The sequence below is a fragment of the Notamacropus eugenii genome, chromosome 7 (assembly GCF_028372415.1).
Source record: "Notamacropus eugenii isolate mMacEug1 chromosome 7, mMacEug1.pri_v2, whole genome shotgun sequence".
Taxonomy (NCBI): Eukaryota; Metazoa; Chordata; class Mammalia; order Diprotodontia; family Macropodidae; genus Notamacropus; species Notamacropus eugenii.
Window position 1 is genome coordinate 85,380,264 of NC_092878.1, and position 144,179 is coordinate 85,524,442.

General features: G+C 36.3%; 1 pseudogene; it reads right to left on the reverse strand.

Moving 5' to 3' along the window:
- Nucleotides 1-94,018: 94,018 nt before the first annotated feature.
- Nucleotides 94,019-95,252, reverse strand: LOC140514262 (adenosylhomocysteinase pseudogene; annotated as a pseudogene).
- Nucleotides 95,253-144,179: the final 48,927 nt, after the last annotated feature.

Here is a 144,179-nt window from a genome sequence, read left to right on the forward strand (position 1 = left end):
ACTGGTAATACAATAAGTCAAGAAACGTTGGCAGAAGCATAATGATTAGGATTCATGATAGATCAGAGATGTTGTCAGAGTATGTAGTCTAACCACTGGAGCATGTTGTACCTCAATGCTTTATTATTCCATCCCATTCTTGCCCAAATACTTATACAAATCCCCTAAGGATTATCTATACCAGATTTTAGAGATCTTTCTTCTCATCTCCGCATACTCTGAATACTCAAGCTGTTCATTTGTTGTTATACCTTATTGTTGCATTATGGGTATCCTTACTTTTTGGTCATTTATCCCTTTGACTATCTGTTCTTTGCCTCTGTTATCAGCTTATCGGTGTTAATATGCGCAGTTTATCGATTCATTGTAAATCATGTTCCTTCATGACTTGCAACAATATCACATTGCTGGAATAATACTAGTGTTAAAAATTTTTATCCTTCAGCGGAACATGTTGTTATCATTGAAAATAGATCTCCTCCTATTTGCTTTGAGACCCAGTTCATTATTAATGCTTTCTGGTGACACCAAAAAATACGTACTGGTGGACTATCTCAATAGGAAGCCCATTCAAATGCATATAATAGTCTGTGTATTAAATAAACTGTTTTCATCCACTTGATATTCGTTATATGGTCAATCTCTTTTGAATGTCCATACATCTCACCAACAAAGCCCTGAAGTATTTTAGGAATTTATGCAGTCAACTTAATATTTTTTTTTTCAAAGAGGATCACCTGGGAAGATTCAATAGATGTAGGGAACTTCTATTTCTTTTTCACTGTCCTAATTACATTGCCTTGTTGTCAGGGAAACAAACAAACTAACATTACTAAATATGAGTCTCTTTGTTTGATGATCTAAACTTCTCTAGTCCCACAGTAATTTTCTGTAGTTGGATTCATTCCTTTGCTTGCTCAGGTTTGTTTGTTGTTTCTTTGTTTTGTTTTGTTTTGTTTTGTTTTGTTTTTTGTTCAAAAATTAAGCTGTTTAGTTTTTGTAATCACTTCTAATCCTGGGGGATGGGGAATGATGTCTCTAGCCTCAGATCCTTCTTCAGTTCTCCCATTGCCCTGGAACTGAAAGCAAGAACTCATCCCTCCTTTAAGTGCCCAGAGTCAGTGGCATCCCCCACCCACTACTTAACAGGTGCAGCTGGGTCTGGTGTTCCTTATCTGCAGAGGTTCCCTTAATTTTCCCTGGCTCAGATGTCAGACTCCCAACACTGTCCAGGAAGTGAAATTTCCTGTGGTCTGGACTGAAGCTAACCCTAGGATTTGCAGCTTGCTGTTTCAGTGGAACTAGCCTGGAGGAGATTACTCTTTCTTCTGACCTCAGATTTTCCCAAGAGGACCACTGTTCTGCTGCAATTCTTGTTTATTTTTACTATTTTATGTTTGCCCTGTGGTAATATTTTATTTTGTTTGTGGAGGAAATATGAAGAGGTGGGAATTTTCCGACCTACTCCCTACTCTGAGAAGTCTATATCTTCCCAGAACCTGATCATAATACATTTTCATTAGGATGTTTTAAGAGATGGAAAAGTAGACATAATGAGAGGAAGTTATAGTTTTCCCTGACACGTCCTAAAATATTAATAGATTATATAATTTTTCTTATTCCTCAGAGTATTCCTCTGTTTGATTTTGGAGTGTCTTTGAAATAGATTCTTCTCCAGCCTTTATTTCCTTAGTGTGCATTTGATGAGATCCAAACACTTTTACTTGATTCCATTTTCTTGGATGTAATATTCTCTTCCTTTTCTTTGTAACATATCTGGAACTGAAGTCATAATGCTCTAAATGTAGTAGTCATATTGTTGTTGATGATGAGACTAGATGACTGCTGAAATTCTGATCTTTTTCCTTTTACTTCTATGTATTGTCTTCTAGTTTCACCTATAAATGATCTTGGTACGATCTCTCTTGGTCAGATCTTGCACCAAGTTTTCTGTATACTTACTTTCCTCTTCATGGTTTTTGAACCTTTTTTAAAAGAGATGATGATAATTTCCCACCTTTCATCCCTATAAGGTGTTTTAGTTTTTATTCTTTTCAAAATCAACTTATTCTCCTTATTAGTATTACCCTGGGTTACCTTGTACTCCTGATAGGCAAACTCATCATTTATTTAATTGCTTAGAAAATATCTGAACTCTTTCAGCTTCCTGATTTTGGTTGTTATTTTATGATATTTGAATGAATCTAAGAAAGATTGACCATCAGAATAGATACCTTGACTTTTACCCATTCCTATTTTTTAGAATCAATGTATGTTTAAAGTAGATGGGGTCGAAACTATTGTAATTGTTCAGTGTCTTCATCTAATCCCTCTTGTTTTCTTTCTTCATTCCTTTCTTCCTTTCTTTCTTCCTTCTTTCCTTCCTTCCTTCCTTTCTTCCTTCCATTCTTCCACTGTTGATATTAATTTGACCATTCATTTAATGTAGATTTACATTTATGTTGTCAGTAATTTCAATACACACAAACAGTTGACTCTGGAATAAGTACCATATTAGTGACTGATTTTCTCGTATTTAAGATACTATTGATTTTATTTTGTGGGAAATTTGGACTATCTACCCTTCTATGACTTTCTTTCTAACATATTTATTAGGCAAAAGTATGAGGTTTATGAATAAGCTATAGTTTTTAGAGTGATTTCATTTCTTAATATCAAGTTGCATTTTCCAAATTTTTTTTCAATTATTTTTTCCTGTGTCTGCCTTCATACTGTGGAAAGAATACTGCATTTGGAAATGAAATGGTCTGACTTAGAATTTTATCTCTGTTAATCATTATCTGTGTGACCTTGGGTGATGCTTTGCTTCTTGTCATGTATAAATTTAGGAGGTTGTCATAAATGGACTTGGAATTCCCTTTCAATCATAAGTCTATGATCCTATCATCTTTTGAAATAATCAATCCTGTCAAAACATAAATTGTAATAGCCTTCCATAGTCTCTTCATCCATAACCACTCTTGTATTGATGTGAGAGGACAAAGGGAATTGCTCTCTGGTATGTGCCTTGAAAGGCAAAGAAGCCCATATTGCATTATCCTTCTGAGTTTTAGTCTTTCTCAACAGCTAATATTCCTTCTGAAAAGTGTGTGAGGCTGAGCTGACTAGGAAGGAATGTCGAAACTAATGAAGCTTTGGAAGAGAACACCATTAAAATGGCATAATGAGATTTGCTTTTTCCTACAGAGAGTGACTTGGGCATGGGATTTACCTCTGCGTTGAGCTGCCTCAAGATTTAAGAACTCATCTAGAAAAGAAGTGTTGTGCATATATCTGCTTTGATAGAGTATTGACTTTGCTCATTATTAATTTATTTCATTTACTTTTATCATGAAATGAACATTACATAGCTTTATCCCAAGGAAGCGGGAGGAATGGACTGAATTGACCTTCCCCATATACTCTGGCATTTAGACCTTGCTATGATGATAAAAATAGGCTGTTACCTGATGGTTTTATGAGATCCTTACTTCTTTAATATCAGTAATAGAATACCTAAAGTAGACTAAGTTTGTCAAGTGTTGTCCGAGACCAGCTGTCAATCAATAATCAGTTTGAGAGGGCAGCTTGTTTTAAGGATTTTATTGATTTAATCTCAAACTCTGAATATTGGGTCATTTGAGTTGGCTCATTAGTATTCCAAACTCCTTACATTGCTCTCCTGGGAGGGAAAACAAGTATGATTACTGGAAGTATTTTACCCCAAACACATATTCCCACAGATACATTTGAGATTCCTACAGATACATTGGGATAAATACTGGTAAACACATATTAAGTTTGTCTAATTATGATATCAATGAGACATCAATCCCATTATATTCAAAAAAAAGACTTTGCAGTTTTTATTATAAAATACATAAAGGCGGGACTGGTTTGCACTTGTCTTTGTATGCACAGTGCCTAGCAGAGTGCCTGGCATAGTAGATATCTAATAAATGCTTGTGAAATTAAATTTATAAATCACTTTCTCTTATCATCTAATCATCATAAAAAATTTATGAACTAGGTAGGATAATTATAATAACTCTTCTGCTGATGAGCAAATTGAGACTCAAACAAGCTAAGTGAATGGTCCAAATCACATAACTAGCAAGTAGCAGTGTTGGACTATACAAAGCACCGTAGTGGGCAGGCATTGGCAGACAATGATTTTTCCTGATGATTATAGTTATAACTTTCTGGTTTTTCTCTCTTATCTCAGATTCTTCCCAGCTAGTAGACTTGTTTATTATGTTCAAAAATATGTTGCTCTAAGTTTCCTATACTCATATTACCCAAGATTTCCAACTTACTCTTCTTTCCCTATTCCCAAAGACTAGAAAAGTTAATTCTTCACAATGGAACCCACTCAACCATGGCTCTGTCCAGGCACCTGCCAAAGTTTAACCACTTAGACTGATGCACCTACCTTTAAGGAGATCACTATTTATAGATGTTGGCATTATTTTCTTATCTATTACTTTAAAAAAAAAAATAACAGGCCAGTTCTGATCCTGGCTCCATAGTGCTATGTAACTGCTATCTTTATGGGGAATTGATTAATTAATTAAATCATAAAATGTATGCATTTAGCCTGTTGCCTTTTCTCTAACCAAGTTTTCAGGTCAACAGTTATGACGCCCAAATGTGGATTGGAACTGAGGAACCAAATGGACATTTCTTCATCTTGCCCAGGCCAGGACTCCAGTGCCAATAGGAACCGTTTTTCCTAGAGTCCTGGGCCTTGATGGGGTCGGGGTAAGTCCTTCCATTCCCAGCTTCCAAAGAACTCAAAAATTCCCTTTAAAGATAACCTCAAGACAGAGACCACTCTGAATTAACTCGACTCTGTATTAATTAGGTCTCCTCTGAAGATCGATCTAGGGAAATCAGCTAGCTATGGGTCAGTCAAAAACTAGAAGTAGAAATCCAGCTGCCAAGACCCCTGTTTCTCGTATGTCAAGCCATTACCAACCTGATGATCACAGGTATTGCTAGCACTAGTGTCAATCAGCTAAAGATAGCCCTAAATTATGCTGGCCACCACAGGACTCTTTTGGACTGGTCAATGTTACTTTATCTTACAGCTAAATTAAGTTTAAAGGCCAACAAAATAACTAGCCAGCAGTGAGAATGTTTCATCTTCAGCTTGCTGACATGACTGAGCAAGAACAAAAGACAGGTAGCCTCTTCCCTGTAAGGCTGGGAGCTGCTCAGCACTAGCCTTGCCCTGCCAAAAATCCTTTCTTCTTCAAGGGCTCCAGTCTGTCCTTCCCTTCCCTCCCTCTGTGCTATTCCTTACCCCTTTTCTCCCTCCCCCTCCCCTTGAAGACCTCTGATCTGGGGAAACCGATGGCACCTAGATGCAATCTTTCACCCTCGCCTTCCTGTTATCTGCCTTAGCCCTGAGGAAGGCAGCCTCTGTTCAAGCCTCCGTTGCCTTTCTCCTCCCCCTTTCCCATCCTGGCTTTCCTTTAAGGACTCTGGTCTTGAAGAGGACAGTTACAATCCACCTAAGAACTAGAGGCCTGAACCTATTCCCATGGGGCCTGTTCCTTTAAGACAGTCAGAAACATTGGGGCACCAAGGCTCCCCACCCCTCCAACGACTGCAGGGATGCTCAGCACAAAGGCTGCAGGATTTCCCTTTATTATTGGACCTTGGATTCTTGCAACCCCCTTTCTTCAGAATGATAATAGCCAATTTCATAATGGGGATTTCTAACAAGGTTCTAATTGCCTACTCTCTCTGGGTTGTTTTTTTGTGATCTCTGTTTGTATTTGTCATGTTGTCAATCTGTCTGTCAGTATATGTCCCTGCCCATATCGTGTCTGCTTTGAATGTCTGTTATCTTGTAAGATTTAAATGCAAGCAGCCAGACTTTAGGGGCTGCAGCTAGGGAAATAGACAAAATTTTAACACTTTTCTTTGTTGTTCAGGTCTGGCCAACCTGGAAATTACAATGGAAAGTTAGATCACCTGAGGTAAAATCATTTTAGCAGATTTGTATGTTGTGAGATTAATCATAAAAAAAAAAAAATTTCGGGAACTCATCATTTGAAATTACTCCTAAGATTGTGGGTAGTCCACTTTTCTAGGTAAAGCTTGGAAATGCCAGCTAGGTCCTACACATTCCACCCACCCTGTCCCAGCAGCTGCATGTAGCTTTAGGGGCTCAGTAAATTCTGCTGCTATGGGAGGTTGGGGGAAACGTGAAAGAACCAGGCCTGTTTCGAGCATTCTCTAAACCCTGCCTACAAAAATCACCACCGCTGGGACAGTTTCTTTGCTCTTGGTAAGCTTCACTTCTCTGTTCCACTTGCAAAAAGTATTTTATCTCTGTTTGACTCGTTTTCTATTTGTAAAAGTAAAGAATAATTATGGTTGTTGTTATGGGATCAAACTGATAAAATAACTATAAAATGCACAATGACTGGTATACGTTGCACACAGTGCTGTTATCTCTCTCTAATGCAATTGTTAACTTTGAAGTGGTTTTAATTGCCAAAAGTAATAAGATCAATAATTTCTGGAAATGCAAATTATAACTGCATATAATTGCAATAACTGCAATATAACCTGCAGTTATTGTTGTGTTAAAACTGTATTTCTAGGATTGTATTTCTGAATTTCTCTTAGATTGTAAAGACAAAGCAATTTTTAATCTGAATTTTGTTGAATCTAAAAGATGTTGGGAAAATTGTGTAAAATCAGTTGTGTTACTTTATCAGTCCTGCTAACCTTGTCTTTCAATGTTTTGTAATTGTCATGTAGAAAACCAGGTATTTTCACCGTTGTCTGTTAAAAAAGTTAAAGCTAAACAATTTGACTATCTTCTATGAAGTTGTAGGATTATTAACTAAGTTATTTGGGATTACTGTTTGAATGTTGAAACCTAACACTGTTAAGTGATTCCTATGTATGGAAAGGAGGGAATGGAGTGAAAATTTTATTTAGATTCCCTCTGCCCATTCAGAACAGTCCCACAATGAAGTGAAAACTTTATTTAAATTCTTTCTGCCCATTCAGAGCAGTCCTCCCATTCCTGTGGGTAAGATCATGAGCCCTAGGAAAGGAACTTGTTTTAGGTAGTTCCTAACAATGAATACGACTTGCTCAGAAGTTGTAATAGATAGAGAAAATTATAACAATTGACTTTTACATCAGGACAAGTTTTAAATTTGAGAAGGAAAGATGTTAAATGGAATTTCTTATGTGTGTGTGTCCTGGTAAATCTTTATTGTTTATTGTAACTCCAAGAGAGTCGAGATAACTGTTATCTGACTGTAAGCTGTGATTAGTGAGACTTGCTGTTTAAGGTAAAAGGCATTTGGGATCATAACTATTTTTGTTTGAGTTTGAATTTGGGTATAGTTGTCTGCATTAAATCAGTATCTGAGACAAATGCCAAAAGCTACTCGGAGGGAATGTAATCCTGTACTGTTAACAGGTGAAGTTTGTATCTGGAAAGGAAACACTGAGGGGACAATTCTAGACTCAATCTAGGATGGGATCCCCCTGGCTCAGTTTCCCTATTGTGTTCATTTAAAAAGGAATGTTTCTCACCTGTCTATTCCTGAGTCTGGCTATGAAACAGATACTGCATCATTGGAGAATTTCACTCCCATCTGAATTCAAACAGAGTAAAGGATGCTTTATCCTGTCATATTTGGTATGTCACAGGTCCCTGCTTTTTCCTTCTATAGCAAATTTCTGTGGTCAATAACAAGTGACCAGCAAAACATGTGAGTCTTTTGTGTAATCTAACTGGGAAAGCTAACATTATTTTTATCTAAATTAGAACATGTGCAGAAATTTTTGTAAACTACTTAAGACTCACTTTAAGATGTTCCCATTGTTTAAAAAAAAGGATGTAAAAAACAACAGTGTTTTTCTGTGAGCCAGTCTCTTACATCTAGGAATACTGCAATAATTAAGAATTCAGTTTGTTATAATACTTTAGAAATTCATATTACTTAAGAACATTTTTGTAGCAACTCAGCTTTAATGAATTCCAGTTTTAAAGGTTTATTTTTGCTTAAGGAAAAAAAAAGAGATATCAAGCATTTTAAAAGTTTCTAACTAGTTTTCTTCATAAATGTTTAGTGAACATCAAAATAAAGTTTCAACTGTTTTTAAGAAAGGGAAATACTTTTAGAAAAAATGTTTTGAAAAATCATGTGTGATTCTTTGAAGGCCTACTAAAATTTCAAAAATAATATACTCTTAAATTAAACTGTTTTGATCTGAATTTGTAGTCATTCTATGGTCTAAGTCGGAGTTAAAATTTGTGTGTGAATTTATTATATGTAAAAGATTTAATTCCTGAAGTATCTCATTCTTCCAGAGTGAGTATAATTAGGGAAAAATAACAACTTGTGAAACAAAGACATAATTGCATCAGATTATAAGTTTAGTCATTAATCTCTTTGCTTTGTTTAAGCGGGAATAGGATTCTGGTACAGTTATGCTAGTAAAAAGTAATAACTTAGGAGCTATCTTGTCTTATGGTTAAAATGCAAAGGCAAATGGAATAATCTGGGTAATAGGGTTGAGAGATTTGGAAAGATAAATTAAGTTCTGATTGAAACTATGAAAGGTAGATAAGATTTGGGAACAAATGTGGTTTATCTAAACCCCTCTAGCTCCTAGATAGTTGTTCTGGATATTTTTGTGTCAGTTTCAGATGGTTTAAAGAGTGAGGAAATATTTTATCTGAGGGATACCAGCTAATATTTATTTGCTGTATAAGACTGGGACTGCAATTTGCTATTGTTTGAAGTTCTGATTACAGGAATAGTTGTCTAAGTTATCATAAAGCCAATTGACATGTGCTGCAGGCTAATGGTGGATGCATGGAAAGGTTTTGAAGATGACCTTGGACATGGCCTAGGTAGGATCTTCCTAACTCTATTTCCCAAATGTGCTATTTCCTTTCGGAAAAAGGAAATTCCCCACCTGATTACTCTGAAGCCCTGCTTTTAGCACCTGGTGACCTCACATGTCAGATAATAGCTTATTCTTGGAATCAACCAGAACTAAGGAAATCCTTTCCTTCTGTTAACATTGTCCCTTTCTTTTTCTTTTATACCAAATCTTTGTAATTAAGAAGTTCTGTAAGTACAACTAGGTCTATCAAATAATAAATGGAAATTGGAGCATCTCTGAGTTACTAAAATGGGATGCAGGAATGAATAGCTTACAATTTTAACCTACATTCCTGGCCAAATAAAAATAAATATAATATAGAGATAACATCAAGGAAATGATTAGATCAAGTAATAAGAGCAAATTTTGAGGAAAAGCAACAGGATCAGATGGATTCCTCTAAGAATTATATACAGGAGTATATGATTGACTTCTAAAATTTATCATGCTTTTGATAATAAGATCTCAAATCTGGATTTTTGCACAAGATTGTATAAGGTAGTGGTAAATCATTTCTTCTCTGTTAAAGTACCTGTCCAATAATTTAAAGGGCAGATGAGTTCATTTTATGGTTGAACTCTCACATTTTAAAAGATTCTTATTCCAGGTAGAAGATTTAGGTAAAAACAGAAACAGCAAATAAGATAAACTGAAATTTTCTGAAATTTGAAATGTGGAGAACAAATTTTAAGTGATTGTACTGATTTATATTGTCAAAATTATCTGGGAACTTTAGATCTGAACCAGAAAAGCAGCATTCTCTTTTTGAACTATCCTAAGAATAAAACCTATTGTGAAAGAAAAGATATCTAGGTATCAGATAACTACATGAGAAATCTGGGATTCAAAAAGTGATGTTTGAATGAAAATCAAGCATGGATTACTGAGATATCAGGAACTTAATGTTAATTAACAATTGCATTTATTTGTTCTTGTTTTATATTGGTGACATGTAAATCTCCCTTTTTCAGAACTAGTCCATTGTGAGCCATCTGTACCTGACAATGTAAAAATGCAATTTTGTGAACTGAAAAAAAAAAAAACTTCATTGTGTTGTTTGAACCTAGCCCTGTGTGGCTGGGAAACTGAACTATTGCTAAGTGCCTTTGTCCATGTTAACTATGTTGTATTGTTTCATGTCAACTATCAAATTATATATTTTCTGGGAGACCGTGTCAGGTTTTCTGTGTAGACTCTTGGATCCATCTGTCACCACCATTATCCCTGCTCCTGAGTGGACCATGCCCTCCAATTTTGAAGAGGCCTGAAGAAGATGCCATCAGACAGAGACAGTTTTCCCAAGACCTACATGAAGATTTAGTTTTTCATATCTTTGTTGGCCTACAGGCGAAGCCTTTGCCTTGCCTTTGACCAAAAGGAGGGAATGATAATATTTAATATAAATTCTAGACTTTAATAAGGGCCAAAGTTTCAATTAAGAAGACTCTGGACCTAATAGTCCCCTTTGTTTAACTTGGAGAACACCTTTTGATGTCAGGCAAACAAATGCGACTTCCTTACCAGACCCTTCTTCTAGAATCCTAGTGATAAGAGAAAAACACAGATACCTTGGGTTGTAACTTCAGCTTTGTCAACTCTGTTAAGATAAACAGCTTCAAAGGCCTGTTTAGGACAGGATGTCTGTAATCTGGGTGATGGGACTCTTCCTTATCTTGAATCACAAAGGCATGCTATGTAAAGAAGATGCCCATAGCCTGGGATCATAAAACCCAATTGACACCACTTTGGTTACAATGTGTTTATCTAAGAGAACTCCTTTCTCATGGCAAAATGCACTTAAGACAGTCAATTTCTGTAATAAGTCAGCCAGTTCTGATCCTGGCTCCATAGAGCTATGTAACTGTTATCTTTATGGGGAATTGATTAATTAATTAAATCATAAAATGTAAAAAAAAAAATAACAATTTTATTTTTATTATACATACAACACAAATATTCTAACATGAAGAATCAGAATTATAAAAAAAATTTAACTTTTGATATTTATAGTTTTAAAAGACATAGTAAAGTTAGGTTAGTAAAAATAATATGTGATCTACTTCTTTATAAAAAATCAGCTTAGTAGATATGTGTTGACTGCTGTGTGCATAGAAATTTTAATTGTTGGGCTAAGTAGAAAAAAATCCCACAAATTTCAACTGGATATTATCTCTGTACAGTACTTAAGTGCGTAAGAGGTACAAACATAGTATTATGTGAAATTCTTGGGAAATAAATTTTTACCTAGAAGTGGCCTTAGAGATTACCTAGTTCTAAACTCTGATTCAATTGATGAAGAAACAGATAACCAGATAAAATCAAGACTACACAGATACATGGCAGAGCATGATCTGAACATAACCTTTACAACTTCAAATATATGCTAGTACTCTTTTCATTTGACCAGGGGATGTCATAGAGATTCCATTCTATTCTGCAATCATTTACTAATGGTCTAATATGTGCTAGGTGCTAGGAATGGAGAGACAGAAATAATATAGCGTCAGCCCTCAAAGAATATTCTTTTTGCTTATTGGAAGCAATATGTACAAAGAAAGCTAAATATATAAAAAAGAAATTAAAAGTCTTTCATAGGAGAGAATACCAGAACCTGGTAGAGGAGGGGATCAAGATTTATTTTTTGTAGGAGCTAGAAACTGAGTAAGCTTTGAGGGGAGCTAGAGGGTCTATGAGGTTGAGGTGAGGGGATGGAAGGAAAGCAAATGCCAGATGCGGGGACAAAATATGCAAAAGTTTGGAGATGAAAGATAAAACATAATATGTATAGGGAAGAGCAAGCATGAGAGTTTGACTGCAACATAAATGGTGCAAAAGAGAGTTATGTATAATAAGCATGGAAAAGTAAGCTGTGGTCAAACCTTGAAGAGTATTAGATACCTAGCAAAAAAAATCATATTTAACCCTGGAGGCAAAAGAGAGTCACTGGAGTTTCTCAAGGAAGAAGTAGCCTTATTAGACCTGTATTTTAGGAATATTACTTCTGCTGTTTTATGGAGGACATATTGGAGACTAGATAAAGAGAAATTACACACAAGTCTGTTAGAATATTTCAGATGAGAAGTGTTGATAACCCAAACTATGGTGGTGGACATGTGAATGAATGACATTTGAGCTCAACTTTAAAAGATGGATAGAAATTCAATAAGTATGTGTGTAAATGTATTTAAGTGCAATGCCTTGGGGTTGATGGTTTGGAGGAAGAATTTGTATTACACACTGCTATCAGGTAATGGAATGGACAAAGTCTGATAAAGATGAGAGTGCATTGGTATGTGCAAAACGGTTAACTGTTATGTTTTGGTTTGAGTACAACACACATCCATAAAAAAAAAAAAAAAACCATAGTATGAGATTAGGTTGGAAGGTAGGGTGGTACCCTCATTGCAGAAGGGTTTAATTTAGGAGTTAGTACTTAATCTAAGAAATTGGGAATTTGCTCTGTAGGCATTAGGAAGCTAGTTAAGGGCTTTAAGTAGAACAATGATATGACTAGGTCTCTGCATAACGAAGATTAACAGTGTTGTAAAGGAAGAAAAAAATGGAGGCCAGAAGAATTGCCCATGGGCTATCGCAAAGGTGAAGATAGAAGTTAATGAGGTGTTACACATGAATGTGAGAAATGAAAAGTCTTTTTTTTTTTTGGTACTAGTACCATTTGATATATTAAACCTTGTAATACCTGAAAGTTATTTCTACAGTCTTTCTATGTATAGAATTGATAATAAAATGCTTAATCTAAAATTAAGGACAATTAATTGAATACAATTATTAATTGATTACTTACAAAATATTAAATATTCTGTTGCATCATGATTTCTATAACCATTTTGTTATATGTTAATTGTAAAAAAATAACTGCTAGAAGTATTGACATGATAAGTAAATGATATTTTGAAAGTGATAGTATAGAGGAACTTCAGAAAGTCTATTATTCTTTGCCCTATAATTTATCCCACAATAAACACATAACAACAATATCTATAGTATATTATATCTATCTCATTCTCTCTATATATATACATGCACACAAGTAAATGTGTATGCATATATGTATGGATATATGTGTGGAAATATGTGTATATATGTGTGTGTACATATATAAATATATATGTATGTTTATCTATCTATCTATCTATATATATATATTTATGTGTGTGTGTGTGTGTGTGTGTGTGTGTGTGTGTGTGTGTGTGTACACACACATATTAGTTGGTTGGTTGTTTACCTTCATTCTCAGAGAGGACCAAAATGACATCACAATGATAAAGTGAAGTTTCAGTCCAAATATGCTTGATAAGACTAATATGAGCTTTCAATGCTCTACCACAGACTGAGCACAGATAGTCAGTGTGAACATTTGGGATGGATACTTCAAATCTGCTCATTCTACATTTCCTCTGTGTTGTCTCAATTCTTCTTTGCTCATAGAACACAATATTTTTTCTGATGTGGGAACACTATGCTGAGCAGTCCTGTGCCAGTGTCTCCCACGTTACACAGTCAAATCCAAGATTCTTGAGACAGACCTTGAGAGTGTCCTTGTATTGCTTATTCTGAGCACCATGTGATTGCCTGCTCCATGTGAGTTTTGGGAAGCATACATTTTGCTTTCGAACAACATGGCCAGTCCATTGGGGGTTTCACTCTCTGAAGCATAGTTTGAATATTTGGAAGTTCAGCTCCAGCAAGGGCTTCAGTGTCTGGTACCTTATCCTGTCAAGTGATTCTCAGAATCTTCTTAAGACAGTTCAAATGGAAGCAATTCAGTTTTTTGGCATGCCACTCGTGGACTGTCCGGGTTTCACAGGCATACACAATAATGAGGTCAGCACAATGACTTACTAATTCATGCTCATATTATTATTCTGATTCAATGTAATCAATTTATGCAAAACTAACAAAATATGAAAGGAGAGATTGTTCTTTTATTCTTTCTTGAATGGACAGGATTCTATTACCTGAAGCATTGAATCCTCTTTTCCATTTTTCCCTTTTTCTTTCAGACTTAAGTAGTAAAAATTAAATGCACAATAAAGAAAAAAAAATGAACCATAAAATAAACTTGAATATTGACCTTAAGTACATAATAAGAAAAGAATAAAACAGATAATGTTATATGCACAGCAGAACATAAGAGAGGATACAAAATGTAGAGTAATAAATTTCTATTTCAAGAAAGTCTGTGTAATAAATATTGAGTTGGGTTGAGCTGTCCATCTTTTCTTTACTTCTTAGTGAGTTTTCTTTTGTTCACCACTCTGCAGTTTTTACTTTGTTCATCTTCCATCTTCCTCCTTCCCTCCTCCAGAAGGCTACAAATAAGTGCAGATACATTTACATATAGGTATGGATAAGATATACTTTTATATACATACACATATAAATACACATACACATACACAAACACCATATACACATAATTAGTCTTTGGTAAGTGTCTTATAATTCTCTTAGCTCTTATATGTCAAATCTTCTTTAATTTTAGTTTTGTTGTGTTTTTTTTTAACATAGTCCTGAAAGTATGACAGTTCATTAAAAATGTACTTTTTTTCATTCAGGATTATTGCTTAGGTGGGAATGATATTTTTGGCTAAAATCCCATTTCTTTTGCTCTTCAATATAGAGTATTGAAAGACCTGTGATCTTTTAGTGTTGCACTGCTAAGTCTTGTGTGGTGCTTACTGCAGGACCACCATATTTAATTGTTTGTTTCTTGTTGCTTATAATATTTTATCCTTTTCCTGGAGGTTTCAGAATTTGCCTATAATATCACCATGGGTTTTCCTTATAAGCCCTCCTTCAGGCAGTGATCAAAGGATTTTTTCTACTTTCCCCTTTTATTCCAATATTTAATCTTGGTTTTAATTCTAGCTCCTTTGGCCTTCAGAATATCTTTTTCTATTTTTATGTTTATTTTTAGGTTTATTTACTTATTTTTAGTTTTCAAAATTCATTTTCCACAAAATTTTGAGTTCCAAATGTTCTCCCCATCTCTCCCCTACCTCACCCCAAAACTCCACACATTCTGATTTCCCCTTCCCCCATCTGCCCTTCCTTCTATCACACCCCTCCCTTCCCTTATTCTCATCTTCTCTCTTTTCTTGTACGGCAAGACACATTTCTATACCCCAATAGCTGTACTTTTCATTTCCCAGTTGTATGCAAAAATAATTCTCAACATTTTTTCCTAAGGCTTTGAGTTCCAACGTCTCTCCCTTCCTCCCTCCCCATTTATCCCCACTGAGAAGGCATGCAATTCAGTACAGGTTATGTATGTGTAGTTTTGCAAAAGACTTCCATAATAGTCATGTTGTGTAAGACTAGCTATATTTCCCTCAATTCTATCCTGTCCCCCATTTATTCTATTCTCTCTTTTGACCTTGTCCCTCCCCAAAAGGGTTTACTTCTAATTACTCCCTGCTCCCATTTTTTCTCCCTTCTATCATCACCCACCCAATTATTCCCTTCTCCCCTACTTTCCTGTAGTGAAAGATAGAGTTTTCATACCAAATTGAGTGAGCATGTTGTTCTCTCCTTAAGCCAAATGTGATGAGAGTAAGATTCACTTTTTCCCTCTCACCTCCTCCCTTTCCTCCACCATTGTAAAAGTTTTATCTTGCCTCTTTTATGAGAGACAATTTGCTCATTCCATTTCTTTGTTCTCCTCACAATATATTCCTCTCTCACCCCTTAATTTATTTTTTTAAATATCATCCCTTCCTATTCAACTCTCCCTCTGCTCTCTGTCTATATGAACATATATGTGTATATACATATATGTATATATACACACATATATACACATATTTAAATATATATATTTGTGTGTATATATATGTGTATGTGTGTGTGTATGTTTGTGTGTGTGTATAATCCCTCCAACTGCTCAAATACTGAGAAAAACTTTCAAGAGTTACAGATATTATCTTTCCATGTAAGAATGTAAACAGCTCAAATTTAGTAAATTCCCTATGATTTCTCTTTCCTGTTTGTTTTCATGCTTCTCTTGATTCTAATGTTTGAAAGTCCCACTTTCTGTTCAGCTGTGGTCTTTTTATCAACAATGCTTGAAAGTCCTCTATTTCATTGAATGATCATTTTTCCCCTGAGGTATTATACTCAGTTTTGCTGTGTAGGTGCTTCTTGGTTTTAATCCTAGTTCCTTCAACTTCTGGAATATCATATTCTACACCCTTCAATCTCTTAATGTAGAAGCTGCTAGGTCTTTTGTTATCCTGATTGTATTTCCACAATATTAGAATTGTTTCCTTCTAGTTGCTTGCAATATTTTCTCCTTGACCTGAAATCTCTGGAATTTAACTACAGCATTCCTAGGAGTTTTTCTTTTTGGATCTCTTTCAGAAGGTGATCTGTGAATTCTTTCAATAGTTCTTTTTGCCCTCAGGTTCTAGAATATCTGGGTAATTTTCCTTGATATTTTCATGAAGGTGATAGCTAGGCTCTTTTTTTGATCATATCTTTCAGGTAGTCCTATAATTTTTAAATTGTCTCTCCTGGATCTATTTTCCAGGTCAGTTGTTTTTCCAATGAGATATTTCACTTTATCTTCTAATTTTTCCTTTTTTTGGTTTTGTTTTGTAATTTCTTGGTTTCTCATAAAGTCATTAGCTTCCATTTGCTCCATTCTAATTTTTAAAGAACTGTTTTCAGCAGTGAGCTTTTTAACCTCCTTTTCCTTTTGACTAATTCTGACTTTTAAATCATTCTTCTCCTTATTGGATTTTTAGACCTCTTTTGCCAATTGAGTTAGCCTAATTTTAAAGGTGTTATTTTCTTCAGCATTTTTGGGTCTTCTTTAGCAAGCTGTTGACTCAGTTTTCATGATTTTCTTGCATCAATCTCATTTCTCTTCCCAATTTTTCCTCCACCTCTCTTATTTGATTTTCAAAATCCTTTAGGAGCCCTTCCATGACTTGAGACCATTGGATATTTGTTTTGGAGATCTTGGATGCAGAAGCCTTTACTTCCTCTGATGATGTGCATTGTTCTTCCTCATCCAAAAAGACAGAAGAAAATACCTGTTCACCAAGAAAGTAGTCTTCTATAGTCTTATTTTTCCCCTTTTTGCGACATTTTCTCAGCCACTTACTTGACTTTCGGGTTCTGTGTCAAGAGGAGGGTATGCTGTTGGAACCTGTAACTTCTCAGTTACTCCAAAGTGGCACAATGAAGAGAGAGGAGTTAATCTTCTCCAGGTATGCTCACTGATCTGGAAGCAACAAAAAAACTTTTCTGTCCAGAATCTGTGTGTAGAATTCCCTCTCCACAACCGCCTCTAGCTCCACCATGCCAGTGCTTCTCCTCACCCCAGGGCCATTACCCATGGCTGAGATACAGATCAGCTGCTCAATTCCCCAAGTGTCTTTAGGGGGAGGGCTCCAGAAATCAAATGGTGCTGCTTCAGTGGCTGCCACAGGCAGTCCAGACTATGTTCACTTCTCCTGGGTTAAAGAGCTTTCTCACTGATCTTTGAAGTTGTCTTTGGCATTTGTGGGTTGAGCAATCTGGGAAATGCTGCTACCAGTGGCTCCCTGAAGCCTGTTCAGGGTTCTTTCCCTGCCGTGCCACATGGTCTACATTGGGCTATGCTGCTCCATGCTCATTGCTCTAGACCATTCCTGTCAGCCTTCCAGATTTCCTTGGGCTGGAAATCTCTTTCACTCTGTGGCTTCTGCTGCTCTAGAATTTATTTAGACTCCACTTGTACAGGTATTTTATGGGCTATGCAGGAGAAATTTTATGGGTCCATATTTCTACTCTGCCATCTTGGCTCCACCAGAATATCTTCTTTCAAATATTCCAACCCCTTAATGGAGAAGCTGCTAAATCTTGTGTTATCCTGATTCTTTTTCCATAGTATTTGAATTGTTCCTTTCTGGCTGCTTGCAATATTTCATCCTTGATATGGGAACTCTGGATTTTGGTGACAATGTTCCAAGGAATTTTCTTTGAAGATCTCTTTGGGGAGGTTATTGGTGTTTTTTGTTGTTTTTTTTTTTTAAATTTTTATTCTACCCTCTGGCTCTAGATAATGTTGGGAGTTTTGCATGACAATTTCTTGAGAAGTAATGTTTAGACTACTCTTTTTTTATCTTGACTTTCAGGTAATCCAATAATGTTTAAATTATCTCTACTAGATTTATTTTCCAGGTGAATGGTTTTTCCAATGAGATATTTCACATTGTCTTCTGGTTTTTTTTTTTTCATTCTTTCAGTTTCATTTTATAATTTCTTGATTTCTTGTAAAGTCATTCACTTTCATTTGTTCCATCCTAATTTTTAAGAAATTATTTTCTTCAATGACCTTTTGGACCTCCTTTTGCAGTTGACTTATGCTGGCTTTTTAAAGACATTTTTCTCCTCGTTGGCTTTTTGGACCTTCTTTGCCATTTGGATTAGTCTATTTTTTAATGTTTTATTTTCTTCCATATTTTAGGGGAATCTGCTTTAGCAAGTAGTTGACTTGTTTTTTATGATTTTCTCGTATCCCTCTCATTTCTCTTCCCCATTTTTCCTCTACTTCTCTTACTTGGATTTCAAAATCATTGTCATACTCTTTCATGGCATGAGGTCCATTCATCTTTTTCTTGGAGACTTTGGATATAGGAGCTTTGATTTTGTCTTCTTTCTTTTTTTTTTATCTTCCTTGCCACCAAAGTAAGATTCTACAGTCTGATTTTTTCTCCACTGTTTGCTCATTACCCCAGTCAATTACTTGAGTCTTTAACATTTTGCTAAAGTAGGACTCTGCTTCCAGTATGGAACTGTCCCAAGCTTCAGGGATTTTGTGAAGAGGTTTTCTGAGATATTTCTAGTGACCTGTACATATTCAGTTCTTCCTAGGTGGTATGATCAAAGGAGAGGTGTTTTCTCCTCTCCTGAACTGTGTTCTGGTCTGTGAGTGACCACAAGCACTCCCGTCTGCCATGAAATTGTGAGAAGTATTGCATTTCTACCTCTGAAACAAACTCTGCCATGCCAGTACTCCTCCCCCCAGGACTTCCATCCAAGACTGTGATCTGATCCAATCATGAGCAAAGCAATAGGATCCTGCCTTACTCTCAGCAAAAAGATCCCTGCAATTCTCCTGTGATCAGCCACTTGATCCTCCCTCTGTCTCTGAGGGCTGGGAGGTCAGGGATCAGTCACTGCCACTGCCACTGCAGTGCTGGTGTGGCACATGCTGGATTAGTCTCCTCTCTCAGATTGGTGCAACAGACCTTTCCTGTTGACCTTCTAAGACATTCCTGTCTTGGGTCATAGATTTGTTTCCTTCTGACATTTTGTGGACTCTGCTGCTCTAGAATTTGTTTAGAGTCATTTTACAGTTATTTGGAGGGGTATGGGGAGAACTCAAGCAAGTTCCTACTTTTAATCAACCCTCTTGGTTCCATGACCCTCCTGCCCATTCTGATTTTCAAGGATTCATTTTCTTCCCTAAGATTCTGGATCTAATTTTCTAGTTGATTGACTTTATTTTTCAGAATCGTCTGTTTGTTTCTTAAATTGTTCTTATTTATTTTATTTCTTTTTAGTTTTCCTCATCTTTTTCATTTGATTTTTAGACTCTTTTTTTAAAGTTTTTCTATGAATTCATTACTCTTTTGGGTAGCAGAAGGTTTCTTTGCTTCAGTATCCCCCTCCAAAGATGAACCCTGGTTTTCTCTATTCCCAGAGTAACTCTCTATAGTTGGATAATTTCTTCTTTGCATTTTTTGTAGTAATAGTAGTAACTTAATTTTTGTAATCACCTTTAGTTTTGGGATACAGGGGATGGCTCCTATGGCCTCATATCTTCTGTTAACTTCTCTGACTTGGAACTGGAACCAAGACCTCCAACCTCCTGTAAGTACCCACATCCAGAATCTTCTGCATCATATTGCTTCTCCACTTACCTGGAATGTACTTATTCCTTCTTGCCCCTGCTCTGTCTTGGCAGCACTCTGTCTGGCATTCCTTGTCAGCAGAGGTACCCTGGATTTTTCCCTGGCTCAGATGCCCAGCTCCCCTCACTATGCCAAGGATAAAAGTTCAGCTAGGTGGGGCCAAGGCAGCATCTCAACCCAGCTTGCCCCATGCATTGCTGCATGTTGTTTAATCAGACCTAGGTCCTATCCTGGAGGTTTTATTCTTCACAGGGACAAAACCTCTTTTGAGGATTTTCTTCAGGTCTTCTACTGTCCCAAGTGAACCTCTGTTGTGTCCTTACTCTTATTTATTTTTTATCTCTCTAGGTTAGGCCCGAGGCACTATTTTATGTCTTTTGTGGGGAAAATCTTAAAAGCTTGGAATTTTCAGACCTCCTCTTTCCATCTTCCCAGAATCCTCTCTGCTTTTCCATTTTTCTAAGTAATTTTCAGGTATCTATAGCACTTACCTAATCTATAGGATCATGGGGATGTAGGATCAGTGGTGTAGGACTGCAACAAACTTCAGAGGGCATTTAGACTAAACCATTCATTTTACTGTTAAGGAAACTGAGGAACTGGGAGGCTAAGGGATTTGTGCAAAGCCATATGCATAGTGAGCATCACAGGCGAGTTGTGAACACAGGTAATCTGACCCCAGAATCAGTGTGTTTTTCACTGAAACATAATTGCAACCATAAATTCTTTGATCTCTCCTATGGTATAATTTATGTGTTGATTTTTTTCCGTGACTTTTACCCCTTTGTCTTTAGAAAATAACTGGGTTTTTTATCTAAATCTTCTAAGAGGGAGAATTTTAATTGTCAAAATTTTAGAGCACTTTATACGTAAGACTTGTCCCTTCCAGAAAGCAAACTAGGCCTGTATTACACATAATTTCTTTTCTTCATTTTCTTTTTATATTTTTAAAACTTATTTCATTAAATATTTCCCATTTCATGTAAAAAAGTTTTAACAATCTTTTTTTTTAAATTTCAAAGTCTAAATTACATTTCATGAAATTATCTTCCCTTTTTCTAGTCTCTCTTCTTTATTTGAGGAGTCAAACAATTTGATACTGATTTTACATGTGAAGTCATGCAAAATATATTTCCATTTTAACCATGTTGCAAAGGAAAACAGACAAGTCCCTCCCAAGAAAATGAAGAAAGTAAAAAAAAAAATATGCTTCCATCTGTATTTGCAGTTCAGTTTTCTCTCTTGAAGTGGATAGCATCTTTCATCATGGTTCTTTAGATTTTTCTTAGACCATGTCTTGATCAGAGTAGCTAAGTATTCCAGTTGGTCAACCTTACAGTATTGCTGCTAAAATCTGTAATGTTTCTCCTTCCTTCCTTCTTTTTCAACCTGCTAAAGATTAATTTTTTTCTGGAGTCCAAGTATGTTAACCCATGTTTATTACAATTAATTTTTATCCTTTTTAATCAGTGAAAATTTGCCTTCTTTTCTCTTCCACTCCTCAGTTGTGAAAGAAAAAAAACATTAAAACATGTAGTCTAGCAAACCACATTCCTACTCTGACTGTGTCAAAAAAAATTCTGATCTTCATTCTGAGTCCATCTTCTCTGTGTCAGAATATTCTTCTTTTATTTCAAACTCTCTATTTTTCCAGTATCCAATTCTGTTACCTTGAGATGCATATTTACTTAACACACCCAAAACTGACCCTCTGTCTATGAACCCTTAAAAATAGCAGTCTTGGATCATGACATCACTTTGTTTCATCAGTCAGACAGTCAACAAGCATGTATTAAGCACTTTGTGCCAAGTATTCTGCTAAGAGTTAGTGATAGGAAGAAAAACAACAGCAACGTTCCTACTCACAATGAGTTCACTTACTAATGGGAAACAACATATAAGTAACTTAGCCCATATAAGATTTATACAAAGTAGATGGGAAGCAATCTCAGATGAAAAGATGGAGCAGATGAAGAAACCAGGAAAGTCCTCTTTCAAAGAGTGAGATTTGAATAGGTTTTAAGGAATCCAGGCAAACTAAGAGGTGGAGGCATGGAGGGTATTCCAGGAGTGGGGGACAGCCAGGGCAAAGACATAGAGTCTGGAGATGTGGTGTAGATTACTTTATTTGAGCTTAAGTATCTGGAGACATAGTTATTGATGTAGTGGGGGAAAAACCTAGGAATTGGAATCAGAATTCATATTCAAGTTCTGGATTGTGCAGTTTTTCTTTGAACCCTATGATCTCATGAGCTAGTCCAATATATCATAGAATTGTACCAGCCAATTGCTAATAAAAATGCCAATCAAGTATTTCAGTCAGCATCTATTCAGCAAAAGAATTAATAATAATAATAATAATAATAATATCTTATTATGTGATTTGATACTTGGATTAAATTTAATTATGCTGATTATGAATTGTGATTAATCAGTTTGCTTCTCTGTTCATTGACATCCTTAGCTGTAGTTCACAGGGTCCAGTACCTACTAAACACTTAGGATAAAATTTAATGTTGGTATAAGGAGATAATATGACAGATTATCATTCTGAAGAATAGGAGATAGAACATGATAGATGAAGGAAAATAACCCCTTGTTATGCTGGATGGAGAATTGACCTGAGTCATGATTATATAGGTTCATCACCTGTCTCTGTTACATACTAGCGATATGACCCTGGGCAAATCACCTCACCTCTCTGTGCTCTATGCTATACTCTCAGACTATAAATTGAAGAGAATGTATTGACTGCCATCATAAAAGGAGTTGACACATCTGGAAGCTCTCACAATCAGTGCCACTACAAACCAAGTCCCTATCCTCTAGGACAGATAAAAAAGGACAAAATACAAAAACAAAAAACAGAGCAGAGTTGACAATAAATAATGCTTGGCAGAATGCTATTTTCTTTGTATTTTTCTTCAGTGTTAAAGTATTTTCAATGTCCAAACCTTCTAGGATCATAAAGGAAAAAAATAGATTAAAAATATCTTGGTGATATAATTGTGAAACATCAGAAGATGCTAATGAAATGAATTGAATTCAAATGCATTGAACAGGAAACAGAGCTGTGTCCTATTGTAGGAACCTTCCTGGAAAATTCAAGTCCTCAAAATCACAAGTGGTCTATGGCTGAAGAGTTGTTTTGATACCTCATCATGCTATACCGGGTAAATAACTACTCTACCTCAGAGAAAATTTCAAATTTATTTCCCTTCTCCTACTTAAAAATCACAAACCAAGTTTTGTTCTTGTTTAGAGGCTAATTCTGTATGCAGCTGAATGAACACTGCAAGTTTGAATTGATGCAATTGATGTGCCAGGAGCATTGACAAACACAATTGGATTGTGCCTGAATAACACAAACAAAATTCGGGTGGCCTGGAAGTTATTCACCCTTTTTCTCAAAGGATGAGGCAAGTGGCCAAAGTGGGCACTACAATATCATCATTAAAATGTATCTGGAACACTTTTATTCACATCACTCAACCATCCAGAAGATTAAGTAGTTTCCATTTTAAAAAGGTTTTGGCATAGAAACAAGAAATTTTTTCCTCAGTTTTATTTTACATTTCTTACTGTTGGTATGTTTTTTCATGTATGTTTGTTCATAATACTGCTCTTCATAATACACCCACATAATATTACTGTTCACACAACATCCATTCTGAATAAATGAATACATATGGAAACCACAGGAAATTTTTAAAAAGGGGCCTATGCCAAACTCCTTTTGTAATGGAACCTTCCTAATCCTAATAACTGAATGATGTGAAGAAAGTGCTCCAAATATATGCTAATCAAGTTTGAGAAAGTTCCTTCTTTGCACACTTGCCTCATTACTTCAGAGAGAGAGAGAGAGCAGATTGCAACAAAAAACAGTAGGAGGCATCTGGAAACCACGTTATAGGTTTAATCTCACCTATTCCTAAGTGGAAGGGAATTTCACTCCTCTCATTTTACTGATGAGGAAATGAGGACACTACCTCAGGACTGCTTCTATCTGCAATAGGAAAAAAAAAGAGACAATATAATTTTTCTCCTTCCTGCTGCCTTGAAAAAGCACACACCATTTCTTTAACTCCTTGTTGTATGAAAAAATTATTTACAACTATGTATAACATAGTTGTAATATAAATTTAAAAATATATATAATAATTACCTGAAGTAGGATTGGGGTAATTACAATGACAGTATCAATGAATATCAATGGAAATTTAGAAGTGACAAAGGTCACCAAACAACAAGCATTTTTTATGTCTCAAAAAGCTCAAAAAAGAGTAACGGGACCAAAGTAGGGACGTGTGTGTATATAGATAAAGATAGATAGATAGATAGATAGATAGATAGATAGATAGATAGATAGATAGATATACGTATGTATGTATGTATGTATGTATGTATGTGTGTGTGTGCATGTGTGTGTGTGCATGTGTGTGTGTATAATCACCCTTTTGAGGTGAAAATGAAGGAAAAATTCAGAAGGTGCTCATCAACTGAGAAATGGTTGATAAAATTATGATATGTGAATAAAATAAAATACTATCATCCTCTAAGAAATCATAAAATGTATTTTTTCAAGGAAATTGAAATGTTAGAGAAGTGCTGTCATCATTAGTTCTCTGAAATCATAGTAGGTCATACACGCATATATACACATGCATACATATATGTGTATGTATTTATATATGTGTCTCAATATTCTAATCTGTCTCTCTACCTATGTATCAACATAGCCAGATAAGTTGGATATACACACGTATATGTGTGTACATATGCACACACATATATGTGTATATGTATACATACATATGCATATATTCCATTGGGAATTTTCTTTGCTTCAAAATGAACTTGTTAGAAAGGTTTTGTTCATATTTCAATTTTCCTTTCTCTCTCTCTCCCACCAACTCCCAGATACCATGCTAAGGACAGGGAAGGTAGGAGTAAAGGAAAAGGTTTTTTTGGTACTGCTAAATGAAAAAATGATGTTTACTAAATGAAAATTTAAAAAATGCTATTGTCATATTATTGCAATGAGGGCTTGAATTAGGGTGGTACCTATGTGAATGTAGAGAAGGGAAAGTGATGCATACATGAAATGTTGTAAAGGAAACCACAAAAAGATTTAGCAACACGAGGGTGGAGGCAAGATGGTGGAATGAGAGCCACTATTCACTTAAAGCTCTAAGACAGACTCCTTCAGATACTTCTACAAAGAGAATCTGAACAAATTTTAGAGTGGCAGAATCCAATAGGAGATAGAGTGTGTCAGATTTCCACTCCAGGACAGATTGGAAGGTCGATAGGAAGGATTTGTTACATAGGGCTGGAGGAGCATAGAGTGCACAGGCTGTACCAACACAGACTCCCCCACAGCAAAGCCAAGTAGGTAGCCCCTGGTGGTCTGAAGGAGCAGCAGCACTGCGGAATCTCAAACATATTACCTCAAGACTAGAGTCCAGAGGAACTGAGAGAGAGCCCACAGATTAAATATCTTTAAGTCACTTACTTGAACTTCTGGGAGCCAAGATGGTGGAGTGGTCGCTAAATGCCCTCCCCCTCCCCTTGTTGCTCTTGAAAAACCAAGAGAACATTTCCCCCGGAAAAATTCTGGAACAGTCAGATCAACTGGAGGGGTAAACAGTCTCTTAACCTGTGAGGCTTAGAAAATGAGAAAGGGGGATCCTTCTTGCTGTGGCTGAAGGGAACCTGTGCAGGACCTGAGCTGTCCCAGACAGCCCCACCTCACCAAACCAGGAGGAGATCTGTAACCAAAGGGTGGTGGAGCCCATAATTGTCAGCAGCAGTACACCAGGCATTCCTTAGCACAGCCAGGGGAATCATGAAGACATTAGTCCTAATGGGGTTCACCAACCACTGAGCTTACCTGTGCTCAGCAGAGGACACCTCCTGTGGGCAGACCACCCTGCCTTCACAATTAACACAGCTAGCTCCCAGGAAACTTGGGAAAGCTCAGAAAAACTTCACCTGGCGTTTGCTTTGGCACACTACCCAGCTCAGCATGAAGTAAACCACAGCATTCTAGATTCTAGCTGGAAGAACCAAAGGCCACAGTATTCAAAGCCTCAAATTCTAAGCACAAGAACCATGGGACAGAGGCCCCTGTGTCAGAGAAGCAGAGATCCACTTTAAAAGCCATGAAAAGAGTGATCATTATAAGCAAGAAGCAAATCAGAAAAGATAAGATCATAGAATCTTTATACTGGGACAAGGCCCAAAACATGATATCAAAGAGGCCAACATTGAGACTATACTTCCATCTGAAACTTCAAATGGGAATATGAACTGGTCGCAAGCACAAAGACATTCTTAGAAGAGTTCAGAAGGATTTAAAAATCAAAATTAGGGAAGTGGAAGGAAAGCGGGCCAATGATTATGAAAATATTAAAAAAGAAATGCCAAAATAATTTAAAAGGAAAACTGAACAAATGGAAAAGGAAGTAAAAAAATGAATTGGAGAAAATAACTCCTTAAAAAGCACAATTGGACAAATGGAAAAAGATGAAAAAGTTAGATGAAGAAAACCATTTGATAAAAATTGGAATTGGTCAAATAGAAGGTAATATCTCTATGAGACATCAAGAATCAGTCAAATAGAGTCTCAAAACAAAAAGAGAGAAGAAAATGTCAAATAACTCATTGGAAAAAGAAATTACCTGGATAAGCAACTGATTCAGAAAAGAAAATCTAATATTTACTGGTCTACCAGAAAGCCATGATGAAAATAAGAGCCTGGAAAATATTGTCCAAAAAAATCATCAAGGAACACTGCTTAGAGGTTCTAGATCCAGAAAGCAAAATGCCTTCGAAAAACTCCACCATTCACTTCCTGAAAAGAATTCCAAACTAAAAATACCAAGGAATATTTTTGCCAAATTCCAGAACTATCAAGTGAAGGAGAAAATAATTCAGGCAGAAAGAAAGAAACAATTCAAATATCAAGGAGCTACAGTAAGGATCACCCAAGAATTTGCAGCTTCTATATTAAAAGATCCAAGAGACTGGAATATGATATTCTGTAAGGCAAATGAGCTGGAGATAAAAGCAAGGATCAATTACCCAGCAAAATTAAACATAATATTTCAGGCAAGGAGATGGACATTCAATGAAATAAGGGATTTGCAGACTTTCCTGATGAAAAGACCAAAGCTCAATACAAAATTCGATCTTCAAACACAAGTGTCAAGAGAAGCACAAACAGGTAAACAGGGAAAATAAAACTTGTTATTCAATATGAGAAAATCATCTATATCCCTATAAGGGAAATTGACACCTGTTAATCTTGAGAATTGTATATTTATTATGATAAATAAAAGAGGGAGTGGGTACAAATTAAATAAAATGAAGACAAAAATGTGATGTAAAGATGTGAAGGGATTGTAAAGGGAGATGTGAAAAGGAGAAGGCAGAAAAAGGTAAATTACATCACAGGAAGAGTCAAAAAACATATTACAGTAGAGGAAAAGAGGTGAAGGAGGTGAATATTGTTTGAGATTTACTCTGATCTGATTTGGTTCAAGGGGGAAATACAAACTGAGTTAATTGTAGAAATATAACTAGCTCTATAGTCAGTAGGAGGGGAAAGGGTAAAGAAAAGGGAGCGGAGGCTATAAAGAAGGGAAGGAGCGGAGCTGAAAGAATGGAGGGAAGACTGAGAGAGGCAGTGGTCAAAAATTAAAACTATTGTGAAGGGAAAGGGAGAAGGGAGAACTAAAGGCATAAAAAGAACAAAGAAGATAGAAGGGAAGACACAGACAGTAATCATTACTGTGAATGTGATGAACTCTCCCATAGAAAGAAAGAGAATAGCAGAATGGATTAAAAACCATAATCCCACAATATGTTGTTTACAAGAAACACATATGAAATGGATGCATACACACAGCATAAAAGTATATGGTTGGAGCAGAATATATTGTACTTCAGCTGATGTAAAAAAAAAAATCAGGGCTAATAATCCTAATCTCAGACACAGAACAAGCAGAAATAGATCTAATCAAAAGACATAAGAAAGGAAAATATATCGTGCTAAAAGACACCATGGACAACGAAGCACTAGCCTTAGTAAACATATATGATCCAAGTGGCATGGCATTCAAATTCTTAGAGGAGAAATTAAGGGGATTACAGGAAGAAATAGAAAACAAAACTATACTAGTGGGGGAATTCAGGCTCCCCGACCCTGATCTTGATAAATGTCTCCACAAAATAAACAAGAAAAAAGTTAAGGAGGGAATATAATTCTGGATAATGTAGATATGATATATATATCTAGAGATAACTGAATGGAGATAGAAAGGAATACACCTTTTTCTCAGTGTTACATGGCATATATACAAAAATTGACCATGTACTGGGTCATAAAAACCTCACTATCCAGTGCAGAAAGGCAAAGATAGTCAATGCATCCCCGTCGGATCATAATGCAATGAAATTATATGCAAAAAAGTAATATAGAGAGATAAACAAAAAAATTATTGTAAACTAAATAATCTAATCCTAAAGAAAGACTGGGTTAAACAGCAAATCATAGTAACAATCAACAACTTCGTTCAGGAGAATGACAATAATGAAAAAACTTACCAAATATTATGGGATACTGCAAAAGCAATTCTTAGGCGAAATTTTATATCGTTGAAAGTGTAAGTGAATAAAATAGAAAAAGAGCAGATCAATGAATTGGGCATTCAGTTGCAAAATCTAGATAAAGAAGAAATTGAAAATCTACAAGTAAATACTAAATTAGAAATACTGAAATCCAAAGGAGGGATTAATAAAACTGAAATTAAGAAAACTGTTGAACTAATTAATAAAACTAAGAGTTTGTTTTATGAAAAAAAACAATATAATTGATAAACCTTTGGTCAATTTGATTAGAAAAAAGAAAGAAGAAAACCAAATTTTCAACATCAAAAATGAAAAGGGTGAACTCACCTCCAATGAGGAAAAAAATTAAAACAATAATTAGAAATTACCTTGCCCAACTATATGTCCATAAATTTGATAATCTAAATGAGATGGACAAAAATTTTAAAAATATATAAATGCCCCAGCTAGATAGAAGAGGAAGGTGAATACTTAAATAAGCCCATCTCAGAGAAAGAAATAGAACAAATCATCAATGAAATCCCTAGAAAAAAATTTCCGTAGACAGATGAATTTAGGAGTGAATTCTATCAAACATTCAAAGAAGATTTAGTTCCAATACTGCACAGAATATTTAGGAAAATAGGTGAAGGGGCTCTAACAAATTCTTTTTATGATACAAATATGGTTATGATACCTAAATGACGAAGAGTTAAAGCAGAGAAAGAAAACTATAGAGCAAATTCTCTAATGAATATAGATGCAAAAATTTTAAATAAGATATAAGCAAAAAAAATACAGAAACTTATCATGAGAATAATACATTATGATCAGGTAGGATTTATACCAGGAATGAAGGGCTGGCTCAATACTAGGAAAACATTGAGGATTATTGATCATATCAACAGCAAAACTAACCAAAATCATAGGATTATCTCAGTACATGCAGAAAAATCTTTTACTAAATAAAACACCCATTTTATTTTTTAAAATCAAATTACTTTATTCGTTTTCCATGTTCGATAATCACTTCCTTATGTCTTAGACTTTTTTCCCCTCCCTCCCCCTCATTCCCCCCTCTCACCCTACTCTCTCCCTGAGATGGCATAATATCTGATATAGGTTCTATATGTATATTCCTATTAAATACATGTTGCATAGAAGAGTTAAAATTAATGCGAGAAGGCATAAAATGAAACAAAATATAATACAAAAGAAAATGGTCTGTTTTTATCTGTGATTCAGTTCCATATTTCTTTCTTGGGAATGCATTTTGCCTCAAGAGTCCACTGGAAATTTTTTAATTCCATGCATTGCAATGAAGTGTACAAAGTTATCCTGGTTCTGCTCCTTTTGCTCATCATCAGTTTCTACAAGTTTTTCCAGGCTTCTCTGAAGTCTTCTTGTTCATCATTTCTCTTAGCACAATATTATTCCATCACATTCATTCATCACAACTTGTTCAGCCATTCCCCAGTTCATGGGCATCCCCTTGATTTCCAGTTTTTGGCCACAACAAAGAGAGCTGCTATAAATATTTTTGTATTTGTGGTACCCTTTCCCATTTCTATGATCTCTTGGGATAGAGTCTCAGGAGCGATATTGTCAGGTCAATTGGTATGCATATTTTTGCAGTTTGGGGACATAGTTCCAAATTACTCTCGAGAAGGGTTGGATCAGCTCACAGATCCACCAACAATGAATTAGTATTCCAACTCTCCCATATCTTCTCAAACACTTATCGTTTTCCTGTTTTGTCATGTTAACCAATCTGATAGGTGTGATGTGGTATCTCAGAGTTGTTTTGACTTGCATTTCTCTAATCAATAGTGATTTAGAGTATTTTTTCATATGATTATAGATAGCTTTAATTTCTTCCTCTGACAACTCCCTGTTCATATCCTTTGACCATTCATCAACTGGGGAATGACTTGTATTCTTGTACGTTTGACTCAGTTCACTATGTATTTTAGAGATGAGGCCTTTATCATAGACACTAGTTGCAAAAAAATCTTTCCCAGTTTTCTCCATTCTCCATAAATCTGACAAATACACTATTCCTTCCTCCATTAATTTGTTTACTGTATCAATTTTTATACCTAGATCATGTAACCATTTGGACTTTATTCTAGTGTAAAGTGTCAGACATTGGTATATGCCCAGATTCTGCCACACCATTATCCAGTTTTCCCAGAAATTTTTGTCAAACATTGAGTTCTTATTTTTTTTATTTTCTTATCAACAAACTTTTTTTTTATTTTATTTGTTTTCAGTGTTCTACAATCACATCAATATATCTTAGATTTTTCACCTCCTTCCCTCTTTTTCTCCCCACCTCCCCACTCCCTCCATAAGATGGCATACAATTTTATATAGGTTCTACACATACATTTCTATTAAATACATTTTCACTTTAGTCATGTTGCATAGAAGAATTGAAACAAATGGGAGAAATTGTAAAACAAAGCAAAACATAATACAAAAGAAAATGATCTGCTATCGAATTCCATAGCTCTTTCCCTGGATTTGGAAGATATTTTGCCCTAAGAGATCATTGGGAACTATTTAAGTCCTCACTTTGCAATGAAGTACTAAGTCTACCAGAAAAATTGCTCACACACTGTGGTGTTGCTGTATACAAAATTCTCCTGATTATGATCCTTTCACTCAGCATCACTTCATATAAGTCTTTCCAGGCCTCCCTGAAGTCTTCCTGTTCATTTTCTTTCCCAGTTCTAGGCTTACCTCCCAATCTTGCTTGCACTGAGTTTGTTTGAGCAAAAACTTTTCAATTTAATGTAATCAAAATTATCCATTTTGAACTTTATAATTCATGTTTAGTGAAAAATCTCTCCATTCTTCATAAATCTGACAAATAAACTATTGCATGCTCCACTTATTTGTTTATAGTGTCAATCTTTATACTTACATCATGTATCCATTTAGACTTTATTCTTGTATATAGTGTCAAGCATTGGACTATGCCCAGTTTCTGCCACACTGTTATCCAGTTTTCCCAGCATTTTCTTTCAAACAGTGAGTTCTTATCCCAAAAGCTGGGGTCCTTGGGTTTATCAAATAGTAGATTGCTATATTCACTGACTACTGTGTCATGAGTACCTAACATATTTCACTGGTCTACCCCTCTGTTTCTTAGCCTGTACCAAGTGGTTTTGATAATTGCTGCTTTATTATACAATTTGAGATCTGTTAGGGCTAGGCCACCTTCCCTAGCTTTCCTTTTCATTAGTTCCCTTGATATTCTGGATATTTTGTTCTTCCCGATGAATTTTGACATTATTTTTTCTAGCTCTAGAAAAAAATTATCTGGTAGTTTGATTGGTATGGTACTGAATAAGTAAATTAATTTAGGGAGAGTTGTCATTTTTATTATATTAGCTTGGCTTACCCATGAGCAAGTAATGTTTTTCCACTTACTTAGATCTGACTTTTTTTCATGTGAAAAGTATTTTATAATTGTGTTTATATAGTTCCTGAATATGTTTTGGCAGGTAGACCCCAGATATGTTATAGCGTCTAGGTTTAAATGGGATTTCTCTTTCTATCTCCTGCTGTTGGACTTTGTTTGTAATATATAGAAATGCAAATGATTTATGTGGTTTTATTTTACTACCTGCAACTTTGAAAAAGTTGTTTATTATTTCAAGCCATTTTATATGATTCTCTGGGATCCTCTAAGTATACCATCATATCATCTGCAAAGAGTGATAGCTTAGTTTCTTCTTTGTCTATTCTAACTCCTTCAATTTCTTTTTCTTCTCTTATTGCTACAGCTAGCATTTCTAATACCTTATTGAACAACCGTAGTGATAATGGAAAATCTTGTTTCACCCCTGATTTTATTGGAAATGCATCTAGCTTGTCTCCATTGCAAACGATGCTTGCTGATGGTTTTATGTAGACATTGCTTATTATTTTATGGAAAGTTTTCTCTGTTCCTAAGCTTTCCGGTGTTTTGAGTAGAAATGGCTGTTGTAATTTGTCAAAAGCTTTTTTCTTCATCTATTGAGATATTCATGTGGTATCTGTTAATTTTTTTATTGTTGTGATCAACAATCTTAATTTTTTCCTCATATTGAACAAGCCCTGCATTCGTGGTATAAATCCTACCTGATCACAATGTATTATTCTCATGATAAGTTGCTGTATTCTTTTTTGCTAATACATTGTTTAAAATTTTTGCACCTATATTCATTAGAGAAATTGCCCTATAATTTCTTTCTCTGTTTTGGCTCTTCTTGGTTTAGGTATTTGCACCATATTTGAATCATAAAAAGAACTTAATAAAACTCCTTTAGGCAAATTTTCCAAATATTCCATATAGTTTTGGAATTAACTGTTCTTTAAATATTTGATAGAATTTGCTTGTAAATACATCTGAACCTGGAGATTTTTTCCTAGGGAGTTCATTGCTGGCTTGCTCAATTTCTTTTTTGAGACTGGGCTATTTAAGTATTCAGCTTCTTCTTCTGTTAATCGGGGCAAATCATATATTTTTTTTAAATAATCATCCTCATTTAGATTGTCAGATTTATGGACATACAGTTGGGCAACATACTTTCTAATTATTGCTTTAATTTTTTCCTTGTTGCAGGTGAGTTCTTCCTTTTCATTTTTTCATACTGGTAATTTGGTTTTCTTCTTTCTTTTTTTTAATAAAATGGAACAGAGATTTAACAATTTTATTGTTTTTTTTTTCATAAATCCCACTCTTAAGTTTATTTGTTCATTTTATAGTTTTCTTAATTTCAATGTTCTTAGTCCCTTTTTTGGTTTTCAGAATTTTAATTTGGTGTTTACTTGGGGATTTTCAATGTGTTCTTTTCCTAGCTGTTTCAGTTGCATGCTCAATGCATTGATCTACTCTTTCTCTATTTAATTCATTTAGGCATTCAAAGATATAAAACTTCCCCTAAGAACTGCTTTTTCAGAGTCCCATAAGATCTCGTAGGGTATCTCATTATTGTCGTTTTCTTGAATGAAGTGGTTGACTTGTCCTATAATTTGTTGTTTAACCCACTCATTTTTTTTAGGAATCGATTGTTTAGTTTCCAATTAGTTTGTGGTTTATGTTTCTGTGGCCTTCGATTACATATAAATTTTATTGCATTATGATGTGAGAAGGATGCATTGACTATCTCTGCTTTTCTGCACTGAATTGTGAGGTTTGTAATGGCTTAGTACATGGTCAATTTTTGTATATGTGCCATGTACCACTGAGAAAAAAGTGTATTCCTTTCTATTCCCATTCAATTTTTTCTTGAGATCTATCATATCTACCTTATCCAGAGTTCTATTCAACTATTTAACTTCTTCCTTATTTATTTTGAGGTTAGACTTATGAAGTTCACAGAGAGGAAGCTTGAGGTCCCCCACTAGTATAGTTTTGCTGTCTATTTCTTGCTATAACTCCCTTAACTTCTCTAAGAATTTGGGTGCTATACCACTTAGAGCATATATGTTTAGTAATGAAATTGCTTTGTTGGCTATGGTGCCTTTTAACAGGACATAATTTCCTTCTGTATCTGTTTTGATTTGATCTATTTCTGCTTTTGCTTTATCTGAGATTAAGATTGCTACCCCTGTTTTTTTTTTTATCTTTACATCAGCTTAAGCACAATATATTCTGCGTTAACCTTTTAACTTTACCCTATGTGTATGCCCTGTTTCAAATATGCTTCTTGTAAGCAACATATTGTTGGATTTTGGTTTTTAATCCATTCTGCCAACATTTCCGTTTTTGGGGAGAGCTCATCCCATTCACATTCAGAATTATGATTACTAGATGTGTCAATGCCCATTCATATTGATAAGATTAGAGAGCACTGGAATAAATGGGACTTGCCTAAAATAATAAGCAGTATCTACCTAAAATCATCAGCAAGTATTATATGCAACGGGGATAAGGTGGAGTAAGATCAGGGGTAAAACATGCATATCTATTACCACCGCTGTTATTCAAGATGGTACTAAAAATGTTAACTTTAGCTATAAGAGAAGAGAAAGGAATTGACTGAATAAGAATAGGCAAAAAAAGAAACTAAGTTTTCACTCTTTACAGATGATATGATGATATACTTAGATAATCCCAGATAACCAAGTAAAATTACTATTTAAAGTAATAAAAAACTGCCAAATTTGCAAGTTACAAAATAAATTCACATAAATCATCTGCATTTCTGTATATGACTAGCAAAGTCCAGCAGCAAGAGATAGGAAAGAGAAATCCCATTTAAAGCTATGGTAGACATGTAAAATATCTAAGAATCTACCTGTCAAAAGAAACCCAGGATCTAAATGAACACAATTACAAAACATTTTTCACACAAATAAAGTCAGACCTAAGTAGGAAAATATCAGTTGCTCATGTGTAATTTGAGTTAATATAATAAACATAATAATCCTACCTAAATTAATTTGCCTATTCAGTGCCATACCAATCAAACTACCAGATAATTACTTTCTACACTTAGAAAAAGTAATAATAATATTCATCTGGAAGAGCAAAACATCCAGAATAGCAAGGGAACGTATGAAAAGAAATGTTAGCCCTACCAGATGACAAATTGTATTATAAAACAGCAATTATCAAAACCACTTGGTACTGGTTAAGAAATAGAAGGGAAGAGCAATGGAATATGTTATCTGCTCAAGACACAGTATTTAATGAATATGGCAATCTATCATTTGATAAATCCAAGGACTCCAGCTTCTGGGATAAGAACTCATTGTTTGACAAAAATTTCCGGGAAAACTGCATAACAGTGTGGTGAAAACTGGGCATAGACCAATGCCTGACACAATACCCAAGAATAAAGTCCAAATGGATACATCATCTAAGTATAAAGATTGGTACTATAAACAAATAAGTTCAGCGTGCAATAGTTTATTTGTCAGATTTATGGAGAATGGAAAGATTTTTGACTAAACAAGAGATAAAGAACATTATTAAGTTCAAAATACATAATTTTTACTATATTAAATTGAACAATTTTTGCTCAAACTCAATACAACTAAGAATGGGGAGAAACAGAAAACTGGGAAAGAATTTTTACAACCAGCATGTGTGACAAAGGCCTCCTTTCTAAAATATGTAGAGAACTGAGTCAAATCTGCAAGAATAGAAGTCATTCCATAATTGATAAATAGCCAAAGTATTTGAACAGGGAGTTTTCAGAGAAAGAAATTAAAGCTATCTATAATTATATAAAAAATGTTCTAAATCACTATTAATTAAAGAGATACAAATCAAAACGGTTCCAAGGTACCACATCACACCTATCAGATTGGCTCACTTTTTTAAAATAGGAAGATGATAAATGTTGGAGAAGGTGTGAAAGAGTTGCAACACTAATTCCTTTTTGATGAAGCTGTGAGCTGATCCACTCACTTTGGAGAGCAGTTTGTATCTATGCTCAAAGGGTTACAAAAATGTGCTTACCCTCTGACACAGCAATATCACCTCTAAGACTGTATTCCAAAGAGGTCATACAAATGGGAAAGGGTCCCATATGTACAAATATATTTATGGCCAAGAACTGAAAACTAAAGGTATGCCCACCAACTGGGGAATGACTGAACAAGCTGTGGAATATGAATATAATGAAACACTATTTTGCTATAAGAAATGATGAACAGGAATAATTCACAGGGGCCTGGAAGGACTTATATGAAATGATGCTGAGTGAAAGGAGGAGAACCAGGAGAACTTTGTACACAGCAAAAGCCACAGTGTCTTAGGAATTTTTCTGGTAGACTTAGCTCTTCGTAGCAATGCAAGGACCAAAAAAAAATTTCCCAATGGACTCTTGAGGCATAATACCTTCCACAGCCAGAGAAAGAACTATGGAAATGAATCATAGAAGGAAGCATATCATTGTCTCTTGTGTTATGTTTTGCTTTGTTTTGTTTTGAAGCTTTCTCCCTCTCATTTTTATTCTTCTATGCCACAGGACTAAGGTGAAAGTATATTTAATAAAAATGTATGTGCAGAACCCATATAAGATTGCACACTGTCTCAGGGAGGGAGGGGAAAGGGAGAGAAGAAGGTGGGGGAGGGAGGTAGAAAAATATGATCTATGGAAGTGATTGTAGATAACTGAAAACAAATAAATTAATTTAAAAATGATTTAGTGAAGAGGATTTGTAGGGGTGCAGAGCCAAGATGGCAGAGTAGAAAGATGTACATGCTCTAGTTCTTCCCATAATATACCTGTGAAGAAAGACTTTCAACGGATTCTGGAGCAGCAGAGGCTGCGATGGAGTGGAGGAGATTTCCAGCCCAGGATGACCTGGAGGCCTGGCAGGAGGGGTCTGTCATGTGGGACACGGAGTAAACCACAGTCCAACCTGGGCGGGGCAACTCTCAGATTAGGAAGCCTTGAAGGCAGAATTCCCAGCAGTAGCAGCAAGGGTTTCCAGGTCCCTCAGCCAACAGGCACCAATAGCAGTTTCAAAGGTCAGTGAGAGGGGTTTTTCACCTCCGTGAAAAGGGAGCAAGATCTTCCCCTAGAGAAATCATAAAAGACTTTCTAAAATTGAACTGTTTACATTCCTACGTGAAAAGATCATATTTGTAACTCTTGAAACTTTTCTCGGTATCTGGGTAGTTGGAGGGATTATACAAACACACACACGTACGTGTGTGTGTGTGTGTGTGTGTGTGTGCATGTAGAGAGAGAGAGAGAGAGAGAGAGAGAGAGAGAGACAGAGACAGAGAGACAGAGAGACAGAGAGACAGAGACAGAGACAGAGAGCACAGGGTGAGTTGAATAGGAAGGGATAATATATAAAAAATAAAATTAAGGGGTGAGATAGGAATATATTGGGAGGAGAAAGGGAGCAATGGAATAGGGCAAATCATCTCTCCTAGAAGAGGCAAGAAAAAGCTTTTCCAGTGGAGGGTAAAAGGGGAGAGGTGAGAGGGGAAAAAGTGAAGCTTACTCTCATCGCATTTGGTTCAAGGAAGGAATAACATGCACATTCAATTTCGTATGAAAATCTATTTTACACTACAGGAAAGTAGGGGAGAAAGAGATAAGCAGGTTGGAGGGATGGTGGAAGGGAGGGCAAATGGGAGGAGGGAGTTGGGGAGGGACAAGTTCAAAAGAGAGAATAGAATAAATAGAGGGCAGGATAGGATGGAGGGAAATGTAGTTAGTCCCACATAACATGATTATTATGGAAGTCATTTGCAAAACTACACATATATAGCCTATATTTAAAACTACACATATATAGTCTATATTTAATTGTTTGTCTTCTCAGTGGGGATGGATGGGAAAGGAGGAAGGAAGAGAAGTTGGAATTCAAAGTTTTAGGACCAAATGTTGAGAACTGTTTTTGCATACAGCTGGGACATAAACAATACGGGTAATGGGGTATAGAAATTTATCTTTCCCTACAGGACAAGAGAGAAGATGAGGATAAGGGAATTAATGAAATCTATAAATAATATATTGTAATGTAAATAGAGTTGTGAAATACCACATATAGTCAATAGTAAATAAACTGATTTAAAAGTAACATAGAGCTAACAAAAGGAACTTCATGAGCTGAAGACCTAGAAAAATAGGCATTATGTGAGATTGTTAGGAAAAAGAGTTTTTATTTTATCCTAGAAGCGACAAGAAGTCAATGCATCTTTGTAATTAGAATGATATGGTCAGCCCAATGTTTTGGTAAAAATCATTTTGGCAGTTGGGAGAAAATCTGAGGCCAGGACATCAATTAGAAATCAATTAGAATATTAAAATATTCTAGACAACAGGCATTGAGCACCTCAACTAGGATGGCAACCAGGGAAGTGGAAAAGAAAAAGAGGTTGAAAGTGTTCAGGGAACATCTTGGTAACTCATACTTCAGTGAAACCTGCTGTTCTACTTTTCAGACCTTCCATGAATTAATATTTCCTTAATTATCCCCAGCTCTCTGACCATAAACAAGCATTTTTTTTCCCTAGAGGAAGTCTGATTATCTTCTCAAGGGCACGTTCTGATTGGATGAAATATATAAAGAAGCTGGTTTATTTGTAATATGTATTGGAGGTTAGAGAGCAGAGGAAAGCTTTCTCATAATGAGAACTGGCCAAAGGTGCATGAAGAAACGATTGAGAAACGGGAACTTACACCTGTTCTGAAATTTTCAAGCAGAGCCTTGACCACTTATCATATACATATTTATAATGGAAACTCCTTTTTTTTGTATGTGTTCTACAAATAGTTACTGAGGTATTCAATACTGAGAATTCTCAAATTCTGTGATTCTTATTCCATTCTTTTGAGTATGCTGAGCACTCTACCATAATGTCCAGTATTATGAACAGAAGTTTATCAAATTTATACATGAAAAGGATCTTAAAGATTATCAGTACAATTTTCCTATTTTATAGATGTGGAATCTAAGTCTCACAAAAATTAAATGACAACCCAAGGTTATATAGTTAGCAAGTATTAAAGACGGGATTCAAACACAAGAAACAGCCACAGGACACTGGCTCTAATAGTACTTTTCCTACTATACTACCCTGACATCGAGAAATTAAATATAGAGAAGCCTTCTGCTCTGGGATGGAGACTCCCTAATAGGGGACTCTAAGTCCAGGTAGGACTTGTTTTGAACTAAATTATCCATGAGCTCTCAGGGACAGAATCCTTATACTCCTGTGATAATTAAGATGGAATTGAACCATAATTGACAGATACAACACAAGATTACTGGGTTGATCTTTAGTACTGGTGTCTGAATTATTTGTTTTTATGTATAGAATGATTATTTCATTAACTATGAAGAGAAACTATGTTTCTCGATTTTCTTATGCATTGCATTGTTGTCCATGTTCTCCCATGAGTTGCAGGAGACTGCCTCTGCTATCATCTCTCCTCTCTCTCTCTCATTTATGTCTCTCCCTTTCTACCAGCTCCTTTCTTGCTGCTTACAAACCCTATGCCTCAAAAGCCTTCAAATGATCCTACCATCTCACCTACTTAGCTCTCCTCCCCTTCACAGATAAAACTGGAGAAAGTCACTATATAAGGTTTCTCCACTTCCTTTCTTCTCACTTTACAATCTGACTTTCAATGCCTTCATTCAATTAAACTGCCTTCTCCAAAGTGATCAGTGAATCTATTGTTTTATGTTTATTTACTTATTTCAAGTTTTCAACATTCATTTCCACAAAATTGTGAGTACCAAATTTTCTCCCCATCTCTCTCCTTCCCCACCTCTAAATGCCATGCATTCTGATTACCCCTTCCCCCAATTTGCCTTCCCTTCTTTCACACCCCTCCCTTCCCTCATCCCTCTCTTCTGTCTTTTCTTGCATGGCAAGAGAGATCTGAATTATTCTTTAAAAAAAATACTAAGAGAGAAAGGAGAGATAAAGCATATAGCCAAAATATACGGGATCAAATCATCAAGTACCATCACTGCAAATAAAGTACATATGAACTATTGGTTCATATCTGAAATAGTCCAACCACTGCACAGTGCAGGAAAATGGAAGTTTGCACCTAGAGTCAGAAAGATTTATGACCTTCTCTTTGACTCTTAAGAGCTGTGTCACTTTAGCCAATTCACTTCACTTCTCTGAGATTATTTCTGTCCATCTGAAAAATAAGGCTAACAGTAGTAAGCTATGGAAGTTTATTGAGTAGGGTCATGACATAGACAGACCTGTGTTTTAGAAAAAATCATTTTGGTAGCTCGGTTGAAAATGAATTGGAAAGGGAAACTTTGAGGCAAGAAAAACACCAGTATCTAAGTCAATTCTGTGAGGAGTTTGATTAGTTTCTCTTTAATTTTTGACCTGTAGATGCTTTTATTTTCCTCTTGAACTTGAGAAAAAAAATTAATTTATAAGGGGAATACATGACAAAATATTTTGGTACATCATAAGGTAAAAATTCCATATTTTATTGATGAAGAAAATAAACTAGCAAGGTAAGAAATCCCTCCAAAATACCTTTACACTATTCCAGTCACTAAAAATTCTTTTTTTATGGTTTTTAAGAATTTTGTGGTCTGCCAAATAGAATAAAACTCAGACTTGTTCTGATTGACTTGAGAGGGAAGAATATATCAGTAGGCTGAAACTGCACAGAGAAAAAATAAACTTAATGTAAGACAAATGTTCTGACAATTAAAGGTTATCTAAACTGTTGTAGGAGGGGTTCCTTCTCATTTGAGGCCTGCAAATATAGAATAGATATGTTGAGATAGAGCTAGATTGATTCTTGACATGCTAAATTATATTTGGAACTGGTTAAACAGAAATTCATGTCTGTGTGCATATATGTGTATGTATGCACATACACACACATATTGGTTCATGTCCATTTGTTAGAATATCTTCGGTGAAGGGCCAGGGATCTGAGCTTAGCCTTATGCTATTTAATATTTTTATCAGTTACTTGGATAAAAGTATAGGTTACATACTTGTGTAATTTGCAGAAGATACAAAATTAGGCAGAATAAGTAATACACTGAGAGGTAAGAAACAAAATAATATTGACTAAAACATAGGGGCAAATCTAATGAGAAGAAATTTAGTAGCAACAAATGTAAAGTCTAATGCTTGAGAGTCAAGAATAACATCACAAATGCAAATTGAGGAAAACATGATTAGACAGCTCTTTGAGAAAAATCTGGACAGTCTAGTATCCTGCTAATTCAATGTAAGTCAACAGTATAATTAAATATCTAATGTGATTTTGGTCTTTATTAAAAAGTGTCACTTCCAAGAATAAGAAGGTAATAATCAAACCTTTGACTCTGTTCCAAAAAGAAACAAAAACATACGAATTGTTGTATTTACTTTGCGGTACCACCTCACAAGAGCTATGATCAACTAGAGAGTGTCCAGAGGAGGGAAACTAGAATGATAAAAGGCTTCAAGTCTATACTCTGTGGAGACTTTAAGAGTAAACTGAAGATGTTTAGCATAGAGAAGAATTAGGACAGTAAGAAAGATGTCATCAAACAATTATATTAATTTTCTCAAGTGGAAAAAAGTAAAGAATAAACTTTAGCTATAACCAAGGTATTTCTTCAAGAAAATCAAATATGTCACATTCTGAAATTAACAGTAATTCAGATAAACAGTGATATAAAAGAATTGTATCAACCATAGTTTTTCTATTGATTGATATGTTAAAGCTATCTTGTTTGTCTCTTCCAACAAGAATCTTGAACTTCTTTCCTCTAAAGAAAAAAAAAATCAATTGTCACTTTTAGCTAGGTGATTGTATTATTTTCCACAGCAAATACTCATTCTACTTGACAAAGTAGAAATAAAAATGAGATCTATATCTGGACATTACTGCTTGGCTTATTGCTCTTTTATGTTTCTGTCCCCCCCATGCCCTCCCCCCAGAACAGAGTTTAATTGCTCAGTAAACTTTAGGGGATTTTTAAAAATCGTCGTAAAATTAAATGAGATTAAATGTATGCTGAGTAAAGTGTCAGCGTGTTACATTACTTTTGTTTTCTGAGAGGTGAAAATAAAAGGGTCAGAACAATTAAAGTCTTGTAGCAATTCTAAGTCAACTTGATTCACTGTTTCCAAATAAGTTTTCAAGTTCTTTAGAGTCAGTAAAATGTCTTCCAGAAGTCAGTATTTAAAAATTTGGAAAAATTTAAGGCAGGACCAGGTCAGAAGTTCAACCGTGATATTATAAGCTATTTCCATAGTGGTCTAGGGGATGTAGAAATCATTAGCACCACCATTTGAAGGTGAGGAGGTCAAAGAAATGTATCCCCGCTGTTTTGTTCCACATTCCTTCTGAATCTGTTCATTAAGGATACTTTTGTATACCACAAATCCTATTACTGCTAATCAGAATGAGATAGGAAGAGCATAAATTTCCATTTTGTATACCCTGATAATCACTGGAGATGCAATTGTGTAAGAGAAGTCACAATCTGGACTCTATCTCCTCTAGGGTTAGTAAATGTAATTTATATGGCTTTTGAGCTAAATACTGGGGGCATCATGGTAATTGAAATCAATTTAAATAATCAAAAACAAATCTTGAGGGAATCTGGTGAAAATTCTACTGAAAGAGACTGATCATAATTTAAAATAAAATAAATGTGTGAAATTCTGACCTTAGGGGATATTTTTGTAATCCCAAATATAACATCAAAGACACTGACATACACAGGAGGACCCGCTGCACAGGTTCTTTGATCTGTATTTCTAAAACGAAAGCAACTTTAGAGGTGTCTACAATGTATTTTAATCAAGCACATATATCATTCATTTAGTTCAGGCGAAAAAGTCAGCACCCTGAACTTCATAGACAGAGAAATACAGATCAACAGACAGAGCTTCCAACTGTCTGACCATTATATACATACATAGTTACCCAGAGAGAGAAGCACCAACATTTGAGTTTTCAAAGCCAGGGATTACCTTAGCAACTTCCCAGAGTCTCATCTGGAATATAAACCTTCTTTCAAAAACTAAAGAAAAACCTCAAATGAAAGTATATATGCAATTTTCAGAGGCAGAGGGTATCACAATCCTGGAGAACCAGTTCTTCATTAGAAATTAAAAAAAGGTATTGGCCTTTCAACAACAACAACCAAAACAACAATGATAAAAATCTCCTTAATCAATTTTCTCTTAATGGACAGCCCCACTAATGGGTGGGGAAGATGTTTAACTCTCATCAGCATTACACCAATTCACACACACACAAATAATACAGAAAATGTGTTGATTTTTTCATTGGAGCAGTCTCACAAACGAACAATATTAAAACTTTTTGAAGAAGAAGAAGACCCTACAGATGAAGGCAGCACTTCTTGGGTAATAATTCAAATTAAATTAAATTAAATTATGAAAGCATTTTTCTAGTTCAGACTATCACCACTTCTTGTCTGGAACATTCCAAGTCTCCTGCTTAGTCTTCCTTTTTCTGATCTCTCTGTTCTTCATTTTACCTTCCAAAATTAAATTCCTAAAATGCAGAACAAAAATCTGTCAAAAAGTCCTCAGTAGCATATTATTGCTTCCAGGATAAAATGCAAACTCCTAAATCTGGCTATTACATACCTTTCTTTCTTCCTTTTTATACACAATATTTTCCAGCTAGACTGCTTACCTAATTGTTACCTGAACTCAACTTTAAGTTTCTTCTTAAAATAAAGAAAGTGTGTTCTCCATACTTGGAATGCAATACTTTCTTACCTACATCGTTAGAATCCTTAGCTTCCCTCAGAGTTCACTGAGTTACCACACATTTCTGGAAATCTTTGCTAATCTATGACCCACCCTTCCCAGATGTTACTATTAATTCTCAAATTACCCCATATTCATTTCTGAATATGCCATATTTCACCAACCCTTCCCAAGGTAATGCAAGTATCCTGAGAAAAATATTTTCTTATTTTTATGTTTGTATTTCCAGAGCCAAACACTGTGCTTTATTAATGAGATGTGCTTAACAAATGTTTCTGTAATTAAATTGCATCAGATTGGGTTGATTAAATTATATTCTGAGATTCTTTACACACTTCTCCTTGCAAATGATAGTAACTTTTGCATTCCATCTCAGAACACAACTTGTAATAATCCTTAATTAAACAGGTTTTGTAATATACTCAGAGAAGTCAAGGAGAACACATATAGCTTAGATAATACAGTGGCATGATAAAGTTATGTCATTCTATTAGCACACATTTGATCTACTCTATTGGTAAGTATGTGTATGGTTGGGGTAGGGGTGGGGAGATAGAGACAAAGTGACACACAGAGAAATATACTCAGAGACTGACACAGGGAGAAATTAAAAGTGAATGTACATTAGCAATGAACTGGACCCAGAGTTGACTAAGAGGAAAAGTGACTGAATTGTACTTGAGAAATTATGTACCACTTTTAATAATCTTAAGCTTTTCCTTGATATAAAAGTTCATATTTGTCATATTCATAGGTTAGGAAACAGGTTTTGCTCTGCAGAAATGGAGGGCCAAAGCTAGGAGGATTTCATACTGACAGATATACATAATAAAGGAAATAATATAAACCATGTGGTTGAAAAACAATGACTTTTTTTTGTTCTGGCTCAAATTCAATAGCATATCATGCTACAGAGAATATTGTACAATTCTAACTTCAAATCAGATAATTGTATGGAATTAAAAACAAAACAAAACAAAAAACTGTCATTTTAGCTTCCTGCAGCTTAAATCTTATTCAGGCTACATTTTATTTGTATCTATTAGTGAGTTGTCCTAGTCCATATCTTCTGGCTATATCTAAAGACATGTTAATCTGCCTTTATCAATGTGCCATTTACTAGGCACTTAACCTAACTTAAGTAGAGGTGAGATGACCTATAGCAAATAGCTCTAAAATGATGAATCCTAGAAGCTGGTATTGGGGAATAATGACCAGCAATAACCTTAAAAGTAATAGATGATGCACCCAGTAGAAAATGAAATGACTGGGGAAAAAAGAGATAGACAAAGAGTCATGATGAGAAGCAGAAATATGGATCTATGGGGAAGTAGCAGAGACATTTTAATTTTTAATACTCAGATGTAACCGAAATAGAAAGCAGAGCCTAAACAGGACCAGGCCTATAAAACATCACTGTAATGACAAGACAAGAAGAACACCCTTAAGTTATCAGGTGTATCAATTGTCCTTCCATAAATCTCTGCACATATTCCTTGTGTGAACACAGTGTGTGATCCTAAGGCATGGCCTTTCTTCTAACTGATGCTGTGTGCAAGTAGAATAATGTGCTATAGTTTTGGAGGAGAAAGTTCTTTTACTGGCTGGTCTAAGGCAACATAATAAAAAGAAAATTTTACCTAAATTAATTTATTCAGCAGCATACCAGTGAAAAACAGAATTATTTTACAATGCTAGAAAAAATTAATACAATCCATCTGAAAAAAAATAGAAAAGAAAAAAAAGTAGAATTCATCTTAAAAAAAAAAAACCCAAAATCTCAAAAGTCAAGAATATAAAAGAAATCAATGAAGAAAAAATGTGAACAAAGGCTGCCCAGCACTATCAGATTTCCAACTATAATGTAAAGGGATAGTCATCAAAACAAAGGGCAGATAGATAACACAGTGGATGGAGAACTGGGGTTGGATTCAGGGAGATTTATCTTCCTGAGTTCAAATCTGACCAGACCATACTAGTTATGTACCCCTGGGCAAGTTGCTTAACTGTTTGTCTCAGTTTCCTCACCTATCAAATGAGTTGGAAAAGGATGGAAAACCACTCCAGTATCTTTGCCAAGAAAACCCCAGATGTGGTTACAAGGAGTTGGATATCACTGAAATGAGTAGATAAAAAAAAAAAGTCATCAGAACATCTGGTGCTAGCTAAGAAACAGAGCGATGGATCAGCGAAATAGATAAGATACAGAATATGTAGTAGTAAATGACCACAGTAATCTAGTGTTTGATAAACACAAAGGTCAAGATTTGGGGGAAAGAACTCATTGTTTAATCAAATTTGCTGGGAAAATGAGAAAATAGTCTGGCAAAAACTAGACCTAGATCATCATCTCATGCCACAAACCAAGATAAGGTTAAATGGTTAAATGCTTTAGATAGAAAGGGTGATAACACAAGTAAATTAGAAGAGCGCTGAAAAATGTACTTGTTCTATCTATGAGAAACAGAAGAATTTATGACAAAACTATAGAGAGCATTACTTGATATAAAATGAATGATTTTGAATACATGTAAATTAAAAAGATTTTACACAAAGAAAACTAATGCATCCCGAATGAGAAGGAACACAAGAACCAGGGAAAATGTTAAAAGGTTCTCTAATATCTCATATGTTAACTACACAGGGAAATGGAGCCAGATTTACAACAATAAGAGCCATTCCCAAATTAATAAATGGTCAAAAGATACAGCAATTTTCAGAAGAAAAAAAATCAGTTATCAATGGGAACATGAAAAGAAGCTCTAAATAATTGCTAATTAGAGAAATTCATATTGAGATATCACCTCATACCCACAAAACTGGCTATTGTGACAGATAAAGAAAATGAAAAATGGAGAGGAAGTGGAAAAAATTGGAACACTAATGCACTCTTGGTGAAGCCACCACAGTGAACTAGCCCAACTATTCTGGAGAACAATACTGCTACTGGACTTGTATCCCAAAGAGATCAAATAAAAGGGAAAAGGATGGTAATGTAAATGTAAGGTTAAAGTTGGGTGGGGGGGAAGAGTTAAAAGAGTTAAAAATCTTCTCCACCCACTAATGTTCCCAATGTTTTATTAAGCATTATTTGAAGCTTACTATCATTGGATTAGGCTCAGACAGGTAATAATATACATATTCAGTTGGGTATAGAAATCTATCTTAACCTATTGGAAGTAGAAGGGGAAAAATGGATCATGGGAAATAGAAGGGAGGACAAAAGAGAGTGAATAAGTAGGAGGAGAAAGGGGAAAGGAGAAAGAAAAGAGAGAGGGACTGATAGGAATAGCAGATTGAGATAGTTGGTGGTCAGAAACAAAACACTGTGGAGGAGGGAGAGGGAAAAAGAAGAGAAAAAAACATAAATGAGGGTAAATACAATGGAGCAAAAGACAGAGTTAGTAATTATAATGGTGAATATGAATGGGATAAACTCTCACAAAATAGAAGTAAGTAGCAGAGTGGATTAAATATCAAAATTTTACAATATGTTGTTTATTAGGAACACATTCGTAGCACAGAGATATACACAGAGTAAAGGTAAAATGCTGAAGCAGAATATATTATGCTTCAGCAAGAGAGGCACAAAAATGTAAACAAGAAAAAAAGTCTTTATTCAATATGGGCAAACTGTTTAGATCCCTGTAAGGGAGGATGATGCTTGTTAATGTTGAGATTGGATATTTATTATGACATTTTAAAGACATATGCATAGATAGAGGGTGTGTGTATAAAATTAATTGACATGATGATAAAAATCAATTAAAATGTGCAAAGTGATTGTAATGGGAGAAGAGGAAAGGAGGAGGCAGAAAAAGGTAAATTATATTACATGAAGAGGGGCAAACACATATTAGAGGGAAAGAAGGGAGAGAGATGAGCATTGTTTGAGCTTAATCTCATCTGATTTGGTTCAAGGAAAGAACAATATACTTAGTTAAGTAGAGAAATCTAACTTTCCCCGCAGGCAGTAGGAGGGAAATGGGGAAAGAAAATGGAGTGATGGTTACAAGGTAGGGAAGAAGTATTAAAGGAAAAGAGAAAAAATGGAAAGTGCTGACAGAAGGGAGGGAAAATTAAGGGATAGTGTGGGCAAAAGTAAAACTCTTTTTAAGGAGGGTAAGGGAGAAATAGAAGCATAAATGAGGGCATAAGATAGAGAGAAAGACATAGTAACCATAACTGTGGTGTGAATGAGATAAACGCTCCCATAAAAGAGGAGTGGATAGCATAATGGCTTAAAAACCACAATCACACAATGTGTGTTTTACAAGAAACACGATTGAAATCGAGATGCACACAAAGTAAAGGTAAAAGGCTGTAGTAGAATACATTATGCTTCAGGTGAAGTAAAAGAAAAGCAGGGGAAGGAATCCTGATGTCAGACAAAGCAAAAGAAAAAATAGATCTAATCAAAAAGGATAAGGAAGGAAACTATATCTTGCTAAAATCCACACAGACCATAAAGTAATATAATTACTGAACATAAATGCATCAAATAGTATTTTTAGAGAAGAAGTTAAGGAAGTTACAGGAAGAAATTGTAAAACTATACTAGTGGGGGAACTCAACCTCTCCCCCTCTGAACTTGATAAATCTAACCTCAAAATAAATAAGAAAGAGGTGAAGGAGGTGAATTGAATTCTGGAAAAGGTATGATATGACAGATCTCTGGAGAAAATCGAATAGGAATAGAAAGGAATATATCTTTTTTTCAGCAGTCAATGGCACATGCACAAAAATTGGCCATGTGCAAGAGCATAAAAACCTCAGAATGCAGTGCAAAAAGGCAGAAATAATCAATGTATCCTTTTCAGATCATGATGAAATAAAAATTATATGTAACAGATAGACCAAAAATTAATTGGAAACTAATCGAGTCCTAGATAATGAGTGGTCAATCAACAAATCATAGAAACAATCAATAAAGTCATTAAAGGGAATGACAGTAGTGAGACAACCTGTCAAAACCTATGGGATACAGTAAAAGTAGTTCTTAGTGTAAGTTTTATATCTCTGAATGCTTGCAAGAATACTGAATTGGGCATGCAACTGAAAACACTAGAAAAAAGAACAAATTTAAAATCCATAATTAAATACTAGATTGGAAATACTGAAAAACAAAGGAGAGACAATAAAATTTAAATTAAGAAAACTATTCAACTAATAAATAAAACTAAGACCTGGTTTTGTGAAAAGACCAATAAAATTGATAAAACATTCATCAATTTGATTTTTAAAATGAAGGAAACCAAAATATACGTATCAAAAATGAAAAAGGTGAATTCACCTCCAATGATAAGGAAAGCAAACAATAACTAGAAATTATTTAGCCAAATTGCATACCCATGAATATTACAGTCTTAATTAAATGGATGAATATTTTAAAAATATAAATTCCCTAGATTAACAAAAGAGGAAGGAAAATACTTAAATACTTAAAATTGACCAAATCATCAATGAACTCCCTTGGAAAAAAGATTCTCCAAGGCCAGACAGATTTACAATCTAATTCTGTCAAACATTTCAAGAATAGTTAATTCCAGTACAATGTAGATTATTTAGTACAATTGGCAGAGGAGTGCTATCAAATCATTTTTGTGACAAAAATGGTGCTGATGTCTAAACAAAGGCAAAACAAAGGAAAAAAATTATACACCAAATTTCCTAACAAATGTAGGTGCAAACTATTTAAATCAACCATTAGCAAAAAGATTACAGCAGCTTATCATGAGAATAATACATTTTGATCAGGGAGGATTTATACCCGGAATGCAGGACTGGTTCAGTATTAGGAAAAGTATCAGCATATTTGATCATATCAACAACAAAACTAACAGAAACCATATGATTGTCTCAATAGATACATAAAATGCTTCTGAAATAATACAGTGCACATTCCTATTGAAAACAATGGAGAGCATAGGAATAAATGGAGCCTTCCTTAAAATAATAAGTGATATCTGTGTAAAACCAGCAGCAAGCATTTTATGGAAGAGAGCTAACCTATATCCATTTCCAATAAGACCACAGGTGAAACAAGGATACTCACTATCACCACTGTTATTTAATATGGTACAAGAAATGTTAGCTTTAGGAAGCCCAGCACAGATTCAGAGTGCAGCCCAACACAGGCATAGAGTGTGTCAGGGTAAGGGCAGGACTAGAGCAGGCTTCAAGGCACCACCCAACCTGCAGCAGTTGTGGGTCCCAGAATAGTCAACTCACAAACGCCAAAGACAGCTTCAAATGCCAGTGAGAAAGCTCTTTCATTTAGGTGAGAAGGGAACTCAGTGGTCTAGCCCTGGTCCCAGGTAGCAGCAGCTTCCATTGTTGGAGCCCTGGCCTAAAGCCCCTGGGGGAATTGACAAAATGATCTCGACCTCTGTCCTGAATGGCTGCTCTGGGCTGAGGAGGAGTGCGGGCTGGAGTGGTGAAGTTGGTGGGGGCTCTGTAAAGGGAATCCTGCTCACAGAGCAGAGTGCAGGGCAGGAAAGGAATAAATTCCTCTGCCAAGATTGTTCCACCTCAGAGGAACTGAGAACTTACAGGTCCCCAGAGTGTAGCCACCCCTTGAAGAAGAACTCAAAAGTCAAGTAACTGGCTGGGAAAATGCCCCCAAAATGGAAAAAGAATAAGACAATAAAAGGTTACTTTTTGGTGAGCAGGTATTTTCTTCCATCCTTTCAGATGAGGAAGATCAGTTTAGGTCTTCACAGGAAGACCTAAAAGTCAAGGCTTCTGCATGCAAAACCTCCAAAATAAATATGCAATGGTCTCAGGTCATGGAAGAGCTCAAAAAGTGTTTTGAAAATCAAGTAAAAGAGATGACGGAAAAATTGAGAAGACAAATGAGATGCAAGAAAATGATGAAAGGAGAGTCAACAGCTTGCTAAAGGAGACTCAAAAATGGGGAAGAAATTAGCAACCTTAAAAACAGACAAACTCAAATGGCAAAGGAGGTCCAAAAAGTCAAGGAGAAGGAGATTGCTTTAAACATCAGAATGAGCCAAACGGAAAAGAACGTTCAAAAGCTGACTGAAGAAAAGAGTTCTCTACAAATTAAAATGGAGTAGATGAAACTTAATGACTTTGTGAGCAAACAAGAAATTATAAAACAAAACCAAAAGAATGAAAAAATAGAAGACAATGTAAAATATCTCACTGGAAAACCAACTGACCTGGAAAATAGATCTGGGAGAGACAATTTAAAAATTATAGGACTACCTGAAGTCATGATCAAAAAAAAGACCCTAGACATCATCTTTCATGAAATTATAAAGGAAACCTGTCCAGATATTCTGGAACTAGGGAGCAAAATAAATATTAAAATAATCCGCCTTTCACCTCCTGAAAGAAGTCTGAAAAGAAAAACTCCTAGCAATGTTGTAGTCAAATTCCAGAGTTCTTAGGCCAAGGAGAAAATATTGCAAGCAACCAGAAAAAAACAATTCAAATATTATGGAAATACCATAAGGATAACACAGGATCTGGCAGCTTCTAGATTAAGGGATTGAAGGGCTTACAATATGATATTCCAGAATTCACAGGAACTAGGACTAAAACCATGAATCACTTACCCAGCAAAACTGAGTATAATACTTCTATGGAAAAATGGTCATTCAATGAAATAGAGACCTTTCCAGTATTCTTTATGAAAAGACCAGAACTGAATAGAAAATTTGACTTTCAAACACAAGAATCAAGAGAAGCATGAAAAGGTAAACAGGAAAGAGAAATCATAAGGTACTTACTAAATTTTAACTGTTTACATTCCTACATGGAAAGATAATATTTGGAACTCTTGAAACTTTTCTCAGTATTTAGGTATTTGGAGGAATTGTATACCCACACATATGTATGTGTGTGTGTGTGTGTGTGTGTGTGTGTGTGTGTGTATAGGCAGAGGGCACAGGGTGAGTTGAATAGGAAGGGATCATAACTAAATAAATAAAATTAGGGGATGAGCAAGGAATACATTGGGAGGAAAAGGAGAGAAATGGAATGGGACAAATTATCTCTCATACAACAGGCAAAAAAAAAAGCTTTTTCAAAGGAGGGGAAAAGCGGAAGGTGAGATTGAAAAAGTGAAGCTTACTGTGGTTACATTTGGCTTAAGGGAATAACATACACACTCAGTTCGGTATGAAAATCTATCTTACACTGCAGGAAAGAAGGGGAGAAAGGGATAAGTGGGGGGTTGGGTGATGATAGAAGGGAAGACAAATGAGAGGGGAGGAGTAATTGGATAAGATCAAAAAAGAGAATAGAATAAATAGGAAGGTAGGATAAGATGGAGGGAAATACAGGTAGTCTTTCACAGAATAACTATTATGGAAGTTTTAGCAAAACTGCGCATGTATAGCCTATATTGAATTTCTTGCCTTCTCAGTGGAGATGGGTGGGGAAGCAGGAACTGAGAGAAGTTGGAATTCAAAGTTTAAGAAAAAATGTTGAGAATTGTTTTTACATGTAACTGGGAAATAAGAAATACTGGTAATTGGGTATAAAAAAATATATATTAAAAAAAGACCTTACAATGTGCCAAGCAGCATGCTAAGCTCTGAGAACAGATCTAAAGTTAGCCAAAAATAGCTTCTGCCCTCAAGGAGCTTATAATCTAATGGGAAAGCAATATGTTAAGGAATAGGTATGTACAAAGTATAGAGAGAATAGATAAAAAGGCAAAGATACTAGGAAAGAGAGCAGTGGCTTCCACAAGACAGGGGAAGTCCTCCAGAAAATGATGGTGTTGAAGTTATGTTCAAGGAATTCTGAGTTTTCACCAAAATAGGTTCAGAGAATGAGTATTCTAGATTTAAGGAATACCCAGTGCCTACAAAATCATGGAGAGAGAAGATAATGTGTTATTGGAGATACAATATGTTGGACCATAATTTTCCAAGAAGGACAGTAGGACATAAAAACACTAAAAAGGAAGCAGCAAATTCTGAAAAGCATTAAATGACAAAGCATGTCACATTTGATCTTAGAATCAACAGGGAATCATTGGATCTTACTTAACAGGGGAATGACAAGATCACATCTATGCTTTAGAAAAATCATTATGGCAGCTTTATGGTGAAGATGGTTTATAGCCAGGAGAGAAATGACAAAGAGAAAATAATTGGAAGGCTATAGCAATGTTTTTTGTAAGAGAGATAATGTGGGCATAAACATGAATAGTGACTCTGTGGGAGAAGAGATGGACTTGATTATTGTCATACACAAATCTGTCACTTATCTTTGTCTTTGTTACTCTCAGTCTGAAAAATTAGCAGTCTAAAAGGTCACACCTTACACAAGAAAAAATTTCCTTATTATCAGTGCGACTCTGAAGTAAAATGGAAAGTATCAAATAATCAACAAACATTTATTAAGATCTTACTTCATAGAAATGATAAAATTTGGTTTTTGAGGCACTGAGTTCCTCCTCACTGAATATCTTCATGCAAATGCTGGAATGTCCACTTGTTGAGTATTATGTCGAGAAGATTCTTTTCATTTGTGTGTTGGACTATTTGGGTTCAAATATTCCTTCTACTACTGAAACTCTCTGATTCACAGAAAAAATTCAGATTGATTATGGAAGAGATGACTAAATCCCCCTAAATAACCTATGAAATGACTTTGAATATTCATATATGCTAAAGGATTATCTAGAGAAGGCATCTTCTCACCAGTCCATTATGTGGCAAGTTTTCAGATAAAGAGATTTGTAACTTATTACAGTAACTATTGTTGGTTTCATTCTCTATGATTATTTAACTGGACATGTTAATCTTAGGGAACATACAGTGGATACTAGAATATGTCAGGTGTGTATGTCCGTGTGTGTGTGTGTGTCTGTGTATGTGCATGTGTGTGTGTGTGTGTGTGTGTGAAAATGAGCCCTACATTTATAACAAGCAGGAAACTTGAAAGATTATTGAAAAGTCAGTGTGATGATTAATGGAATCATTATCCATGGGCCAATTATATCCAAATAAGATGTCATAATAGAAATAAAGATATTAAAAAAGAAAAAGAAGTGTTAGTTTCAGCAACAGGAGAAGAAAAAGAAATAGCAAGAATTAGACTAAGTAAAGAAGAAAGTAAGTAATCACTTTTTGCAGATAATATCATGATATACTTAGAGAATTCTAGAAAATCAAGTAAAATTAAAAGAAACAACTTGAAGTAATACACAACTTTAGCAAAATTGCAGGATACAAAACAAACTCACGTAAATCACCTGCATTTTCACACAGTACTAAGAGACCCCAATAGCAAGAGATAGAAATAGCAATCGCATTTAAACTTACTCTGGACCCTATAAAATACTTGGGAGTCTACCTGCCATCCACCAAGGACTACAGGAATACAGTTCCAAAATAATTTTCATACAAATTAAGTCAAATTTAAATAATTGGAAAAAAATCAGTTACTCATTGTTAAACAGAGCTAATATAAAAATGACAATTCTCCCTAAATAAATTTATCTATTCTGTACTGTACCAAGCAAACTACCAAAAAATAATTTTATAGAGCAAGAAAAAGTAATATCAAAGTTTACCTGGAAGAACAAAAGGTATCAAAGAATCCAATTTAAAAAATGCTACAAAAGTTGGCCTAGCAATACCAGATCGCGAATTGTATTATAAAGCAGCCATCATCAAAACTAATTGGTACTGGTAAAAAATTAGAGGGTTAGATCAGTGGAATAGGTTAGGTATACAAGACACAGTAGTTAATGACTATAGCAATCTACTGTTTGATAAGCTCAAGGACCCTAGCTTCTGGGATAAGAACAAAAACTGCTAGGAAAACTGGAAAATAGTGTGTCAGAAATTGGCCATACACCGATGCTTGACACCGCATATCTGAATAAAATCCAAATGAGTACATGAAATAGGTATGAATTCTGATATAATAAACAAATTATGAGTGCAAGGGGTAGTGTATTTGTCAGATTTATGGAGAATGGAAGAATTTATAACCAAACAAGAGACAGAAAATATTATGAAATACAAAATGGAAAACTTTGATGACATTAAATTGAAAAGCTTTTGCACAAGCAAAGCCGATGCAACCAAGATTAGGAAGGAAGAAGAAAACTGGAAAAGAATTTTTGCAACAAGTATCTTTGATAAAGGCCTCATTTCTAGAATATAGAGAGAACTGAGTCAAATTCATAAAAATATAAGTCTTTCCCCAGTTAATAATTTGTCAAATGATATGAACAGGCAGTTTTCAGAGGAAGAAATTAAAGCTATCTATAGTCATTTGAAAAAGTGCTCTAAATGAGTGTTGATCAGAGAGACGCAAATCGAAATAGCTCTGAGGTACCACATCACACCTATCAGATTGACTAACATGACAGAAGAGGAAAACAACAAATGTTGGAGAAGATTTGGGAGAGTTGGAACACTAATTCATTGCTAGTTGAGCACTGAGCTGATCCAGCTATTTTGGAAATTTGGAACTATCCCCAAAGGACCATAAAATGTCCATACGCTTTGACCAGCAACACTGCTTCTAGGGCTGTCTCCCAAAGAGATCATAACATAGGAGAAGGATCTACATGCACAAAAATTTTATAACAGCTCTTTTCTTTTTGATCAGGAACTGGAAATCAAGGAGATGTACATCAATTGTGAAATGGCTGAGCAAATTGTGGCATTTGAATGTAATGAAATAGTAATTGTAGTATAAGAAAGGATGAACAAGCACACTTCAGAAAAACCTGGAAAGACATATATGAACTGATGCTAAGTGAAATGAGGACAACCAGGAGAACTTTGTACACAGTAACAGCCACAGCGTGTGAGAACTGTTTCTGATAGACTTTACCCTTCACAATAATGCAAGGACCTAAAACATTTCCAAACATCTTATGACACAAAATGTCATCAACCTCCAGACAAAGAACTATCAATTCAGAACTCAGAATGAATTTTCTTTTTTATGTTTTATTTTGTTTTTCTCCATGTTTCTTCCATTCATTTTAATTTTTCTATGCTACACGACTGATGTGAAAATGTGTTTAATAAGAATGCATGTGTAGAGACCAAATAAGATTTCATGCCATTTTGGGAAAGAAAGGGTAGGGAAACAGTGAAAATTAAAAACTTATGGAAGTGATTATTGAAAACTGAAAACAAATAATAAATTTGGGGAAAAATAAAATTTCAAGTTCTAAATTTTCTCCCTTTCATCCTACCCTTTCTCTTCCTTATGATGTTATGTAATTTAATATAGGCTATAAATGTGCAGTCGTGTCAAAACATCTTTCCATATAAGTCATGTTGTAAATGAAGAAACAGTCTGCAAGAAACAAAAATTAACACTTTATGTAAAAGGAAAAATACATGAAAAAATATAGGTAAAATAGTATGCTTCAATCTGCATTTGGACTCACATCAGTTATTTCTCTGGATGTAGATAGCATTTTCCATTGTGAGTCTTTTGAAACTGTACTGGAACACTGAATTAATGAGAAGAGATAAGTCAATCATAGTAGATCATGGCATAATTGTGCTATTATTGGGTATAATTTTCTTTTGGTTCTGCTTACTTCACTATGCATCAGTTCATGTAAGGTTTCGAATTTTGTTTTGTTTTCTGAAATCTGCTTGCTTTTCATTACTTATAGTGCAATAGTACTCTATTACATTCATATACTACAACTTGTTCTACCATTCCACAATCGACAGGCATCCTCTCAATTTCCAATTTTTTCCAGCCACAAAAAGAATTGGTATAAATATGTGCATGTGTGTGTGTGCATATATAATATATATATATGTGTGTGTGTGTATGTATATATGTGTATGTGTGTACATATGGATATATATGTATATATGTGTGTATGTATATAAAAATACATAAATATATATTTTTCCATTTTATGACTTATTTGTGATACAAACCTTGTTGTGGTATTGCTCGATCAAGAAGTATGCATAGTTTGTGTGCCCTTGAGATAAAGTTTCAAATTGCTCTCCTGAACAGTTGGATCAGTTCGCATCTTCACAAACAGTGCATTAGTGCCCCAGTTTTCCTGTATCTTCGCCAAAATTTATCATTTTCCTTTTCTGTCATATTAGCCAATCTGATGGATGTAATGTGTTACCTCAGACTCATTTAATTTGCATTTCTATAATAAGAAGTATTTTAGAGCATTTTTATGTGACTATAGAGAGATTTGATTTCTTCATCCGAAAATTGCTTCTTCATATCCTTTGGCCATTTATCAAATGGGGAATTGCTTCTATTCTTATAAATTTGACTGTTTTCCATATATTCAAGAAGTAAGCTCTTTATCAGAGACACTAGATGAAAAAATATTTCTCAGCTTTCTGCTTTCCTTCTAATTTTTCTTACATTGGTTTTGTTTGTGTAAAACCTTTAACACAATATAATAAAAAATTACCAATTTTATCTCATAATGTTCTATGTCTCTTGTGTGATCATAATTTCTTCCCTTCCTCATAGGCCTCACAGGTAAAGTATTCCTTGCTTTCCTAATTGGCTCATGGGTATCACGCTTTATGTCTAAATCATGTACCTTTTTTGACCTTATTTTAATATATGGTATAAGGAGTTGGTCTATACCTAGTTTCTGAGCAGTCTCAGTTTCTGTTTGAGTTTGACAACACAGAGCTAATATGGAGACAGTTCCTGCCTAGCCTCTGCTTGAAGATCTCTGAGGAGGGGAACAAGGCCACTTCCCCAGACAACCTATTACACTCTTTAGTTAGATCTAACTGGGAGATAGTTTATTTTACTTGTATCAACACTAAATTTGCCTCTTTGTAACTCCTACCTGATGTTACTGGTTCTGTTTGCTGGATTAAGTGAGAAAAAGTCTAGTTCCTCCTTCCATTGTAGCTCTTGAAGAAGTTTTCATGTACCTTCTGAGTTTTTTTTTTTTTCCTGACTATGCCCATTTCCTTCAACTGGCCCTCATACAAAATGAATGCAACACCTTCACTATCCTACTCTCCCTCCACTGTTTTTTTTCCCAAGCACATTAATGTGTTCCTTAAATTTTGGTGTTGAAAACTTCAAACCTTCTCTTTTGAGAGAAGGGTCTATTGTTTCAATATTCCTGGAAGCTATGCCTCTCTTAATTCAGCTGAAGTTTTCACTATTTTTTTTTTTTTGGCTGTCACAACACACTGTTGTCTGTAACTAAGCTTGCTATCGACCAAAATCTTAATATCTTTTCCAAAACAACTTCCATATCAACATACATCCTCTGGGTTGTATTCGGAAAGTTTATTTTTGTGTGCCCAAATGGTCTTCCACTAGAGACTTTCTGCTGCAAAAACATGAAAGCCTAAAATGATATTTTGTGAATCAAGTCATCCAACAAGTTCTTTATATTATTAATTGCATTACCATCTAATTCATGTATCTCCATGTTCTCTACAAGGATATATGAGATATTTTATCAAAAGGTTATGTTAGTATAATAGGAAAGTTTTATGTGTGTATATATAAATGTATGTACACACATACACGTATATATGTGTATATATGTATATATAGTGAATATATACCTATCACACACATATTTATGCATGTATGTTTCTATGTGCATACACGTTATTTTCATCTACTAGTTTGTGTTCAAGAAAGGAAATTATTTCTCTTTTCTAAATGGTTACAAACCATCTCTTTAGTAATCACCTCTAATATATTCCCATCAATCTAACTCAAGTTCACTGACTATAGTTTGAAGATTATATTCTCTTCCTTTTTTTAAAAAAATGATAAAAACATCTCCCTTTCTCCAATCTTGTAATACTTCTCTCCTCTAATCCAGAGTCATGCATTAACAATGTGCAAAGCATCTCAGGCTTAACTGGAAGTCGTGGTTACTTAAAAGACATACCCATGGCCTTTGAAGTACCACTGATAGTTGCTCTAAAATTTCATATATCATTTCTGTCTTTAGTCAGTGATATAGTTCATCTGGGAAAGAAGAATTGAATTCATCAAAAGAAGTTAGGTGCTCTTTAATTTTCTCCTTACATATCTTGGATATCAACTCCCTGTTTGTCATTTCTGTTCTGACATTTCCCATGCAAAGGCCATTCTCTAGTAGAGAGAGGAAAAAATGAAAAATCAATTCCTCTTGCCTCCTTTCTGTTTTCAATTATCATTTTCCCACCTACCCCAAGTAAAAAGTTTTTCATTTCTTTGATCTTCATTTTCTAACAATATAGATTAAACAGACACTCAGAGGCAATTTAAAAAGACAACTTCTCTTATCAGCCTTAGTTCATTGATAACTTTAACATTTCTGACATTATATTTATTGGACTATGCCACTCATATTCATCCAGTTTCTTGGGCATTCTGCCATTTTCTGTAATTAAAAAAAATTTCCCTCTAAGTCTGGGGTGTTTTGTATGCTACTTAGATGTGACTGTATTAGTGAAGGGATTAAACTCAAAACTATGTATGTGCTTGTTTGGGAGAAGAGTTGTTTGCAGAACTTTGGCAAGGAGAGACTTTGATTTGTTCTTCAAAAAGAGACACACAGAATTCCAGATCTTCTTTGAGGACAAGTGCAGTCATGTAGAAGAAGAATAGAATGAGAGAGAGAGAGAGAGAGAGAGAGAGAGAGAGAGAGAGAGAGAGAGAGAGAGAGAGAGAGAGAGAGAGAGAGACAGAGACAGAGAGAGAGAGAGAGAGAAAGAGACAGAGAGAGAGAGAAGAGAAGAGAAGAGAAGAGAAGAGAAGAGAAGAGAAGAGAAGAGAAGAGAAGAGAAGAGAAGAGAAGAGAAGAGAAGGGAAGGGAAGGGAAGGGAAGGGAAGGGAAGGGAAGGGAAGGGAAGGGAAGGGAAGGGAAGAGAAGAAGGAGGAGGAGGAGGAGGAGGAGGAGGAGGAGGAGGAGGAGGAGGAGGAGGATGGATGGAAGGAAAGATGGCAAAAAGCTAGGATTGCCCAAAGGAAAAGATGAAGGAGATTGGTTATACTGACACTATTTAGAGAGGACAGAATTTCTTGGATGTTTGTATGTTGACACATTGTTGGGACACATTGTTTGAAAAATCACTGAAAGACTTTGAATTGTGTTTATACTCTCTGGAAACTTTCAACAATCTATAAATACTATGTTTTCCGAAGTCTGGGGATAAGTAAATTACATATGATATCTGCTTTTACATTCTGCTGTTTATGGGAAATGTGTTCATCACTGTTATGATTATGACATAAGTTTCTTTTGATGGTGGGAAATGCAATGCCAACATTCTTCAGCATTCAACTCATATCTTGGTTTACATTGAAAAAGAGATGTCCACAGTCTCAATCATTGGAAACCTTTTCCTTGAATCTTCAAAAATGTCCACAGTCTCAATCACTGGAAACTTTTTCCTTGAATCTCCTTGAAAACCAGATTTTTTTAATCAAATGAGATAACATATGCAAAGACTTTTTAAACTTTTATAAATACTCATAAAAATAACCGTTACAAGGGCATACATGATATTTCTGTGTAGGTGTGGTATGTCTGTACAAGAAGCAAAGAAAGTAAATTAGCACTGATCACATTTGTCTAGCCGCAAGGCAGATGAATCTTATCTTTTCTCCTCCCCTGTTGGAAAAAGGAGCACAAGGTTAGTTGAAAGAATCCTGTTAGGTCTGATTGCCACTATACTGTAGGCACAGCCTATCAAAATCTGGGGAGGAGGAGAATCTGAAGAGCCAAGATGCAGAGACTGGAATCACATGATCAGTTTTACACATTTTATTTCCTCCTTTATGGCGTACAAAATGCAGGAAATATATAAGCTGCATAACTTTTAACTGCCAGTCATCAAATATATTAATCTATATTCTTAACATTTTCCTCATCATTTCACTGTCTAGATGTTTAATAAACAGTAAATCAAGCCCAATTTACCAATTTGCAAGATATAAATACTTACAATGAAAATTTAACCATCATCTTCCTTAAGCCAATAAGAGCTGGCTCTAGCACACTACTAAAGATGCAAGATCATTTGACTTCTCTTTTCCACAAATCTTCATAGACCAGTTCAAAAATATAGTCAACAAAATTTATCATTTTGCAATTTCATGTTTCTATGACAGGATCCAAGGGTGGCTTGTAGTATTGTTGATTTGATTTACTATTCCCAGAGCAGAAAGTGGAAAACAACACCAATGGGGGAAGGGCAAGAAAACATACATGGCTAGCATGATAATATAATGTGTTTGAAAGTATGCCGACAGTTATATACAGTGGAATCACAATAGTCTAGACAGTCCAGGAAAGAAGTTTAGTGGTAGCCATAGTGGCATTTGCAGGGCATTATTGTTAGAAGACAGCTGGAAAGAAGCTTGAGAATCTGGGTTTCTCTTTATGGTAACTTTGAAATCAGTACTTAGCCAAAGAAAGCTCCGCATTTTGAATTAGAAGTCTTTTATACAATCTTAAGTGTCCATTGCTTCATTATGTATACTGCATTCTCCAGGAGAGTAACAAAAATAAGATATTTCCTTGTCTATTATTTCCTTTTCAGAAGTCTCTTTTGGAATCTATATTAATTCCTTCAGATTCTGAGACATTTCAGTAGCATGATTTCAAAGGACAACCAATTATTCCACAGATCATATCATGGGTCCTGAGACAAACTCATGTGTTAAGCTATATAGAAAGATGATGAAAACGTTAGTTGCTGTCATGTCTCTACCTCTTTTTTAGTTCCCAGAAATTAGTACTCTAAATTTAAGTAAATTAATTACTCCTTGTTTGAGGAAGAAGTTCCTTGCACCATTGCAATCACTGATCTAGTTGCTATCCTTACTCACATTAACAATATTTAGGTAATTAATCTCAGTTCTCCCCATGAGTAGCTTCTTGAAAGTATTAACAACATATCCAACCAAAGCATTGAAAAGAAAGATAGCCTCTCCTTTTGTCCCCCCAGCTCTTGGATTGTGTAAGTTATTCAGGTTAATTTTTGGCATTATGGCATCTAAGCAGAGTCTATTCTATGCACAGATTTTTGGAGTGTAGAAATTTTGATTTTAAAAGATCCGGGTATATTGACATACTTACTATTCCTCATACACATGCCATCACCTCTCCAATCAATGCTTTTTCACTGCATGTCTAGGGCATGCTCTCATTTCCCCTCAGCTTCCTGATTTTCCTGGCATCTTTCAAGGTTGAGCTCAAATCCCACATTCTGGAAGGTGCCTTTGCCAGCCCTCAACCTTCACCCCCAGCTAGTATGTTACTTTTTTAGATTATTTCTCATTTAATCTGTATATACCTGTTTTCACCGTATCTCCTTTATAGAAAGTGAGCTCCTTGTGGACAGAGATCATATTTTTGCTTTTCTTTGTTTCATCCCATTTACATTCACATTTATGATTAGTACCTGTGTTTTTTCCTCTGTTGTATTCTTCCTCCTGTTCTTATTCTTTCTTTTTTCACCATTTCCCACCTCACCAGTATTTTTCTTCTGTTTCTCACCTCTCTTGATCTTCCCTCCTTTAAGTCGATCCACCCTCTTCCCCTGATGGTCCCTTTTACTTCATCTTCTCCCCTTCTACTTCCTTGTAGGGTAAGATGGATTTTTATATTCAACTGATTGTGCATATGATTCCTTCTTTGAGCTAATATTGATGAGGGTAAAGTTCAAACAATTTCCATCACCTCTTCATGTGAGATAAATTATGCTATTATAGTTCTTCCTTCCTTCTCTACTCATTTTGCTCCTGTTGTTCATGTCTTAATTTTTTTATCTTTCCCTCAAATTCACTTTATACCTGTACACTCTTTCCATGTATATTCTTTCTATCTCTCCTGTTAGTGATACAGTTTTTAATAGTAATAAGTATCATAAGAAGATGATCTTCTTATGTAGGGATGTGAACAGTTTTACTCTATTGAATGCCTTATGTGTTCTTTTCCCTTTTTACCTGTTTATCCTTCTCTTTGGTCTTGATTTTGTAGGTTGAATTTTTGGTTTATTCCTGTTCGTCTCATTTATTTCATTGAATACCATTTTTCCCTTGATGTATTGTGTTTAGTTTTGCTGTGTAAGAGGTTCTTCATTGTAATCTTTGCTCCTTTGCCTTCTGGAATATCATGTTCCATAAACTTCAATAAGTAACGTTGAAGCAGTCAAGTTCTAATTATGATTCCCCAATATCTGAATTGTTTCTGGCCCATCGTATTATTTTTTTGACCCAATAGCTCTAAAATTTTGCTATAATATTCGTTTGAGCTTGTTTTTTTTTTTTCCTGAGGTGATAGGTGGAATTTTTCAATACCTATTATGCCCTCTGGTTCCAGGACATCAGGAGTAGTTTTCCTTGAAAGATGCTATCCAGGTCTCCCTTTTGATTAGTATGGCTTCCAGGTAGTTCAATGATTGTCACATTATCTCTCCTTGATCTGTTTTCCAGGTCAGTTCTTTTCCCATGAAGCACTTTAGAGAAATGGGTCATATTTATTTTTTAAAAAGCCATTCCTCAATCAATAAATAATAAAGTTAAAATGAATAGTTTTCAGATGAAGTAAACAAGGCTTTTTATTGCTACGAGGGGAAATATACTGTAAATTACTATTGATTGGAGAAATGAAAATTAAAATATTGGGTTGCTACCTCCTACCTCTTAGATTAGATAATAGAACAGAGAAGAATGATAAGTGCTGGAGGAGATGTGGGAAAATTGAGACGCTAATGCGCTGTTGGTGGAATTTTAAACTGATTCACCCATTGCGTTGAGCAATTTGAAACTATACTCAAATTTTTATAGCAGCTCTTTTCTGGTAGCAAAGAATTGGAAACTGAGGAGATGCCCATCAAATGCGAACCTGCTGGACAATTTGTGGCATATGATTTTGATGGAAAACTTTTGTGATAAAAGAAATGATGAGTTAGATATTCTCAGAAAGAGTTGGAGGTGATGCAAAGTGAAATGAGTAGAAACCAGAAAAACTGAAAAGAGCAACAGCAATACCGTAGAATGTTCGAGTGTGAATTTAGCTATTCTCAGCAATACAGGGTTCCAAGACAACTCTGAAGGACTTATCAAGAAAATTGCAATCTACCCCAGAGAAAGAACTGACGAAGTCTGAATACTGTTTGAAGAATATTTTTTAAACTTTTAATTTCAATCTCTCTCCAAGCTCTTCTTTGAGCTGTAAGGAATCTTTTAAAAATAATTAATATTTTATTTTCCCAAACAGGGATAAAATAATTTTGAACAATCATTTTCAAAATTTAGTTGCAGATTTTCTCCCTCCCTCCCCACCACACCCCCATTGAGAAGGCAAGCAATTTCATACAGGTTATACATGCACAACTATGCAAAACATATTTCTATATTAGTCATGTGAAATAAAATGTAATACAAAATTAAAACCAAAGAAAAATAAAAAACGTTTAAAAAGGAAGTTCCTGCATTTATTCTGCCATCTTGGCTCTGCAAACCACCCCCCCCCCCCCAAATAGTCACTGCTTTTTCAATGAGAAATGTCAAATAATCCCAGCACATGCAAAAAAAAATCTAGAAAGAACTTAAAAAGTACTTTAAAAACAAATGACAAATTGGAGGGAAATAGGAAAAAATGAGAGCAATCTAAGAAAATTATGGAAAGTCAACCAACTAGCAATAGATAATCAAAAACTTAAGGAAAAAAATAATTCCTTGAAAACCAGAATTGTGCAAAGACAAGCTAAAGACATTCTAAGACACCAAGCAATCATTAAGCAAAATCAAAAGAATGACAAAAACAGAAGAGAAAGTGAAACATGTCATTAGAAAAACAATCAATTTGGAGAACAGACTGGGTAAAAAATAATATAGGCATAGTCAAACTATCTAAAAATTTACAATAACAAAAGTATCTTGATAGAATATTTCAAGAAATTGTCATGGAAAATTGCCCTGGACTTCTAGAACAAGAAGGTAAAATAGAAATAGAAAAACATCCACCAATCACCACCTGAAAGACATCCTAGGGGGAAAGCTTATAGGAATATCGCAATGAAGTTTCAAAACTCTCTGGTTAGGGAGAAAATATTGAAACCAAGAAGAGATAAAATATCATGCAGCTACAATAAAGATCACACAAGGTATAATAGCTACGTTTTTGAAGGACTATAGGTGTTGGAATACCATATTACATAAATCAGAAGAGTTGGGGTTGCAAATAAGGTTAACAGCAAAGTTAAGTATAAACCTGAATGGGAAAAAATGTACATTGAATGAAGAAAAAGACTTTGATGTTTCTGTAACAAAGACCCCAGAACATACATGAAAATCAATACATAACATTCAGGAAAAATATAAGGTGAGACTAATTAAGACCAATAAGAAGGAACTCAATAATGACAAATTATTTGCTTCATGTTTGAGAATATTACTAGTGCTCCTTTGATAGTCATAATTTTTGGGGTAGTTCAGAAGAAAGGTGTGAATTGAGCTGAGTATGATGAGGTAATTCTACAAAAAAAAAAATAACATAAGGAGTGATAAAAAGGGTAATCTCATTGTAGTGCCAATGTGAAACCCACAGCAGTTGCTATGGATATGCATGTGTATTTCCAGGATACATTGACAAAATATAATTTCTTTTTCTCAAAGATGAAACAAAAATATTTATGGAGATACCAGAAAGCAAATTCCACCATCGCAACAAAGAAGTTTGTACGCATTACCAAGAGACTGCCATCCCCAAACTTTCCCTCAGTCAGGCCTCCTTACAAACAAACTTACTTAAGCTGCTCTTCTCTGCTCTGGCTGTTTCCTCTCTCTCAGTTCCATCTCATTCTCTCTTTCTGTTCCACCCTTCCTTCTCCAACCATTCTGCATACTTTGTCTCACTATGGCTTTCATGTGACTCAAGCTGTAAGCTGGGTCAAAGCTTAAAGCAGGTCACATAGAGATCTTCAAATTCCTTTAGCATTACATTCTGCCCAAACAACCTTCATGTCCATTAATAGTTGCACGCCAGTTCAGGGGTAGCTGGTATCAACATAAATTCTTAACGCTATAACAGGGATAACACAAAATATACACAGAAACCAATATCTTAGGATGGGGACTTGAGCACAATCACCCCATAATTTCCCCCTCAAATGAATTGGACCTAAAATCCCTTGGGTTAAGGGGCAAAGGTGTCTTCCTGTATAACTACTTCTTGCTGTGATTGGGCACAGAGCTGTCCCTTCTGTTTCTAAAATATCAAGGCAGTTTTCCTTGATAATTTCTTGAATTATGATGTCTAGGTTGTTCTTTTTGATCATGGCTTTTAGGTAGATCATTAACTTTTAAATCATTTCTCCTGGATCCATTTTCCAGGTCAGTTCTTTTTCCAGTGAAATGCTTCACACTGTATTTTATTTTTTTTTCTTTCTCTTGGTTTTGTTTTATAATTTCTTAATTTCTCATAATGTCATTGGCTTCCACTTGCTCCATTCTACTTTTTAAAGAATTGTTTTCTTCAACAAGTTTTTGTACCTCCTTTTCCATTTGGTTCATTCTACTTTTTAAGGCATTCTTCTCCTCATCTGGTTTTTGGACCACTTTTGCATTTGCATTAGTCTAATTTTAAAGGTGTTATTTTCTTCAGCATTTTGGGGGAGGTTTCCTTTAGCAAGCTGTTGACTCATTTATCATGATTTTCTTGCATAACTCTCATTTTCCTTCCCAATATTTCCTCTGCTTCTTTGACTTGATTTTCAAAGTCCTTTTTGAGCTCTTCCATGACCTGAGACCAATTCATATTTCTCTTAGAGGCTTTGGATGCAAAAGTTTTGGCTTTGTTGTCTTCTTCAGTCTGTATGTTTTGATCTTTCTCATCACCAGTGCTGAAAGAAAATACCTCTTAACCGAGAAAGTAGCAATCTATAGTATGTTTCTTTACCCCTCTGTCTGCTTTCTTTCCCTGCCAATTGCTTGACTTTTGAGCTCCTTGTTAAGTTGGTGACTCCAGAAGCAACCTCTGCTTCAGCAGTGACTGCAACCACTCTGGGGCTGGGAATGGGGCCAGGTCAGTCTGGGGCTGGGGCTAGCACTGGGGTTGCAGCTGGGCCAGGCTGGGACTGGGACCAGCTCCAGGGCTGGATCACACTCCCCTCTCCACCAGGTGAGTGACAGTTCCCATTAAACTTTGAGGCTATGTTTAACCTTTGTGGGTTGAGAAGTCAGGAATCCACAGCAACCAAGAGCAATTCTGTCCCCTAAGTCCTGTTCCCACTCAATCTGCCTTGGCATGGCTGATCTGCACTCCTCTCCCATCCTGGTGTAATAGACTTTCCTTTACACATTCCAGATTGTTTTGACTTAGAAATTTCTTCAATGTGTCATCTTGTGACTGCTTCTGCTCTAGCATTTGTTTAGTCATCGTTACAAGTTTAGTGAGGGGTTTGGATGAGAGCTGTCGCAGGTCTCTGCTTCTACTCCTCTATCTTGGCTTACTCCCCAAGTTACTTTGAGGGTTCAGTTAGCTAGCATCTGGAACTTGATTAATTCCAGGTCCAGGGGTGGTTCAGCATAGCCTTGCAGAGAGGTTGGAAAGAGAGCTTAAGCTGTCAGTCATCCACAACTGGAGGGCACTAAACCTGCAGGAAGCAAATCTAGCAAACACGTTGAACGGACAAAAGTCAAAAAGAATAATGGCAGATATAGTGTCTGCAATATTTCTGGAGTCTATCAATCCACTGGAACTCCACTAATTCTTATCTTACTTACTGCAGAGATTCCTTATATAAGACAGGCCTCTGCCCCAGTATCTATTAATGCCTTACTTACAGTACTTTATCCATTTTTCCAGTACATGGTTAAACTTGTATGAAGTCTGCAATCTCATCTGTGTATTTCTTTAATCTGAGCTGGCACTTGGACAATATCCTACTCCCTCTGCAGGTGTGACATACTTGGATATAATGATTCAGGATGATCTGTTTCAGAGCTGTTCAGGAGATGTTCTTATTTCTATATGCTTTATAATATTGAGTTCCTTTTCTCAGTACATCTTTGGTAGTTCATCAGTTTGAATACCTTCTATTCTTCCAAGGTTTCTCTTCTTGTTAGTCTACTCTGCCTTTGAATCCACTGGCTATTTGTTCTTCTTTCTTGAGGAAATTTATCTTTACCCCATTCCTCTGAGTTAACTGTGAAATGTTATCCAGCATCTCATAAAGAAGGTATCCTATTTTCCCAATTAGTAGAGTTAGAACTAGGTTCTTATAATCAGAAGGAGCAGTCCTTATCATTATATTCCTGTGAGTAACCATTAAGGGAGTGCTATGATAAGCCTCAGTGTCTCTGACTATTATTGCAGTTTTCATTACCTATTCCTTTATTTTCTCATACAGTCTCGAAGCGAATACCAGACTCTATCTCCACTAGGCCACATATAGTCAGTAGAACACTGCTTACTGCTTCACACAGCAGCTAAAGCTAACAGATTAGTTTCATTGTTGGCTACCTGAATATGATAGTCCCTAAAAAACTTTTTGTACAAAAGAGTTCTAATACCCACGAATTTCAAACAGTCTATGTCATCTATTCATATTCCTGTAGCCCCATCATCACTGATTCTCATCATCCATGATACTAATGATTCTCCCATTTTGGAGGAGAATGAACTTAAAATATTTGTGACTTCCCCCTGAGGAAAATTCTGTTACTTCCTTAAGCAATGTGTCCCCCCACCTCGCTTCTTCTGTTTCCTTTGTAATATAGGACGAATGCCTACATTCATAGAAACCTCATCTAAATTTGTTTCTTCCTTCCCAGGTATCTAGACCTCAGTGAGACCACACATAAGCAAGGGTTGCATTCACTTTCCTGTTGTCAACTTTCCCCTTCTTTTTTTTTTTTTCTGAGCCACTCTCACAATTGTCTTTTCTGTTATCACCTGATACCTTTAGCTTGCTCTTGTAAAGAAAATTCAGGAGGCTGTAGCATAGAAACATTCTCATGCAATTCACCTAACTTCTTTTTCAGCTGAACCTTTTTCTCCAGCAATTTGTGTCTATTTTTACATATGATATCATAGCTTGTTATCAATGTCCATTTTCTTCTACACATGCCTGCCATATCTTTTCCCAGTTCTATTGGTATTGCTTGCAAATATCATTCTAAATCTCTGGGTTCTCCCTTTTGTAGCCTCAGTTCCCAATTTTCACAAAATCTTGTCCTTTTAGCCTCACCCGGGGGTGAATAAGGTAAATCCTCCCGTCCCATGATACCCTTTCCTTCCTTAGAGCCTTCCTGTCTCCAAATAGAGCATTATATATTTTGCAATCCCATCTTCATCACCATTTGTAGCACCAATGTGAAACCCATAGCAACCGCAATGGATATGCAAGTGTATTTCCAGAGTGAATTCACCAAATATAAACTCACTTCCTCAAAGACAAAACCAAAATATTTATTCAGATAAAAGAAAGCTAATTCCGCCATGGTAATGAGGAAGTTTGTACACATTGCCAATAGAGGGAAGACTGCCATTCTTAAGCCTTCCCTTTGTCAGACCTCCTTACAAACAAGCTCCCTTAAGCAAAATGCCCCTCTCTCAACCAGGCTAGCTTCTCTGCCTGCTGCCTCTGTTTCAGTCCTACCTTACTCTTTCTTCCTGCTGCAACCTTGCTGGACCACTAGTTCAGCAAGCACGTCCCACTATGTGCTTTATATGACTCAAGATAGGGACTAGGACAATGTTTAAAGCAGTTCACGTGGGCCTATTAAGGAGCAGGGAAGATCTTCAAATTACCTTAACATTGCACTCATACAAATGAGGAATAAAAGAGAAAAAAATTGATGCAGAAGAAGCTAGCCAGGGAGAAGAAGGGTAGTGTTGCAACCTTAATTTCATTAGACATGGGTTATACAGGGAACAACATATACATCCAAAAAGATATAAGAGTCTTCTATAGCCAGAAAAAAAAATAATGAGGCAAGTAGTTGGGTTGGGAGAAGAAGATAAGGGAGGGACTCTTAGGCGATGTGAAGGTCAAATAATAGTAGCAGAGTAGGGAGGACAGATAGAGTAAATAGGGTGAGAATGATAGTGAGGAAAAATAGGAAAGAAGAAAATATATAAAGAGTAATTGTCAAAGGTGTCAATCACTCTGTGCTGAGAGCACAGCACAATGCAACGTGGGTTGCACTGGAACAGAGGGGATCTTAGCAGGCCTTGAGGTGACTGAATCTCTCATACCTGTGTGTTTGCAGACTTCGTGACCCTAAAATGCTGAGGACAAACTGGAGGGTCTGTGAAAAAATATCTGTGGGACGTGTGTGAGAGAGTAGAGTTGTGCAGCCCCAGTCTCAAGCCAGTAGAGTCGGCGAAGGAGTCCATGGAAGAAGGTTCGTGGTCAGTGGAAGGCTGTCTCTGGAACTCTAGACCCACAGCTGACAGAACTCTCCCTACCCTCTCTGGAAGCAGAGAACTAGCTTGAAAATGAGCTCAAAAGTCAAAAAAATGACTAGGGAAATGAGCAAAAACTGGGAAAAGAATCAGATTATAGAATCTTACTTTGGTGACAAGGAAGACCAAAACATGCAAACAGAAGGCAACAAAGTCAAAAGTTCCTCTACCTAAAGCCTCCAAGAAAAATAAAATTGGTCTCAGGCCATGGAAGAGCTCAAAAAGGATTTTAAAAAACAAGTAAAAGGTAAAGCAAAAATTCAGAGGAAAAATAAGAGTGATGGAAGAAAATAATGAAAAATGAGTCAAGGTAAAGGAGGCCCAAAAATGCTGAAGAAAATAACACTTTAAAAATACTCTAATCCGGGGGTGGGGGGTGCGGGGGTGGAGCCAAGATGGTGGAGTAAGAGCAACGACTCACCTAAGCTCTTGGACAAATTCCTTCAGATACCTCTGAAAGGAGAATCTGACCAAACTTTGGAGGTGCAGAATCCAGTGGGATACAGACTGTGACGGATTCGGAGCCCAAGTTAGACTGAAAGGACCACGGGAAGGATCTGTTCCACTGGGGTGAGCCCCCAGCACACAGCGCAGGTGGTCAGCGCAGCAAAGTGGAAGGGACCCGAGAAACCTGAGAGCTGTGGGCAGAACCGGCAAAGTGGGAGACAAACCGAACCCTGAGCCAGTGAGAGCCTCTGAGCACCAGATATCAGCGCAGCATCTCCTGAAACCTTCAGCCTGAAGATTAAACTTCAGTAAATTACCTACTTGAAATTCCGGGAGTCAGGATGGAGGGGTGATCAGTAAATGCTCTCTCTGCCTCATCTTGATGACCTTGAAAGAACCACAAAATATTTCCCCAGAAAAATCCTGGATCAGCGGGAACAGCAGAAGGGGGCAAATAGTCTCATAACACCTGAGGCTAGGAAAATAGCAAAGGGGGATTCCTCCTACTGTGGTGGACTCAAACCAGAAGGACAGAGGACCCAGGGCAGAGAAAACTCACAGTAGGACCCAGGCAAGCCTCAGCACCAGGAGAGGAGCGCCAGGAGGGGTAGGAACATGCATTACCATCTAGGCGTGCCTCAGCCCTCCAGGGGAAATGGGAAGACAATAGGGAAGCTGGGATCACCATCCCCTGAGCTTGCCTTTACCTCAGTTCAGTTGAGGAGATCTCCTGTGGCCAGACCACTCCTCCCACACACTTAACAAGCTAAACCCTGGGTTGATGTAGGAAAAAAAAAAAAAAAAAACCTGCTGAAAGGACCAGAAGCTACAACACTTAGTCAACATCATGAACAGGAAAAGGCAGATGAAGGGTGAAAAAACCATAGAATCTTTCTATGGGGATAACGACCAAAATACAAACACCAAAGAGGTCAGAGCTGAGACTGTACTTCCCTCTGAAACTTCAGAGCGGACTATGAACTTCTCGCAAGCACAAGCAGCTCTCCTGGAACAGCTGAAGAAGGAAATCGAAGAAAAACTGACCAATGATTTTAAAATTATAAAAAAAGAATACACTGATGAGAATATCTCTTTGAAAAGGAAAACTAAACAAATGGAAAAGGAAGTTCAAAAATTAACTGGAGAAAATAATTCCCTAAAAGGAAGAATTGATCAAACGGAAAAGGAAACCCAAAACCTAACTGGGAAAATTGGTCGAATGAAAAAGAAAGTACAAAAATTAACTGGAGAAAATAGCTCCTTAAAGGGAAAAATTGGTCAGATGGAAAAGGAGATGCAAAAGTTAACTGAAGAAAACAATACGATAAAGATTAGAATTGGGCAAGTAGAAACTAATGACTCAATGAGACAGCAAGAATCAGTCAAACAAAATCTAAAGAATGAAAAGGTAGTAGAAAACGTAAAATACTTAATTGGAAAAACAACTGACCTGGAAAATAGATCCAGGAGAGAAAATTTAAGAATTATTGGCCTGCCAGAAACCCATGATGAGGAAAAGAGTCTGGACAATATCTTCCAGGAAATCATCAAGGAAAACTGCCCAGAAGTGCTAGATTCAGAGGGCAAAATACTCATCAAAAGAATCCACCGTTTCCCTCCCAAGAGAGATCCCAAACTCAAAACCCCAAGAAATATCGTTGCCAAATTCCAGAGCTATCAAGTGAAGGAGAAAATACTACAAGCAGCCAGAAAGAAACAATTCAAATATCAAGGACATATAGTCAGGATCAAAAAGGAGCTTGCAGCTTCTACATTAAAAGACTGAAAGAACTGGAACCCAATATTCCGTAAGGCAAAAGAGTTGGGACTTCAACCAAGGATCAACTACCCAGCAAAGTTCAGCATAACATTTCAGGCAAAGAGAAAGTCATTCAACGAAATAAGGGATTTCCAGAGCTTCCCGACCAAAATGCCAGAACTCAATAGACAATTTGATCTTCAAATGCAGGTCTCAAGAGAATCATAAAAAGGTAAACAGGGGGGAAAAAAACAAAAACAAAAACTCAATTAGGGCAAACTGTTTGCCTCCCTATAAGGGAAGATGATGCCTGTTAATCTTGAGAATTGTGCAGCTATTGTGATAAAAGGGATATACGTAGAGAGAATGGGTATAAAGTAAATGATGTCATATCAAAAGTATGATTTAAGTATGAGAAGGGATTGTAATAGGAGGTGTGAAAATGAGGAAGCAGAAAATGACAAATTACATCACAGGAAGAAGTACACGATTATAGTAGAAGGAAGGAGGGGAGAGAGATGAGAGGTTTGTTTGAGAGGTACTCTCATCGAATTTGTTTAAAGGAGGGAACAATAAACTTAAAGAGATATTCCTAACTAGCTCAAAAGGCAGTAGGAGGGGAAGGGGGAAGAAAGGGGTGGGAGGCTAAAAGGGAGGGAAGAAGCAATAAGAGTAAAGGGGAGTAAAAAGGAGGGGGCTAAAAGAAGGAGAGGAAGGCTGCAGGAGGAGGTGGTGAAAAGTGAATACTATTGAGGAGGGGAAGGGAGACGGGAGAGCTAAAAGCACAAATAGTGGGAAAGAAGATGGAGGCAAATAGACAGATTGTAATTATCACTGTGAATGTGAATGGAATGAATTCTCCCATAAAACAGAGACTGATAGCAGAATGGATTAAAAGCCATAATCTAACAATATGCTGCTTACAAGAAACACATTTGAAATGGGGGGATACACATAGGATAAAGGTCAAAAGATGGAGCAAAATATATTGTGCTTCAGCTGATGTAAGAAAGGCAGGAGTAGCAATCCTAATCTCAGACAAAGCAAAAGCAGAAATAGATCTAATTAAAAAGGATAAGGATGGAAACTATATCCTGCTGAAAGGCACCATAGACAATGAAGCAATATCATTACTAAACATGTATGCTCCAAGTGGTATAGCATCCAGATTCTCAGAGAAGAGGTTGGGGGAGTTGAAGGAAGAAATTGACAGCAAAATTATACTAGGGGGGACCTCAACCTCCCCTTCTCTGAACTCGATAAATCCAACCTCAAAATAAACAAGAAAGAGGTTAAGGAGGTAAATAAAACTCCGGATAAGGTAGATATGATAGATCTTTAGAAAAAATTGAATGGGAATAGAAAGGAATAGACCTTTTTCTCAGCAGTACATGGAACATTTACAAAAATTGGCCATGTACTAGGACATAAAAATCTCACAATCCAGTGCAGAAAGGTAGAGATAATCAATGCATCCTTCTCAGACCATAATGCAATAAAAAATTACATGTAATAAAAGGCCATGGAAAGAAAAACCAAAAAGCAATTGGAAACTAAATAATCTAATCCTAAAGGAAGAATGGGTTAAAGAAGAAATCATAGAAACAATCAACAATTTCATTCAAGAGAATGACAATAATGAGACAACATACCAAATCTTATGGGATACTGCAAAAGCAGTTCTTAGGGGAAGTTTTATATTTTTCAATGCCTACATAAATAAAATAGAGAAAGAGGAGATCAATGATTTGGGCATGCAGTTGAAAAAGCTAGAAAAAGAACAAATTGAAAATCCCCAAGTAAATACCAAATTAGAAATATTGAAAAGCAAAGGAGAGATCAATAAAATTGAAATTAAGAAAACTATTGAATTAATAAATAAAACCAATAGTTGGTTTTATGAAAAAACTAATAAAATTGGTAAACCTTTGGTCAGTTTGGTTAAAAAAAAGAAAGAAGAAAATAAATTTATTAATATTAAAAATGAAAGGGGTGAACTCACCTCCAATGAGGAGGAAATTAAAACAATAATTAGAAACTACTTTGCCAAACTTTATGCCCACAAATTCGATCATCTAAACGAGATGGATGAATATTTTAAAAAATACAAATTTCTCAGATTAACAGAAGAGGAAATTGAATACTTAAACAACCCCATCTCAGAAAAAGAAATTGAACAAGCCATCGATGAACTCCCTAGCAAAATATCTCCAGGGCCAGATGGATTCACATGTGAATTCTATGAAACATTTAAAGAACAGTTAATTCCAATACTATATACACTATTTTTGAGAACTGGGGAAGAAGGAGTCCTCCCAAATTCTTTATATGATACAAATATGGTTTGGATACCCAAACCAGAAAGAGACAAAACAGAGAAAGAAAATTATAGAGCAATTTCCCTGATGAATATAGATGCAAAAATTTTAAATAAGATTTTAGCAAAACGAATACAGCATCTTATCACGAGATGAGTACATTATGATCAGGTAGGATTCATACCAGGAATGCAGGGCTGGTTCAATATTAAGAAAACTATTAGCATTATTGATTACATCAACAACAAAGCTAACAAAAACCACGTCATTATCTCAATAGATGCAGGAAAAGTTTTTGACAAAATACAACACCCATTCCTTTTTTTTTTTATTAATTTTTAACATTTATTTTCACACAATTTTGGGTTACAAATTTTCTCCCCTTTTATCCCCCCCCCAAACCCAAGCTTTCTAATTGCCCTTGTGACCTATCTGCTCTCTCCTCTATCCTCCCTCCCTGCCCTTGTCTCCGTCTTCTCTTTTGTCCTGTAGGACCAGATAGCTTTCTTGACCCCTTAACCTGTATTTCTTGTTACCCAGTGGTAAGAACTTTACATTTGGTCCTAACACTTTGAGTTCTAACCTCCTTAGCTCCCTCCCTCTCCACCCCTTCCCCTTGAAAGACAGGCAATTCAATATAGGCCATATCTGTTTAGTTTTGCAAATGATTTCCATACTAGTTGTGTTGTATAGGACTAATTATATTTAGCTCCATCCTATCCTGTCCCCCTTTACTTCTATTTTCTTATGGTCCTTTCCCTCCCCATGAGTGTTGACCTCGTATTGCATTCTCCTCCCCATGCCCTCCCCTCCATCCTCCCCCCGACCCTGCTTGTGCCCCTGTCCCCCACTCTCCTGTATTATGAGATAGGTTTTCCTATCAAAATGAGTGTGCATTATGTTCTTTCCTTTAGTGGAATGTGATGAGAGTAGACCTCATGTTTTTCTCTTGCCTCCCCTCTTTATCCCACCACTAATAAGTCTTTTGCTTGCCTCTTTTATGAGAGATAATTTGCCCCATATAACTTCTCACTTTCTCCTCCCAATATTTCTCTCTCACTGCTTGATTTCATTTTTTTTAAGATATGATCCCATCCTCTTCAATTCACTCTGTGCACTCTGTCTCTATGTATGTGTGTGTGTGTGTGCATGTGTGTGTGTGTGTACTCCCACCCAGTGCCCAGATACTGAAATGTTTCAAGAGGTATAAATATTGTCTTTACATGTAGGAATGTAAACAGTTCAACTTTAATAAGTCCCTTATGATTTCTCTTTGCTGTTCGCCTTTTCATGGTTCTCTTCATTCTTGTGTTAGAAAGTCAAATTTTCTTTCCAGCTCTGGTCTTTTCATCAGGAAAATTTGAAAGTCTTCTACTTGATTGAAAGACCATTTTTTCTCCTCAAGTATTATACTCAGTTTTGCTGGGTAGGTGATTCTTGGCTTCAGTCCTAGTTCCTTTGACTTCTGGAATATCCTATTCCATTCCCTTCTATCCCTCAATGTAGAGGGTGCCAGATCTTGTGCTATCCTGATTGTATTTCCACAATACTTGAATTGTTTCTTTCTAGCTGCTTGCAATATTTTATCTTTCACCTGGGAATTCTGGAATTTGGCCACAATGCTCCTAGGAGTTTCTCTTTTTGGATCTCTTTCATGCAGTGTTCTGCGGATTCCTTGAATATTTATTTTGCCTTCTGGTTCTAGAATCTCAGGGCAGTTTTCCTTGATAATTTCATGGAAGATGATGTCTAGGCTCTTCTTTTGATCATGGTTTTCAGGTAGTCCCAGAATTTTTACATTGTCTCTCCTGATTCTATTTTCCAGGTCAGTTGTTTTTCCAATAAGATATTTCACATTATCTTCCATTTTTCGAATCTGCGTGGTATGTTCTGAGATATCTGTCTTTCTCGAAAAGTCCTTAGCGTCCATCCGTACCATTCCAGTTTTGAAAGATCTATTTTCTTCAGTGAGCTTTTGAATTTCCTTTTCCATTTGGTTATTTCTGCTTTTGAAAGCATTCTTCTCCTCATTGGCCCCTTGCACCTCCCTTGCCAGCTGAGTTAGGCTAGTTCTCAAGGTGCCAATTTCTTCAAGATTTTTTTGGTTCTCCTTTAGCAGGGAGCTGATCTGCTTTTCATGCTTCTCCCTCATCCCTCTCATTTCCCTTCCCAGTCTTTCCTCCACCTCTCTAACTTGATTTTCAAAATTCCTCTTGAGCTCTTCCATGGCCTGAGCCCATTGGGTGGGCTGGGACACAGAATCCTCGATTTCTGTGTCTTTGCCTGATGGCAAGCATTGTTCCTCCCCATCAGAAAGGAAGGGAGGAAGTGTCTTTTCTCCGGTAAAGTACCCTTCAATAGTTTTATTTATTTTCCCTTTTCTTGGCATTTTCTCCAACCAGTGGCCTGACCTCTGAATGTTCTCCTCACACCCACCTCGCCTCCTGGTCCTCCCAGCCAGTGTTTGGGGACTGAGATTCAAATGCTGCTTCCCACCTTAGGATCTTTGGCGGGGTCAGGGCTGCTATTCAGTGTGAGAGTTAAGTTCAGGTGGTCAGGGGCAGGGCCGCCTCTCAGGCATAGTTCCCTCTGGGGGTTTATGCACAGACCTTCCACAATGGATCCAGGCTCCTCTCCGTTTGGGGAGCCCCCGTCAGCAGCCACCTCTCAGCCCCCACCTCCCAGGGGGGGCCCGAGCCTTGGGAGCACCCCACTCCCCTCTCAACCCGCCAAAGAGACTCTCTCACCCACCCCCGTCAGTCACCTGTTGGTGGGGGGGCCGTGCCACCGCTGAAGATCCCGCCTCCGGAGCCCTCTCAGATCTGTGCCTCTTGGAGCCGTGGCCGCCACCGCCGCTGCAGGTCCGGGCTGGGCTCCGCGTCTGCAGTGCGACGGACCTTTTGCGATAGGTTTGCAGGTCCCTCTGTGGGTGGGGGGACCCGCGTGGCCACTGGAGATCCCATCCCCATAGCCCTCTCGGATCTCCTCCCCTCAGTGTCGCCGCCGTGGCAGGGCCGCACTCCACTCCCCGTCCCGGTGCCCAGTCCTCGGCGCGAAGGACCCCCCGCGAGAGGTTCGCAGGTCTCTCCGGAGCAGGAATCTCCCTCGCTCCAATACTCCGTGGTCTCTGCGTGGAGAATTCGATCCTGGCTTAGTCCCCTCTAGCCGTTCTGTGGTTTGTGTGTTCGGAGCTATGTGTATGTGCGTCTTTCTACTTCACCATCTTGGCTCTGCCGCACAACAACACCCATTCCTATTAAAAACACTGGAGAATATACGAATAAAGAGAACTTTCCATAAAATAATAAGCAGTATCTACCTAAAACCTTCAGCAAGCATTATATGCAATGGGGATAAGCTAGATGCATGCCCAATAAGATCAGGGGTGAAACAAAGACGCCCATTATCACCACTATTATTCAATATGGTACTAGAAATGTTAGCTGTAGCAATTAGACAAGATAAAGATATTGAAGGATTAAGAATAGCCAAAGAAGAAACTAAGTTATCACTCTTTCCAGATGATATGATGATTTACTTAGAGAATCCCACAGATTCAAGGAAAAAACTACTTGAAATAATAAACAACTTTGGCAAAGTTGCAGGTTACAAAACAAACCCACACAAATCTTCCACACTCCTATATGTTAGCAACAAAGTCCAACAGCAAGAGATAGAAAGAGAAATCCCATTTAAAGCTAGGGTAAACACTATAAAATACTTAGTTTACCTGTCAAAACAAACCCAGGGATCATATGAACACAGTTACAAGAAACTTTTTTGCACAAATAAATTCAGATTTAAGTAAGTGGAAAAATATCAGTTGCTCATGGGTAGGCCGTACTAACATAATAAAAATGACAATTCTACCTAAATTAATTTACTTATTTAGTGCCATACCAATTAAACTATCAGATAATTACTTTCTAGAGCTGAATAAAATAATATCAAAATTCATTTGGAAGGACAAAAGGTCCAGAATATCAAAGAGACTAGTGAAAAGAAATCCTTGGTAAGGTGGCCTAGTGCTACCAGACCTCAAATTGTACTATAAAGCAACAATTATCAAAACCACTTGGTATTGGCTAAGAAACAGAGAGGTAGACAAGTGGAATAGATTTGGCACTCAAGACACAGTAGGCAAGGAATATAGCAACCTCCTGTTTGATAAACCCAAGGACCCCAGACTCTGGGATAAGAACTCACTGTTTGACAAAAAATGCTGGGAAAAGTGAATAACAATGTTTCAGAAATTAGGCATAGACCCATGCCTGACACCATACACAAGAATAAAGTCCAAATGGGTACATGATTTTGGTATAAAGATTGATACCTTGAATAAACTGGAGGAGCAAGGAATAGTGTATTTGTCAGATTTATGGAAAAGGGAAGAATTTTTTACTAAAGAAGAGATAGAAAGCATTATGAAATGCAAGACAGATAATTTTGATTACATTAAACTGAGAAGTTTTTACACAACCATACCCAATGCAACCAAAATCCGGAGGGATGTAGTAAATTGAGAAAGAATTTTTTAAGGCTAAGCTTGGGGATAAAGGCTTCATTTCTAGAATATATAGAGAACTGACTCAAATGTATAACCATACAAGTCATTCCCCAATTGATAAATGGTCAAAGGATATGAACAGGCAATTTTCAGAGGAAGAAATTAAAGATATCTATAATCATATGAAAAAATGCTCTAAATAACTTTTGATTAGAGAGATGCAAACCAAAACAACTCTGAGGTACGACATCACACCTATAAGATTGGCAGAAATGACAGAACAAGAAAATGATAAATGCTGGGGAAGATGTGGGAGAGTTGGAACACTAATTTATTGTTGGTGGAGCTGTGAGCTCATCCAACCATTCTGGAGAGCAATTTGGAACTATGCCCAAAGGGCTACAAAAATGTGCATACCCTTTGACCCAGCAATATCACTACTAGAACTGTATCCCCAAGGCATCATAAAAATGGGAAAGAGTCCCACATGTCCAAAAATATTTATAGCAGCACTCTTTGTAGTTGCCAAAAACTGGAAGTCAAGGGGACACCCATCAATTGGGGAATGGCTGAATAAATTATGGTATATGAATGTAATGGAGTGTTGTTGTGCCATAAGAAATGATGAACAAGAAGACTTCAGAGAGGCCTGCAAGGACTTATACGATCTGATGCTGAGTGAAAGGAGCAGAACCGGGAGAACTTTGTGCACAGCAACGACCACAGTGTGCAAGAGTTTTTTCTGGTAGACTTGGAATTTCATAGTAACGCAAGAACTTATTTTTAAAAAATCCCAATGGTGGTTTTCTACGGCAAAATGCCTTCCACACTTGGAGAAAGAAATATGGAAGTCATTCACAGAATGTAGCAGATCATGTTTGTGTGTGTGTGTGTGTGTGTGTGTGTGTTTGTGTATCATGTTTTGATTTGTTATATGATTTCTTCCATTTATTTTAGTTCGACTACATAGCATGACTATAGTGAAAATGTACTCAATAGGAAAGTATATGTAGAACCTATACAGAATTGTATGCTGTCGTGGGGAGGGAGGGGGGTAGTGTGGGGTAAGTGTGGCGGGGATAAAGTCTTAATTTTATGGCAGTGATGGTAAAACATTAAAAATAATAATAAAATAAAATTTAAAAAAAATACTCTAAACCATATGTCAAGAGATCCAAAAAGCACATGAGGAGAAGAATGCCCTAAAAAGCAGAACTAGTCAGATAGAAAAGGAGATTCAAAAGCTCATGAAAGGAGATAATTCCTTGAAGATTAGATTGGAGAAGATGAAAGCTAATGACTTAATAAAAAATCAAGAAAATATGAAAGAATGGAACAATAGAAGACAATGTGAAACACATCTCTGGGGAAAAAAAAAACTCACCTGGAAAATACATCCAGGAGTGACAATTTAAAAATTATGGGACTACCTGAAAGTCATGATCAAAAAAAGATCTTAGACATCATCTTTCAAAGAATTATCAAGCAAAACTTCCCTTATATTCTAGAGCCAGAGGGTAAAATACATATTGAAAGAATTCCCTTATGCCCTCCTGAAAAAGATCCACAAGAGAAAACTGCTAGGGATATTGTAACCAAATTTCAGAGTTCCCAGGTCAAGAAGAAAATATTGCAAGCAGCTGGAAAGAAACATTTCGAGTATTGTGAAAATGCAATCAGGATAACAGAAGATCTAGCAGTTTTTATATTATATGATATTCCAGAGCTCAAAGGAGCTAGGAATTAAAACCAAGAATTTCTTACCAAACAAAAATAAGTATTTTTTCAGTCGGAAAAATGGTCATTCAATGAAATAGAGAACTTCCAAACATTCTTGTTGAAATGACCAGAGCTGAATAGAAAATTTGACTTTCAAACGCAAGAATCAAAAGAAGCATGAAAAGGTAAACAGGAAAGAGAAACCATGAGCGATTTACTAAAGGTGAATTGTTTACATTCCTACATGAGAAGATCATATTTGCAACTCTTGAAATTTTTCTCAGTATTAGGGTTGTTGGAGAGAACAAATACATATAGACTGAGGGTACAGGGTGAGTTGAATAGGTAGGGATGATATCTAAAAATAAAATTAAGGAGTGAGAGAGGAATATATTGGGAGCAGAAAGGGAGAAATAGAATGGGGCAAATTATCTCTTGCTTAAAAGAGACAAGAAAAAGCTTTTTTCAAGAGAGGGGAAGAGGGGGGAGAGGTGAGAGGGAAAAAGTAAAACTTGCTCTCATTTCATTTGGCTTAAGGAAGGAATAATATGCACACTCAATTTGTTGTGAAAATCTATCTTACACTGCAGAAAAGTAAAAAGTAAAGGGTAATAGAGATAGAGAGGGATTGGGGGAAAAGATAGAGGGGAGGGCGAATGAGAGAAGGGAGTAATTAGAAGTAAACATTTGAGGAGAGATAAGGTCAAAATAGAGAATAGAATAAATGGGGGAAGTATAGGATGGAGGGTAATATAGTTAGTCTTTCACAACATGACTGTTATAGAAGTGTTTTGCATAACTACTATACATATTTAACTTTGTCAAATTGCTTGCCTTCTCAGTAGGGATGGGTTGGGAGGCAGAAAGGGAGAGAAGTTGAAAATCAAAGTTTTAAAAATGAGTGTTATTTTTTTTTGTTCAACTGAGAAATAGGATATACAGGCAACAAGATATAGTAATCTATCTTGTCCTACAAGAAAATAGAGGTTATGAGGATAAGAGAAGGGAGGCAAGATTGGGGCAAGATGTAATCAGAGTGCATGCTATCTTGGAGTAGGTGGAGATGAGAGATGGGGAGAACATTTGGAACTAAAATCTTGTGGAAGTGAATGTTGAAAGCTAAAAATAAATAATTTCTTTATAAAAATAAAAAGTGTTGTGTTTCTAACCACCAGCTCCCCAGTCTGCTCTCCCTTTTTTGTACCCCTCTCCTTTTCTTATCTTTTCCTTCTCCTACTTCCTTGTAGGTAAGGCAAGACCTATTTTTCTACCCAAATGATTGTCTCTTTGAGCCAGTTCTGATGACTGTGAAGTTGACATGCTCATCAATATTCCCATTCACTTTAAATGCTTTTATACCAATTTTATGTCAGACAGTTTACCCCATTCTACCTCTCTCTTTCTTCTTCTCCCAGTGCAATTCCTTTCTCTCCCCTTAATTTTATTTTTTACATAATAATTTGATATCTGCTACTCCTATGGCCTCTGTCTGCTTAGAACCCTTCTAACTACCTTAGTAGAGAGAAAATGTTTAGGTGTTACAAGTATCATTTTCCCACATAGGAATGTAAACCATTTAACCTTATTGAATCCCTTATGATTTCTCTTTCTTCTTTAGCTTTTTAACCTTCTTTTCAGTGTTTTATTTGGAAATGAAGTTTTCTGTTCAGTGCTGACCTTTTCTTCAGGAACAGTAGAAAGTTTCTTTTTCTTTATCCTAATTTTTAAATAATTTTGACAAATACTAAGACTTAAACACATAAGAAAAGAAAAAAATTTTATAAAATCAACTATAGGACGAGGCAAGAAAATATATTATTTGCATAGCAGAATGTAGGAGAGGATTCAGAATACATAGCAATAACTTACCATTTTGAGAAACCCTATACATTAAATACTGTGCATTGTATTGAAATCTGTCCATCTTTTCTCTGCTTCCTTCTAGGCTTTAGATTTCCTTTTGTTCTATGCTGCAAATTTTTACTTTGTCCTCTTTATCTTTTCCCACAGGCTACAATTAAACAAGAATATATACATATATATATGTATACATATATAAGTGTAAATATACATATATTTACACATATACATATATGTCCCACATTGTATGTGTGTATATATGTATATATATACACACACATCCATGTATACATACATATATTAATATATACTTTCCCTTAGAGATTTGACTCGTAATTCTTGCTTTTGTGTTTGTGTGTATCTCTTTTTTCCTATCTCCTCTAACTCCTCTCCTTCTACCAGCTACTTTGCCTTCCTGTCACTAACTCTATCCCCCCTCCAGTGATCCTTCCTTTATCCTCGCATTCCTATAATTATAAACTCCCTTTCATATGTTCTTTTCAACCTATTCCCTTACCCTCCACTCTAAAGATCCTCCCTTTATCCTCTCCCTCCACGTTTTCCCATAGAGGTTTACTTCTTTCTAAAATGTGAAGATTTTTCTGTCTTCTAAATATATATATGTACTTTTATCTCTTCAACCCATTCCTGATGAAAGTAGGTTTCCAGAACTAAAAGCCCCTCATATCCACCTAATCTTTCTATGTCACTTCCTCTTCTCACACCTTACTTGTTTAAGTTAATTATTCTTTTAGCTGTTTTTGAAAAGTTTTATTTTTTTAAGTCAATTCATACTCAGTTTTAACCCAGTCTTTCTTATGTTACCCAATTACTAAAAACGATATGAGGCATAGGTTTCATATTTTATATACATAAAAGGTAAACTTCCTATTCTTATTGAGTCTCTTGTAATTGACGATTGGCATATCCCTTACAGTTTTCTTCTATATCAAATCTTTTATTGAGTTCAGGTTTTTTGTTTTTAAACAAAGTCCTGAAAATCTGATAATTCATTAAATGATCTTTTTCTCATTCAGAATTATGCTTAGCTTTGCTGGGTATTATATTTTCATCCAGAAGTCCAGTATTTTTTATATACATGGTGTTCTAAAACCTGTGATCTTTTAGTGTCACTACTACTAGGTATTTTGTAATTATCATTGTGGTTCTGCCATGTGGAAATTGTTTTCTTTATTGTTGCTCTTAATACTTTGTCTCTGAGTGGCAGATTTCAGAATGTGACTATAATATTCCTGTGAGTTTTCCTCATAGGATCTCCTTCAAGTTGTAATCAATAGATTTTTTTTTCTCTTTCCACTTTTCCGTCTTGCTCTAATGCTTCAAGACAATTTTCTTTCATTGTTTATTATATTATTGTATTATTATATTATTGTATTTTTCATAGCGTTCAGGTAGTCCAATTATTCTTATGTTTTCTCTACTAGATCTGTTCTCCACATCAACATAACCAGACCTGGACTTCAGAAAGATCTACTGGACTACTGAGTAGAAGACGGACCAAAATGAAGAGATTCAAGTCAAGGGGTCCAACTAGTGGGCTATTGAAATAATCCATAGATGACAAGATTAGGTTCTGCACCAGGATAGTGTAAGAGGGCAGAAAGGAAGTACAGGACAGATGTTGTCAAATTAGAATCAATAGGGCTAAATTCTAATAAACTTTACCATGTGGGATTCCTCTCTGAGCTACAAAATCAATCAATAAAAGGCATGAACACACTCCTTAGGAGAATTCCATGAGGTCTTCTGGAAGAGAGAAAATGACTTCTAAAGTTGAGCCCACTTTGCCTTGGAGTCTTTATTTTTTGTGAGGAGTGTGTCACAGACTTTTTTTTTTTTTTTTTTTTTTTTTTTTTGCGGAGGAGAGGTGCATTGAATACTGGGCACCAATTTTTTACACCTGTTCGCAAAATCATTCTAATTAAAAGATAATTAACTCTCTGACCAATTGGTTGTCAAGATTGTACAAACGATGATAGTTTATGAGCAACTGTGCTAAAAAAAATCATACCCAGTTCCTCAGGTTGCTCCTAGAACTTTGAGGGCAGAAGTTTGAATGGTTCTAGAGATCCAGCTCATAAGTGTTGGTGAGAGTTGGGGGATGGGGAGAGTGAGCCTAGAATGGGTGTTGTTGTTTAGTCATATCAGTCATGCCTAAACTCTTCCTGACCCCATTAGGAGTTTTCTTGGCAAAAATACTGGAATGATTTTCTATTTCTTTCTATAAGGGTGGACACTATTCAATCCATACAAAATAATTATAAATTAAATGTAATCCAGTTTAAGGAGGAAAGAGTAGTTTCAAGGAATCAAGAAGCACTTGAAGTAGCTGTCTCTGCTTGTTTTTTGGAAAATATGGGAAACTAGTCCCAGAGATGAAGAAAAATATTCCAGGAATAGGGGATGCTTAGTACAAAGACTTGGAGTTGGGAATTGAGTGTTGTTTGAGGAAAAAAATCCATGTGGATGTGAATAGTCGAGAGGTTGATTGGATAAATCAATACTGGATAAATACACACGTAACCCTTATAGTCAGTGTTGACTTAACAGACTTTCTGATATTCTCCCAGATGTTTGGTCCATAGAATTATCCCAAAGGACAATTTTTATAAGATATAGGACATATTATCTTATCTTAAGTGAGAATCTTTTAGGAGGAATGATGATTTGATTCTCAATTGACTTCAGAAGACTGGGCCTTCTAGAGTCATGAAGAGAAACACTGGTATAGTTGAATCTTGTGGACAAACCATGAACTATTTTGTAAAGTAATTTGTTTTTTTTTTTTATTTTATTTTTATTTATTTATTTGGCATTCATTTTAAAAAAAATTTTGGGTTCCAAATTTTCTCCCCTTTTGTCCCCTTCCCCCCCCAAACACCAAGCATTCTAATTGCCCCTATGACCAATCTGTTCTCTCTTCTATCATCCCTCTCTGCCCTTGTCTCCATCTTCTCTTTTGTCCTGTAGGGCAAGATAACTTTCTATACCCCTTTACCTGTATTTCTTATTTCCTAGTGGCAAGAATATTACTTGACAGTTGTTCCTAACACTTTGAGTTCCAACTTCTTTACCTCCCTCCCTCCCCACCCATTCCCTTTGGAGGGCAAACAATTCAATATAGGCCAAATCTGTGTAGTTTTGCAAATGACTTCCATAATAGTTGTGTTGTATAAGACTAACTATATTTCCCTCCATCCTATCCTGTCCCCCATTACTTCTATTCTCTTTTGGTCCTGTCCCTCCCCATGAGTGTCGACCTCAAATTGCTCCCTCCTCCCCATGCCTTCCCTTCCATCATCCCCCCCAACCTGCTTATCCCCTTCTCCCCCACTTTCCTGTATTGTAAGATAGGTTTTCATACCAAAATGAGTGTGCATTATGTTCTTTCCTTTAGTGGAATGTGATGAGAGTAAACTTCATGTTTTTCTCTCACCTCCTGTCTTTATCCCTCCACTAATGAGTCTTTTGCTTGCCTCTTTTATGAGAGATAATTTGCCCCATTCCATTTCTCCCTTTCTCCTCCCAATATATTTCTCTCTCACTGCTTGATTTCATTTTTTTAAGATATGATCCCATCCTCTTCAATTCACTCTGTGCACTCTGTCTCTATGTGCGTGTGCATGTATGTGAGCGTGTGTGCATGTGTAATCCCACCCAGTACCCAGATACTGAAATGTTTCAAGAGTTACAAATATTGTCTTTCCATGTTGGAATGTAAACAGTTCAACTTTATTAAGTCCTTTATGACTTCTCTTTGCTGTTCACCTTTTCATGTTTCTCTTCATTCTTGTGTTTGAAAGTCAAATTTTCTTTTCAGCTCTGGTCTTTTCATCAAGAATGCTTGAAAGTCCTCAATTTCATTGAAAGACCATTTTTTCCCCTGAAATACTATACTCAGTTTTGATGGGTAGGTGATTCTTGGTTTTAGTCCTAGTCCCTTTGACTTCTGTAATATCCTGTTCCATGCCCTTCGATCCCTTAATGTAGAAGCTGCTAGATCTTGTGTTATCCTGATTGTATTTCCATAATACTTGAATTGTTTCTTTCTAGCTGCTTGCAATATTTTCTCCTTGACCTGGGAATTCTGGAATTTGGCCACAATGTTCCTAGGAGTTTCTCTTTTTGGATCTCTTTCATGCGGTGTTCTGTGGATTCCCTGAATATTTATTTTGCCCTCTGGTTCTAGAATCTCAGGGCAGTTTTCCTTGATAATTTCATGAAAGATGATGTCTAGGCTCTTTTTTTGATCATGGCTTTCAGGTAGTCCCATAATTTTTAAATTGTCTCTCCTGGATCTATTTTCCAGGTCAGTTGTTTTTCCAATGAGATATTTCACATTATCTTCCATTTTTTCATTCTTTTGGTTCTGTTTTGTGATTTCTTGGTTTCTCATAAAGTCATTAGCCTCCATCTGTTTCATTCTAATTCTGAAAGAACTATTTTCTTCAGTGAGCTTTTGAATCTCCTTTTCCATTTGGCTAATTCTGCTTTTGAAAGCATTCTTCTCCTCATTGGCTTTTTGAACCTCTTTTGCCAATTGAGTTAGCCTATTTTTCAAGGTGTTATTTTCTTCAGCATTATTTTGGGTCTCCTTTAGCAGGGTGCTGACCTGCTGTTCATGCTTTGACTGCATGTCTCTCATTTCTCTTCTCAGCTTTTCCTCCACCTCTCTAACTTGATTGTCAAAATTCTTTTTGAGCTCTTCCATGGCCTGAGCCCATTGGGTGGCCTGGGATACAGAAGCCTTGACTTCTGTGTCTTTCACTGATGGTAAGCATTGTTCTTCCTCATCATAAAGGAAGGGAGGAAATGCCTGTTCACCAAGAAAGTAACCTTCTATAGTCTTATTTCTTTTCCCTTTTCTGGGCATTTTCCCAGCCAGTGACTTTACCTCTGAATATTCTCCTCACACCCACCTTGCCTCCTGATCCTCCCAGCCAGCGTTTGGGGTCTGAGATTCAAATGCTGCTTCCCAGCCTCAGGTCTTCTGTGGGGGCAGGACTGCTATTCACTGTGAGATTAAGTTCAGGTGGTCAGGTTGGGGCAGGGCTGCCTCTCGGGCTCAGTTCCCTCAGGGGTTTTATGCAGAGACCTTCAACAATGGATCCAGGCTCCTGCCTGCTTGGGGAATCCTGGTCTGCTGGTGCCTCAGCTACTCCCTCCCTAGGGGGCCTCAGTTATTGGGGCACCCCACTCCCCTCTCGACCTGCCAAAGAGACCCTCTCACCGACCCCCGTTCCCTGTGGGTGGAGGGACCTGCTTGGCCACTGGACATCCTGTCCCTGAAGCCCGCTTGGGTCTGCTTCTCTAGGTGCCACGGGAGTGGCAGGGCTGGGCTGGGCTCCCCGTCCCGGCACCCAGTCCACAGGGCGAAGGACCTTTTGCGAGAAGTTTGCAGGTCCCTCTGGAACAATAATCTCCTTTGCTCCACTGTTCTGTGGCCTCTACTGCTCCAGAATTCTCCATGAATTTCTTTTTACAGATGTTCTATGGGTTGTGGGTTCGGAGCTATGTGTATGTGCGTCTTTCTACTCCGCCATCTTGGCTCTGCCATGTAAAGTAATTTGTGAGAAAAGCAAATGCCTATCCGGTATCAAATACATGTTTCAGAGACATATCAAATTGGGGAAAAAATTTTATCTCATTTTTGGGGGTATTTTCCCCCTTGAAGCTGGATCTGATTGCCAGAAAATAAGTAAATAGAAAGTGTATAAAATTAGATCAAATAAGGGCAATAAAAAGTTACCCTTAAATTGTAACATGAAGTTTCAAATGTTGAGCTGCATTGACACTAGATTATAAATAGATTTCCACTGAATAGCCCTTTAGTTTGCTTGCTAACAAATTTAAATTAATCAATGAGCAACTCAGAGTCAATTGAACCTACTCTGTTTTGCCTTTTGCATCTTCTTATCACACAGCACATGCAAAATATTCCCTATAAAAAGATTTTCATAGTGAACTCCAGGGACTAGAAATGGTAGTTGCCTTTAGTATGTGGAACCTGCACTGTTTCCTTTGCTTTAGAATGCTTCTTGTGCACAATTACCAACATTAGGATGTCTTTTCAATTGTGATTTTATTCCCCTTATAAGTGACCAACAATCTAGTCTAAATTAATGGATGGCTTCTTAGTATTTTTCTGTACCAAATACGGATTTGATAAGTAACTCTGTACTAGAGTGGGAAAGGCAGAAAAAGGTGTGATGACATAACTAAGAAATAGAGATTCTTTAAAATGATAACAGGAGATGGTAAAAGGATTCCTAGATGGGAAACCAGAAGGGCCAAACACCTAACCTTGCTCATTGCTACTTTAAACATCTCAGAATCGGTTCTTTCATAGTAACATGAAGAAGTTGACTCCTAATATGTGTTCCAGATCTTAAATACTTTGATGTCATAGTTTTAAATTCTGCCAAGAATATTGATGTTCAGTCATTTTCAATCATGTCAGAGTCGTTGTTATGCCATTTTGCATTTTCTTGTCAAATACTGGAGTGATTTACCATTTTCTTCTCCATCCCAAGTGTATACTTACGTAACTTATATACAAATATGTTTGAATTTATTTGTATATGGGATGGAGTAGAGTAATGAGTGGATTTATTTATTCAGCTCTTCACCTTGTCTGTACTAGTCAAGAAGTTTTCAATAGGTAAACAAAGTATTAGTAATGTTGCGAAAGAAAATACAAATCAAAAAAATAAAAACAAAAAGAAAAGAGTATCCTTCAAACTGCATTCAGAGTTCATTAGTTCTCACTCTGGAGATGGATAACATTTTATTTTTGCTTTTCACTGTGAATCATATGAAATTTACTTATATCATTGTCTTGATCATAGTAGCTAAGTTTTTCACAGTTGATCATCTTTACAATATTGCTGTTACTGCATAGAATGTTTTCTTGGTTCTGTATACATGATTTTCTAAAATCATTGAACTCATCATTTTTTAATATCACAATACTAATACATCACAATCATATATTGCAACTTGTTAAGCCATTGCCCAATTGAAGCGTATTCCCTCAATTTCTTTGCCATCATAAAAATAAGTGCTATTAATATTTTTGTACAAATAGATCCTTTCCCCTCTTCTCGGATTCTTTTGGGATCTTGTAGTTGTATTGCTGGGTTACAGGATATACACAATTTCACAGGCATTTGGGCATAGTTCTACTCTCCAAAATAGTTGGACTAGTTCACAATTCTATCCACAACGCACCGATGTTTCCATTTTTTTCCATATGTCTTTCAGTATTTGTCACTTTTTTTCTGTCATAATAGGCAATCTTACAACTGTGAGGTGTTATTTCAAAATTGTTGGAATTTGCTTTTCTCTTATCAGTAGTAGTTTAGAACATTTTTATGTAGTAACTTGTACCTTTTATTTCATCTTAAAATTGCTTTTTCATATTATTTTCCCCTTTATCAGTTGCGGAATGGCTTTTATTTCTATAAATTTGGTTAAATTTTCAATGTATTTGAAAAATGAAGTCTTTATAAGAGGAACTTCCTAAAATCCCCCACTTTCAAGCTTTCCCTTTTGTTTTTATCTACATTAATTTTACTTGGGCAAAAGTTTTCTAATTTCATGTAATCAAAATTATCTGTTTTGCTTCCCATAATCCTAGCTCTGGTTTGGTCCTTAACTCTTCTCTTATCTATAGACTTAAGAGGGGCATATTTCCTTGCTTCCCAAATTACTTCTGATATCACCCTTTATGTCTAAATCATTTATCCATTTTGACCATATCTTGATAGATGGTGTGAGATGTTGGTTTATGCCTAACTGCCACACTGCTTTCTCATTTTCCCTGCAATCTTTTTCAAAGGTTGAATTCTTATCCTTAAGTCCCCAAAGTCTGGAGCTTGTATTTATCATACCCTAGATTACTATGGTCATTTATTACCTCCCCTCCTGGATCACTTCCTTGTCATGGCAGAGGAAAATCGAAGTTATACATGCAGATACGTGCGTGTGTGTGTGTGTGTGTGTGTGTGTGTGTGAGTGTGTGTGTGTGTGTGACCTGTTGGCCAGGTCATAGTGGAGAATTCTGACAGAAAATGATCCACTGCAGAAGGAAATAGCAAACCACTCCAGCATCTTATCTAAGAAAATCCCATGTAAGGGTCTGGAATGCTATGGTCTACGAGGTCATGAAGAGTCAGATGTGACTGAGAAACTGAACAATAAATGTATACCTCATCTATTCAACTGATGCACACTATTTCCTAGTCCATAACAGATTGTTTTGATATTATCACTTGGAATTTAGGTTGAAATGCTAGAGTCTCTTACTTTACATTTCCTTCGCTGATTCCCTTGATATCTTGGCCTTTTGTTCTTCCAGATGAATATTGTCATTATTTCTAGATCTCTAAAATAATTATTGGCAGTTTTGTGTGGTACTGAATAAATTGTGTGGAATGATTGTTTTTATTTTATTTGCTTGGCCTACCCATGAGCGAACAATATTTCTCCAATTATTTCAACCTACTTTTATTTGTGAAAAAAGAGTTATGCAACCATATTCATATAATTATATTCATGTATTCCCTGGGTTTGTCTTGGTAAGTAGACTACCAAGTATTTTACCCTGTGTACAGTCATTCGGTTTGATTTTTTCAATGTGTATTTATTTAATATTAGTTTTTGACATTCATTTCCACAAAACTTTGAGCTCCAAATTTTGTCCTCATCTCTCCCTTCTCCCCACCCCATAATGCCTTGCATTCTGATTACCCTTTCCATCAGTCTGAGCACCCTTCTATCACACCCCTCCCTTCGCTTATCCTCATCTTCTCTATTTTCTTGTAGGGCAACATAGATCTCTATATCCCAGTTCCTGTGTTTCATATTTCCCAGTTGTATGCAAAAACAATTTTCAACATTTGTTTCTAAAACTTTGAATTCCAACTTCTCTCCCTTCCTCCCTCCTTACACATCCCCACCGAGAAGGCAAGCAATTCAATAGAGGCTGTATATGTGTAGTTTTACAAAAGACTTCCATAATAGTCATGTTGTGTAAGACTAACTATATTTCCCTCCATTCTATCCTGCTCCCCATTTGTTGTATTCTCTCATTTGACCTTGAGACTCTCCAAAAGTGTTTATGTCTAATTACTCCCTTTTCCCATCTGCCCTCTCTTCTATCACCCCTCACCCCACTTGTCCTTTTCTCCCCTACTTATCTGTAGTGTAAGATAGATTTTCATACCAAATTGAGTGAGCATATTATTCCCTCCTCAAGCCAAATGTGAAGAGAGTAAGCTTCATTTTTGCTCTCACCTCTCCCATTTTCTACTCCATTGAAAAAGCTTTTTCTTGCCTCTTTTATGAGTGATAATTTGCCTTATTCCATTTCTCCCTTTCTCCTTTCAATATATTCCTTTCTCACCTCTTTTATTTTTTCAGATATCATCCTTTCTTATTCAACTCAACCTGTGATATACATATATATATACACACATGTATATGTGTGTATATATATATATGTATGTGTGTGTATGTGTATATATATATGTGTGTGTGTGTGTGTGTGTGTGTGTGTGTGTGTATGTATATATGTATTCCTAAGAGAGTTTCCTTTCAGGAGGTGATCGGTGGATTCTTTTAATATTTATTTTGCCCTCTGGTTATAGAATATCAAGACAGTTATCCTTAATAATTTCATGAAAGATGATGTCTAGGTTCTTCTTTTTGATCATGGATTTCAGATAGTCCCACAATTTTTCAATTTTCTCTCCAGCATGTATTTTCCAGGTCCATTATTTTTCCAGTGAGATATTTCACATTATCTTCCATTTTTTCCTTCTTTTTGTTTTTCAATTGCTTGGTTTCTCATAAAGTCATTAACTTCCATCTGATGCATTCTAATTTTTAAAGAACGATTTTCTTCAGAGACTTTTTGAACCTCCTTTTCCATTTGGCTAATTCTGCTTTTTAAAGCGGTCTTCTCCTCATTGGCTTTTTGGACCTCTTTTGCCAATTGAGTTAGCCTATTTTGAAAGGTGTTATTTTCTTCAGCATTTTTTGTGGTGTCCTTCAGCAAGCTGTTGATTTGCTTTTCATGATTTTCTTGCATCTCTCTCATTTCTCCTCTAAATTTTTCCTCCACCTCTTTTACTTGATTTTCAAAATCCTTTTTGAGCTTTTCCATAGCCTGAGACCACTGCACATTTATTTTGGAGGTCTCTGATTGTAAGCTTTTTTCTACCTTATCTGAAAGAGTGGAAGAAAATACCTGTGCACCAAGAATGTAACCTTCTCTATTCTTATTTTTTTTCCCATTTCTTGGGCATTTTCCCATCCAGTTACTTGATTTTTGAGTCCTTTGTCAAGAGGGGGATATGCCCTAGAGAGCTGTAAGTTCTCAGTTCCTCCAAGGTAACTCAATCAAGGGAGAAGAGTTTACTTCTCTCCTGGCCTATACTCTGGTCTGGGAGGTACCAATGCTTTTCTGCCCAGGATCTGCAAGTAGAATTCCCTTTCTAGAACCTACCCAGCTCCACAGCCAGCACTTTTCCTCGTGCCAGGGCTGACATTCAGCACTGAGAGCCAGATCGGTGGCTTAATTCTCCCAGAGCCTTTAGGAGGAGGGCTCCAAAAATGGATGCTGCTGCCACTTCCTTTAGGGGAGCACCCTGCTCCCTTCTCACCCAGAAGAAATAGTTTTTTCACTGACCTTTGAAGTATCTTTGAGGTTTGTGGGTACAGGGATCTGAGAACTTTCCCTGCTGCTGAAGATTCTGACCCAAAGGACCGTATCTGGGCTCCTTGGGCTGTACTCTGCTCTGCAGTTTATGTGATAAATCTCTCCTGTTGGGCTTCCAGGCTACCTTGGGCTAGAAATCTCTTTCACTTTGTCATTTTGTGACTTCTGCTGCTCTAGAATTTATTTGAAGTTATTTTTACAGATATTTTATGGACCGTGTGAGAAGAGGTAGAGTATGCATGTCTTTTTACTCCACCATCTTGGTTCTGCCCCCTCATTCAGTGTTTGTGAATTTAATTTCTCCTTCTATATCTTTCTGCTGGGTTTTATTAGTAGTAAATAGAAATGCTTATGATTTCTTTGGCTTTATTTTATATCCAACAGCTTTTCTGAAGCTTGTAATTTTTTCTAGTAGTTTTTAGTTGATTCTCTAAGATTTTCTGTTTTTTTGCTTTGGTTTGGTTTCATTTTTTTGCCCAACCAAACCTAGATATTATGTATTACTCTGTGCAAGAAGGGTTGGAAAGGCAAGAAAATGTGAAAAATGTTGTTAGTCATTTGGAGTCTTTGAGCTGGGCAGGACTCAGTACCGGTAGTGGTCAGATGGGAAAGGGCCTTCTCTGGGGAGGCCCAGGTACTGGGACTGTTATTCTGTCAGTTTGCTTAGCTTCACATTCAGTTTGCCAAGGTGGGCCTCATCCACAGCTTCATCCAGCTTCTTGGGAAAGAAGTGAACTCCCACAGGGTACTTGTCTGGGTGGGTCCACAGCTCAATATGGGCCAGCACCAGGTTGCTGAAAGAATTGCTCATCACAAAGCTGGGATGGCCCATAACACAGCCCAGTTCACTAGGCGCCCTTCTGCCATCAGGATGGTCCACCACCCATTCTTCAGCTTACCATGGTCCACCTGAGGCTTCAAGATCACCTTCTCCACAGAATTTTGATTCAATCACTTTACATCTATTTCCACGTCAAAGTGGCCAATGTTACATACTATGGCCTCATCCTTCATCAGCTCAAAGTGCCTGCCCAAGATGATGTACACACATCCTGTGGTGGTGACAAAGATGTTTCCCTCTTTGCAGGCCTCATCCATGGTAATCACCTCATAGTGCTCCATAGAGGCCTGCAGTGCATTGATAAGGTCTATCTCTGTGACAATGACTTGGGCACCAAACCCCAAAGGGTCTGAGCACAGCCCTTGCCCACATCACTATAACGTGCCACCACAGCCACCTTGCCTGCAATCATCACATCTGTGGCTCGTTTGATGCCATCAATGCAGGACTCATGGCAGCCATACAGATTGTCAAACTTGCTCTTGGTAACAGAATCGTTCACATTAATAGCTGGCACTTTCAGAACTTCATTGTGTTTCATCTTGTATAGATTATGGAAACCTGTGGTGGTTTCCTCTGAGACACCTCTGATACCCTTCAGGAGCTCAGAGAATTTGGTGTGAACGAGGCTGGTGAGGTCTCCACCATCATCCAGGATCATGTTGAGGGGTTGCCCATCCTTGAAATAGAGGGTCTGCTCGAAACACCAGAGGTATTCCTCATCAGCCCCTCCCCCCCTTCCAAGTGTACACAGGAATGCCAGTTATGGCAATGGCAGCTGCTGCATGTTCTGGGTGGTGAAAGTATTGCAACTGAACCACTGTACCTCAGCTCCCAGGGCCACCAGTGTCTCAATAACAACAGTTGTTTCCACAGTCATGTGAAGGCAGCAAGCAATCCGGGCACTCTTCAGTGGCTTGGTGGCTGAGTACATCTCTCAAAATTTCATCAGGCCAGGCATCTTATTCTCGACTATGTCCTGGGCCTTGCGTCCCCAGGCAGTCAGGCTGATGTCAGCACCTCTGTAGAGCAATTTGTCAGACTTGTTGCAGCCTCCTCCGCAGTTACTTAATGACTTAGCAAAAACCACCACACAAAGACTTCAGGAATGGAGTGACAGGGCCTTGATAAGGTGGGCAGCAGGAAGCACCAGGAGGGGACAAGATTTTCTAAATACACTCTCATATCATATGCAAAGAGCGAATGTTTTGTTTCCCCATTGCCTATTGTTCCTTCATTTTTTTCTTGTCCAATTGCTATAGCTACCATTTCAAGTAAAATGTTGAGCAATAGTGGGGATGATGAACATCTTTGTTTCACTCTTGATCTTTCTTGGAAGGCTTCACATTTGTTCTTATTACAGGTAATGATTACATTTGGTTTTAGTTAGCTATTGCTTACAACTTTAAGAAAGACTTTATTGATTCCTATGTTGTATAGTGTTTCTAAAAAGCATTGGCCTTGTAATTTGTCATAGTTTTTCTGCAGCTATTGATATAATCATGTGCTTTTTTGTTAATATAGTCAATTATGATAATATTGAACTATCCTCACATTCCTGGTATAAATAATCAACACCTGTTCATAGTGTATGATCTTTGTGATATCTTGTTGTAAACTCCTATTACCAAAATTTTTTCAATTACATTAATATTAATCAAGAAAATTTATCTGGAGGGGCAGAGCCAAGATGGTTGAGAGAAAGCAGGGATTCACCTCAGCTCTCTATCACAAACCTTCAGTTAGCTCTAAAGAGTGAATCTGAACAAATTTTAGAGAGGAGTAATTCACAGAGATACAGATGGTGGCAGATTTCCAGCCTAGGACAATCTTGAGGGTCAATAGAAGAGATCTGTTGCACTAGAGTAAGAGAAGAGCACAGAACACATGGGCTCTACTAGTGCAGATGTGATCATAGCAAAGCTGGAGCAGATGCCACAGGAATGAATCTCTGGCAGCAACAGTGACTCCCTCTTTCTTGGTGAAAGAGGTGGGGTCTGGGTGAGAGAAAAGCACAGTCCTGCATAGGCCCTGTGGTGCTGGTGACAGCAGCTACTCCTGAAGCTATCCACCCATCAAGACTAAATGTTTGAAAATCACTTATTTGAACTCTCAGGAACCAAGATGGCAGAGTAAACTCTCCCTCCCTTGACCTTGAAAAACCCAGAGAAAGTTTTCCCAAGAAAATTCCTGGATGAGTGGAGCAAGCAGAAAGTCAGGATACCATAGACTTTTAGCTCTAGCTTGGGAGGCTAGGGGATTAACAGGAAAACTGATTCTTGCTGTGACTGAAGGGGACCAGTGCAGGATGTGAGGTGTCCCAGTTAGCTAGCTGCAGGCCCTACCTCAGTGGACAAGTAGTAGATTCTAAGCTCCAGGTTACAGAAGCAGGAAAGTGCCAAGATCAGGCACACACTGCCTCCAGCTCAGCATCAGGTAAAACAACAGACCACTACAACATACACAGAAAAGCAGTAACCAGTCCCCTAAGCCACAGAAGAAGAAATTTTGGACAGTGTTCTATGGCCCACAAAAGTAGATATCAAATTTAAAAGCTAAAAAAATGGCAAACAACATGAGACAGAAGAATAAAAAAATCAATGACCATAGATAAATATTTTGGTGACAGGGAAAATCCAAACACAAATTTAGGAGACCACAACATGGTCAATATACCCTCATCCAAAACCTCAAAGAAGATTACAAACTGGTTTGAAACCCAAAATACCTTTTGGATAGGGCTCCAGAAGGATTTTAAAAACTCAAATAAGAGAGGTAGAACAAAAATTTTAAAGTATTGATAAAATGGGGAGGGAAGATTAAGAAAGCATCTCTTTAAAACATACAATTGGACAAATGGAAAAAGCGATACAAAAATTAACTGAAGAAAGCAATTCCTTAAAAAGTATAATTAGGCATCTGGAATTTAATGACTTTATGAGACATCAAGAATCAGTTAAACAAAATGAAAAAAAGAAGAAAATGTAAAATATCTCGTTGCAGAAAGGACAATAGATCCAGGAGAGATAATTTAAGAATTATTGTTCTACCTGAGAATCCTAAAGAAATAAAGAGCCTGGACAACATCTTTCAAGAAATCATCCATAAAAACTCCCCTGAAGTCCCGGAACAAGAAAATAAAATAGCCAGTGAAGGAATCCACTGATCATTTCCTGAAAACAATCCCAAATTTAAAATGCTAAGGAGTATTGTAGACAATTCACAAAATTATCAGATTAAGGAGAAAATGCTACAAGCAACCAGAAAAACAGCAATTGAAATATCCTAGAACCACAGTTAGGATCATACAAGACCTTGTAGTTTCTATATTAAAAGATCAGAGGTATTGGAATGCAACATTCCATAAGGCAAAGGAGCTTGGATTATGACCAAGGATCAATGCTCAGCAAAATTGAGCATGGCTTTCTGGGGAGGAAATGGATATTCAGTGAAACAGGGGCCTTAAAGTCTTTCCTGATGAAAAGACCACAGCTAAATGGAAAATCTAATCCTCAACTATAGGACTTAAGAGAAGTATAAACAGAAAAATAAAAGAAAAAATGTTATCCATTAATGGCAATGTGTTTACATCCCTATATGGGAGGATGGTGTTTGCAAATCTTGAGAATGATGTACTTATTATGGCATTAAAAAGTGATATACATAGACATAGGGTGTGGGAATAAATTAACTGATATGATGATAAAAATCCAATTAAATGGTACGAAGGGATTGTAATGGGAGAAGAGGAAAAGAAGAGGCAGAAAAATTTAATAACTTCACATGAAGAGGCACATAAATGTATTATAGGAGAGGTAAAGAAGGAAGGGAGAGAGCCATTGTTTGAAGTCAACTTTCATCAGATTTGATTAAAGGAAGAAATAACATGGTCACTTAAGTATAGAAATGTAACTTTTCCTACAGGCAGCAGGAGGGGAAAGGGGAAAGAAAAGGAAGGGGTTGGCTAGAATAGAGGGAAGAAGTGGTAAGGGAAAAGGGAAAGAAATTCAAGGCAGCTGATAAAAGGGAGGAAATACTGAGGGAAGTGTTTGATCAAAAACAAAACACTTTTGAGGCGGGGAAGGGAGAAATAAAAGCATAAATATGGGGGAGGCTTAGGATGGAAAGAGAGATAGTAATCATAACTGTGAAGGTGAATGGGATAAACTCTCCCATAAAAATAGAAGCAGATAGCAGAATGGATTAAAAACTATAATCCTACAATATGTTGTTTATAAGAAACACATTTGAAATAGCAGGATGAACACAGGGTAAAGGCAAAAGGCTGGGGAAGAACATATTTTGTTTCAAGTCTTGTGAAAATGAACAGGGGTTGCAATGTTAATTTCAGACAAAACAAAAGCAAAAATAGATCTGTTCTAAAGTGAAAAGGAAGGAAACTATATCCTGATAAAAGGCACTACAGAAAATGAAGTAATATCATTACTAAACATATATGTACCAAGTGGTCAAGTGGTATAGCATGCAAATTCTTAGAGGAGAAGTTAAGAAAGTTATAGGAAGAAATAGACAACTAAACTGTACTAATGGGGGAACTCAACCTCCCTCTCTCAAAATAAACAAGAAAGTAGTTAAGGAGGTGAATAGAATTTTAGAAAATGTAGATATGGTAGACCTCTGGAGAAAAATGAATGATGATACGAAGGAATATACCTTTTTCTCAGCAGTACATGGCACATACACAGAAATTGACCATGTGTTAGGGCATAAACACCTCATAATCAAGTGCAGAACGACAGAAATTGTCAATGCGCCCCTTTTACATCATGATAGAATGAAAAATATATGTAATAAAGAGCCATGTAAGGATAGACTAAAAGTTAAACTAGGAGCTAAATAATCTAATCCGGAAGAATGAATGGGCCAAACATTAAATTATCAAAATAATAAATAGCATCATTCAAGAGAATAGTAATGGAACAGCATACTAAAATTTATGGGATGCATCAAACTCTTCTTAAGGGAAGTTTTATACCTCCAAATGCTCACATAAATAAAATGTAGAAAGAGGAGTTTGAGGAATTGGGCAGGCAATTGAAAAAGATCAAATTAAAAATTCCCTATTAAATACCAAATAAGAAATACTGAAAACCAAAGGAAAGACTAATAAATTTGAAATCAAGAAAATTATTGAACTAATATATAAAACTCTGAATTGGTTTTATGAAAAAAACAATAAAATTGACAAACCTTTGGATAATTTGATTTTAAAAAATAAAAGAGAAAACCAAAATACCCAGAACAAAATTCAAAAGGGTAAATTCACCACCAACGAAGAGGAAATTAAAACAATAATTAGGAATTATTTTGCCCAACTCTATGTCCATAAATTTGCCAATCTTAGTGAAATGGTGAGTATTTACAAAAATATAAACTGCCTAGATTAACAGAAGAGGAAGTAAAATACTTAAATAATCCCATCTCAGAAAAATAAATTTTTGAACAAGCCATCAATGAACTCCTTAAGGAAAACATTTCCAGGGCAGATGTATTTACAAGCAAATTCTATCAAACATTTAAAGAACAATTAATTTCAATACTATATAGACTATTTTTTAAAATTGGTGGAGTCCTACCAAATTCTTTTTATGACACAAATATAGTACTGATACCTAAATGGGGAAGAGCCAAAACATAATGAAAATCATGGACCAGTTTTCTTAATGAATATAGATGCAAAAGATTTAAATAAAACATTAGCAAAAAGATTACAGGAAATTATCATGAGAATAATATACTCTGATAAGGTAGGATTTATGCAAGGAATACAGGACTTGTCCAATATTAGGAAATCTCTCATCATAATTGATTATATCAACAAGAAAACTTGGAGAAACCATATGATTATCTTCACAGATGAAGAAAAACTTTTCACAAAATACAGCACCCATTTTTATTAGAGACATTAGAAAGCATAGAAATAAGTGGATCTCTCCAAGAAATTGTAAATAGCATCTACCTAAAAGCATCCTCATGTATTATATGTAATGGAGATAAGTTAGATACATTTCCAATAAGTTCTGTGTCAAACCAGAATGACCATTATCACCACTGTCTTTCAATATGGTACTAGAAGTGTTAGCGTTAGCAATAGGAGAAGAAAAAGAAATCAAAAGAATTACAAAAGCCAAATAAGAAACTACTTTATCACACTTTGCAGAAAATATGATGGTATACTTAGAGAATCCTAACGAATCAATTGAAATGCTACTTGAAATAATATACAACTTTAGCAAAGTTGCAGGATATAAAATAAACAGGCATAAATCCTCAACATTTCTGCATATTAGTAACAAAATCCAACAACAAGAGACACAAAGAGAGAATCCAGTTAGAGTTATGTAGACACTATAAAATATCTGGGACTATACCTGCCAAAACAAATCCAGGAACTATATGGACACAATCACCAAACACTTTTTGCAAAAATAAAGTCAGATCTAAATAATTGGAAAAAACAACAGTTTCTCATGGGTAAGCTGAGTTAATATAATAGAAGCGACAATTATACCTAAATTAATTTACTTATTCAGTTTCATACCAATGAAACTACCAAAAATTTATGCTATAGAGCTAGAAGAAATTATATCAAAATAAATCCGAAAGAACAAAAGGTCTAGCATATCAAGATGATTAATGAAAAGAAATACTAGAGAAGATGGACTACCTATACCAGATATTAAATTGTCTTATAAAGCAGCAGTAATCAGTGGTAGATCTGTGGAACAGATTAGGTACACAAGACATAGTACACAAGACAATGATTATAGAAGTCTACTGTTTAATAAACCCAAGTAATCTAACTTCTGGGATAAGAATTCTCTATATGAGAAAAACTGCTGGGAAAACTGGAAAATAGTATGGCAGAAAATGGGCATAGACCAACATCTGACAATGTATAACAAAATAAAGTCAAAAAGTCATAAAGTCAAAAAGAATACATGATTTAGACATAAAGGCTATAAACTATAAACAAATTAGGGGAACAAGGAATAGTTTATCTGTCAGGTTTATGGAAATAGAGGAATTTCTGATCAAGAAAGAAATAGAGAACATTATGAAATACAAAATTAATAACTTTTATTACATTAAATTGATTTTTTTTGTCAAAACAAAGTCAGTGAAACCAAGATTAGAAGGGAAGTAGAAAACTTTGAGAGGATTTTTACACCTAGTGTTTCAGGTAAAGACCTCATTTCTTAAATACATAGAGAACTGAGTCAAGTTTCCTGGAATACAAGTCATTCCCCATTGATAAATGGTCAAAGGACATGAACAGGCAATTTTCAGAGTAAGAAATTAAAACTATCTATAGTCATTTGAAAAAGAAATACCCTAAATCACTGTTAACTACAGAGATGTAAATCAAAAGAACGCTGAGGTTCCACATCACACTTATCAGATTGGCTAACATGACAAACAAAAAGATGTTTAATGTTGGAGAAGATGTGGGAGAGTTGCAACACTAATTCATTGTTAGTGGAGCTGTGAGCTGATCCAATCATTCTGGAGGCAATTTGAATTACATTCAAGGGGCTATGAAAATGTATATACTCTTTGACCCAGCAGTACAGATATAGGACTGTATCCTAAAGGAATCACAAAAATGGGGAAAGGCCCCACAAACCCATTTACAACAGTTCTCTTTCAGGTGGCCAAGAACTGGATATTGAGGGGAGGTTCATCAATTGGGAAACAGTTGAACAAATGGTGGTATGTGAATGTAATGAAATAGTATTGTGCTATAAGAAATGATGATCAAGCAGACTTCAGAGAAACATGGAAAGACTTATATGAGCTGATACTGAGTGAAGTGAGCACAGATAGGAGAACATCATACACTGTGACAGCCACAGTGTGCCATGACTGATTTTGATAGATTTAACCCTTCTCAGCAATGCCAGGACCTAAAACAATTCCAAAGGACTGATGATGGAAAATGTCATCCACAGATAATGAAAAATGGAATCTGAATGCAGAGCAAAGCTGACTCTTTTTTTGTTTGTTTTGTCTTTTTCTTTTTCATGGTTTCTCCTATTTGATATAATTCTTTTATGCAACATAACTAATGTGAAAATATTTTTAATAAGAATGAATATTGAAAGACTATATCAGATTGCAGTCCATCTTGGGGAAGGAGGGGAAAAATTTAAAAGTTATGGAAATAAATAATGAAAAACTAAAAATAAATAAACTTTAAAACACATCCATATGAAAAAAATTGATCTGTAGTTTTCTTTCTCTGTTTTTGCTGTCCCTAGTATAAGTATCAAAACCATATTTGTGCGATTTTATATACTCCATTACCACTTTGTTCAGATAGTGTATACAGTATTGGAATTCATTGCTCCTTAAATTTTTGGAATCATTCTTGTCGATATCTATGTGGTCTTAGATATTTCTTTTTTTTCTTTTTGGAGCTCATCAATGGCTGGTACAACTTATTTTTTTTAAGATAGGATAATTTAAGTATTTTACTTCCTTTTCTGTTAATGTGGGTAGTTTATTTTTTATAAATATTCATCAATGCTATTTAGATTATCAGATTTATTGTCGTATAATTGCACAAAATAACTTCTGGTTGCTTTTATTTCATCTTCATTAGTAGGCGTTCATAAATTTCATTTTGATAGTCTTTGGCTTTGATTTTCATCTTCCTGTTATTTATATCAAATTTATGAATACCGTATCTATTTTATTGTTCATCCTCAAAAAAAAAAACCCCAACAGCTCTTAATTTCATTTATTAGGTGTTGTTGTTTGCTTGTTTGTTTTTTTACTTTCAATTTTATTAATTTCTCCCTTGAGTTTCAGGATTTCCATTTTTGTATTCAATCGTTGGTTTCTAATTTATACTTTTGTAAATTTTTTTATTTTAGTTCTATGCACATTTTATTGATGTAGTCTCTCTCTCTCTCTCTCTCTCTCTCTCTCTCTCTCTCTCTCTCTCTCTCTCTCTCTCTCTCTCTCTCTCTCTCTCTCTCTCTGTCATACATTTAGAGATATAAATCTTCCCTTATGTACTGCTTTGGCTACATTCCAAAAAATTTGAGAAGTTGTCACATTGTTGTCATTTAATGAAATTGTTAAATACTTCTTTAATTTTGTTCTTTAATCCACTCATTCCTAAGCTTTTGATCTAAGCTTCTATGGCCCTTTCTTATATGCAATAATTGGATTATGGTCTTAAAAGGGTGCATTTAATATTTCTGAATTTCAGCATTTTGTTGTGAGGTTTTTATGCCCTGAGAAAAAGTTATTTCTTTTCTATTCCCATTTAGTTTGATCCTAAATTCTGTCATGTCTAAGTTTTCTACAATGCTCTTTACCTCCCTGATTTCTCTTTTTATTTATTTTATGGTTAGAATTTTATGGTTCTGAAAGGGGAAAGCATAGGTCGACAATGAGTATACACACACACAAATATGTATACACACACACATATATATAAATACATATATATGTATATATATACATATACATATAATATATATACATATAAAAACTTTATTTCAACCAATTTAAACACTGCTTACCCATTCCCACCATATTTTTTTACTCCGTCGTAAAAATGCCTTCTTTAATGCCTCTTTTATGTGAGATAATTTCCACATTTTTCCTCTTCTTTCCCTATTCTCCTTATGAATACCTCTTTCTCTCTTATCCATTTTATTCCTTATCCCAATATAATTGAATCACTCATGCATCCTCTTTCTAGGTAAAATCCTTTTAACTGCCTTAATAATGATAAAGTTCTTCGAAGATACGATCTTCCCACAGAAAGGTAAACAGTTTAACCGTACTGAGTTTCTTATTATTTCTCTTTTCTTGCCAATCTTGTGACTTCTATTTTTTAAATTAATTTTTAGTTTTCAAAATTCATTTCCATAAGATTTTGAGTTGCAAATTTGGGTCCCCTACTTTTCCACTCCTCCCCTCCCCAAGATGGTATGCAAAATGATATAGACTCTACTTATGCACTGCTATTAAACATATTTTTCACATTTGTCATGATGTAAAGAAAAAGTATAACTAATAGGAAGAACCACAAGAAAGAAGAAACAAAACAACAAAAGAAAAGGAGAGCAAAAAGTGTGTTGCCATCATCATTCAGATTCAAGACTCCTTTCTTAGGAACTGGATAGCATTTTCCATATTGAGTCTTTTGGAGTTGTCTTAGATTCTTACATTGCTGAGAAGAGGTAAGTCTATTAAAATCAGTCATTGTGCAATGCGATTGTTACTGTGTACAATATTTTCCTGGTTCTACTCATTTTACTCAGTTTCAGTTGATATAGGTGTTTCCAGGTTTTTTCTGAAGTCTGCCTGTTCATCATTTCTTACAGCACAATAGTATTCCATTAAATTCATATGCCACAATTTGTTCAGGCATTCCCCAATTATTGGACATTCCCTCAATTTTCAATTCTTGGCCACAACCAAAAGAGCTGCTATAAAGGTTTTTGTATATGTAGGTCCTTTTCTCCCTTTTTTATTACCTCTTTGTTATACAGACCCTGAAGTAATATTGCTAGCTCAAAGGGTATAAACAGTTTCAAAGCCCTTTGGACATAATTCCAAATATCTCTCCAGAAGTACTGGGTCAATTCACAACTTCTCCAACAGTGAATTAGAGTTCTAATTTTCCCACATCTTCTCTAACATTTCTCATTTTCTTGTTTTGTCATATTAGCCCATCTGGAAGGTATGATGTGGCTCATTAGTATTGTTTTGATTTGCATTTCTCTCATCAACATTGATTTAAAGCATCTTTTCATATGAATAATGATAGCTTTAATTTCTTCCTCTGAAAACTGTCCGTTCATATCCTTTGACTGTTTATCAATTGAGGAATGACTTGTATTCTTATGAATTTGACTTAGTTTTCCATATATTTAAGACATGAAGCCTTTATCAGGGTCATTGGTTGTAAAAGTTCTTTCCCAGCTTTCTGTATCCCTCCTAATCTTTGTTGTATTGGCTTTGTTTGCAACAACTTTTTCAATTTAGTGTAATTAAAATGATCCATTTTGTGTTTCATAATGTTCTCTATCTCGTGTTTGGTCTTAAATTCTTTGCTTCTGATGAATCTGACTAGTAAACTCTTCTCTGCTTTGTCAGTTTGCTAATTGCATTAGCCTTTATATCTAAATCGTTACTATTTTGACTTTATTTTTGGTATATGGTGTAAGACGTTGGTCTATGCCTAGTTTCTGGCATACTTTTTTCCACTTTTCACAGCCGTGTTTGCCAAAGAATGAGTCCTTAATCTAGCAATAACTTTGTATTTATCAAACAATAAGTTACTATAGTCTTTGGTTAATGTGTCTTGTGTGCCTAACCTATCCCACTGATCCACGACTCTATTTTGTAGTCAGTACCAATTAGTTTTGATGATTTCTCCATTATAATACACTTTAATATGAGGTACAGCTAGGCCACATTTCTTTGCATTTATTTTCATTAATTCCTTCGATATTATGGATTTTTTGTTGTTCTAGATGAACTTTGGTATTATTTTTTCTAGCTGTGAAAAATAATTTTAGTAGTTTCCTTCCTATGGAACTGAAAAGTAAATTAATTTGAGTACAATTGTCATTTCTATCATATTAGCTCAACATCCTCACAAGCAATTGAGCATTATCCTATTATTCAGCTCTTCCTTTATTTGTGTGGAAAAGTACTTTGTAATTGTGTTCATATAGTTTCAGTGGTTGTCCTCAAAGGTAGACTCCAAATATTTTATAATGTCTACAATAATTTTAAATGGAATTTCTCTTTCTATCTTTCACTGTTGGGCTTTTTTTTTTTAGTAATATCTATCTATCTATACAAATGACAGTGAATTATGAGGGTTTTATGCTTTATTCTGCAACTTTGCTAAAATTGTTACTTATTTCAAGATTTTTTTAAATTTGATTCCATAGTATTCTGTAAATATGCCATCATATCACCTGCAAAGGGCAATAGTTTCCTCAGTGCCTAGTCTAATTCCTTCAATTTCTATTTTATATCTAATTGCTAATGTCAACATTTGCAGTATAATAACAAATAAGAGTGGTGATAATGGTGTAATGGTAATATAAATGGGAAGATCCTTCCTATTCATTTGTAAGTCCATTGTGACCTGTATAGGTCACATAGAAGTCTGAGTCACATGGGGCCTGCAGTGTGCAGAGTTTGGTGAAAGGATAGAGCAGGAAAGGTAGAACAAGAAGAGGCAGAGCTAGAGCAGAGCTGAGGGGTAATTAGTGATAGAACAGACAGAACTGAAGGAGGTGGGCAAGCAGGCAGTGGCTAGCGTGTATGAGAGAGCTTGTTTGTAATTTTAAGGGAGCTGATTTTTGGGAAGCCTAGCAGGGGGAAGGCTTGAGGTTGGTGTTCCCCTCTGCATTGTTATTGCATATAGAAGTTTTTGTTACTGTGGTGGATTTCGCTTTCTATTGTCTGAATAAATGTTTTGGTTCTGTCTTCCATAAGGAGGGCCTGTTGTATTTCATGATTAAGAATTGCACTAGCATATTCGTGGCCACTGCAGGCACTATGAATATTGCATTGGCATTGGCATTAAAAAATGGGTATTGTCTTTTCCACCCTGATCTTATTGGAAATACTCATAGATTATTACCGTTGCATATAATGTTTGCTAATGGTTTAAAATAGATGCCACTTACCATTTTAAGGAAGACTCCATTTATTCTTATGTTCTCAAGCGCTTTTGATAGGAATTAGTGGTGTATTTTGTCAACAGCTATTTCTTCATTTATTGAGATAAGCATATGTTTTCTGTTAATTTTGTTTTTGATATGGTCAATTATGCTGGTAGTTTTCTTAATATTGATCTTGATATTGCCTGTTTCTACAGTAGCTTTCTATGAAAAGATTTTGTTGGTGTTCTTTGTTCCTTTTCCATCTTATTTCTTTATTTGGAACATTATATTAATGTTAGGTTCTGTTCCTGTTGTAAGGTGGAGAGGGGGATTGTCTCAAGCTTCAGATTTTTTCACACTGCTGTTTTCAGAGGTAGATCTGGGACTTTGGAGGTATTCAGTGCTTCCAAGGTGTGATCTGGGTGAAGGTGTGGCTACTTCTCTCTTTTTCTGTACTTTGAAACTTACCCAAGAAGATCCCCTGATATTTTGGAATTGTAATCAATACTGCTCCTCAGGTCCCCTCCTCCACTGCAACTGTAATTGACACTGCCCATCAAGACTTCCAATTACTTTTGACTAAAAGTATTAATCTCCCTTGTTTTAGTATGACCCAGAAGTGGGTATAGGAAATATACTTGCATAACAGTTGTACCTCAGGCTTCCAACTCTTTGAGCAAAATCATTCCTCTCTGCCACTGAACTGTGACCCCAAATTGGGTATAGACAATACAGTTGCCAAACAGTATTGCTGTTGCTCTTGTGTCAAGTACTAGAATATGTTTACCCTGTACTCTCTTTCTGACCACTTGTTAGGTCCATTTATCATCTCTAACTTGAGAGATTGAGAAGCTGCTGCCATTTCTGTCACCACCATCTAGTCCCACCATTAGTATTTCATCCATGTGGGTTCCAGGCCAGCCTCAACCCCGAGTCACAGATCTCTCTCTCTCTCTCTCTCTCTCTCTCTCTCTCTCTCTCTCTCTCTCTCTCTCTCTCTCTCTCTCTCCTTCTCTTCTTCACCTATGTGATGTTGGACTTGAATAAAATCTCACTCTGATTTTTTTTTTTGCTCTGACATTGTAGAATTTGATGTGAGGCATTTTTTTGAAGTTATTTGGAGAGGAATACTGGGAGCACTCAGCTTAGTGCCTTCTCTACTTCACTAGCTTGGCTTACCTACAGGGAAAAAAATGTTGCTTGATAAATCTCCTAAATCCTTTTTCAACAATGCAATGAATCATGCTTTCTAAATTATGACAGAAAGGTGTTGGATTCAAGATGCAAAATGAAGCATGTTTTTAAAGACATGGTCAATACGTACATTTGTTTTGTTTCACTACTTCTTCAAAGTGGGGGACAAATCTATTTCCTTTTTGGTTGGTATTGTTATGGAACACAGAAAGATGAACAGGTAGTAATAGCTTTAAAAAAGAACTGGTTCCAACATATTAAAATTACATAAAAGAGTCCATCAGAAAATCCAAAATAGGACATATTTTGAAACACGATAGTATTGATTCTATGATATCGAATTTAAAATACTTTTTGAAAACAAGTTGTACATGATAGATATTTGCAGTTCCCATATGTAGTCCTCTTTTTATTTTAAGTATAAATTGATAAATTCATTTTTGTTAAATACATAGTGGTAATAATTTGTGATTTTGTTTTAGGAGGGATGGTGGTAATAAAAGGCTATGACAGTAAATTTTAAGGTTTTGTAGCACCTACTAACTTAGAGAGGTTTCAACTATAAGTCTCATAATATAGCTCCATTTTCTGAGAACTGACATGACTTATGATCACAAGGTTCAACATTAGCTTCCCTGAAAAGTAAATTTTATTACAATAATCTCCTAAACAATCTAATAAAGAGGAATTCACATCTTTTGCTAATGTAATGAATGAAATGAAATAAACGATAATTGAATCACATAAAGAAAGAGACAGCTCTCAAAAAGTCATTTTGTGTATGAGTAAACATGTCTAGATAATTCAAAATTAAAGACTAAAAATATGAATCTATTCTAGCATATTACAATACTGATATTGATTGATGATCACTGAAGGAATATTCACTATCTTTGGGAAGGAATTGTGTAAGATACTTTAGAAAGATTTCTATATGGAACAGTTACTTTTAATTAAATTGAAGAAATGCATTTTAGTTATGTGAAAGATTAGCTTATATGGAACCTCTCATTACCCAGTGGTATCAAGTAAATGAGACACTATTATATGTTGAGGTATTGCACTTGTTCTACTTGATCCAAGATGACAGAACTAGGACCAATGGACGGATGTTACAAAGAAGATTCATGCTTATGGTAAAGGAAAAACTTCGTCACAAGTAAGTATCACATTATGGAATGCTTTCTTTTTTTTCCCTTGGATATAGTGGCTTCATCTTAAATGGATCCTCAAGATATGGTTAGTTGATTATTTGTTGGGGATGTTGTAGATCACATTCCTTGTTGAATATACGTTAAGACTGCCTGGGTATCTAGATTGCCTTGCAATTCTATCAGTTTGTGATTTTTTGATTGTTACGTTTGACAGTCCCCTCAAATGAAGGAATTTCTGCTATGGATCCAGCCTCCCTGGGGAACTAGTGGACAGAGTGCCAGAACTGAAGTCAGGAACTCATTTTCCTGAGTTAAAATCTGGCCTAAGGCATTTACTAGCTGTGTAGCCTTGGGCAAATCACTATACCTCGTCTTTCTCACCTGTCAAATGCGCTGGAGAAGTTTTAAATGGCAAACTTCAGCAGTATCTTCGCCAAGACAATCCAAATGGAGTGATGATGACTGAGACATGACTAAAAAATGAGTGAACAACAACAAATCCCCTTCTTCTTACAATAAAACAAAATAGTTGATGTCATGTGATAAATACCCTATAAATGGTTCTTAAATATTTTTGTGATTCACTCCACTTTTTTTTTCAACATTCAGCAACCATTTTATTTCAAATATCACCATTCTATTTTCAAAGCACTGTAGTCACTTAATAAGACAGGTGATCCCTCTATCATTTGGTCTCGGATTTGCATTATTCTCTTCTAACAACTGTTTAAATTTTTGCACTTCTTTATCTTCCAGATAAATCAGAGGGCATCATATACTTCTACTGAGAAGTCTTTATATAATTTCAAACACTAGTTTGGAAAAAGCTATCAGAATGAAAAAAGTAATCTGATCTCCAAGCAGCTCTCTGATTCATACTCTGGATATTATCTTTTCTCTGATGGAATGGTCTTCAGCAACCACGGATGAACGCAACTCTGAGAGTAGACACAGCTGCCTGAATTGGGACTCAGTTAGTTGGCTAACTCAGCTCCTCCCCTCCTGTCTGTCTCCCAGTCCCTTTCCTTCTTCTCTCCAAAGGAAGGTAAATTGGGATTGTCAAAGATGCCCAGTTGACTTTGGTTTTACTGGCTATGTGTCTCTCCTCCCTTTCCCTCTCCTTCTCTCCTTTCCTCTCTTCTCCTCTACCAAATCTTAGACCCATTGTATCCAAAGCTAAGACACCACTGGACCCTTCTCTAAGGGCTCTTCTGGACCCTCCATGCTTAAGACTGATCATCAATAGTAGCTGTTTCCCTTCCAGCCTGATGTCTTTCTTTTACTTGGCCTCAGTAAAGTGGCCATGCAGTAGCTACTTACTTTTTTCAGCTGATTTCAACAAATATATATTCATTCATTCATTTACTTATCTGTCCATTTTTTATATTTATTCACATTTTAACTAATTCATTTATTTTCAGTTTTCAACATTCATTTCCACAAGTTTGAGTTCCAAATTGCCTCTCCATATCTCCCCTCCTCCCACCCCAAATAAACATGAATTTTTATGACCCCTTCCCCTTATCTACCCTCCTTTCTATCACACTCCTCCCTTCCATTATCCTTATCTTCTCTATTTTCTTGTAGAGCAAGAGAGATTTCTATACCCCATTACCTGTATTTCTCATTTCCCAGTTTTATGCAAAAACAATTCTCAACATTCTTTCCTAAACCATTGTATTAAGAAAGTTCGGATTCGCTCCTGTAAATGACGCTCTCGGACTCAATCAAAAAGAAAGTAAAAAGCTTTAATTACACAAGGCACGGTACAGACAGTTTAGGACAGCAGAAGAAGCAGAGGGCAAATATAATGATTATTAATACAAAGGCTATAATTACAATAGATAGATAGAGGAAGAGAATACATCACCAATTCAAGGGAACCTCCAATAACTCAATCGGCTGGGAGCCCCATTGCAGCCGGAACAACTTGAATTGTGTAAAGATGGTCCCGCGCGAAGCGTCCTCCCACGGGTGAGGCTCAACAGGACTTTGTAGTCCGAGCTTTTATAGGGTTCGCAAAAAAAAGAAGGCTCTCAGCCAAGGCAGTTACATACAGAGTTTTAGCCCACTTCCCTAGCATATGCAGCTTGTGTGTCTGGGTCTAATTCTGGCTTTTTAATTGCTGACATGTTCAAAAACCTTGAAGCTCAGCACATTTTATCACTGTCAAGGGCTTATGCTCAAGGAAGCGGCCACCTTCCCTTGAACATAAGCAGTTTCAGGAGTGGCGAGTTCCTGTTTTTATTGCCGAGGACATACAAGGTTTAAAGAATGGTCAAGTCCTGAGACTAAACGTTCAATAGCTCAGGCCTATTAAATCTGAATGATATTATAATTTTAATAAGAAAATCTAATTTCTTATTCAACCATTAAGTTCAAACTTCTCTCCCTTCCTCCCTCCCCACCCTCTTCACTGAGAAGGCAAGCAATTCAGCGTAGACTATATATGTGTAGCTTTGCAAAAGAGTTCCATAGTAGTAACATTGTGAAAGACTACTTATATTTCTCTCCATCCTATCCTGCACCCCATTTCTTCTATTCTCTCTTTTGGCCTTGTCCTTCCCCTAAAGTGTTTATGCCTAATTACTTCCTCCTCCCATTTGCCCTCCATACTAACATGCCCCATACCCCACTTATCTCTTTCTCTTTTGCTCTCTTGTAGTGTAAGATAAGTTGTCATACCAAATTGACTTGATCTTTAAGCCAAAAGTGATGAGAATAAGCTTTACTTTTCCCCTCCACTGAAAAAGCATTTTCCTGACTCTTTTATGAGAGATAATTTGTCCCATTCCGTTTCTCCCTTTCTCCTCCCAATATATTTTTCTCTCACCCCTTAATTTAATTTTTTTTAGATATCATCCCTTCCTATTCAACTCAGCCGGTGCCCTCTGTGTATATACATATGTGTATACTCCTTGCAACTACCCAAATATGGAGAAGAGTTTCAAGAGTTACAAATGTTTTCTTTCCATGTAGGAATGTAAACAGTTCAACTTTAGTCCCTTATGATTTCTCTTTCTTGCTTTTCTTGCTTCCCTTTTTCATACTTCTCTTGATTCTTGTGTTTGAAAGTCAAATTTTGTATTCAGTTCTGGTCTTTTCATCAAGAATGCTTGAAAGTCCTCTATTTCATTGAATGACTGTTTTTCCCCCGAAGTATGATACTCAGTTTTGCTGGGTCAGTGATTCCTGGTTTTAATCCTAGTTCCTTTGATTTCTGGAATATCATATCCCAAGCTCTTCAGTTCCTTAATGTATAAGCTTCTAGATCTTGTGTTATACTGATTGTATTTCCACAATACTCAATTTATTTCTTTCTGGCTGATTGCAATAATTTCTCCTTGACCTGGGAAATCTGGAATTTGACTACAATATATTCTTAGGAGTTTTTATTTTCTGATCCCGTTTAGGAGGTGAATGGTGAGTTCTTTCAATATCTATTTTACCCTCTGGTTTTAGAATATCAGGGCGGTTCTGCTTGATAATTTCATGAAAGATGATGCCTAGGCTCATTTTTGATCATGGCTTTCAGTTAGCCCCATAATTTTTAAATGGTCTTTCTTGGATCTGTTTTCCTGGTCAGTTGTTTTTCCAATTTGAGATATTTCAAATTGTCTTCAATTTTTTTCATTCTTTAGATTTTCTTTTGTAATTTCTTGGTTTCTCATAAAGTCACTAGCTTCCATCTGCTCCATTCTAATTTTTAAAGAACTATTTTCTTCAGTCACCCTCTGAATCTCCTTTTCCATTTGGGTAATTCTACTTTTTAAAGCATTCCTCTGCTCATTGGCTTCTTGGACCTCTTTTCCCACTTGTCTTAGTCTATTTTTAAAGGTGTTATTTCCTTCAGCTTTTATTGCGTCTCCTTTAGCAAGCTGTTGACTTGCTTTTCAGGATTTTCTTGCATCGCTTTCATTTCTTTTCCCAATTTTTCCTCCATCTCTCTTACTTGATTTTCAAAATCCTTTTTGAGCTCTTGCATGGCCTGAGATCATTGAGTATTTATTTTGGAGGTTTTGGATGCAGAATCCTTGACTTTTGTGTCTTGCTCTAATGGTATGCTTTGTTCTTTCTCATCTGAAAGGATGGAGGAAAATAGCTGTTCACTAAGAAAGTTACCATCTATAGTCTTATTTTTCCTATTTGGGGGGATTTTCCCAGCCAGTTACTTGAGTTTTTTGTCAAGAGGAAGGTATACTCTACAGATCTATAAGTTCTCAGTTCCTCCAAGGTGGCACAATCAAGGGAGAGTAGTTTACTACTCTCCTGGACTGTGCACTGGTCTGGGAAAAACCACAAGAACTCTTTTCTACCCAGGATCTGCGAGTAGGATTCCCTCTCCAGAGCCTCCACCAGCCAGTGCTCCTCCTTAGCCAAGCTCTGCTACTCAGGACTGAGACCCAGATCAGCTGTATGATTCGCCCAGGGTTTTAGGCTGAGAGCTCCAAAAATGAACGTTTCCATCACCTTCAACCAGTGTATGCCATGTTCCATTCTTATCCAGATGATAGAGCTTTCTATCTGATCTTTGAATCTGTCTTTGGCGTTTGCGGGTTCAGGGACCTGAAAACCACAGCTGCTGCCAGAGATTCTGCACTCTGACACTTGCTTTGGTCCTGTCCCTGCCATGTTGTGTGGCCAAAGTTGTGCTGCACTCTACTCCAATTCTGGTGCAAAAGACTTTTCATGTCAGCCTTCCAGGCTGTCTTGGGCTTGAAATCTCTTTCATTCTGACGTTATGTGGCTTCTGCTGCTCTAGAAATATTTCGAATTATTTTTACAGGTATTTTATGGGCTGTGAGGGGGAACTTTTACAGGTCTCTCTTCCTACTCCATCATCTTGACTCCACACCTATCGATTCACTCTATTTTTATGGGAGTTATTGGAGAGAGAAATTTGGAGTGAGGGGGTGAGAGAGAGAGAGAGAGAGAGAGAGAGAGAGAGAGAGAGAGAGAGTCAGAGAGGGACAGAGTTTTTAAAATCTAGGTTCACAGGGGAGGAGCCAAGATGGTGGAGTAGAAAGATACACATATGCTAGCTCCGAACCCACAGTCCATAAAATATCTGTAAAGAAGAACTCCCAACAAATTCTGGAGCAGCAGAAACCACAGAACAATGGAGTGGAGGAGATTTCTGTTCCAGAGATCCCTGAAAAACCGACATGAAAGGGCCATCTTGCCCCGGACCCAGAGTAGAGCCCAGGCGGGCCTTGGCCATGCAGCACCGAGAGGAGCAGATCCAAGCAGGCTTCAGGGACAGAATCTCTGGCAGCCGCTCAAGTTCCTCCACCCACAGGTGATAAAGGTTGGTGGGAGGGTCTTTTCAGCTTGTCGAGAGGGGAGCAGGGGTCCCCATGACTCAGGCCCCCTCGGGAGACAGCAGCAGAGGTGACAGCAGACAGGGGCTCCCAAAGCAGGAAGGAGCTCGGATCCATTGTTGAAGGTCTCTACATAAACAACCTGATGGAAGTGAGCCCCGTGAGGCGGTCCACCTGAGCACCTGAACTTAATCTCACACTGAAAAGCAGCCCCATCCCTGCTGAAAGCCCTGAGGCTGGGGAGCAGCATTTGAATCTCAGACCCCAAGCACTGGCTGGACAGATCTGGAGGCGTGATAGGTGTGGAGAGAATACTTAGAAGTCAAGTACTCGCTGGGAAAATGCCCAGAAAAGGGAGGAAAAATAAGACCATAGAAGGTTACTTTCTTGGTGAACAGACATCTCCTCTCTTCCTTTCTGATGAGGAAGAACAATGCTTACCAACAGGGAAAGACATAGAAATCAAGGATTCTGTCTCTCAAACATCCAAAATAAATATTCAGTGGGCTCAGGCCATGGAAGAGCTCAAAAAGGAATTTGAAAATCAAGTTAGAGAGGTGGAGGAAAATCTGGGAAGAGAAATGAGGGAGATGCAAGAAAAGCATGAAAAGCAGGTCAATACCTTGCTAAAGGAGACCCAAAAAATGCTGAAGAAAATAACACCGTGAAAAATAGGCTAACTCAATTGGCAAAAGAGGTTCAAAAAGCCAATGAGGAGAAGAATGCTTTCAAAAGCAGAATTAGCCTAATGGAAAAAGAGTTTTGAAAGCTCACTGAAGAAAAGAGTTCTTTCAAAATTAGAATGGAACAGATGGAGGCTAATGACTTTATGAGAAACCAAGAAATCACAAAACAAACCCAAAAGAATAAAAAATGGAAGATCATGTGAAATATCTCATTGGAAAAACAACTGACCTGGAAAATAGATCCAGGAGAGACAATTTAAAAATTATGGGACTACCTGAAAGCCATGATCAAAAAAAGAGCCTAGACATCATCTTTCATGAAATTATCAAGGAAAACTGCCCTGAGATTCTAGAATCAGAGGGCAAAATAAATATTGAAAGAATCCACCAATCACTGCTTGAAAGAGATTCAAAAAGAGAAACTCCTAGGAACATTGTGGCCAAATTACAGAGTTCCCTGGTCAAGGAGAAAATATTGCAAGCAGCTAGAAAGAAACAATTCAAGTACTGTGGAAATACAATCAGGATAACACAAGGTCTAGCAGCATCTACATTAAGGGACTGAAGGGTGTAGAATATGATATTCCAGAAGTCAAAGGAACTAGGACTAAAACCAAGAATCACCTACCCAGCAAAACTGAAAAATGGAAAAAATAGTCTTTCAATGAAATCAAGGACATTCAAGTAAAATCTAAGTTCACTACATGAACTAGAAAAGTGGTTTTCATGAGTTCTTTGCATCAGTTTGCTTCTCTATTATACAAGTTACAGAAGTATAGTGCCTTATGAAATGTATAAAAATTGTTGCATGACAAAATTCCTACAAAACAATGCTGATCTCCTCATCTCCATATCTACATATCATCATTAGAGATTTTCAAACAATCAAAAGGTGGATGCTCTCTTACCAGTGGTATTGAAGAGAGGATTCATAATCCTTAAGATATTTTCAGGTTATCCAATTTTCCTTCCCTGTAACACACTTTCCCTAACGGCTTTTGTTTAGGTTAAGTGGAAGCAAAAATCTCTGTGAAGTATATGCAAAATATGGAAATGATGGCAATATTGACTATAATAAAGAACAAATTTGTTTTCCTTGATTAATCTCTACCCTTTGCATTTTACTTTTTGACTTAATTAAAGAACCGCATTTTGGTATTTTATGCATCAAGCACTGTGCTAATTTGACTGTTGCAATGTTAACATGTACAGAGAGCAATTTCTTCATGACTCTTTTCTCCATAACTATTTCCTTGCCTGCTCTTTCAACAGTGTTCATAAAAGATGATCATCTCTCATTTGAAGAACATCATTCTTTCAGTGGGTTTCAAAGTGCTTTGCAAACATGAAGTGATTATGCAGACTTCATGCATGAAAATCACTTTACCCATCAAAGAAGCACAGTTATTTGGAAGGGGAAATGTTCTTTTAGCTCAAAGGATGAACACACTTATTCAATTCTTTTGCACAATAAATGCATTATTCTTTTTTTTCTAATTAAGTTGGTGCTGATCATATCTATAAATTTACTCTGCATTTAAACATCCTCTTGTCCAATTTTAATTGTTGGCGAAGCTAGGGCTCTTATATCCGTTGTTCTTGGACCTGAAATGTTAAAAATAAATCCAGCACCCTCATAAAAATGCAGATGGATAGATAAGATGCCTATTTCTTATCATCTCTCATTTGAAAGTTATCACTTGGAATAAGTGATAATAATTTTTCTATTAATGAAAAATTACTTTGAAATAAGTAGATTTACTTTTTAAACAACTCCTCATATCTCCACTGTGAAAGCATTGCATTCAGGATATAAAGGTGATATGGGCTTTATAAGTTCTTTTTACAAAGGAAGGAACTAAAGCCTAGAGAAATAAAGTGATTTGCCCAATGACAAATAGTCAGTAAGTAATATATCATGAATTTTAATCCATATTTCCTCACTCTAAATCTAGTGCACTTTCTACTCAATCAAGTTGCTTGGAGGGCCAAGCTGATCATTGCTCTTTTACTATATTTGGTATCACCTTGCCCAGAAAGCCTCAGACTCAATTCTTTTCTCCTGCCTACCTACCAAATATTCCTATCTTGTGTGAACTTATTTAACTCACTCAATTCTGTCATTAGATATCCCTTTCCTGATAACTCCTTTACAAAAGGTAAAAAGGAGATTTTCTAGAGTCACAGTATCTTAACCCAAAATGAGAGGAGGACAATTGATTTTAAAGTGGGTCTAAACAAGTGTATACTTGTGGAGCCAAAATGGCACAGAGAAGCCAGGAAGTCACCTGAACTTTCTCCAATTTTGTTGAAAAACAACATTAAATTAATATTCTAAACATATTCTGCAGCAACAGAACATGCAAAATGATCGAGTAAAAGTATTTTCCAGCTTCAGAAAACTTAGGAGGACTTCAGGAAAGTTTTATCTCATTTGGATAAAAGGGGAGTGCAGGCCAATGTAGACAGTATCTGGGCAAGCCAGTGGGAGCTTTTAGTCACAGCACACATCAGTAGCCAAGGCTCCTCAGTCCTGGCTCAACAGACCAGTAGTAAAGTCTCCAGCATGAGTAGAGAAGGCAAATTGTGATCCCCAGAATACGGACACAACAGACATGACTCTTCCTGGCCATCACCAGCACAGGAGGCAAATCACAAGCATCTGAGGCCCTAGTGAGGAAAGTCCGTGAACAGGTCCCTGTTCTGAGGTATAAGAAGTTTGGTATGTTGTCCCCTGTGCCCCAGGAGCAGAAATGAATTGTAGAAGACATAAAATAGGCTAAAAATGAGTGAGAAAGAGAAGACAACCCTGACCACAGAAAGTATGTCACCATAACAGTGTGGTGACAGGCAAGAGCAAAACAAACTCAGAAGAAGACAATGTCAAAATGCCTAAAAGTGAAACCTCCAAATGGAATATGAATTGATCTGAAGACCAAAAAGTTCTCTTGGAAAATCTCAAAAAGGATCCTTAAAATCAAAAGAGGTAGAAGAAAAATGGGGAAATAAATAAGAGTAATGCAGGATGATAATGAAAGCAAAGAGCTAAAAACTTGTAAAAGGAAGCACAAATGAATTGACTATGTAATTAAAAAACTAAAAAAAGAACAAATCAAACACTAAATTGGCAACCTTAAAAATTAAAGGTGAGATTAATAAAATTAAACAGCAAAAAGTATTGAATTAACAAATAAAACTATGAATTGATCTTGTAAAAAAACAAATGAAATGAAAATTGGTTAATATGATTCAAAAAGGATGAAAATCAAATCACTATTAATTGGTTAATTAATGATAGATTATGATTATATTCATAAATATATGAATTATTATAATGATCATTAAAAATGAAAAAAGCAAGCATACCACTAATGAAGGTGAAACTAAAGCAGTTATAAAAAGTCATTTTGCCCAGTTGTACACCAATAAATTCAACAATTAAAGTTAAATGGGAAAATATTAACAAAAATATAAATTATGTAGACTAGCAGAAGAGGAAATAGAATATCTAAGTGGATCTATTTTAGAAAAAGAAATTCAAGAGGCAATAAATGAGCTTTCTAAGAGAAAAACACCAAGACCAGATTGATTCACAAGCTGATTCCATAAACAATTAAATGTCAACTAATTCCAATATTAAATAAATTATTTGGAATAATAGGTAAAGAAGAGATTCTACCAAACTCTTTTTATAAAGTAAATAACATACTGATCTTAAACTAGAAAGAGTAAAAACAGAAAAAGAAAATTATAAACCAAATTCAATAATGAATATGGATTTTAAAATTCTAAATAAAATATTAACTAAAAGATTACAACAGGGGTGGAATGAAAGCAGGGACCTGCTTGAGGTCCTGCAAATACTTGTAGGAAATGACTCTTAACAAATTCTGAAGCTGCAGAACCCACAAAATGACAGAATGAAACAGTCTTAGTCTAAGACAGGTTGAAACGCCATCAGGAAGCATTTATTATATACTAGGCTGAGAGCATAGTCTGAAGTGGGCCCCACCAGCACAGACAGGGGCAGAGCAGGCCACAGGGGACTGAATCACTGGCACCTGAAGCAGTTTCCAGCCTTCCCAACCTACAAATGCCAAACACAGAATGGAAGGTAAGTGGGAAAATTAGCAAAATTCTGTCAGATTTGAGTTGTGGTGGGGGGAAGCATATGGTCCAGCCCCAGTCCCAGGGTGGAGGAGGAGATGGTGCCAGCAGCAGAGTCAGCAGCAGTTTCCAGAGCTTTGGGCCCTACACAGTGGGGGATCAAGCAGCTGACACAAAACCCCTGAAGCCTGGGTCTGCATGCATGTCTCTGCTCTTGTTCTGTGGCTCACCTCTCCAAGGTCCAAATATGGGCAGCTCTCCCCTCCTGCTCCAGGGTTCTACCAAGCCATAGCCACCACAACTGGGAAAAAATGAACAATTATCCTAGCTAGAATGCTTTCCGTTTAATTTGCAGATCCTGCCTGATTCTGTCATAAATGTAACAGCAAGGACTCCAGCATACAAAGGAAATTCTTCTGTTCTGGTTGTCAGATCTGCTTTTTACAAAAGGAAAGCAATTTTTGAGGTGTCAACAATCTACTTTCATCAAGCACAAATATCATTCACATAGTTCAGAGGGAAAAGTCAACACGTTTAACTTCAGAGGAAATGCAGAGAAATAAAGACCAACAGACAGGGTTTCTTGTCTGACCCTGAGCAATACATACACCACAGATCAACAGACAGATGCAACTGTGTGACCATTACATACATACATAGTTACCAGAGAGAGTAGAATCAACATCTGGGTTTTCAAAGTGGAGGGGACTCCTTAGTGGTTACCCAGAATCTCATCTGACCAAACACTTCCAATGAATGAGTGCCAAACAAAATTTTGTCTCAGTTTATATACACTTTTCAGAGCTGAAGTGCATCAAAACCCTTGAGAATCAGTGACTCCTTAGAAATAGACTAAAAGTGTGGGCCTTCCTACAAAACAAATCTCCCCTAATCAAGCTTCCCTTAATGAGCAAGACCCATAAAAGGGTGTAGAAGATCTTTAACTCTCATTAACATAATTAACATTACCTTGGTTCCCAAGATCTTTCATGCTGGGGATGGAAGCTCAATTCCGTGTGGACAGTCTCGGGTGGGTAAAGGTGGGAACTTCTAAATCTTAGAGTTCTCATGAGGCCCCCCATAAAACAGCAGGGAATCGAGGAGTGAGACCGAGCAATCTCGTGTATTTCCGCCTCTTCCCGTGAGAAACGTGATGGGAGGAGCATCCCCCTCGAGACTGTCTCGGATCTGGGCACACCTATTGTTATCTAACAGGCACGGTATTCAGGTGCAAACTATGAGGCCAGAGAGCTTAATTACGGTCAGGAAAGCCTGAAGGCGCTCTTAGCGCGGAGGGGCCCTGAGAGACAGAAGGCCTCTCCTCCCTTTTCCTCTCTTCGCTCTCCCCTCCCCCTCTCTCCCCACTTACACTTCTACTTCCAATCTCTTATTATAAGATCTTTGTCTCCTTGGGAGATTCCTCGCTCCCTCCTAAGGAAGAATTCCCCCTGCACTTGTAACCAGGACCCTGAATAAAAGCTTAACCCTTGTTCGACTCCGGAAAGTCTCTTCTCTCATACGTTTATCTGGTTTGGCCAACCGAAGACCTGCGATAGAGGTAAGGTAAGACTCGGGTAGCCCTCAGGCCTCTAGGCCTGGCACTTTCACATCCATTACATGGGCAACTTTTATCCCAAGTACAATATAATTAACACAAAAATAAACACATCATTAAATTTACTTTTGCAGAGTATATAACATAACATCATTCTTTGGGGGTCATTCTTTGGGGAATGAACAACAAGGTCTTTCTTCCTCAATCCAAAACAAAATGTGCAAATAAAGTCCTCTTGGGGATATGCCCTCCTCACACTGTCATTGTAGGCATTCTCAGGTGAAGGTTCTAATGAGCCAAAAGTCAATCTTAGCAATGCTCCAGCCCCCACTTCTGGGTCCTGAGGGGCAGCTAGGCAACAAAGCCAACAGGGTGAGGTCATTGAGGGTACATGGCACACTCGTCCCCAACCACCATAGACAACTCCACCCCCTACTTTCCAAACTGTCTCAGGAGATTGCTGCAAAAACAACACACTCAGTGCCTTGTTGCACAGTCCCCATCTTGCCCAAGGGTTGACCTCCAAGCTCCAGGATTCCTCCTCTTCTAAGAGGAGACAGCTGCTCCCAGCTCCTACCTGGATCTGCACTCAGACAGCTGTCTGCTTCCATTCTACAGTTCACCTCTCCTATGCCAGCACAATGGCAACTTTTTGCTCCTGCTCCAGGGCTCCATTCTAACCTCCCACCACTCTGGTCTGAATTCTGAATACAGTACACTTTCAGGGCCTTCAACCCTCTGGCACAGTCAGGTGCTGAGCTAATCAGGAGATCCTCAGCCTAAATGGGGTGGAGCAAGTAAAAGTCAACAACTAGGAGCCCAAGCATGCCTTGATATAGTCAGGGGAACTGAACAAACTGCAGAGCAGACAGGGTTAGCACAGTCCTATAGGAGGAGATAGTTGTCAGACCACCCTTCCCCCATCATACCACACCTTACGCCTTGAGCTTAAGTGTAACTCCAGGAAAACTGAAAATTGCCTTGGCACATACCAACCAGCTCAGCACCAGGAAAGCTGAAGCATTATATAGCTATCAGTTGGAAGTACCAGAGGCCACAGAACACAAAGCCAGTAACCAGAACCTTATCTCCCAATACAAGAAAGGTGAGATAGAGCCCCCTGTGTCCCAGACGCAGAGATTCACATTTAAAAATCAGGAAAAATTTCAGAAGTCAAAGGAACTGGGATTGAAATCAAGAATCACCTACCCAGCAAATCTGAATATAATACTTTGAGGGGAAAAATGGTTATTCAGTGATATAGACAACGTTCAAAATTCATGTGGAGGAAAAGACCAGATCTGTATTTAAAAATTTGACCTCCCTAGTGGAGGGATAAAGAGAGGAGGTGAGAGAAAAACATGAAGCTTACTCTCATCACATTCCACTAAAGGAAGGAATAAAATGCACACGAATTTTGGTATGAAAACCTATCTTTCAATACAGGAAAGTGGGGGATAAGAGGATAAGCAGGGTGGGGGGGATGATGGAAGGGAGGGCATGGGGAGGAGGGAGCAATTTGAGGTCGACACTCATGGGGAGGGACAGGACCAAAAGATAATAGAAGTAATGGGGGGCAGGATAGGATGGAGGGAAATATAGTTAGTCTTATACAACACAACTATTATGGAAGTCATTTGCAAAACTACACATATTTGGCCTATATTGAATTGCTTGCCCTCCAAAGGGAAGGGGTGGGGAGGGAGGGAGGTAAAGAAGTTGGAACTCAAAGTGTTAGGAACAACTGTTGAGTAATGTTCTTGCCACTAGGAAATAAGAAATACAGGTAAAGGGGTATAGAAAGTTATCTGGCCCTACAGGACAAAAGAGAAGATGGAGACAAGGGCAGAGAGGGATGATAGAAGAGAGAGCAGATTGGTCATAGGGGCAATTAGAATGCTTGGTGTTTGGGGGGGAAGGGGACAAAAGGGGAGAAAATTTGGAACCCAAAATTTTGTGAAAATGAATGTTAAAAGTTAAATAAATTAATTAATTAAAAAAATAAATAAAAAAAAAATTGACCTCCCAAGACCTCCCAAGACCTCTTAAGAGAAGCATGAAAAGGTAAACAGAAAAGAAAAATCATAAAAGACTTTCTAAAGCTGAACTGGTTGCATTACTATGCGGAAAGAAAATATTTTTAACTCTTGGATCTTTTCTCAGTATTTGGGGAGTTGGAGACATTGTACATACACACACACACACACACACACACACACACATACACATAGAGAGTACAGGGTGTGTACAGAAGAGATGATATCCACATACACATACAAAAAATAAAATAAAATAAAATAAAAATTAAGGGGTGAAGGAGGAAAATTTAGGGAAGAGAAAGGGAGTAATGGAACAGGGCAGGTTATAACTCATAAAAGAGATAAGAAAAATCTCATTCAGTGGAGGAGATAAGCGAGAAGGGGAGAGGGGGAAAATAAAGCTACTCTCCCCATGTGTGGCTGAAAGAGGGAATAACTTGCTCACTAAATTTAACATGAAAATTTATATACACCACAAGAAAGTAGGAGAGGAGGTGACAAATGGAGCGAGGGGAATGTTAGAAGGGAAGGCAAATAGGAGAAAGGCATCACTAGAAATAAACACTTTCGAGAAGGGACAGGGTCAATTGTAGGGGGGAAAATAAGGGGGGATAGGGTAGATCAGAGGGCAACATAATTAGTATTACACAACATGATTATCATGGAAGTTTTTTGCAAAACAACACACATGTTTAGTCTGTACTGAATTGCTTGCCTTCTCAGTAGGGCTGGGGAGGGAGAGAAATTGGAATTCAAAGTGTTAGAAACGAATGTAGAGAATTTTTATTGCATATAATCTGGAAATAAGAATTATATGGATAGGGGTATGGAAATTTATCTAGCCCTGCAAGAAAAGAGAGAAGATGGGGAAAGGAGAAGGGTGGGGTGTGATGGAGGGGAAGGTACATTGAGGGAAGGAGTAATCAGAATGCAAGGTATTAGGAAGCATGAGGAGGGGAGTGATGGGGAGAAAAATTGGACATGTTGCAAAGTGAGGTAAAAGCAATTAGTATTAAAACAATGGACTGAATTAATTACTGAGAATAAATCAATGACATCTTTAGTTTGGAGAAAGGAATTTCAGTCTAAATTTCCTAGAGGAAGGTAACCTTGGGTAAAATTTGGCATTGATGGAAAAGTCAAGGTTATAATGGTAAATTTGATTTTATGATTGCCATTTAAACAGGAACTAGAACATGTATAGAAAGGAATGTAAGCCACTTAAGACTTGCCTCAAAAGATGTTCCTTAGCCAAAGTGAAACTATCATCGTATTTGAAACATGGTTATTGGAACTTGCCATTTTTAAATGCTATGGGACTATTAAGTGACTGTTCTTCTGAGTCTAACTCCAGGTATGAGTAGCAAGAAAGACGATCTGAGCTTCCAGTCCATGATGCCAGTAAGCTGATGAGATGCTGGTATGAACTGCATAGGTGATCTAAAGGGAAGGGTGGGAGAGCTGCTGTTCAGCATGGGCTGAGGTAGATTCTCCTGATTCAGTTTCCCCATTGACACCTGGCAGACTTTAAGCCTGACTGAATGTAAGTGAATAATCTAATCCTGCCTGGAAGTGACATGAAGTTGGGAAGATATTGTATCCCTGCAATGTCCTTACTATTGGTGGCAATTTCCTATAGTCAAAAGGTTTGTAAGCTTAATACCAGATCTATTCAATTAAGATTATAGGTAGGGGAACATTCAAGGTTGTCTAAAATTAAGTTATTAGGCATAGGACTTTAAGCCAACAACAATAAGTTAGGGTCCTTTAATTCTTAGTAATACTGTGGAGACAATTAGGTCAAGAGTTCGTGAAGTTAGCAACATAAATATTATTTGTGTCTCAGTTGGTTAATCTTTAAAAAAAAATTTTTTTGTAGTCCAAATTGTAAACGCTTTAAAAATAAGTGTCACCTGAACAAAAGTTTGAATTGCTTTATCTGTTATAAACTCGGTTAAAAATAAATAATAATAAAAAAATAGAAATCAGGAAAAAGATAATCACCATGAGCAAGATGCAATTAAAAAAACTAAAGACAGTAGAATCTTATTACAGGGGCAAAGAAGAACAAGACATGAATTCAGGAGAGATCACCATTGACATTGTACCCATATCTGAAACCTTGAAAGGGAATATGAAATGGTCTCAAGACCAAAGAGCGCTCTGGAAAGATCAAGAAGGATCCTGTTCATTTTAATTCTTCTATGCAACATGACTAATGTGAAAATAAGTTTAATAAGAATGTATTTATAGAACTCTATGAGATTGCATGCTGTCTCAGGAAGGAAAGGGAGAGGGAGAGGGAGAAAATTTAAAATTTATGGAAGTGATTGTTGGAAACCGAAAAAAAGTATATTAATTTACCAACAAAAAGTCAAATTAAAGAGGAAGAAGAAAATTTGAGCAATGATTTTGAAAATATACTGCACTCATTAAAAACTAAAATTTGCCAAATAAACAAGGACATACAAAGCCTAACTAGAGAAAATACATCTTTAAAAAAGGAGATACAAAAGCTAACTGAAGAAAACAATTTGTTAAAAATTAGACTTGGATAAGTAGAAAGTAATGACTATGTAAGACATCAAGAATCAGTCAAATGAAAGCTAAAAACATTAAAAGGAAGAAGAAAATGTAAAGTATTTCATTGGAAAAAGAACTTTCCTCAAAAATAGACACAGGAGAGAAAAATCTAAGAATTTTTGGTCTACAAAAAGCCATGGTGAATAAAATAAAAAAGAACCTAGAGAGTCTCTTCCTATAAATCATCCAGGAAAATTGCCCTGAGGTTCTAGATCCAGAGGGCAAAATAGTCATCAAAATAATTCACTGATCACCTCCTAAAAGAGATTCCAAATTGAAAACACCAAGGGATATTGTTTTCAGATTCCAGAATTATCAGGTCAAGGAGAAAATATTGAAAGCAGCTAGAAAGAAACAACTCAAATATCAAGGAGCTCCAGTCAGGATCACACAGGACTGTGTAGATCACACAGTCAGGATCTACATTAAAAGATGGGAGGGATTTGGAATATGATATTATGCTAGGCCAACAGAGTAATTCTCCAGGGGTTATGGCAAATTCCCCCTCCTACCACAGACAACTGTACCTCCAGATCCCAACTCACCAAGGGGGATACAGTAAGAAAGCACACTCACTGCTCTTGCCTTGCTGCAAAGCCTCTACCTTGACTTGGGGCTGAGTTCCAATCTCCAGGGTCCCTCCTCCTGCAGGTCCAGGGGCTGACTGCTCCTGACTCCTGCTTGAGTTCATACACAGGTGGCTCCCCACTCCTGTTTCATGTCTCACGTCACAGGGGAAGGGACAATTCCATTCCAAGCTCTCCCTGCTTCTTCTTGGGTCAAGGTATAGCAGGTTCCAGGGGTCCCTGACCACAGCTTTTGTCTCTGACCCACATTACCCAGACTTCATGGCAGCTCATCCTTCCCTCACTTGGATGGAGGGGCTGCTCCAGTCTGGACTGGGACCACAGCAAAATGATAGAGAGTAAAGGTAAATAATTGAGTACCAAAGAAAGACTACCATCCACTAAATCATGGGAAAATCAGCCCTCTCAAAGTGGAGAAAATCAAATAGTACAGGACTCCAACTGTCTAAATAAAGTAGCAAAATGATTTACATACATCATCATATTAAGAGAGCACTGAAATCTGGGTTCACAAAGCCAGGGGATCCCTTAACAATGGCTATCCAGATTCTCATCAGGGAAAACAAAGAGACTTCAGTTAAAACATTCTTCTCATGAGTGAGCCCCAGTGCAATATCTCTTCTCACAATATATCACATTTTCAACTAATAGGCTCAGAATCAGAAGGGACCATAGCTTACTTGGCCTAGCACCTGATTGGCTCAGAGCCAAAAGGCATGAAAATCTATGTGACTCAATATCTGATGTGTGAAAATTGTGAGTTACCAGGGTTCAAAGAACATTAATCCTTCAAATGTCTATAATTTAGCATAAGCCTAGGAAACTGAACTCCAAAAATAACCACAAAAACTTGCACCTTGCATATGCTCACAATCTGCCATTTCCAAAGTACTTAAAATGACTGCTTATTGTTTAATGTTCATCTATTTCTTTTTCATTCAAGGTTAAACTCTAAGTTAGAAGGCAGGACACCTGGGTGGCATCCTGAGCTCCATCAATTTATAGAATATATTATTCCATTTTCTCCTACATTTTCTATTGTTTTTTCTCCTAATTGCTTGCATAATTTGTTGTTTTTGAGTTGAATACTTTAATTTAACCATTTTGTGGCTTGCCTTTGCAGCCTTGTTTATTTATTTTTGTTTTTGTTTGTTTATGGTGGAGGTGATTCTTTTCATTGACATGTCATTTTCTATGTTTTGAAGTTTAAAGCAATTTTCTATTATGTCCTACCTTATGTTTTTATTGTTGTTCTATTGCATTTTTCTAGGAGACCTATTATTTGTCTCTAAAGTTTATCTTCATGATTACCATGTTTTGCTTGCGTATTGTCTTTTAAAGTTTTTATTTTTTCTTTTCTTTGTTAAGTTCCAAAAGTAGATAATACCACACGTTGGGGGCCAGTAACAGCCTCTGACACATTTGGAGGGGTAGCATTGAATGAAAATACAGAAGTGATGGAAGAATAAGGAAAGAAGTGGAAATAAGAAAATTTTGCAAAAAAAACAATCATTCACATTTTCATGTTGTGTAACAGAGGTAAAGTTGTAGTGATTACATCATTTTCCAAATAAACATACAAAATGCAAGTTATAAGTGATTAGTGCTTATGTTTCCCAACAGCTCTGAATAAGCAAATATTGACAAGCAAATACATATTACTTTGCCAGGAAGTTCCAGCATGCATTGGTAGAAATGTAGGAGTGTTTATAATGCAGGAAAAAAACCCACAAATTTACAATAAATTATTTAATTTAAAATGAATGTGTGTGTGTGTGTGTGTGTGTGTGTGTATAACACAAATTTAAAAAAAATTAAAGGGTTACATAAAGTAGATTTTCGGAGGGGGGGGGGCTGAACAATTTTGTTTTTGAAAAGGAGGTGGCTGACACAATAAGTTTGGGAATCTCACTAGATTTGAATTCCCAATATATTTTTTCTCTTTTCTCTCTTATGTTTCTCTGGTAAAACTTATCATTATAGACTCCATTTTTTCTATCCTATGTGTTATTTTTGTTGTGTAACATAATACTCATTTCTTTTTTGAACTACTCAGGAACAGGGTGTTATGGTTTTATATTCTCACATTTCACAAAGATTTATGTTTCATCAATTGTCAGGTTGATTTCCTTTATATTGTAGCATTTATTAATGGATACCTAAGCTTCTTTAGTAGGTCTGGAGATCAAATGTTTTCTTATTTTTAATATTTTCCCTCTTCATGTACCAACTTGTGTCTAAATTTGTCAATTTTCTTCCTGAAATCTTTGGTAACTTTGGTCTCTTTTTCATCTACCTTCTTTCTCTCTATTGCTCAATTTCTGACTCTCCCTCCTCTAATAGTGTTTTCCTTGGTAACTGGATCTAAAAGTGTCTCAACTTTTTCCCATGCTAGGCAATGCACAATTCATAAGCCAAAATTTCAGCCCCAAGTGACTTTTGGGTGAACAAAACTCTCCAGCTCCATACTTAGCTCTTTCCCTCATACTTAGTCTGCACCCATCCCTCAGAAACACGAATAGTTTCCTTTGCTAAAATACTGTCTTAATCCTTCTATTTCTCATTTGTCTGGCTTGGAACTGGAAGCATAGGACTTTGTAGAGCTGGTGAAAGGCTGTCTACATTAGCACTATCTGTCATAGCTTTTAGCAATTTTCTGCTCCTCAATGAGTATTGTCATGTTGGGCGTTTGTCATGGCCTCAGAATCCTTTTGTACCTGGATCAAGAGTCTCCACAGGACTGCAAGAGTGAGATGATATCACAGTGTGTGGTTGGTTTTTGTTGAAAGCCCATGTGTCAGCTCTTTGGGTGTGCTAAAGCAGCTTTGTTGTTGGTAGCATGGATGGTTAGGGAGAAGAACAGGGAGAGCTCAATGTTGGTGTTAATTCATTTTTTAATACTGCATTTTGGATTCTGGGTATCTTAGACCATGGAGACACCATTAACATCATTTTATCTATGGTGCATAATTTTCATTTTGGGGAAGTTTTAAAAGGTACGGGCTATCAGAGAAAATATCTAAGCAACAGTCTTGTTGCTTACATGACCTGGAAGCCTTGGTAGGATAATTCGAAAATATTTAATGTATTTCATATTTAGTTTGATAAGAATTTCTCTTCTTTCATTTTCACCTCTATTGTGTTGTTTCTGTGGAGAAATGATGATGATGATTCTATACTGCTACTTTTCTCAAGGTATTATTAACACCAATTAGTTTCTTTGCGCATTCTGAGGTTTTCTAAATAAGTCATTAGGTGTCAGTAAATAGAAATAATTTTTATTTCGTTTGCCAGTGTTTTTGTCCCTCATTTATTTACCTTATGTCACCAGTGTTTAATATAGTTTTTGTTAATTAACAGTGGGACAAGAAAGGATCTTTGTTTTGCATCTAGATGAACTGAAAATAATTTTATCTTTTGTCACTTTAAGTAATCCTAGTTTTGTTATTAGATATAGAGCAGCTACATTTTATAAATAAGCTTTTACCGTGCGTTTCCTCCTTTGAAAGTTTTAGCATAATCATTATATTTTCTCAGTTTTACTATATCTGTCCTAATGGGTTTTTTTTATTTTCATTTGATCTGATTATGTTAATTATTTTCTTAATGTTGTCATCATTTCATCTGTAGTATAAATCAAACTTAATTAAAGGAAACATTTTTTTTTCTGGGGACATGAATTACTGTAGTTGTATTGCTATGATTTTTAACAGTTTTACCTCAATATTCATTAGTATTAATGTTTGGTATCCTTGTTCTTTTACTTAATCTCCCTGATTTATGTGTAAGACTCTTAAAATGTATTTGAGAGATGTTTTCTCTACAAAAGGGTAATGTGAAAGAGGAAGAAGAGATTAAATTCAAAACAAATAATTGGGAAAAAATACCCTGACAAATTTGTGTCTCTGCTTAGTCTTGATAACATTAATTTAATCATGAAATTTTCCTATAAGAAATTAGTTATCACACCCTACTTCCACAGTTATTTATGCTTATATTTTTTCAGTACATACAGTCAACTTTTTTACAGAGCACATACACCTTTCTCCAGGGATGGCCTGCATTCCTAGACATCAGTATGTTTGTTTGGAAAAGATGGTCTACAAAATGTTCTCTTCAACTCCAATATATAAACAAAATCCATACCCACTCCAACTCCCACCTCTCACTCCCAGGGGAATGTGCCTTAATAGTACCCAACTATTCCTCCATCTACTTTGACATCCCCTCCCCGACTAGGTGGCACAGTGTTTGAAGTCAGAAAGACCCAAGTTTAAACTTGCGTTTAGACATTTACTAGCTGTCTAACCCTGGGGAAGTCCTTTAATCTTTCTTTGGCCCAGTGCCCTCAACTGTGTAATGGCTATAATAATACCACCTACCTCACAAATTTATCCTGAGGATTAAATGAGATATTTGGAAAGGGTTTAGCACAATTCCTGGCACATAATAGGCACTTGGTGAATCCTTCTTTCCTTTCTTCTTTCCTGTATGCCTCCTTCTGGTCCCTCTTTTGTGATAGTTTTTATCCTAATCTCCCCCAACACCACATTTATTGAAATAACAAATTAATCATTATCATTCTGTAATCAAATCTTATGCCATAAAATTCTATTCACCCTGGGAGCTCACTTCATCTCTGGACTTCTCACGCTGGAAATAGACTGCTTCTGTGAAACCTTTTCTCCCATTGGCTGGTTCTTTCAAGAATCTTCATTTTAAAGAAATACACACACACACACACACACACACACACATACACACACACACACGTGTGTGCATTCATGCTCATGCACTAGCCATATCTTCATTCTTCTATAACTCCTATTCCTGATTCTACAGTCTTTGGAAGGTACCTGCACCTCTTATTCTTTCAGCTGCTTTCTTTGCTTTTTGTCTTGAAGGTAGGAACTATCTTTCTGTTTATATCTGGCTACCCAGTCCTTAATATAGTACAAAACAGTCAGTTTTTAAGAAGTTTTTGTTGAATGACTTACTGAATGACTGACTAATTCTGAGTGCCTCTCTGGATCCCACCTCTTAATATTTCTTTCTCAAATATAACTGATTTCACAATATATATCTTACATACACACACATACCACCACCATAAATACTCATTCACTTGGAAAATACATGTTTAATTCAAGTCATATTAATCCTAAACTTCATAATTTCCTGCTCCAGATTATGTAATTTATACTTAGATCCTAAGCTCCTTGGATTCTTTTGTCATTTGATAATGCCTCTTTGTATTTAGGTGAACCGCTAAAATTTTTTGTAGCAATATTCTTCATTTGTGAGATAATTAATTGATTTAATCCTTTAGTCTTTTCTGTATAATTGTTTTTTTTTTTTTACAACTCCTGTGTTTCTTTGTTCAAAGTATTTAAAATTTGAGCTCTAAAAATGCCTCTGTTTTGGTGAAGGTGTTACTATTTTTTAAGCTGAACTTTGTAGTATATATTATTTGGGGTTTGCATATGGACCTCCTTTGAATTTTGGAATATTTTGATATTCTATAGGTTTTTTTTCCCCAGTAAAAATTATTGTGGGCTGCTTAAGCTTATTATTTTTCATAGCTAAAGATTGTTCTCATAGGTGCTTGAAAATTTGCTGTTTGACCTTGAAATTCTGACATTTAACTAAAGCACACTCTGGCCTTTCTAGCTTCTTTTGCTTTGTTTTGTTCTTCCTCTATAGATAATCTGTCGCTTCTATCAGTAAGCACTTTGTCATCTGTTTTTTAAAATTCATATTATTTATTGAAAAAATTTTCAGCTTTTAATTTTTTCCATTACAAATAGATTTTTATGATCCTATGCATCCTATATTTAAATATAAATAAAAGGTCAGTTCCTCTACTTGAAAATATATGAATATAATTCTGAAATCTGTTATCATCTGTACCTGTAAAAAAAACTACTCATATCAATTAGCTCATACAACTATTAAAATGACAGAGTTTAAATACATGAATTTGAGCTCAAGAATTAAAATCTACACATGTTTATTGAGTGCCAGTGGCTTTGTGCACAGATAATAGTGAGCTAGATATCAAATAACAATTATATTGTGTGATTTCTTTTTCCCTCAACCAGTATGGTCTCCTTGAAAGCAATACTTGTTTTGTCTTTGGATACCCATTGCTTAGCATATACTAAAGACTTAATATGTGTTTGTTGATTAACGCATTAATGAATATAGATAAGAAATAAATAAGAAAAATGTTAAATTATAAATTTAAATGACAGCTATGGATAATAATGAAGAACTTCCCCAGGAAAAGGTAGCACATGGCTCTTTGCTAACTGATCATATTATAACAATAACATATAAAGACTCAATCAACCTGGTATTAATGAATCCCTTCATATTGAGAGCCAGGTAATATTATTTTTCAATCAAATTTTAAACTGATAAACAAGTTTGATTTTTATGTAGTGGTATTAAAATTTAAATATGACATAACTGGAGTCAAAGAAAGAACATTTATGAAGCTTGTACTATGTGCTAGACACCATGCTAAACTCTGAGGGTATAAAGAAAGGCAAAAGACAGTCCCTACTTTCAAGGAACTCAGTCTCCTGGGAAAGACAACATGTTAACAACTATATACAAACAATATGTACACAGGAGACATTAGAGAAAACCAACAGAAGGAAAACATCATCATTAAAGGCGAATCAAGAAAATCTTCCTGTAGAAGTTAGGATTTTAGATGACTTAAGGGAAACCAGGAGGTAGAGATAAGGAGGGGGAGCATTCTAGGCAGAAAGGATAGCTAGTATCAGAGGAAGGTAGAATTTCTTGTTTGAGGAACACAGAGGAGGCTGCTGATACTGGATAGGAGATTATATGTGGAGTGGGATGTTCCATAATATGTGGAGTGGGATGCTCCACAGAACATAAGACTCGAAATGTGTATTTAGGTGGAGCTTCAGGTTAAGAAAGGTTTGGGAACAAAACATTATATTTGAAGATACAGGTAATATAGAGTCACTATAGTTTTTCTGAACTTAGAGATAGCATATCCATATCTTAACTGCAATGTTTACTAACTGTGAACTGAGTCAGTTACTTGCCTTTACAGAATCTCAGTTTTCTCATATATGAAACATGATCATACCTGTAAAACCTACCTTAAAGAAGTATTGTGAGACTGAAATGATGACTGCATCCAAAATGCTTTCAAACTTTAAACTATTTCAAATTTCTGTTAATGATCCTAGATGACTTAAAGTAGGAATTAAGAACTAGGATTAGGATGAAGGAGTGGGTCATAAAGTGGCATTAGAGCCAGACTCTAATTCAGACTTATCGGTTTGTTTTCTGGATTCTGTAGTTTAAGCTTTTTTTGTTGTTTTTGTTTTCAGCACTAGATTCATATTCATGATCATTGTTGTATGGATTAAAATCATTCCATTTGTTGTTGATTCAACAGATATTTATGCGAAAGATGACATAGGGGATAAAAAAGAAACATAGTTCTTGTTTTCATGACTAAAGTTCTTGGAAAACAGTATCTACTAAGAAAATTTTAAACATGATTCAATATTAAGATACACACATTCTAGAACTAAGAGAATAAAAGAGAGCTAATGTGATAAACTACATTTACACAAACCTTACACAACAGCATTCAGGAAACATCATTGTTTGCCCTGCCTATAGAGCAATAACTGTCACATCCACTGAGGGAAGTCATCAACAAGTCTGTCCTGAAATCCATGTTCAAGAGCTCTGTAAATGAGCTCTGTGGTATTTCTTGCACATAAAAGTAAAACTACTTGCATACCAACAAGAGAAGAGGCTCTGTTAAATTGTTTTTCCAATAATGGGGGTGGATTTGCACTGATCTCTTATCCAGGATTTTGGCAGGACCATCATGTATTTTCAAGAGAGATGCTTAGTGCAATTGAACTTGTTTTCACTGGGTAGAACAAGTTTACTGTTACAGAATGGATTAGATTAAAGACCCCAGTGTCATGTTAGTAAGCACACATATACCACGTGGTATACACATTTATACACCGGGAAACTTATGTCTCTGCCAGTAGAGACTGGTAAATACAGGAACCAACCTGTAAGTCAAGTTGACATGCAGACTTATGGAAAAGAGCACTTGTTTTTTTCCTTTGTGGTTGTCCTTAGTGTCCCATCTCCAGGGATAGGAAAATATCTGTCTGTGTGTGTGTGTGTGTGTGTGTGTGTGTGTGTGTACATGTTGAAAAAAGCAGAAGAGACTAAAATGACAAGAAAACAATTGATGAAGGGAGAGGTTTTTTAGATGATGATAGTAGAGCAGAAATGTCCTTATAAGGTACTTCATGTATGCACACATACAAAAATACATACATACATATATAAACACATATAATTTATTTCATTAAACATTTCCCAATTACATGCAAAATAAATTTAATGTTCACTTTTTAGTATTTTGAATTCCAAATCCTCACCCTCCCTCCTGCCCTTTCCCTCTCATTAAGAAATTAAACAATTTGATCTATATTATACATTTGATGTCATATAAAACATGTTTCTATATTAGACATGTTATGAACACTGACAGAAACAGGAAAATAGAGAAAGTACAAAAAGTATGCTTCAATCCACATTCAGAGTATATCAGTTCTTTCTTCACAGATGGATAACATTTTTATTCATTGGTCCTTTGGAATTGTCTAGCCCAGCCTTGGATATGCAGCAGGGACAGGACCGGAGCAGACTTCAAGATGCCACCAGCAGCAGCCGCAGGTCCCAGATTCCTCAACCCACAAATGTCAAAGGAAGCTTCAAAGGTCAGTGAGAAAGCACTTTCACAGTGTAAGAAGGAAACACAAGGTTCTAGCCCCAGGTGGCAGCAGCTTCCATTGTTGGAGCCCTAGCCTAAAGACTCTGGAGGAACTGAACAGCTGATCTGAATCTCAAACCTGAGTGATGGCCCTGGAGTGAGAAGGAGTACTAAGTGGCATGGTGGAACTGGAGGTGGTAGTGGAGAGGGAATTCTTCTGGCAGATCCTGGTCAGAAAAGAATACTTGTAGTTGCTCCCAGACCAGAGAGCAGATCAGGAGAGGAGTAAACACCTCTCCCTTGATTGTGCCATCTTGGAGGAACTGAGAACTTACCAGTCCAAAGAGTATACCCTCCTCCTAACAAAGAACTGAAAAGTCAAGTAACTGGCTGGGAAAAAGCCCCCCAAAACGGGAAAAGAATAAGACAATTGAAGGTTACTTTCTTGATGAACAAGTATTTTATTCCAGGCTTTCAGATGAGGAAGAACAATGCATACTATCAGAGGAAGAACTGAAAGACAAGGTTTCTGCATCCAAAACCTCCAAAATAAATATTCAGTGGTCTCAAGCCATAGAAGAGCTCAAAAAATATTTTGAAAATCAAATAAGAGAGGAGGAGGAAAATTTGGGAAGAGAAGTGATAGTGATGGAAGAAAATCATGAAAAGTGAGTCAACAGTATGCTAAAGGAAACCCAAAAAAGGCTGAAGAATTAACACCTTTAAAAATAGACTAACCTAAATGGCAAAAGGGATCCAAAAAGCCAATGAGAAGAATGCTTTAAGAAGCACAATTAGTCAAATGGAAAAGGAGGTTCAAAAGCTCACTGAAGAAAATCGTTCTTTAAAAATTAGAATGGAGTAGATGGAAGCTAATGACTTTATGAGAAACCAAGAAATTGTGAAACAAAACCAAAAGAATGAAAAAATAGAACACAATGTGAAATATTTCATTGGAAAAACAACTGACCTGGAAAATAGATCCAGGAGAGAAAACTGAAAAATTATGGGACAACCTGAAAGTCATGATCAAAAAAGAAGATGCTAGACATCATCTTTCATGAAATTATCAAGTAAAACTGCCCTGATATTCTGGAACCAGCGAATAAAATAAATGTGGAAAGAATCCATAGATCACCTGAAAGAGATTCAAAAAGATTAACTCCTAGGAATATTGTAGCCAAATCCCAGAGTTCCCAAGGAGAAAATATTGCAAGCAACCAGAAAGAAATGATTTGAGTATTGTGGAAATACAATCAGAATAGGATTGTATTTCCTGGCAGGACCTAGCAGCTTCCACAGTAAGAGATCGAAGGGCTTGGTATATGTTATTCCAGAAGTCAAAGGAACTAGGATTAAAACCATGAATCACCAACCCAGCAAAATTGAGTATAATACTTCAATGGAAAAAAACGGTCTCTCAGTGAAATAGAGGACATTCAACCATTCTTGAAGAAAAGACCATAGCTGAATAGAAAGTTCCACTTTCGAACACGAGAATCAAGAGAAGCATGTAAAGGTAAACAGGGAAGAGAAATCATAAAGGACTTACTAAAGTTGAACTATTTACATTTTTACACGGAAACATAATATTTGTAACTCCTAAAACTTTTCTCAATATTTGAGTAACTTTAGAGATTGTACACACACACACACACACACACACACACACACACACACACACACACAGACAGACATAAACATAGGGCACAGAGTGAGATGAATCAGAAGGGATGATATGTAAAATAATAAAATTAAGAGGTGAGAGAGGAATATAATGACAGGAGAAAGGGAGAAATGGAATAGAGGGAATTATCTCTCATAAAAAGGAAAGAAAAAGATTTTTCAGTGGAGGGGAAAAGGGGGTGGTGAGAGGGGAAAAGGGAAGCTTACTCTCATCACATTAGGATTACTGAGGAAATAACATGCACTCTCAATTTGGTATGAAAATCTATCTTACACTACAGGAAAGTACAGGAGAAGGGAATAAGTGGAGTGTAGTGGGGATGATAGAAGGGAGGGCAAATGAGAGGAGGGGGGTAATTAGAAGTAAACACTTTTGCAGAGGGATAAGGTCAAAAGAGAGAATAGAACAAATGGGAGATCATGATAGGATGGAAGGAAATATAGTTAGTCTTTCACAACATGACTATTATGGAATTCTTTAGCAAAACTACACATATATAGCCTATGTCGAATTGCTTCCCTTCTCAGTGGGGATGGGTGGGGAGGGAGGAAGGGAGAGAAGTTGGAACTCAGAGTTTTAGGAAAGAATTTGGAGAATTGTTTTTGCATGTAATTGCAAAATAAGAAATACAGGTAATGGAGTATAGAAATCTATCTTGCCCTACAAGACAAGAGATAAGATGGGGACAAGAGAAGGGAGGGGTGTGACAGAAGGGAGGGTAGATTGGGACATGGGGTAATCAGAATACATGGTGTTTTGGGGTGGGGGAGGGGAGAGATGGAGAGAAAATTTGTAACTCAAAATTTTGTGAATGAATGTTGAAAACTAAGCCCTTTGAGAGCAACTGACATTTCTTTTTTGACTTTTTATATTCATTGGTTGGCAAATAGTAGGTACTTAGTAAATACGTATTGATTGATCCCTCTTGCAAGCCTAAGTTCTTTTTGTATTTTGGGGTAGATGTGATGAGGGAAGGGGGGATGCTATTTGAGTGCCCTTGCCTCACTGCCTTTGTTTTCTCATCCACAGAACCATGATGGGATCTCTCAAGTGATCTCCCATTATCCTCACAAATGCCTACTGCCTTACAATATTATTTAGTCTTAATTCTTCTACAAAACATCCTTTAATTCCCAGGGCATTTTCAATGGATAGGTAAAATAGGAAATGTCCCTAACTATAAAATACCATAAAGTTGTAGTACTCTGTTCTAGTCCCTCTACCTTCTTGATTTTTCTGTACCTGGTACTTAATAATTTCAATATTCATTGACATGTCTACAGAGAGAATAGAGATTTTTAATAATTTAGACAATTTACATTAGTCATATCTGCTACCATGGATAGAATACTGGCCCTGGAGTCAGAAAGACCTAGGTTCAAACCTAGCCTCCATCACTTGCTAGATCTGTAATCTGTATCTTAGGGTTTTTCTAAGAATCAAAAGACAATGTTTGTAAAAGCACTTGGGAAACCTTAAAACACTATGTCAGCATTAGCTATCATCAAAATCATCATTTCTGAGAAAAGGTTAAATTATGGAAAAAGTTAAAACACTAACTGAAATGAATTAATTAAAATATGTTACTCACAGATTTCATTCGCCTATGATTTCTCTGTCCTACTGGCAGGACTAATTAACAGCTGACTATGTATCACATGATCTCTAATTGCCTACCATACATCTCCATGTGAACATTTCCCATACATCTCAAAAACAATACATCCAATACAGAACTTATATTTTCCACTGAAACCAATCCCTCCTTTTAACTTTTCTATTTTATGAAAAGCATCTCCATTTTTCTATTAACCCAGGTCATCTTTGACTCTTCATTTTCTTGTAAGCCCATAATCAGTTGACAAGTCTTATCAGTTTCATCCCCTTAACAGCTCTCATATTCATTTTCTTCTATTACCCCCACAACTATACCACAAATACTCTAATCCAAACCCTCATTGCTTCTCTTTTAGGCTATTGCAATAGCCCCCTAATTGATCTCCTCATGTCATCATCTTTCACTCTTCACTCTATCCTCCACATATCTGCCAAATTTGTATAATGGAAGTTAAGACCCAAACATGTCATGTTCCTCTTCTGCTTGGAAATAAAATTTTTCACAATCTGATGTCTTTCCAGGATGATTGCAGTTACTTTCCCTCACAAACTATTCTCCAGCCAAAATGGCCTACTTCATAACATTGATGAAATGTTAAGGTTAAAAACCTTTTATCTCATTTGATTCACACAACCACCCAGAGAGGTAAGTACTATCATTATCTTTGCTTTACAGATGAAGAAATTGAGACAGGCAGGTGTTAAATGACTTGCTCAGGGTCACATACCTAATAAGCATCTAAGGACAAATTAAAACTCAACTTTCTGACTGTAATCAACAGTGCCATCCACCCAGCCATTCCCAGTATACAGTATTCCACCTCTTCTTTCTGACTTTCGATGGTCTGTCCACCTGACATGGTAGACTGAAATGCTTTCTCTTCTTATCTCTGACATTTGGAACCTTTATCTCCCATTGAGACTTAGCTTAAGTCCCACCTTCTTCAAGAGGCTTCATGTGATTCTTCCAGGTTTTAGTTTCCTTCTCTGTCATTATGCATTTTTGTGTATATATATACGTGTATATATATATATATATATATATATATATATATATATATATATATATATATATATATATATATATATATATATACGTACATATATATATGTATATATTCTCTGCACTAAGAATATATTCATTAACCTGTGTACTGCAGGCTTTTTCAAGACAAGTATTGTCTGATTTTTGTATGTCTATACCCAGTGTCTAGAACAGCACATAGTACATAATAGTCATTTAAAATTGCTTGTCTATTGTTTGCTAATTTTATCCTTCATGCTTTCCTTATAATGTAATAAAGGCCAACAGATTAGCATGATTTCACAAAATCATCTAAATGACAGGTTGATTATTATTAACTCCTTTGCAATTCTTTAAAGGGTGGTAGATGTTTAAATAAAATGTTCATTATATACATTTAAGAGTCAAAGAGAGGACAGAGGAATTCCCAATATCTTAGAACAATCACAAACCAATAAACAATTAACTGGATAAAAACCACATCATTGAAATTCCAATAAATGAATAAAACCCACTTTGTATAGATGCTCGGTGAGGCTTGGAGATAATCACATGACCTCTTTTATTCTATCTGAGCCTTGGGGCAACCTGTCTCACAGAACATCTTGTTAGCAAGAAAAGTATCCCCAAAAGTCTCTCAGAACTTAAGGCATCACTGCCCAGAAATTGTCATTCCTCTGTAATTCTGATTAATCAGAACCATGATTTCCAGTCTTGGAAATGGAAAACCAAGATTAAACAACTCATGATTTTTGTCCTAAGGCTACACATTAATTATTTCTTGTTCTAAAATGCAGTGCAATAAGGCATGCATGTTAATGTGGGAAAAGTTTTCATTTTCCTTCCAAAAAAGTAGGTCAAGCTCAAATTTTCTTCTTGGATCAAAACCAGTTAGCAGCTAAATGAATTTTCTGGTTCCTCACCAGTTTCAATTTGAAATGAAATTGCACACACTGTACACATTTAAACATGATTGACAGCTGTCTGATCACATCTCAAGCTACAGAAGATAAAAAATTTCAAGTAAGGACTAAAGAAAATTCTTACATAGAGATTTGTTACATCCTGCCTAACATATGCTATATCACCAACTATACAATCAATCAACATTCAAATACATAAAATATATGTTAGAAAAGTTGTCATAACAAATATACATTGAATAACCACAGTTTTGGAGTCATCAAGGTAGTTACACTGAGTCTAGAGTCAGGAAAACTTGCATTCAGAACTGACCTCACATGCTGTGTGACCCTGAACAAGTCACATAACCTCTTTCTGCCTCAGTTTCCACTACAGGAAAATGGGAATAATAATAGAACCTATCTCCTCAGTTAGTCATGAGGATCAAATGAAATTATATTTGCAAAGTGCCTCGCACAGTGCCTACTACATAACTGACAGTTATTAGTTTCTTTTTTCCTACCCTGTTTTTGTGTCATTATTTAGGGCTTTTATCTACTAATATAGGGTCCTTTACGTAGGGGGGGTGACAAAGTGAGTGAGTAGAAATAATTAAGTTCTATAAGTTCCTTGAAAGCAAAATGTGGGTAATTTTTATAATCATGGTATAACCATCATGTAAACCATGCTATACTTACACACACTAAATTAATATTTGAACTTAAACAAACACTAACCCCAAAATGTCTGGTTGGTAGATCTGTTTGCTTCCTTGGTCAAGTCATTGAACTCCTTTGGATATCATTTTCCTCATATAAAAAATAAAGGGTTAGACCACATGATCTCTAAGGTGTCTTCTCCCTTGCATACAAGACTTAGTGATGCAGGTCATCAATATAATTCTGCTTTTCTGAGTGATTACTCATCTTTTTGTTCACACACACACACACAGACACATTTGAAGTATAAATCAGATGACAAAGAACTTAAGGAATAAGAGTAATTTAAAGACAAGTAATGAGGCACAAATTATTTTCAAGTTTTTCAAATCAGATAAGACCCTGGGAATTTAGGGGGAAAAAAACTTAGAAAGACTTGTATGAATTAAAACAGTGAAAAAAGCAGGATTAGGTGACATGGGGGACCACATGGTCACAATAATTAAAAGAAATGAAATCACTGAATGAATGAAAACGTGGTGTATAAGCATTTACAATGTACTAAGCACTGAGGATACAAATATAAGAAGTGAAATAGTCCCTACTCTCAATAGGTTGACAGTCAGATAGGGAAAAGGAATAAGAGAAAATATCAAGAATAGAAGCTGATGGTCCAATGTGAGGCAACGGGTGGACTTGGAAACTGATAAATATAAAAAACTGATGATAACTTCAGAAGATAAATGAAGTGTGCTTCTCACATCTGGTCAGAAGAGTGAAGGATTTTGGTTACAGAATGAGACTCACTTTTTCAGACATAGCAAATGTGTTTATTAGCTTTGCTTAAATCAATCTTATCTCTGTTGCAAGAAAGAGTTATTGGTAAGGAAAAAGAGAGAGTCATTGGAAAGTGATAGTGATATAAAAAATAACATTTATAAAAATTTGTGAGACTTCTCAAATATTATATGTGGGCAAGTTTTATAGAGACATCTATTTTAATCAATATTTACATCTACTTCTCTCTATTCTTCTCTACTTGCTGAATTGACCATACTTCAAATAGTGTCCCAATTTGTTCCCTTTGTACTCTTGTGTTTTCTTCCATGACATTTAGTATCCTTGTTTAAGCTTTATTGAATAGTGAGACATCTCAAAAAGTGATAATTTCATCAGTGGGTATTTTATTTTGGACGACAAACTATGGGAAATCAAGTAAATTGACTAATATATCATAGGGGGTAGAGAGGGAGCAACCCGATAGATCAATATACTCTTGGACAAAGTAATGAATACATTTTGGGATTATCTTTTTTTTATTTGTTTACTCATTCATGTATTTATTTGATGACGCCAAATTATTGACCTACCCACATACTACTTTGTAATATTTTCTTCATAGAGGAAAAATATATTGAGATAAGAGTTAATAAGCCAAATTTCCATTGAGACAATGTAGGAATAGTTTATAATGCTAACAATGCAATAGGAAGTGTTTTATTCTTTCATTTGAGGATTCCCAAGTGTTTTCCAAACAGTAATTAATTAAGACCCACAACATCTCAACAAGAGACAAAAGATTGATATGCAACACTGAAAACTGTCAAGCATCTATAATTCCTGTTTTTCATCACTATTCTCAGGGATATGTTGATAGAATAATCTTATTGCTTATTCATTTGTTTTTACCCCCAAGCAATGAGTGGATTCTTAGTTCACTAACTATAATATTTATGCATTGTCTTTAATTAACAAGTTATTTTTGGTCACTTTTGTTGAAAGCAATAACAATAAGCTCCCATGTGAGTTGAAAATCTTTTTTTCTGATGAAATCACTAAAGTTTTCATTCAACCTTAAGTTAATTCCCAAAGGAAAAGAAACAATTTATAAGACAAATTAGAAGATTGAAAGCATAGTATCCCTGGATCCTACCAATGTAAACATCTAACTCCTATGATGATACTCTTTCCATGTACCAATCTACAGCAAGCTATTATTTTTTACCTCTTCACGACATGTAATTATATCAGCTCCTTAGTGTGACTATGTGCTTATAGAGATAAACATTAGATTACTGTGTTTCAGATGACTTTATGTCTTCTATAGCTGCCTCATATTCTTAGATTTTAAATTTTCTTTAAATCAGAGATTATAACTTTTTATTGATTGTGTTCTATTGAAAATATCATGTGGGTGGGTTGATTATACATGTATGTTTTTAATTAAATTAAAAATGAGCCTTAGAAAACTTGAAGCAATCTGAGCAAAAGTTTGGAGTATGAGTCAGTATGTACAAAGTATGCTATGAGTTTTAAAGTGCTATATAAATGTTTCTTATTATTATTATTATTATTACTACAGCTAAAATTTATATAGCATTTACTATGTATCAAGTCCTGGGCTAAGCTCTTTACAATTATTTTCTCAAGGGATCCTCACAACAACACTGTGAAGTAAGTGCTATTATTATCATCATTTTACAGATGAAGAAATTGAGGTAAACAAGTTAAGTGATTTGACCAGAGTCACAAAGCTGTTAAGTGTCTGAGACAAGATTTAAACTCAGATCTTCCTTATTCCAGCCCCAAAAGTCATGGACCTGACTCCAAATGAGGGGTTTGGACTAGATAGTCTCTGTAGGCCCTTTCCACTTCTAAATCCTGTAATTCCATAATGATTTAGCAACAATCTCCTTTCTAATTATCTAAAACAAAAGTTGAGTTTTGCTTTCTATTTTTGTCTTAGTGTTTCTGTCCAATGTACCCTCAATTCCTCTACTGGTTGTGGAATATAAAAAGTAAATTACCCACTCAAGCTAAAATACTCAGTACTGTATGGGATAAAAGACCCTTACTCAAAATTTTAAATAAAGAGGCTTCTTGATAAGAACAGAAAATGATTTGTTACAATTCTTGCAAAAAAGGAGCGTCTCTCCACCATGACAGGGCTAATCTGATGGATGGAGGCAACCTACAGAAATCGGAGCACAATCTTATACCTTAATGCAGAGAATCCCACCTCCCCACTATCCCACCTCTCCATTATCTGGGAGCTGGGCTTACAATCTAAGCCCAAAAAACTAGACAAAGCCCGGGGAAATACCTATTCCAGCACACTTCCTCCTGTATTACCTAATTTAACTACTAATGTGGCTATTCTACAGCTAAAGTAAAAAGGAGAGGAGGGGGAGAAGGGGGAGCTGCTTGTGTTGATGTGGCAACAGTACAACAAACAAAGGGGTGATTTGAGTAACTTCCAAGTTTCAGCTACAGTCCACAGCACTTTCACAAAGAGAGAAGGGAGGGGGAAGGGAGGTGG